At 48.0% G+C, this 123554-nt stretch overlaps 1 protein-coding gene and 2 long non-coding RNA genes across 3 annotated transcripts; 1 reads left to right on the top strand and 2 right to left on the bottom strand.

Moving 5' to 3' along the window:
- Window positions 1-16399: 16399 nt before the first annotated feature.
- LOC146056580 (protein Wnt-7a-like) lies at window positions 16400-50384 on the top strand. The gene is made up of 5 exons (XM_083168412.1): window positions 16400-17338; window positions 17548-17687; window positions 37194-37420; window positions 45842-46113; window positions 49039-50384. Exons 2-5 carry the CDS (start codon window positions 17569-17571, stop codon window positions 49516-49518), a joined length of 1098 nt encoding a protein of 365 aa, XP_083024538.1. The 5' UTR covers window positions 16400-17338; window positions 17548-17568; the 3' UTR covers window positions 49519-50384.
- A 433-nt stretch (window positions 50385-50817) lies between these two features.
- Window positions 50818-81536, bottom strand: LOC146056581 (uncharacterized). Its single transcript, XR_014469356.1, has 4 exons — window positions 81363-81536; window positions 65255-65395; window positions 58392-58546; window positions 50818-51910 (listed from the first exon to the last, which is right to left on the bottom strand). It is a non-coding gene; the product is annotated as an uncharacterized LOC146056581 (long non-coding RNA).
- Window positions 81537-90689: 9153 nt separating this feature from the next.
- On the bottom strand, window positions 90690-93732 carry LOC146056591 (uncharacterized). The gene is made up of 2 exons (XR_014469361.1): window positions 93443-93732; window positions 90690-91251 (listed from the first exon to the last, which is right to left on the bottom strand). It is a non-coding gene; the product is annotated as an uncharacterized LOC146056591 (long non-coding RNA).
- Between the last annotated feature and the right edge of the window lie 29822 nt (window positions 93733-123554).

Raw genomic sequence — 123554 nt, 5'->3', positions numbered from 1 at the left:
GGCGCTAGGAGGACGTCTTCTATTAGCCTGTAATTGGCACTGGAAGACACTGCTGCCAGCATCCTCCTAGCGCGACAGCAACTACTTGTGCTCCCACTGCCATGTCCTGGCGGCTCTGCGATGATTTGAACGCCATGTCCGGCTCCTGCTGCTGCACCACCGATGCCATTCTGAGTGCTGCGCTTCCTGATGATTATTCTTATTCTCACTGGTTGAGAGATAAGTCAGGCCTGCCCCCACCCCAGCATTCAGCCTCTCCGGACCTCAGCGGCGTGAGCCGCGAGGCAGCATTGACAGCAAGTTCAAGGGTCAGCACACAGTTCCTGCTGCATGGTAATACAGGCAGCACAGTCGACTGCAGTCTGATGTCCAGGAGCATCTGCCAATGAGGAGGGCTTTTTCAAAGTATTTCCGGCTGCCATTTTAGGTGATTGCAGCATGGATGTGGAGACATGACTGAACTGTTGCCTAGGGTGCATATAAATAAACCTTGCCCTGCTCACATGTACGAGCTTCCCATTGTTGGTTAACAGCACGCCGAGATATGGCGCACTGGCTCCATCTGTGTGTATACAGAGAGGGAGAGATAGATATATAAAAATGCACCTGTTTTTGAATTTTTATATTTTCCTTTAGGTTTGACCACTACTACTAAAGTTTTTGTTGAACTTTTTGTTAAATAACTAATTGTGGTTTGATGTCGTCGCTACTAAACCTAATGCCACACAAGAGACTCATCTGAAAAGTCCCACTAGTAAAAAAATTACAGGAAAGTTAAAGGTAATAAAATGTATCATATTGGAAAGACTACGTAAATTGTGTATTTTCAACGTGTTTGTCTTAACCCCATCCTAGCTAAAAATATTTTGGACTCAAGGCCATGATCCTACAAATGTCATTCCAAAGTTGTGAACACAAGTTGTTAAACATGGCATTGTGCCAGCTAGGCCACAACCCACTTAAAATTGGGCGTGGCCTTTTGTGAGCTAGGCCACACCTATTTGTGCACGGTATCGGCTCTTTGTCTTTCCAAAACAGATTTTTTTTTTTTGGCTCTTCACCTATGATTGGTTGCCCACCCCTGCAGTAGAACATCTCAATGGCAGGTATTCAATGCGGCCGGCGAGGGGATTAAACAGCGAGGATTGCAGAAAACCAGTGATCCTCGCTGTTTAACCCCCTCGCCAGCCGCTCGCCCTATTCAACGTTCCGGGGAAATCCTCACCGACGGCGAGAATTCCCCAAAACAGCGAGGCCCACGGCTAATGCAGAAAACTCGCTGTTCCCCCCTCGCTCAAAAAATGAAGCGAGGGGGAATTGGCGTATAAGGGGGGGTGCGTTGAATACTGACAGGCTGAGTGGTGACAGCGAGCAGGAAGCCCTGCTCGCTGTCGCCGCTCGCCCACAGCATTGAATACCTGCCAATGTATTTCATCCAGTTGTAGTATTGTGGCCTTCATCAGAAGGATATCACATTTTTCAAATCCCTATATACCACTTACTTTGATCTGCAGATAAAGTGTTATGAGCAGTACCTATAATCTCCCTTAATTTTTTTGGGGACAAGCTTCCAACCTTTCCGCTCCGACTCTCTGCAACGCACCTCCTTACACACTTCGAAGCCTCCATTAAAGGAGCATTATTCAGAAATGTACACAAACTGATGGTTTACATACATGTCTGATGGTTTCTGTACTGCGTAAGTAAAAAAAATACATTGTTTCCCCCAGCTCACTGAATGGTATTACCGGTAGTAACCAATCTTGAACACTACATGATAATAGAATTCATGTAGTGTTCAAGATTGGGGAAACAATCTCTTTTTTTTTTTTACTTACTCAGTATTAACCCCTCCCTTGCATGCACCTGAGTGGTATTACTGAACTAATTGAGCATCTATCACTATCCATATGGTTTCTGTACTGCGCCCGATCAGAACAGTTTCGTCATTGTCAGACCCAGTTCCTCGATTTACAGGCTGCGGCCATTTGGGGATGCTGGCAAGGAACGTTTCCCAAAAGGTTGTGTCACTTTGTGGGAGGCCAGTGTCTGTGTCTTTGGAGGGTGTGGTTACGCCACCCCTGCACTGTAACACCCAAACCTGGGTACTTTCTACCTGCCCCGTTTAGGTGCCCCAAGAGAACGATCTAGTGCACCAGCCCCTAATGCTAGCATGCATCACTGACGGTATACAGATGGAGTGCCCTTCATTCAGCGCCAGGGCTCACCAGACTGCCGCCTCTGGAGAACCGGCGCCCCATCTGACCCGCACGTCCCAGTTTATTGTCGGCGGGAGACGCAAACCCTGCCCGTTTCCGCTTCAGGGAGATGGGCAGGGTTAGGGGGAGCGGGGATGTGGAATTGGGTGGTGGGGTCTGGCAGCGCTGCAGTGGGGAGCTCCATAGTAAGGGGATGCATGTGCATCTCCTTCCAGGGGCTGGCGAATCTACCGCCAGACCCTGCAAGAATGACAGGCGGTACATCTGTAGTGAACATTGTGCATGCAGCACAGAAGGCATGGGGGCTGGTGGGTGTGAGCACAAGATTGATAACGTTCATATCATTAGCGACACATTGGCTAGTGCAGCAATGAGGAACCTTTTGCTCCTAGCTGTTGTTGAACTACACATCTCAGCATGCCCTGCTTAGGGACCAATTTAGACTAAGGATGAACATTGCATTGTGATGTTTCATTACCATCAATGTTTTTGTATCAATTGTAGTGTTTTGTTTTTTTAACATTTGATGGCAGCATTACGATGTTTGCTCCCATCGATTGATAAATATTTGATGGAAGTTCCGATGGTCCCGCCCCACAGCTATCCAAGCTTCAGTGCTTCTGCACATGCATGGCCAGGCTGAGGATGTCTTGCTTGTGTCGAACTTTTGAAAAAGTCCCCCAAAAAAATAAGGAATGATGATACCCCACCCACCTTCCAGGTACAGTAATAGCTTATCGTTTGTTACAGTGCACCATGAATTGGACCGGCTCACACAGGCAGCTCCAGTTTCCAGTGGCAATATCACAGTATGGAGCAATCCTCATTGTAGCAACTTGTCCAATACCTGGATAATCACAATTTCGGAGAACATTCAGCTCATTACTTGGGAAGCTTTATGCATGGAATATTGCCATTATTTTCATTGATAGCACTGCGTGGTACAATTGGGGGAGAAGTGTGTTAGGTAACAAGGCGATTTCACATAAAGTGTTGCAACTTGTTTTCGGTATGAACCAGATATTGTAATGCCACCTGCTGCGCAGATTTGATTTACAATTACACCGGACAACAAATTGTAAAAAAAATTTGGGCTCCTAAAAATTACATATGTTTGTTAATATAATTTAGGGCCTTATTCTAGTTCACTCTTTCTGACAAAATCCTTCTTAGATGAACAAAACCATGTGCACTGCAGGTGGAGCAGATGTAACTTGTGCAGAGAGAATTAGATTTGGGTGGGGTTTTACTTCAAAGTGAGATCTATATTGCAGTGTAAAAATAAAGCAGCCAGTATTTACCCTGCACAGAAACAAAATAACTCACCCAAATCTAATTCTCTCTGCACATTTTACATCTGCCCCCCTGCAGTGCACATGGTTTTGTCCATCTAAGAAGGATTTTGGCAGAAAGAGTGAAATAGAATAAGGCCCTTAGTGTACTGAAAACCAAAATGACAATAAAATGGAAAGATTTGTTGATGTTTTATAGTAATTCACATTTGTCGTTTTCCCAAAATATAACTTAATATACAGCTGTGCTCATAAGTTTACATACCCTAGCAGAATGTGAGATTTTCTGGCCATTTGTCAGCGAATATGAATGAGAACTCACAAACTTTTCTTTCACTTATGGTTAGTGGTTGGGTGAAGCCATTTATTGTCAAACAACTGTGTTTACTCTTTCTAAATCATAATGACAACAGAAATTACCCAAATGACCCTAATCAAAAGTTTACATGCCCCAGTTCTTAATACCGTGTATTGCCCCCTTTAACATCAATGACAGCTTGAAGTGTTTTGTGGTAGTTGTGGATGAGGCTCTTTATTTTCTCAGATGGTAATGCTGACCATTCTTCTTGGCAAAAAGCCTCCAGTTCCTGTAAATTATTGGGTTGTCTTGCATGAACTGCACATTTGAGATCTTCCCAGAATGGCTCAATGATATTGGGGTCAGGAGACGGAGATGGCCACTCCAAAACCTTCACTTTATTCTTCTGTAGCCAATGACAGGTTGACTTGGCCTTGTGTTTTGGATCATTGTCATGTTAGAATGTCCAAGTACGTCCCATGCGCAGCTTCCGGGCTGATTAGTGCAAACTTTCCTCCAGTATTTTCTGAAAACATGCTGCATTCATTTTGCCATTAATTTTGACCAAGTTTCCGATGCCTTTGTAGCTCACACATCCCAAAAACATCAGCGATCCACCTCCGTGTTTCCCAGTAGGAATGGTCAGGGGCGGATTGGGATGAAAAACCAGTCCGGGAAATTTATGGAAGCAGCCCTAATGGGGGTGGAGTCTGCTGAGGGGGTGGGGTCTGTGAAAGGGGGCGGGATCCCTACTTATAGGGTAGAATTCCAGGTTGCATGCAGTTGCGGCCTTTCATGCAACTTTTGCTGCAGTTGCATCTGCAGCTATATGCTAATGCCATTACACTGCCCTGGTGCATGGCCGTGCACCAAATATATAGACTGCCCCGCAGGAAAATCACAAAAACACATTTGCACCAGCAGAAAAAAAACATCAAAATCAATTTGCCCCCCACAGGAATAAACACATTGTCACCCCTCTCCCCCCCAGATAAAACACTGGCTCAAATAGAAAACAATGATATTTACTGATAGCCCAAACAGGTAAAATAAATACAGGACAGGGCAAACATTAACCATTAGCCCCCACAGAAATAAAATAAAAACACATTGAGCTCCACACACTCAAAAAAGTGTGGAAAGTATATGTCCCTGGGGTGGGGGTACTGTGGCTAGGAGGACTTGGGGTAGCATGGACAGTGTATGTTCCTGGGGGGGCAGGGATATCGTCGGTAGTGTACAAGTCAGAGAGGTATATACTGGAAGCCAGGGGTTTGAGCGGATAGTGGCTATGGGTGGGTACTGTACAGTGAGGCCTGGAGGGGAGCAGGGGGCAGACTGGGAGCAGTAGTCGGAAGCAGAGGCAGGCTGGAGTAGTAGTAGTGTGGATAAGGGGACAGGCTAGGAGCAGTAGTGGGAGCAGGGGCAGGCTGGAGTAGTAATAGAGAAGATAAGGGGACAGGCTAGGAGCAGTAGTGGGAAGCAGGGGCAGGCTGGAGTAGTAATAGAGAAGATAAGGGGACAGGCTAGGAGCAGTAGTGGGAAGCAGGGGCAGGCTGGAGTAGTAATAGAGAAGATAACGGGACAGGCTAGGAGCAGTAGTGGGAAGCAGGGGCAGGCTGGAGTAGTAGTAGTGTGGATAAGGGGACAGGCTGGGAGCAGTAGTGGGAAGCAGGGGCAGGCTGGAGTAGTAATAGAGAAGATAAGGGGACAGGCTAGGAGCAGTAGTGGGAAGCAGGGGCAGGCTGGAGTAGTAGTAGTGTGGTTAAGGGGACAGGCTGGGAGCAGTAGTGGGAAGCAGGGGCCAGCTGGAGTAGTGGTAGTGTGGATAAGGGGACAGGCTGGGAGCAGTAGTGGGAAGCAGGGGCAGGCTGGAGTAGTAATAGAGAAGATAAGGGGTCAGGCTAGGAGCAGTAGTGGGAAGCAGGGGCAGGCTGGAGTAGTGGTAGTGTGGATAAGGGGACAGGCTGGGAGCAGTAGTGGGAAGCAGGGGCCGGCTGGAGTAGTGGTAGTGTGGATAAGGGGACAGGCTGGGAGCAGTAGTGGGAAACAGCAGCAGGCTGGAGTAGTAGTAGTAGTGTGGATAAGGGGACAGGCGGGAGCAGTAGTGGGAAGCAGGGGCCGGCTGGAGTAGTGGTAGTGTGGATAAGGGGACAGGCTAGGAGCAGTAGTGGGAAACAGCAGCAGGCTGGAGTAGTAGTAGTAGTGTGGATAAGGGGACAGGCGGGAGCAGTATTTGTATGGTTATAGCTAGGCTGCAGGGAATTATTATTAGGGTTAGGCTGAGTTGTGTGTAGAAGTAGGTTTAGGCTGCAGGGGGGCAGGGGGTGTATGGTTAGGTTGTGTGTGTGTGTTTTTTATAGTTAGGGTAAGGCCTGTGAGGGATATGAGTAGGGTTAAGGTTAGGCCGCAGGGGTGCGAGTATGGTTAGGGTTAGGCTGTGTGTGTGTGTGTGGGGGGGGGGGGGTTCAGTGGCGTAACTAGAAATTTTGATCCCCTCAGCCAAAAACAATTGGACTGTTTCTTGGCAATTCGGCTCCCAGTGCAAACAGTAAAAAAACTGGAACAGTGGCCATGGCCTTACAATGGTGTGGTCTCAAAGGGAATGATGTAGAGAGGCAGTGGGTGACAGTGAAAAGGTAACAGGAAGAGGCAAAGAGTGATGTCTAAAAAAGTCAGAGACCAACAGGAGAGAGAGGGAAATGGGGAGATAGTGACAGTCACACCGGGGAAAGGTAGAGGGTGATGTAGTGGACGATGGGGATGGATAGTGGGAGAAAGAGTGGCAGTGGTTTACAGAGAGAGACAAAGGGTGATAGAGAGAAGCAGTGGGTGACCTCAGGGAGAGAGTAGGGGCGGGATGTTGTAACATCCGCGCCCATTATCGCCGGACATCGCATTTTTAATAACGGCATATGCTATAACATATGCCGTTATTCATGCAAGGGACAGCTCTTGCGGTAAGAGCTGTCCCTTGCGATGCGGTGCCGGCGCTGGACTTCCGGGTCTGTGACCCGGGAGTCCATCTGCGCATGCGCAGACCCCGTCGCCGGCCGCAGGGCACGCTGGGAGGGATCCGTGACGGATCCCTCAAACAGCGCTGCGGTAAGAAGCCCATAGGCTTCTGCAGGGATTCGCCAGCTTTAGCTGGCGATTCCCTCCGCAGCGCTGACACTGCGGAGGCGCCATATAGCATATAGAAATGCGGTAGAAACCCCGAAAACGGGGTTTTTACCGCATTTCTGCTATATAGCATCCCGCCCTAAAAGAGGTAGTAAGTGGATGATGCCAGGGGAACGCAATGTGTGACAGAGGATGGCAGGTAGAGGCATTGGATGACAGAAGAGAGAGGTGACAGAAATAGATAGTGGGGAAGGAGGAGGGGGGGGAGGGGACAGAGGGAAAGAAGGGAAGGGGGGTAAGAGGGGAAGGGTGGAGGGGGATAGAGGGGAATGGATAGGGAGAGAGGCGGAGAGAAGGGTAAGAGGGGGAGAGAAAGGAGGGGGATAGAAAGAGAGGGGTAGAGGGAAATGACGACTGTCGTCTCTCCTCCACCCTGATCACTGCTTCCCATGCTACAGTACAGGACTTTGCCCGTGCTGCACCCCTTCAGTGGAACGCACTCCCTCGCTCCATTAGACTCTCCCCGACCTTGCAAAGCTTCAAGCAGGCACTGAAAACTCATCTATTCATCAAAGCGTACCCTTCCACTGCAAAAACCAGCTGGTTCGCCGACCCCCTGCCTGTTTACATCCTGCTATCTAACCACCACCCACTCGCTTGCACCTCTTGCAATCTGTCTGTCTCCCCTTCCTACTAGATTGTAAGCTCCTCTGAGCAGGGCCCTCTTCCCTCCTGTTGTCAAAGCCCACTTCTCTTCACATGTCACTCACAGCTCTCCTATACTCCAACACTCAGTGACCATCTTCGTCCGCATACCCATCTCCATCATTGGCATCAAGCCTCTAGTTGTATGTTGATTGAGTCCTCACTACTTATATCCAAGCTGTAATGTGTATTGATCTGTGGCGCTCTTTATTTGTACTGTATTCTTGTTATTTATTCAATGTTATGCCAAGCTTTGTCTCCCTGTATTATTCCTTTGTACGGCGCTGCGAAACACTTGTGGCGCCTTATAAATAAAATTATAATAATAATAATGGAGAGGGAGAGACAAAGTAAGAGAGGATGAGAGGGAGGGAGATAGAGAGGCTAAGGATGGAGAGAGAGAGAAGGGGGGGAGGAGGAGAAGGAGAGAGAGGAAGAGAGAGAAGGGAGAGAAGGAGAGGAGAGAGAAATAGAGAGGAGGGAGAAATCAGGTGTAAAGGAAAGGAGAGAAAGGAAAAGAGTGACGGAGGGGTGGATAGAGATAGAAAGGGAGAGTCGGAGAGAGAGAAAGAGGGAGTTATGTAACATTGGTGCAAGTGTGGTGTGAAGCAGCTTGTGAGGTAGAGGGCCATACTGCCACATCCTAAACTGCGCTCGACCCCCCGACTTACCTCCGGCTGTCAGCTCCAGGCTGCTGCACGGCTCCTGCTTCTAGTTGCCAGCTCCCGGCAGCTGCGAGTGTCCGATCCGATCTCCAGGCTCGTGCTTCTAGATAACAGCTTCCGGCTAGTGCAAGGTTCATACCTCAGCTCCTGACTCTTGCTTCTGGTGTCAGCTTCAAGCAGCTTTGTGGGTCAGGTTCCCGTCTCTAGCTGTCTGCTTCTGGTTCCCGCAAGGTTCAGACCGCAGTTCCCGTCTCTGGTGTCAGCTGCAGCTTAAACTAGATTTAAAAAAAATAAGTACCTAAATGACGGGGGGGTGTTAGGGTAAAGTCCCTTACAGCCCTACCACAGAAGGCATTCTATACGGCATAGTCTACCCTCACAACACAGGACCCCAGACTCTCTCCTTACTATGTAGCATCCATCACCCCTCACCCAGCACAGCACCCCTCATTTAAAACCCCTCTTCAAGCACAGCACAGATCACAGCAGAGCACCCATCCCTGTATGCCATCTCGCCACACTCACCACCCCTGTTCCAGCACAACACAGTCCCAACACCTATCCCAGCATGTCAGCACCCCTAACCCTTCTTCCTGCACAGCAACCCTCACCTACCAGCACCGCACAGATCACAGCAGCAGCACCGATCTCCCTACACAGCACTCAGTGGCGGAACTAATGTCTAGTAGGCCCAGGTGCAAACATATGTTTTAGGCCCCCACCAACCTGCCTCCCACCACAGGACGTTAGCCGCCCGCCCAGGTCTAGGACCTGACTCCGCAAGTCTAAGCCAACCAGAATCAGGTCCTACAGTAAATCTCTACACTGAAAGAAATCACTACATTACAGTACATTGCCCCCACTCCTCTACACTACAGTACATTGCTCCCACTCCTCTACACTACAGTACATTCCCTCAATATGCAGCACTATATCACTACACTGTAAATGCTACACTACAGTGACATTACAGCTTGTGCAAGAAATCGATTTTTTCACCGTCTTCACTCCCTCCAGCTCAGTGACCAAAGTCTGCAGTATGCTGTGCCCTGACCCTGCTCTTACACCCCCCCGGGAGCCCAGCTTCTGCCTACTGCACCTATACTGTTAGCTGAAATATAAGTCACTAAGCATGGAGACGCAGTTGGTTAGACACATCATCTCACCGCTGGCCATGCCCAGAGCCCCATTCTGCCTGTATCAAAGCATATGACAGCTCTGGGATGGGGGAAGGGATCCAGCAGATTAAATGGGAAGGTGGGCTGCACTGTGGCAGAGGAAATGCAGATGGCATGCCTGCCCTGCAGAAACTGTCCCTTAAAGCAGTGGTTCCCAACCCTGGTCCTCAAGTACCCCCAACAGTGCACATTTCCAGGTCACCCAGCAGGTGCACTCATTATTCAGACACGTTTTAAAAGATCACAGGTGGAGCTAATTATGTCACCTGTGATTCTGTGTGGAGACCTGGAAAATGTGCACAGTTGGGGGTACTTGAGGACCAGGGTTGGGAACCACTGCCTTAAAGGATGGCCTCCCCTTTTCTCCTCCAGTCTAAACTGCCCCCTCCTTCTTTGGCTACTGTACTCTAATGCATGATCCAGATGAAAAAATGACAGGGGGTGCACTGTAATTGGGGGGAGAATGTTATCGCAAAGGTGGGAGAGCAGTAGAGAGGAGGATTAGTGGGAGAAACAAGAGGAGAGAGAGAAGGAATAGTGGGTGGATGGAGCAGGAGAGAGGAGGAAGAGTGGGTGGATGGAGCAGGGTGGGTGGAAGAGCAGGAGAGAGGATGAATAGTGGGAGAGTAGGAGAGAGGAGGAATAGTGGGTGGGTGGATGAGCAGGAGAGAGAATTATGGTGTACATTGGGGCAGTGGGGCCAGGGATGGTAATCTCAGAGCAGCTAGGTGCCATTTTGCAGTGTCAGGGTCCTGGCTGAAAGCACTCCATTACAGCTGCTGTCATTGAAATGGGCAGGGGAGGGCAAACTAACATGCACACACAGTGACAAATACACTGTACAGTGGTAGTGCATTACCTGTCAGTATACCCCGATGAATCATGCCCTCAGCCACAGCCACCACCTTTATAGAACTGGAGCTTCATTCTTCTGTCACAGGAAGTTCAGCAGCACGCAGCAGCAGCAGCCTGTGCAGGGAGAGTGTAGAGTGGAGCCCCAGGCATACAAATCAAGTGAGGAACAACACATTCGATCCCTGCCTGTTCTGCTTGTCACCCAGCCGGCTCCTCTGGCTGCTGATCCCCCGAGCCCGGCACACGACCGCTGCAGCGCTGCTTCTGATTCCCAGCAGCAACCATCTCCCTGAAGTGCGGATTCTTCAGTAATGCCCACAGCTGTGTCTGCTTTCATTGCCGCTTTGAGTGCCCTACTCAAAGCAGCAATGAAAGCAGACACAGCTGTGGACATTACTGAAGAATCCGCACTTCTCTCTCATAGCAGCCGCTCACATACATTTCATTTTTTGCGCGGCTTCAGATTCAGAGCTCCGCTGGCGGGGAGAAGGGTGGCGCCGCAAAACCCGGAAGTGTGTCAGTCGGGCTGTAAGCACCGCGGGAGGTGCTGTGTGCGGCCGCACATGCGCACCAGCCCTCCCGCGGCCATTTTAACTTCGGCCACAGCCGCGGCCATGTTTATTCAGGGCATTTTGCTGCGGCCGCGGCCGGTAACCGTGGAGATGGCGGTTTGGTGGCCGCGGCCCAGCCAGGGAGGGTGGGCGGCCGCTATGACTCTAAAATGTGCCGGCCCACCGGGAAACGGCCCGGTTTCCCGGTGGGCCAATCCGCCCCTGGGAATGGTGTACCTTTCATCATAGGCCTTGTTGCAGAAGTTTTGAGTCTTGTCGCTGTGCTGTTTGGAGTATTGTACGATGGATACTTTGTGGCATTTGCGTAGTAATGGCTTTCTTCTGGCGACTCGACCATGCAGCTCATTTTTCTTCCAATGCCTCCTTATTGTGCATCTTGAAACAACCACACCACTTTTTTTTTCAGAGAGTCCTGTATTTCAGCTGAAGTTATTTGTGGATTTTTCTTTGCATTCCGAACTATTTTCCTGGCAGTTGTGGTGGGAATTTTTGTTGGTCTACCTGAAGTTGAATGTGATTTGATTTCCACAGAATCCCTAACTTTCCACTTCTTAATTAGAGTTTGAACACTGTTGATTGGCATTCTCAATTGCTTGGATATCTTTTTATACCCCTTTCCTGTTTTATACAGTTCAATTATCTTTTCCCGCAGATCCTTTGACAATTCTTTTGCTTTCCCCATGACTCAGAATCCAGGCACGTCAGTGCAGCACTTGATGAAAGATGCAAGGGTCTTTAAGGAGACCAGAAACTCACTGACCTTTTATACACACACACCAAGAAGTTCCAAGAAGTATTCTCATCACCTGTTAAGATACTATTTATTTATTTATTTACAGTTTCTTATATAGCGCAGCATATTCCATTGCGATTTACAATAGTAGACAGTGATAAGACTAACTGGGCAACAACAGACAGACTTGGAGGTAGGAGGGCCCTGCTGCAAGCTTACAATCTATAGGGATATAGGGGGGAAACACAAGGACAGGCACCAGTAATAGCATAGCAGTTACAAGTCCAGAAGGGAAGCTATATAATACATAAGTGCCTCGGAGGGTTATGCATGTAGAACTTAAATATGATAGGCTTGCCTGAAGAGGTGAGTTTTCAGGGAACGCTTGAAAGTTTGGAGACTGGTGGAGAGTCTTAATGTGCGTGGAAGGGCATTCCATAGGATGGGAGCAGCCCGATGAAAGTTCTGTAATAGTGAATGGGAGCTAGTGATCCGTGCAGAAGAGAGACGCAGATCTTGTGTAGAGCGTAGTGGTCGAGATGGGAGATACTTTGTGATAAGTGCAGAGATATATGCTGGTGCAGTATGGTTAATAGCTTTATGTGCAAGTAGAAGTGTTTTATATTGAATACGGTAATATACAGGCAACCAATGGAGGGACTGGCAGAGTGGATCAGCAGACGATGAGCGTCTTGCAAGGAAGATCAGCCTAGCAGCAGCATTAAGAATGGATTGCAGTGGTGAGAGTCTGTTCTTGGGAAGACCAGTTAGGAGACTATTGCAATAATTAATGCAGGATATAATGTGTGCATGGATAAGAGATTTGGTAGTGTCTTGCGTGAGATAGGGTCATATTTTGGATATGTTTTTTAGATGCATGTAACATGATTTCGAGACAGATTAAAGGTGGGGAAGAAAGGACAGTTCAGAGTCGAGGATGACCCCTAAGCAACAAGCTTGTGGGGTAGGGTGGATTATCGAGTTGTCAACAGCGATGGAGATGTCAGGATGGTAACTGTTCTTAGTTGGCGGGAATATAAGTAATTCCGTTTTGGAAATATTGAGTTTGAGTTGGCGACAAGACATCCAAGATGAGATGGCAGAGAGACAATCAGAGACTCGACCCAAAACCACTGGTGACAACTCTGGGGTTGATAGATAGATTTGAGTATCATCAGCATACAAGTGATACTGAAATCCGAAAGAGCTGATTAGTTTGCCAAGAGAGGAGGTATAGATTGAGAAAAGCAGAGGACCTAAGACTGAACCTTGCGGAACTCCGACTGACAGAGGTAATGAAGAGGAAGTAGAGTTAGAGAAGCGAACACTGAAAGAGCGATCAGATAGGTAAGATGTGAACAAGGAAAGGGCTGTATCATTAAGACCTAGGGAGTGTAGTGTTTGTAAGAGAAGAGAGTGATCGATGGTGTCAAATGCAGCAGAAAGATCAAGAAGAATAAGTAGTGAGCAATGGCCTTTAGACTTAACCGTTACCAGATCATTCACCACTTTAGTCAGTGCTGTCTCAGTGGAGTGTTGAGAGCGAAAGCCTGACTGAAGTGGGTCTAATAGGGTGTTAGAGTTAAGAAAGTTTGTAAGGCGAGAGTAGACAAGTCTCTCCAGTAGCTTGGAGAGGCATGGGAGCTGAGATATAGGACGATAGTTAGAGAGAGAGTTAGGGTCAGAATTCTGTTTTTTTAGAATAGGAGTTATCACTGCATGTTTGAGCAGAGAAGGAAAAGTACCAGTAGTAAGAGAGAGATTGCAAATTTTAGTTAAGGTTGGAATAATCACGGGAGATACATTTTTAATGACTTGCGCAGGTATAGGACCGAGAGGAGAGGTAGTAGAGTAAGAGGATAAGAAGAGTGCGGATACTTCCTTTTCATTTGTGGGCTCAAATGAAGAGAAGTGCCAGAGGGTTCAGGTGGGAAAGAAAGAGGGTTAGATGTTGTGGAAGAGCATACCATTTCATGTCGGATGTTATCAATTTTGTCCTTAAAGTAGGAGGCAAGTTCTTGTGCACTATCAAAATCGACAGTCGACAAGCATTGGGTCGACACCACTAGGTCGACAGTCAAAATGTCAACATGGGTTTTTTCACTGTTTTTTGAGCATTGGGTGAAAAACCCCATATCGACCTTTTGGCTGACAACCTTGCTCATGTCGACCTTATGTGTGTGTTGACCTAATGTCTGGTCGACCTAGACCCATGTCGACCTAGGCACCTGTCCACCTTGACCCATGTCAACCTAGACCCATGTCGACCTTGCTGCCTGTCGACCTAGTGGTGTAGACCCAATGCTTGTCGACCTAGTTGTTGTAGACCTAACAACCCACACCCATTTTAACAATGGGAAAATGTCTGCAATGCGTGACCACAGCATTGATCTATGATTTAGTTCATCGCTAACGATCTTCAAAACTTGAATGAATAAACAGTTTGAAACATCATTTTCGTGTTCAGCGCATTGAAATCAGTAAGAATGGGTTGTTTTTGCGTAGGATCCTTTTTGGTTGTTGCCTAGTGTTATCAGCTGCTCCTGTATGAATCCAAAATTAAATAATTAAAGTTAAAATATTCCAGGCCCTGCTAATATTTCGGGGGTTCGGCAAGGTAGGCAACCCTGAGGAGCAGCCAATCTGGGCCCGGTCCTCTGGATAGACACAGGCCAGGGTACTTAGCAATGGCACCCTGCTCCCTTCTCAGTTCCCATGCATGCAGCATGCTGAATTGTTCTGTCTGCCTGCTCTGTACATAGGTGTATATAGGTGTTTTTAGAGCATGGTATTTTTATGTCAATAAATGCCATTTCCTGTAAGTTATGCTTTGGTTTGGGGCAAAGATATCCAATGGAAGTTGTTAGCTCACTCCCACCAGGCACCTCCTGCTGCGTGGGGTTTTCAGGCTATATGTATAAGGAGGACACATATGTATAAAAACCGGGGCACAGCTAAAAGGACCTTTAGTACATTCATAATGGTGCAAGTTGGAGAAAAATGGGTGTAAGCTCAGAACTATGTTGAATCCATTTTTGAGCAATTGGGACAATCCTAATGTAAGTATAAAGATATGTAGGCCCAGAAACCAACTCAATATACTGAAGCAGACAAGTCTGTGTCACTTGCTACATCCAATAACTGGGTTTGGGAAATATGGACTCCATACTCCACCTTCTCTGGAGAAGTCTCCCCAGTGCCCAGCATCTGCTAAGTGGTCATTTCCATTCTGGAAAGAAAGTTACTTCATTTTGAGGAAACCTAAAGCTCCTGTTTACTGCAGCTATACTGGGGCATCATGAAACCTATTCTCTTCAAAATGATTGTGCATCTTCTGCTAAATACCACCAAAGGCATTCTGGGAACTGTCTGCTCTAGGCCGGTTGCTGCACTGCTGCAAGGCCTCAAGCCTCCATGATTGTGGCATTGGAATGCCTCACTTGTGAACCACTGCTGTCACAAAAGTTGGTTTTCCTGATGGCTTCATTGTTATACTGCCTGGTACTGTACATCTTTAAGTTACCACAAAATTACGGATTTACAGCCTAGTCATACGTTTGCAAGCTAACCAGCGTTTGTGACTAAAACAAATCCTACTTAATGTGGATTTCCACTTTTGGCTTTGGTTAGGACCTGTCTCCCATTACTATAGCCCAGCGTTTCTCAAATTGTGGGTCCTGGACGCAAAGTGGGTCCTGACCGTCTCAGCATGGGGTCGTGACTTCATGTTGCTGACCATCAGGCTGATGACTTTTCTAGTCTGTCAGTGATTCAAGGAGTCTGAAAAATCTGTTGAATTGGCTATAATATTAGACTCCTCCCATCATTTTGTGCCTCCACAATGCTGCCATGTATGTGCGGTCTGCTGACTACACATGTGACGTGATGACCTTCTGAAGTAATTCACTGGGGTCCTGTAATTCATTTTATTGTCTGATGGGGTCCCAGAGCAAAATAGTTTGAGGAACCTGCTATAGCGCTTAGTGCTAGTGGAGCCCACTTCCGTTAAGATCTCCATAATGAGGTGTATTCAGAGTAGACAGTAGCTGCAGCCACCACTGGCGTACGGATCCTTAGAGCCAGTCATAGGCCTTCTGTCTAGACTCTAGACAAACTCTGATTGGATGACCACTGCTTCTGTCTTCAACACATATCTCCATGTTAAGTGGCTTCAATTTCCTGTGAGTTCAGCTGGTGGCCTAATTGGGACAACCATTTACGCGCCAGATAGAAAATAGCTAAACGGTGTTCAAGAGTATGTACCAACTTAGGGCCCGATTTAGACTAGGGATGGACATTGCATTGTGATGTTTCACTACCATCAATGTTTTTGTTTTGATTGTACTGTTTTTTTACAATTCGATGGCTGAATTCCGATGTTTGTCACCATTAATTGATAAACATTTGATGGTAGTTCCGATGGTCCCGCCCACCAGCTAGCCAAGCTTCAGTGCTTCTAAGCATGCATGGTCAGGCTGAGGATGTCAATCATATGAATATTTTTTTTTTCTATCAAACACTTTTGATGTGAAGGTCAGTGACCATCGCATCAAAAGATTCGACGGCAGATGCCCAGCCATTATTTGATGGTGGGCTTCCATCCCTAATTTAGACCAGCCGTGAAACAGGAGCAGGATTTCACTCAGGCTGGGAGGGGGCTAGCTGATCGCTGGGCTGCAAAAGTTTGCAGCCCAGCGATCAGCTAGCCCCCTCCCAGCCTGAGTGACATCCTACTCCTGTTTCACGGCTGCGAATGGCATCGCAGCTGTACAAATAGGGAGAAATCTATTTGCAATCACTCACCATCGAATTTGCAGCCCTGCGTATGGGTATGAATCGTCCCTTAATCCATAACTTTCTTAAATATATATACAGACAGGTGCTGTAGAGCTGTATTTAACATTTACAGTAGGTCTGGATTATGCCTAGGGCTGCAGAAATGTCTTTATGTCGTTTCATTACAGTTTTTCCCATTTAGTTCTGGTAGTTGACTATTAGTGCAGGGTAGTGTTTCATTTGCATATTTATGCTACGGCTGAGGCTGCACATTCAGTCCTGCTGCAGGTGTTCAGCTCTGTGATTGGTCGGTCAGGACATATCCCAATAGGCATGCATACACCGATCACTTCCACATAAGTGCTGTATGGATGCAGAAATATGAATGTGATATTTTGCTGGGGATGTCAGCAAAATTTATGATAACACTTTCCATTCTCACTCCCTATCTGCTGTCAGCCCCGCAGGCTGTGTTGCTATTCACCTTTTTTTTTTTTATGCTCTCTGGGTCTAGGTCTGCAGAGAAACTCCCTGTTAGCGCAATATTTCTAACTTATCATTCCTAGCTCCTTTGACAGCATGTCCCACCCAGTGAATTATTCCCCCAGCTCTCCCTTGCTCTCTCAGGGGGGGGATATGGAGGAATGAATAGAGAATATGTTTTTTTTGGCAGCAGTAACTGGATTGTTGTTTAACCCACCTTCTCTGTCTCTTTCACACACACCCCCACCCTGTATCTATCACACACCTCCAAATATTTAAGGTAACATTTATCCAGAGCCCAAACTTCAGAAACGTTCTTCACATCTGCAAATTATGAAGGCAGACACTACCTGTGCACAGGTAACCTGGAGTTCCATCTTTCTCCAGTCAGTCACTGGCACTAAAGAACAGATGTATACCCACTGACGCAAAAGAGAAGGTACCAACACTTTTTGTGATGTTAAAGACGTATACTGCTGCTGCCAGTTCTGCTGCTGATGGCAATGGAAGGCATCAGGGGAGGAACCTCATATCATACACCAGCTGCATTGTCTGGTGCTTTGTGTCCAGATACGCTCTATGCCTCTCTGTGTTTATCCCAGTCTCCTCGTTCATACCTGGCACATGCAATTTTTTCTCCCCCTGCAGGTAGAATGATTTCGGTGACGGATGCTGAGGGAAAGTCTCACACAGGCTGACCAGTGGGGAAACAGCATGAGGCTGAAGCTGAGTGTTCTGGACCTGTGTCACACTGTGCTATGCATTGGGTTGATGCTTTGCGGAGAAGGGTAAGCAAATATCATTGAAAAGCGGCTGTGTGATACAGGGGTTACCTCAGGGTAGATTTGAATACATTGGGAATTCAGGAAAGATTGTTATAAATTCAATTCAAATAAATTCAATTTCAATTCAAATTCAATTCAAATAATTTAAATCTGAGTTCATTTCCTTCACAGAGGGTATAGATTTGGGCATCTAAAACTCAGCGCCTGAATACAAACCACTCTGCATTACGGTATATCCTTAACCCTTTGAGTGCCAAGTGAATGTGTCAAAATAGGTGTGAAAATTGGCAATGACCTGTAAAGGTGCCCACAGATGCTACAATTGTACTGTGCTATGCGTTTTTGACTGTACAATGGTTCTATACAATTTTTCTTCCAGCTTGCTATGAGATGTGCACTTGGATGCATGTGATGAACCCATGTTTGTAATGTTAAATTTCAGATGTAGTCTAAAAAGTATGTGCAGCACGTACTTTTTTAGACATACAATATCGGGCTTATCGCATCGCACAAGCCTATAAACACCATCCAATAATTGTACATAAGATGCAATTTGTGCTTAAAAAGTACAAAACGCATTCGATAATTGATGTGTCTGTGGGCACCTTAATAATGACCGTAAATAGGAAATCTGATTTTTTTTTTTTTTTTTACACAACATTTTTTTATTTGAATTTATATAACAAATGTGAGCGACGCTGGCATTTTTTTTAGCGGATATTTATGAACAACTCTCACAGAGATGTTGGCACTTAAAGCGTTAAAGTGATGAGCGACTATAGATATCAGTTAGTGCCAAACAGCAAAGTGTTAACTGCCTGATAAGCTGGTTCCTGTGGCTACTCAGAAAACTATTTGGTTGCAAAACGATTTTACTTTTTTTTTTAAATGTAAGAAATACCCAGAATGTTTGGGGCATTTGCCAGAGTATACCGTCAGACAGAGCGGGCACAGATATAGGCATATTGCAGCCTGTGGTGTTTATACCTCCAGGAGGCACTGGTAGGGTGTGTCAATGTCTATGCTTACCCACAATGGGCAGCGTCGCCGTGAGGGGTGTTATTGTGACAAAATAACACCTGGCACCTCCCCCCCGGTGAGCAGCCAAACAAACACACCTGTCTCTACAGCAACAACGAAACAGCCCATTTTTCTGCCAGAAACCTACACACACTTGTATTTTTCATTCCTCCTGGCTATGTGTGTGTGTGTGTGTGTGTGTGTGTGTGTGTGTGTGTGTGTGTGTGCGCGCGCTTGTGTGTGGTACAGAGCAGATTGTTCTCAAAGAATGCAATAGTCTGGCAGCTGTAGTCCTCTCCTCCTGGCACAACTGGTCCCCCCACCCTCCCCGTCTATCACTCCCCTCCTCTGCAGGTTTTGTAGCCTGCTGGGTGGACATCGTCTACAGAGCGCCCTAGGGTGATCTTCCTGCACTGTGGCTGTACAAATGTAATCTCAATCATGTGTCACAGAATCTGCCTCCTCCAGCACTCCGTGTGTTACAATGACATAGGTGACAGGTTTTGTTTTTTTGATTTATTAAAAAAAGCAAACAACAAAACAAAAATCTACATTTGATTCATTTAAATAACTTCCGTCATTTTTTTTTTTTTGCCTGTTCGTATTCTTTACAAAGAGCGTGAGGGAGTCGTACCAGAGAAATTGTGCATTTAAAGCAGAATGTTCTCTTAATTTAAGTTTTTTTTCTGGTTGTATTGACTTGGATGCAAATTCGCACTCTTGTGAGTCAACCAGAACCCGCTGTGCAAATGGTGGTACGCACGCCCTCCCTCGCAGTGTGTGTTTGCACGCAGGGCTTGTGAATGGCTGTTTAACATAAACATGCATTCGCAGCCTGTGGGTGAACACCCACAGCATTCCATGGAATGTGCACGCATATCTAAGTGATTCTCAGGTCACAGATTTGCGTGCACCCTCGGGAGGAAGTGGGCGGTGATGTCAGCTGCCTGCCCCCGGCACTGACGTCACGGCCAGATTATCATGGGAACACCCAGCATTTACCGTATTTATCGGCGTATAACACGCACCGGCGTATAACACGCACCTTCATTTTAAGAGGGGATTTCTAAATAAAAACTTTATTACAGTGTTTATTAACATAATTGATTATCTGTAAAAGAAAAAAAAAAATCCACCTTGAATAACAGAAGCAGGGCAGCACAGTTAGCACAGAAATCCTTCTCCTCCTCCAGGCTACAGCCAGCGCTTGGGAAGGCTGATGACGCTGCTGTAGCCAGGGAGGAAGGAGTCACTGTGCAGGGAGGAGTTTTAAGTGTGCTGCTGCTGCGAGGACCCGACGGTGAGCAGCAGCAGCAGCAGCAGAGAACACGCGATTAGTAGGCGCCCCGTGGATGACAGGGAGGAGTTTTAAGCGTGCTGCTGCTGCGAGGACCCGACGCTGAGCAGCAGCAGCAGCAGCAGAGAACGCGCGATTAGTAGGCGTCCCGTGGATGACAGCAACGCGCATAACAGCAACACCCGGCATTACAGGCATTACAGGTACCCGCCGGGTGAAATTACCGCCGTATAGCACGCATATCGGCGTATAACACGCACCCATCTTTTCCCTCTATTTTCAGGGGGAAAAAAGTGCGTGTTATACGCCGATAAATACGGTACATTGGAGCACTCATGAAACACTGGGCGCAACTATCCACCACCGCCCCCCCCCCCCCCCCCCCGGCCGCGCCTCGGGTGCGTGCACCCGGCATATGCACATGTGCAGAAATGTGGCTGCGTATGCGCATACACAAAACGTCGGTCCCCGTGTGAATGAAAGCTGGATCCGGACAGACCAGAATAAGGTCCATAATTCAGACCTGACTGCACGGCTGCTAATTTTTGGAGCCCCACAATCAGGTATACAACACCCAGAGTGAAATCCCGCCCCGTGCAAGCCTGACAATTGCTTAGCATGGAATGCAAAAATTGGCTGGATCGGCTAATAGTTACAAATCCGTACACAAGCCGCTCACCATTGACTGATTTCCCCAGTGTGCGCAGACTGTGCGTAGCCCAGGACTTACTCAGTGGCTGCGATAGAAGCAGTTGGATTGAGGCCGGAGCTGGCATCATATGACTTCCCTTTAAACGCTTGGACATGTCTGCTTTTTCAATGACACTCCCAGAAAACGCCCACAAATGCTGCTATAGCAACATTTTCTTCTCTGTCCCTCCCTGCTGCAGGATACAGGGAGCAAGTGAGCAGAAGGAGGTCCTCCACCCAGTGGCATGACAAAAGACTTGGCACCCCCCCAGCCAGAAAAGTTCAGGTGCCCCCCTCACTACAGAGAGTTATCAAGGATTCTAGAGGAAGGCCTCCTCTAGCGTCCTCAATAACTGTCTGTTGTGAGGCGGCGGCCATTTTGTGAGGGACATTTTTATTGGGAGAGGGAGCTCAAAGACCACGGACAAGTAGATCTGCAGGTCCCAGCAGCGGTGCAGCAATAGACCCCGCAGGCCCCCAGCATATCCAAGCCACTTCTGGGTCTTTGAGGTCTATTGCTATGCCAATGCCCCCACCAGGCCTTGCCAAAAACCATGGATACAGAGAACCCCCCTCCTCTCGTCAGACCTGGCTGTATTCTCTTCCATCCCATTGTTGATATGACCCTGAATGGCTGTGAGGCTCCTGTAATTCGGGTTGGTGGACTTGTCACGTGCCCAGTTCCTGTATTTTTGTACAACCCTTTTGTTATTTTTATTCCTTAGCACGGTAGGACTCTTTTTAGGATAACCTGTAGTTTTGATACGTTGTGAACGTCTACCCTCCATTTTTTTTCTTACGGTACCCTGTTCTAAAATACACCAAGACATTTTGTAGACTAAAACCAAAACCGGAATGCTGTTAGTCATGACACTAGGAGCCAATTACATTCTTGTTGCACAGTGATGACATTGGTGACATCAATAGTGAATTGATTGGCTGCAATCTTACAGTATGTGTTTTGGTTTGGCTCCCGGAAAGGCTGCCTTCAGTGTATCTATATGACATATAGCACCAGCCTTAAGGGGCAGATTTATTAAGCTTGGAGAAGAGATAAACTGGAGATAAAGCTGAGAAAAGGTAAAAGGAGATAAAGCGGAGCGCTATCCAAAGTCGTCCTGAAAGCCGCTTATCTGCTGGTATAACCAGCAGTTGAACGGCTTTCCTGGCGATGTTGCGGGAGCGCACAGCAGCACTCACCACTCATCGCCGGGCCATACACACTGGGTGGCTTTGAGCTGAAAGCCGCTCAAACCTGCTGTTTTGAACGACTTTCAGCTCAAAGTCGCCCAGTGTGTATGGGCCTTAAGTCTGATGATTTAAAATGCAATGTCAATGTATTATAATGTATGGAGAATATCTATAGCATGTAATAGACTTATATTGTGATCAAGTCCCTAAATAGGGTTACGGACCCCGCACATATTGCACTTTAAATGAACAAAATATAAAAAAAAAAAAAAAAAAAAAAAAAAAATAAACAGCTTAAATCACTACTTCTTCACATGTCTATCCTGGCCGATCACCAAGGTTACACGATTCTGTGTCGGCCCTATGTATATTAGCACCAGGCACTTAAAGCACTTCTGCACTTTCTGACTATATTCACTTTGTTAACGCAAAAAAAAAAAAAAAAAAAAAACAGTATAGAGCCATTTGGACTATCACTAGTATATATCTCTTTCCCTCCAGTCAGGTATAAGTAGGAATTCCTCTTAACAATAGAGCTTCATATTGTAGATACCTAGTTCCTCCACTCTTCCTCCAAGTTAAGCCCAAAGAACTGTTTGAACGGGAAGATATCCAATGCCCCTTTCCCTGTCCCCAGTTAAAGCCCCTAAAACCATGTCATTCTTCACCTGATCTATGGGGTTGTCCCCAAGTAATGTCCTAGTATCCTAGTAATCGGTGTCCTGATTCTACCTCCTCGTAGTCCTAATGATGTTGTATAATTGACTGCCTTGTCTGATATATGTAATGTAACGTATTATTTTATATTGTTTATGTGTTTGTTAAAAAATGAAAAATAAAGACTCAATTAAAAAAAAAAAAAAAAAATGCAATGTCAATGTATTATAATGTATGGAGAATATCTATAGCATGTAATAGACTTATATTGTGATCAAGTCCAGGGGTGAGATTTAATAGGATGAGATTTTCAGAAAGTGAGAGATTGGTGAGAAATCTCCAGGTTTTTTAAAGCGGCAATCATTTACACTGCTAAACCAGTTTGATTTTGAAGTGTAAATGATTGCCGCTTTAAAAAACCTGGAGATTTCTCACCAAATCTCTCACTTTCTGAAAATCTCATCCTAATAAATCTCACCCCAGGGGTCAGGTCATGCAGCGGGTAGTATCTGGATGATAGGTCGATAGTGTCTAGGTGAACAGTTCATAGGGTTGAACATGAATGGTTGACGTGGAAAATATGTCGACATGACACATGAAAAGGTCGACATGAGTTTTTCAATATAATTTTTTTATTTGTTTGGACTTTTTCATGTTTTCCGATTTGGACTACAAATGGCAATGGTGAAGTGTGTCGAGCAAACCAGGAATGAAGCACCATGCCCAAAGCATGGAGAGACAAGCGGTAGCGGAACGATGCACCATGCCAGAAGCATGGAGAGAAAATCAGTAAAGGAACGATGCAACATGCCCGATGCATGGCAAGCAAAGCGGTAGCAGAGCGATGCACCATGCCCGAAGCATGAAGAGAAAATCGGTAGCGGAGCAATGCACCTTGCCCGAAGCATGAAGAGAAAAGCAGTAGCGGAGCAATGCACCATGCCCGAAGCATGGAGAGAAAAGCGGTGGCGGAACGATGCACCATGCCTGAAGCATGGAGAGAAAAGCGGTGGTGGAACGATGCACCATGCCCGAAGCATGGAGAATAAAGCGGTAGTGGAATGATGCACCATGCCCATAGCATGGAGAGCAAAGTGGTGGCGGAATGATGCACCATGCCCAAAATAAGGTGAGCAAAGTGATAGCGGAACGATGCACCATGCACGGAGAATAAAGTGATAGCGGAACGATGCACCATGCACGGAGAATAAAGTGGTAGCGGAACGATGCACCATGCCCGAAGCACGGAGAACAAAGTGGTAGCGGAACGATGCACCATTCCCGAAATTTGGTGAGCAAGCCATGCGAGGGAACACGATAAACTTATTAAGACAGATTTTGGCATTGACACAAAAACCCATGAATACCTTATGTTGACCTTTTCATGTGTCAAACTTTTCCATGTTGTCCTATTGCTTGTGTCTACTGTTGTTTATATCGACCTATTTTGACTTTTTTCCATGTCAACCTTGTTCCCGTCGACTATATGTGTAATAGATGTATTATGGCCAGTGGTCAGGATATGTAGGAGGGCAGTGTCCTATGTCTGTATAGGGTGTAATAGATGTATTATGGCCAGTGGTCAGGTCATGTTGGGGTGTAGTGTCCTATGTCTGTATAGGGTGTAATAGATGTATTATGGCCAGCAGTCAGGATATGTTGGGGTGTAGTGTCCTATGTCTCTATAGGGTGTAATAGATGTATTATGGCCAGTGGTCAGGTCATGTTGGGGTGTAGTGTCCTATGTCTCTATAGGGTGTAATAGATGTATTATGGCCAGTGGTCAAGACATGTTAGGGTGTAGTGTCCTATGTCTGTATAGGGTGTAATAGATGTATTATGGTCATGTATAGTGGTCAAGACATGTTGGGGGTGTAGTGCCCTATGTCTGTATAGGGTGCAATATATGTATTATGGTCATGTATAGTGGTCAGGACATGTTGGTAATGTAGTGTCCTATGTCTGTATAGGGTGTAATAGATGTATTATGGCCAGTGGTCAGGTCATGTTGGGGTGTAGTGTCCTATGTCTGTATAGGGTGTAATAGATGTATTATGGCCAGTGGTCAGGTCATGTTGGGGTGTAGTGTCCTATGTCTGTATAGGGTGTAATAGATGTATTATGGCCAGTGGTCAGGACATGTTGGGGTGTAGTGTCCTATGTCTCTATAGGGTGTAATAGATGTATTATGGCCAGTGGTCAAGACATGTTAGGGTGTAGTGTCCTATGTCTGTATTGGGTGTAATAGATGTATTATGGTCATGTATAGTGGTCAAGACATGTTGGGGGTGTAGTGCCCTATGTCTGTATAGGGTGCAATATATGTATTATGGTCATGTATAGTGGTCAGGACATGTTGGTAGTGTAGTGTCCTATGTCTGTATAGGGTGTAATAGATGTATTATGGCCAGTGGTCAGGTCATGTTGGGGTGTAGTGTCCTATGTCTGTATAGGGTGTAATAGATGTATTATGGCCAGAGGTCAGGACATGTTGGGGTGTAGTGTCCTATGTCTGTATAGGGTGTAATAGATGTATTATGGCCGGTGGTCAGGACATGTTGGGGTGTAGTGTCCTATGTCTCTATAGGGTGTAATAGATGTATTATGGCCAGTGGTCAGGTCATGTTAGGGTGTAGTGTCCTATGTCTGTATAGGGTGTAATAGATGTATTATGGTCATGTATAGTGGTCCGGACATGTTGGGGGTGTAGTGCCCTATGTCTGTATAGGGTGCAATAGATGTATTATGGTCATGTATAGTGGTCAGGTCATGTTGGGGTGTAGTGTCCTATGTCTGTATAGGGTGTAATAGATGTATTATGGTCATGTATAGTGGTCAGGACATGTTGGGGGTGTAGTGCCCTATGTCTGTATAGGGTGCAATAGATGTATTATGGTCATGGCCAACGGTCAGGTCATGTTGGGGTGTAGTGTATCCTATTACTCTATAGTGTTTAATGGAATTGTATTATGGTCATCTCTAATGGTCAGGACACGTTGTGCAGCTGTTTCATCATATATCTGTAGAGTATAATATAATTGTATTATGATTAGGTACAGTGATTATATATAATGGGGGAGGGGATGGTTAGGGTTAACCTGCAGGAGGGGATAGATAGGGTTAGGCTTCAGTAGGAGCGGACCAGGGGGAATAGGGGTAGCATTAAAATACTTACTGGAATCCTTTGAGGGTTTGACCATCAGGATGCCTCTATCAACATCAGGATTGTGTACCCAGCCCCATATGATAGCACTCAAACCAAACATTAGCTTTGTGACTATGGGGGTTATTCTAGTCCATTCTTTCTGACAAAATCCTTCTTAGATGGACAAAACCATGTGCACTGCGGATGGGGCAGATGTAACTTGTGCAGAGAGAATTAGATTTGGGTGGGGTTTTTCTTCAAAGTGAGATCTATATTGAAGTGTAAAATCATGCAGTCAGTATTTTCCCTGCACAGAAACAAAATAACTCACCCAAATCTAATTCTCTCTGCACATGTTACATCTGCCCCCCTGCAGTGCACATGGTTTTGTCCATCTAAGAAGGATTTTGTCAGAAAGAATGAACTAGAATAAACCCCTATATTACATTAACTAGAAGCTGTCTATCCACATTACGTATTGAACATTTCCATTTAAACTGGTGCATGAGAGAAGATTCTCCCATGTGTCTTCAAACTCCAAAGGTAGGGGGGGGGGTTGGATTTGGAGGTATTTCTGTTTTAGTACAACTTATATAAAAAGTGACAGATTTGCACTATGGCATACCCAGGTAATTAGTACCAACCCCCTAGCTGATTGTCGCATGCATATAAATGTAGCCTATAGGCAGTGCCAGATTAAGCCTTCGGGGGGCCTGGGGTACTTTAGACAGGGGGCCCCCTTGCACTTGTCATTACTGGCCGCAAACTGCATGGGAGAATATTACACTGTCAAAACACAGAGTAAAAGCAGAATAAACTTGGTCAATGGGTAACTGCAGGGGATAAATATATATATATATATATATATATATATATATATATATATATATATATAGCCACAGAGATGAGGACACTCACCGGTCTTTCTTCAAAAAAGATTTTTTATTCCATATCACCACATCCAATAAAGTGCAAAGTGCATGACAGTGGGCCTAGGGCCAACGTTTCGGTCTGCCAATCAGACCTTTGTCAAGGCCCCCACTATCTCCTCCTAAAGTGCACTTCTAAACTCTCCACGTTGGCCCTAGGCCCACTGTCATGCACTTTGCACTTTATTGGATGTGGTGATATGGAATAAAAAATCTTTTTTGAAGAAAGACCGGTGAGTGTCCTCATCTCTGTGGCTGTATTGGAGAACTGGACTTGTCTGGGACCCCTGAGCTGACACCCCGGCAGTTGCCATTATATGGAGGAGAGTGTGGTCCTTACCCTTGGATATATATATATATATATATATATATACACACACATACACATACATTTTCACACGAAAAGCCTGTGTTTGTCCCTCTGCACCTTACTCTGTAGGAGACCTCACAGTCCTAGTGCTGCCTCTGATTAAAAACCCTCCCATGACTAAGCTGCTGCTGTTCTCCATGGGCCTGAGAAGCATGTAATGAGCTCCACCAATCAGAGCTCAGCACAAACCTCTCAGCCTCTGCCCTCTGGTGCAAAGTGTCATGGGACTTAGTCAACTCCCAGTAATGCACAGCACTCTTGTGCACTCAGTGTGCCTTGGCTCCCAATGCTCAGCACCATTAATCATTGTCACATGGCAGATAGGTGAAGCTGCAGCACTACCCCACTGCCATGCAAAAACCTTTAGCTAAAAAAATTTTTTTTTTTATTGTTTTGGAAAAATACATGCCAACCACTGGGGGCCCCTAGCTAGAGGGGGGCCCAGGGGCACTGACCCCTTGTGCCTCCATTATAATCCGGCCCTGCCTATAGGTTACCATGGGTCATGGGACAACACCATCTAAAGATGGCATTAGCTAACAGGGTTGAGAGCCAAAAGAACCTGGTAAATGGGGCATTTTAGCAATCCCCATAGAAATATATATGGAATGTTTTCTTTAGCTGAAAAGAGAGGGGCTGCAGAAGGTTTCGGATACATTTGCTGTGATATCCCCTTATTAATTGGCACAATGTTTAACCCTTTACAGCCCATTTTTCAAACAGTCTGGTTTAAAAGTTTCAATTATTCAAAAATGGTCTACATTAAATGTTGAATGATGTTAATGATCTTATTTTAAAGTGGCTCACCATTGGATCTGCTACTAGCGCTAGGGCTGTTGAGCCTGACTAGACATTGGACCTGAAAAGGTTAAGAATTCTGCAGTCCTCTTAAAAACAGCTATTTTTGGAGGATTGAATACATTTTGGTCTCAGTAAATAATAACTAACTCTTTTTGCTGTACCCCCCCCCCCCCCCCCCCCAGTATACTTCCACGGCCTGATTCAGAGGTGGACGCAGTAGCGTGCACTATTGCACTTTTCTCCAGATTTGTGGCTTCGGTAATATGCAAATGCTCATTTTAACCCTTGTGTACTTGCAAGCACTGGAATGTATCCACACCCATTTTTAATGCCCGTAGATGGTATAATTCTGCTAGCGGGCCTGCCATCAGTGCATTATCAATCTTGCCATCGACATTTTCAACAGCGTATGGAAGATACAGTGTCCCCCCCCTCGGAGCTCCGGCTAAACATGGCCTCTGTGGCTGCATCACTGTATCTGAGAACACAGCCACATGCATTGAAATGCCCATGACACCCCCATAACAGGTCCATGGCACTGCCTTTTTGTTTGTTTTAACTTCAGGCCACCACCTAGGCATCACCCGGGAATGTTAAAGGTTTTGCCTTGTCGTTCCTGATGTGCAAGACCCCAGTGCAAACGCCTTTGGAGAGTTTCACACTCGCCGGGGCATTCGTTCAATGGTGGAAAGGAAGGGGGCAGGCAGGGGTTGGCGACTGTGGTCCGCCCAGCATTTTATGGGCGCGCCCACAAAAATGGTGGGCGAGCCAATTGAAATGCTGGGTGGACACCTGAGAACGCAGGCGTCTCCATGCCTGGCTGACGTACTGTAACACCGTTACAGTACATCAGCCGACATCTACAAAGTAAGTATAGATTTACTTTTCAGACCGAAGGCTGGAGAAATCGTTCAATGGTGAGCGAGCATCCAATGGTTTTTCCTCCGTGCGGCCACATGCGAGCGGATGCATGAGCAAACACATAAGCTCGCATGCTAGTGCGGGGATTTGCTCGGCAGAGGGGCTGTACGTTGGGCGGGACAGCGGGTGGCGTTTACCTGTTCGCTATTCAGGGAATATACAATGTCTAGCGAGCAGGTCTGAATTGGCCCATTACTGAGCGGACTCTCCATTCCTTCCTTTTATCAGTTTCTCGCTTTCCTGAGCCCCTTAGAAACATTTATTCCATAATAATAAATAAAATGTGACTTTAGTGATAAGTGACAGAACGCTTGATCCGACGGTGGAACACACAGACGTTTTGTTCTGGAAAGCTGGCAGAGAAAGGTCCCTTGTGTCACTTAGGGCAGCTCAGTTACAGGCTGTGGATAGATCGATAGAGGATTTCATGGCCTGATATCTGCCACCACTCCCCCCCCCCCCCTTCCCCCTTCCCCTAGTATTGCCCAGCTTGGCACAGGACATACTGAGGTTCCTCAACTTAACCCCTCATTGTCCGCTAGATTCACCAGCAGGTGAAATTACCTCTTTTATTTATCTGGAACAAAAGTTGTCAGTTCCTGAACTTATAGCAAATACAAAAATCACATTTCAGAATGAAATGATAACATATTGTCCCTAATATGCACAGCAATAGAAGAGCATAGAAGTGGGTGCAGAGTTAATTATTTTTACCAAAAAAATATATTTAGATACGCCAATGTTACCCCCTTGATTTAAGAGGAAGGAAATCATATAATTGTAATACACACTGTACCCCCAGAAATTGGTGATATATCCTGTTATTTGGCACACACAGCCATACATGGTAATCATCATCATCATCAATGGCTGCCAGGCTGTGCGTGGTATAGCCATTAATAATGTGACATTCAGGCAACTATTAGTGTCGGTATTTCAGGATGATACAGTGAGAGTCTGTACAATGTTTCCCCCTAGACTAGAGATGGGTGTACCCTGACAGGAGCCCATAACCAGGCAATGAAACAGCGCTGCAGCGGCAGTACAGACTGCGCAATGCCGAGATGGCACAGAAACTAGTCAACTCTACTGACGAAGCGGGCGGATTTGGAGGCAGGGCCCAGGGCATTACACAGGGAAGCGTATTATACACAAGGGCCTGACTCACTGCACTGCACTTTGGCCTTGTACACTACAGTACTGTATCACACACAGCTGGGCATGCACATAGAATATATATTTAGATTCTATATGGAATGAAATGAAATTCCTGGGGGGTAATAGATAGACAAGTTGCTGAGACACAGTAGGGCATGCCTAAAGATTCATATGTATGCCCGGCTGTGTCTCTGCAGCGCGACCGTCCATTACCCCCAGGAATTTCATTTTTACCCCGTTTGGCCCTTGACCACTGTTTTAAATTGTACCCATATTGTTAAATACAACAATTTATTTTTAGGAATAGGTCATAATAAGTTTTTAACAGCAACAACAAAAATCGTGTTTGAAATGACGAATTTAAATTAAAACATTGCTGACCTGACTTTGTCATTTACAAAAAAATTGCACAAGGCCCGATTCGGAGTGGATCGCTGTTGCGTGAATTCACATGCCCTTCGATTATTGAATGACTGCACAGGATCGCAATATGCATGGGCAAGGCCAAACAGTGACAAAAATCAGCAATTTTTTTAATCGCAAACCCCTCGCCACTTGACTGTAAGGATGCCGGCGTTTGGGGTTGGTAACCCGCAGCTTATTGGGAGTGTCTGAAAAAAACACAGGCATGCCCAGGCATTTAAGGGAGGGTGTCTGACGTCAGTGCTGGCCGCGATCAGCCCGTATCTGTCGCAGAGTTACGCATTCTGCACAGACTGGGAAAATCGTTTCATGCTGATAGAGTTGCGAATGGATTGCAGCTGGCCGGTGATCGGCGATCCATTAGCAGCTTACATGAGGCAGAATTGCACTCTGTCTGGGCGGCGGCTATCAAGATCGCAGAGTAGCGGTCAGGTCTGAATCAGGCCCATAATTCTGAAGTATGCAAGTCATTGAGATGTGGTTGGATTTGCTATCAATGCTGCTTCCTTGGTATGGTAATGCAGCAGGAGTTGTCTATTATCAGCAGACGCCTCCTGCTCAGTGAATATGAAAATATACTCAAAGGGCCTGATTCAGCAAGGCTTGCAAAGCAGCAGCCATTCGCGGCTTATCGAGTCCTGAAATGCAGCCCGCCACCCGGCCGAATGTCTGCCTTGGTAACATACGAGGGGATGTATGCAAACCCATCCCTTCGCATGCAGCCGAAAGAGGAGAGAAATCAATCAATCAAATCAATCGATGGTTGCAGACCATCAAATTATTTCTCTCCCCTATGGAAATAAAAGTCAGTGTTAACTTCCTTCTGTGTCTGCTGGGGTGCCGGACAGCTCCCCGACAGTCGGGATTCCGACAGTCATTCCTCCGACGTCGGAATCCCGACTTCTCCCTCGTGGGGGTCCACGACCCCCATAGAGGGAGAATAAAATAGTGACGAGCGCAGCGAGCCCGCAAGGGGCTTCATTGCGCTCACCACGCTGTGCAGTTGGGATTCCGACGTCTGACTGTAGGGGAAATATACCACACCCGTTAGCTGAAGAGGGGTCGGGCACTGACATCAGGCGAGGTCAGCCACGTGCCCTTGACAGGCATCGGCCCGCCCGCGTTCCCTGGGGAACACCCAGCTTTTTCCCCTGATTCAGCCCCCTTTTCCGCCCCCTCTGGAGCGAACAGCTCAGTGAGTATGAAACACCTGCCAAAGCCGTTCAGTCCCAGGGTCTGCACATGCGCCAAACTCTGCCCTGTCCGATCAGTGCTGAATTGCCCCCAAAGTGCGAGAGGTAGACTCCAGTGTGCATAAGATATGGCTATTCAGAATACCGCTGCAATTTTCATAAACTTCTGTGTGAGTTTATGGAATATTCATACATAAAAATGGACAGCAAAAAATTGTTTGGAGTGAATGCTGCCATAAACGCCATGATGACCCCATTACTGTCTGAGGCGGTGGCTGACATCACACCACAACTACAGCAGCTCACTGCCAGGGTCTCTGACAATGAAAACAGGATAGGAGCAGTGTGCCACAACATGCATTTAGCTCAATGTGACATCATAAAGGATGATTTACAACTATGGAACAAACTTGATGACACGGAGAATCGCTTGTTTCGTAATAACGTGGGTTATTGGTCTCCCTGAATCTCTTAAAGCGCTATCTGCCTTTGTTACTGAAACACTGCTGATTGACACATGGAGGGCCCTTCATCCAACCCAATGAGAGTATACAAGTTTATCAGAAGCTTACAGCACCTTTTCCAGAATTGATTATATGTGTGTCTCCACGTGTCTCTTTCCCCATGTCACAAACACTGAGATTCATCCCATCCGTCTCTGCTAGTTTCCAAACTCTACTTACAGAACTTGGAGGTTCCCTTGTCTCCCACCCCTTGTCGTCAATACCCGCAATCATGGAAATAATCAAATCCTTTGGACCTATATCTGGGTACAAAATCAGTGTCACTAAATCAGAACTTCTCCCTATCTCATCCTTCTCTAACCTAGTTCTCACCCACCCAATCATGTCCCAATTTCAAATTCAACAATAAAAAATTAAATACCTCGGTATATCCATAACTAGAGACCCCCACCACATTTATAAGGCTAATTTCTCTCTACTGCTCACTAAAATTACTTCCCAATTAGACTGCTGGTCTAAACCTCCATCATCCCTCCTAGGCAGGGCTTCAGTTCTAAAGAGCATCATTTTCCACAAAAATTTTTATTGTCTTCAATTGCTTCCCTGTATCCTCCCCAACTCTGACTTTCTCCTTAATAAAATCATGTTAAGATTCCTGTGGGGAGGTATGCCTATATCTAAATTGATCCAGGCTCCAAGATCTTGAGATTTGGCGTAAATGCATGGTATACATAAACAAATTTCGTTTTTCTGCCTTCCCTCTGGATCCTCTGGTGTGCCTTTGTATTAATGTTAAAAACTGGTTCCTCACCTGCCCTCGCTGTGCTGCTATCCCCCTCCTTACTATTATCCTAACAATGGCTAAAAAACTTCTCCTGATCCACTGGACTGCCAGAACTGCCCCGGCATTGTGTGAATTGTAGGATAGACTTTTCTAGTTACTTCTTTTTGACAAAAGATCCCTAATGTTAACCCCCACTATATCTTTGGATAAATATATCGAATTGGGTCTGTTTACAGATTCATTACCTCTGATCCAAAAGAATCAGATCTTAAAAACCCTCAATCCTTATACAAAATATGAATATTCAGTATCTCCCTAAGTTGGATTTTCTGTATCGCTGTTACGGGACTTTTACGGGACATTATGGACAACATTATCCTTCATAGCTCCTACAAGAATTTTGACTCACCTTTGAGCCATATTCCTGGGGCCTCGATCTCCTTCATGGCCAAGGATCGCTTACATTCCTCTAGGTCAGTGGTAGCCAACTCCAGTCCTCGAGAGCTACCACCAGTTCACGTTTTCTAGATCACCTAGCTGGGGCACAGGTGCACTCATTACTGACTGACCAGTGGCGAAGCTTGGTTTGGGGTGCCCCCCCCGCCGTTAATGGGGGGGGGCACCTCCCCCCCGTGCCCCCCCCCCGGCCGCCTGTGCCCCCCCCCCCCCATCGATACAGGCTTACCTGTCGGCGCGTCCCGGATCCCCTCCTGGCTTCAATTAATTCTATGCAGACGGACCAGTTTCAGAGAACTGTCTGCTTTATGGGGCGGCCATTTTATCGTAGTCCGTCTCCATAGAATTGATTGAAGCCCGGAGGGGAGCCGGGACGCGCAGACAGGTAAGCCTGCGGGGGATGGGGGGCGCCCCCACATGCACAGCGCCCCCCGACCGCGGGGGCTGCAGTGCTATAGTTACGTCCCTGCGACTGACACATTATAAATGATCCACAGGTGGAGCTAATTACTTCACTTATGATTCTGTGAGAGGAGACCTGGAAAACGTTAACTGTTGGTAGCTCTCGACTACTGGAGTTGGCTACTCCTGCTCTAGGTGCTATGTGTTCCTATGTATCCTCAATTCTTGTATAGTACTGATATATCTGAGGTTACCCACCCACCCCCTTCCCTTTCCCCTCGTGCCCATACCCAGTCTTGTCTTCACTGTAGGTTAATTGGCGGTTGACGGCTAATTCACAATCAGACAATTTACAATCATTCATAGTTCTGAATTCGGCTAAGTAACCACCCCATCCGCACCCCGAAACAGCATTAGTATGACAGTCTGATGCCACCAGGGCCGCCGAGAGGCAGGGGGGGCGGGTACATTTTACCTGGGCCCGGGCCTGCCAGGGGGGCCCGGGTCCCGACACAAAAAAAAAAAAAAACACGTTTTTTTTTATAAAAAGGGGGCGTGGCCACGGGTCCGCGATTAGGCCACGCCCCCGATTTTGCCTAAGCCCGGTCAGCGATGGCTGTCCTGCTCCTGCTCCAAGTTCCTGGTTCAAAAGGTAATGCCGCCCACAATGCATGGCTTTGAACAGGGGGAACAGACAAAAAGCGTGTGTGTGTGTGTAACAGGCTGTGTATGTATGTATATATATGTGTGTGTGTGTAACAGGGTATGTGTGTGTGTAACAGGCTTTGTATATGTGTGTGTGTGTGTGTGTGTGTAACAGGCTGTGTATGTATGTATATATATGTGTGTGTGTGTGTGTGACAGGCTATGTGTGTGTGTGTGTGTGTGTGTGTGTGTAACAGGCTATGTATGTGTGTGTGTGTGTGTGTGTGTGTAACAGGCTTTGTATGTATGTATATATGTATGTATGTATGTATGTATGTGTGTGTGTGTGTAAAAGGCTATGTGTGTGTGTGTGTGTAACAGGCTTTGTATGTATGTATATGTGTGTGTGTAACAGGCTGTGTATGTATATATGTGTGTGTGTAACAGGCTATGTGTGTGTGTGTGTGTGTGTGTGTGTGTGTAACAGGCTATGTATGTATGTATGTCTATATGTGTGTGTGTGTAACAGGCTGTGTGTGTGTGTGTGTGTGTGTGTGTGTGAAACAGGCTATGTATGTATGTATGTATGTATGTCTATATGTGTGTGTGTGTGTGTGTGTAACAGGCTATGTGTGTGTGTGTGTGTGTGTGTAACAGGCTTTGTATATATATGTGTGTGTGTGTGTGTGTGTGTAACAGGCTATGTGTGTGTGTGTGTTACAGGCTATGTTCTGTATGTGTGAAGGAACAGGCTGTGTATGTATATGTGTGTGTAACAGGCTGTGTGTGTGTGTGTGTAACAGGCTATGTGTGTGTGTGTAACAGGCTATGTGTGTATATGTGTTGGTGTAACAGGCTGTGTATGTATATGTGTGTGTAACAGGCTTTGTATATGTGTGTGTGTGTGTGTGTGTAACAGGCTATGTGTGTGTGTGTGTGTGTGTAACAGGCTTTGTATGTATGTATATATGTGTGTAACAGGCTATGTATGTATATGTGTGTGTAACAGGATATGTATGTATATGTGTGTGTGTGTGTGTGTGTGTGACAGGCTATGTATGTATATGTGTGTGTAACAGGCTATGTATGTATATGTGTGTGTGTGTGTAACAGGCTATGTATGTATATGTGTGTGTGTGTGTGTGTAACAGGCTATGTACTGTATGTGTGAAGGAACAGGCTATGTGTGTGTGTGTAACAGGCTATGTATGTATATATGTGTGTGTGTGTGTGTGTGTGTGACAGGCTATGTACTGTATGTGTGAAGGAACAGGCTATGTGTGTGTGTAACAGGCTATGGCCCTCATTCAGGTTGGTTCGCTCCCCCGCACGTTCACACAGGGGAGCGATGTTGTGCATGTGCAGCCACTTTGTGTGAGCGGGCGCGGCAAACCGATTATTTGCCGCCCCGATCGCATGCAGCAGTGTGGACGGAAGCGTGGGGTGGTGGATATGGGTTGCGCCGATGGGAACTCCCATGACGTGGGTGCCGGGGGAGGGCAGCTGATGTCACCGGATGTCAGCTGCCCACCCTCTTCTGGTACAGGAGCGCCACAGATCTAAGACAGCAGAGACTGACTTAGATCTGCGAGCGCTTGAGAAATCATTTGATGGTCGGCGACCGCACTGCCCTGCACACAAGCTGCAAATCGATGATGTAAAACATCCGTTCGCATGCGTGAAATCTGAGGTATTTAGATGACCCGCAAAGCTGCAAATTTTGCAGCTTTGTGGTCAATCAGAATGACCTCCAATGTGTGTGAAGGGAACAGGCTACATGGGGCCCATTTATGACGGATCATATATGGAATGCGATCTGGGTGGGACCATGCTGCCCAGGATCACATGAGATTAAAGAGGTTTAATGGACACAATCCCCCCTCTCCCTCCAGGTGCACATACCGCTGGCCATCACAATGCATCTGCTCTTGGCGCCGGATCTGTAGCTTTTGGGGACACAGCAGATACCGGCAGCTCAGCTCGGCGATACTGCAAGTAGTGGCATCTGCTGCTTCTTGCCAGCAGGTTGAAAGAACTGTTGCCGCTTTCCCTGCTGCGTGTGTGAGCTTGGGATCCTTATACTCCAGAGGCGGCGCTTCAAATGGGGATGATCGTGCCAGCCACAGATCTTGGAGAGAGGAGCCGTGGGCTGGCCACCCCTGCTGTATGGCATAGGGGTCTGGGCAGCGCAGGGGGGCAGAGGGTCCCTGTGACGGATGGGCAGACAGCAGTGGGGTCCTTGCGGAGGATGGGAGCTATTACCTAGTTCCCATCCTCCGCAGGGACCCTGCCGCTATCTGCCCATCCGTGGCCACGCCCCCCTATTCCCATGGGCGCAACCCATATCCACCACCCCACGCTTCTGTCCACACTGCTGCATACGAACGGGGCGGCAAGTAATCGATTTGAATTTTGTGTAGCATAATGTGTAAGGGGCAAGTAAAAGGGGTCTACTATTGTGTTGCATAAAGGGTATATGGTGTGGTACACACCCCTATATCCTTTAATGGCCACACCTCTTTTCTGTTGCTCGCCACTCCAGGGGGGCCCCGTGATGCTGTTGTACCGGGGCCCAGGATTTCTCTTGGCAGCCCTGGATGCCACCCCTGCTTTGTGTCAAAGGACCCATTTGCGCACACAAAGCATCGGGACATTTCATCAAACATCATCAGGGTGCATATCCAGCGGAATCTGACTGAGCTCTTTTTCTTTCAATTTGCTTTATTTATGTTAATTGAAAAAGTACAGAGAACATATTGTTCAATGTTCAGTATGAAGTGTGTACATTTTCAGTTCATAGTCAATTATAATTACAATGAAGTGTATATATATATATATATATATATATATCTGTATATATATAGATATAGAAATATAGATATGTATTTCTGTAATACCTAATGTCAGTGGTCAATATCTTTATTTCCCTATGCTCTACTCATTCATCTTCTGTCATTTCTCAGCGGGGTGTCCTCTGTGCTAGCTCTTGGTGCTAGTATAATCTGCCGCAAGATGCCGGGTTTGTCACCGAGACAGAGAAGCATCTGCGAAGCTCGTCCAGATGCCATGATAGCTATTGGTACTGGTGCCCGAATGGGTACTGAAGAATGCCGTTATCAGTTCCAGCACAGTCGGTGGAATTGCAGCTCTCTGGGGGAACCAAGTCTCTTTGGACCGGAGCTAAAAGTAGGTACGTGTGAGGAACCTGCAGTTGGCTTTAATATCCTAAAGATTCCAGTTGGATTAAAGAACTTTATATGTAATTCCACTGCAGCTCTAAGTGAACTCTGTAATTGAATCTCTGGGGGGTGTACATACTGTATAACAATATACATTTATTTTAAAGGGGCAATCATTTACAATCATGGTTTTTGCCTTGTAAAGGATTGCTCCCTTAAATAAAAAAGTCCACGTTTAGCCAGCATCCTGCACTGCAGCCGAACTTGGACTTCATTCCATCTGGCCCAACAGGTATATGTAAAAAAAAAGTGACTTGTTATAGTAATTCCCATCTCCAGTATAAACACTGTACAGTATATATATGTATATATATATATATATATATATATATATATATATATATATATATATTTGTTGTATAAAACAAATGCTATCAGTTAGTTCATGTTGGATGCCAGACCATCTTGTGATGAAAGAACAGTAAGTTTGCACATCTTCCTGATCAGTAAGCAACCATAAGTACAGCGCCTCCAAATTCCTCTTGCGTGTTACTTACAATAGATGTTAAATATAATATCTCCATCACCTAAGATAATTTTAATGAAACATACAAACATAACATTTGATAATGCAAATAAGAGCCACTTGGGCCATCTAGTCTGGAGGAAACACATGTATACGCACACACTTATACACTATTTTTGGAAGCCAGTTAACTATACCAGTATATTTTTGGATTATTGGAGGAAACCGGAGTACCCGGAGGAAACCCGCGCACGCACGGGAAGAATACACAAACTCCGCACAGTTAGAGTCATGGTGGGAATAGAACCCATGACCTCAGTGCTGTGAGTCAGGAATGCTAACCATTACACCATCCTTAATGGTTGCATTACAAATAGATTTGCGGTTGACAGTCTACTTCTATACCTTTAGCTCAGTCCCATGTATGGATATTACAGCTACTACATTGGCAGAAGGTAACTGGAATGGCTGGGCACAGTTATCTAGCAGCATATCAGTTCTTTCCATTGTTGTGTGCAGACCTTTGTATTTAGGCTTTGTTTTTGGTTTGGGATAAACCACCTCAAGTGTTTTGATCTTTAAAATATGATAAAAACAATATGTTTCCAATTGTGCAGTGGATATTTAGAGTAGAATCCGACTGGTAATAAACTCAAATCTCTGTTCTTGAGGAATGTCAGGTCACAGAACTGTATCTACACAGCACTGCTCACCAAAGTAGTCAGCATGTTCCCTTCCTTCATGAGCTTATTATGGAGCTCAACAAAAGCCACTGGAGAACCATGTTATTCTACAACTACAATAGTGGTCTGTGACAGCAGAAAAGTTTTGACCGACTGTGACCTGCTTTTGAGGTGGACGCATCGACCCAAATGACTGTGTTTGAGTGACTTGCATTATTTCAAAGTATGAGACTGTCCCTGGAAGACAAGGAGCATTGTGGTCTGCCTTTGTTCGCCATTACAGGGGACAACCTTCCTGCCATGAGGACCATAGTTTACTTGGATGCCAGGGTGACCATGGCACAGTTAGAGAAGGAGATAGGCATCTCTTTGATATCCATCCACTTGATACTCAATGAAAAGCTTAGCCTGATCAAAGTTTCTGCTGGTGCTCCATCAGCTGACCCAAGAGCAGAAGGAGGCTTGGATGACCAGGTTTGATGGTTCCCGGACATACAGTATCGACCCTGGGACCAAACAACAGTCGGCCCAGTGGAAACTAGTTTCTAGGTGGACCACCTCCACACTGCAGTGGAGACCTCCATCCAGCAAGTAGAAGACATACCTGCTTCAGACTGGTCCAGCTGCTTCACCAAGTGGCAACTTTGCATCGACTCCTCTTTGGTGTTTAATTAATTTGTAAATATAATACTTTTTGTGCATACAGAAACTTATTGCACACTCCTCGTATACTCTTCTCAGTTATATGGCACATGAAATCACTTGGAGGGACCTAAATGCAATCCAAAGCATGTAAAATCAGTTTTTGGGATCCGAGATCCAAACTTTGCAGGAATACCTGAGCGAGAAATGCATACAGCTACTTCTGGAGTGAAATGAAGGATCATGCGATGTACTGTGCTATCCCTACCACTTACTATCGTGCTGGGCAATGTGGAGACGGTCAGTGTGTGCTTGGATCTTCTGCTGCTGCTGGCTTCCTGCGGCTGCTGTAGTTCTTGTGAGTGGCGCGGCCTGCTGCGCAGAGCCGGCCCTAGGCATACTAGGCAATTGCCTAGGGCATTGGCCTAGGGGTGGCAGCCTCTCAGCCACAGCCAAATGTCAGCGCCGCTGGCTCTGAGCTGACCGCCAGGCACTGCGCCTGCCTGCTCACGCACTCACCCGCCCACTGTATTGCACTCCGCTGCAGCGTGCGCTCGTTGCTCAGTGCTGCGGCACTGTACACTAGAAATAAGTGCGGCTGCCCATAAGAAAAATGTCCACTTGTGAAAAGGAACAAAAATCTTGTTTAGGGCATCAAATTGGATAAGGCCGGCTCTGTCTTCTCTATCTCCGGGAGGGCACTCGGCTTTGATTGAGACTGGCTTCTTGTGGTCTCAAAATTGTGGGTTCAACGTGTTTCAGCACAATAGTAAGTGGTGGGGATAGCGCAGAACATTGCATGGTCATCCATTTCACTCCAGAAAGAGTTGCATAACAAGTTAACCCCTTCCTCCCCCTTTTTTTCCACAGGTGTCACAGCTGTTGGGCGAGATGTAATAGAGTGCGATTTTTTAGACTTTAGCGAATACTTCACAAAAAAAGTCAGAGTTTGCACGTTTTCCAAAAATCGCACATTTAATAGCATGCGAATTGCGGTAAAAATCGCACTTTTTGCTGGGAAAATCATACATTTTTAACTGTTGAATATTTCTCTCACATCCAGATCTTTTCCCATTTTTTGATAAACTTTACCAAAAATCAAAAAAAAAAAAAAAAAAAATAGACCAGGTTGTGACTGGCAAATTTGACAGAACAATGCACAGATCATTGCGATCTGTGCATGTTTCTGACTTAAAACATGTGTAAAATTGACAATTATTTTTTTTAAATGGCATGGGGTCCCCCCTCCTGACCTCAACTAGCCCCGAGCTCATTGAGCCAAAAGCGTAGGGGTCCCCCATATTTCTGAAATCAGCCCGGACTCTTGGACCAGTCCTGGTTCCAAAAATATGCAGTATAGGGGTCTGACATTCACTTTTCAGATGGTGGCCAAAGTGCACCTTCATATTGGGTATTTCTCATCTTTTCATTGATTTGGGTGGGAACCTCCAGGGGTATCTTTCTTTATTGTGGACGCTCTATTCTTAATATTCCATCTTGATATTTTTTACCCACACACTCACTGTTTTGCTAAAATGGCTGACTTTCACCTTATGTGACAGGAAACAACAATCTTTTAACCATTTGAGTGCTAACATCTGTAAGAGATGCACAAAATATTCACTAAAAATGCCAGCATCGTTCACATTTGTTATATAAAGTCAAATTAAAAATTTCAGTATACATTTTTCATTTCCTATCCAAGATCATTATGGTCAATACAAATGTTTGCTTGGCAATTTTCACACCTATCTTGACAAATACACTACAAGGGTGGTTTCCTGCTCTACCCAAGGGGGGCATGTAACTACGCCAGTGGGCATATAGGAATGTTGTTATCCAGTCAGCCAAGAGTCCTGAGAAGAGTTGTAGCCCTTCTCTCTTGCACTATCCAGTCAGACATGTTGCAAATAGGGGGTTATTCACTATGGCTCGGAATGGACTGAATTCATCCCCGTTCCGGTGGTGGGGGGTCTGCGTATGCGCTTATTTGCGGCTGGAGGGGAACGTCCAGCATTTTATGGGCATCCCCCTGGGTACCCAGGCAGCTGATGTCACATGATGTTAGCGCCCGCCCCCTCTTTTCGACGTACTGCGATGGAAATAAAGATAATCGGCGACCATCAAATGATATCTCTCCCCTTTGGGCGCATGTGAGGGGATGTGTTCGCATACATACCCTCGTATGTTACCTAGGGGATTTTTCAGAAGGGGGCGGGCAATTGGCTGGGTGGCGTTAAGCTGCTCATTAAGCAGCAAACAACCGCTACTTAGTGGTACTGAATTAGGCCCTTAGTCTATAGTGTCAGCCATTTTGCATGCAGTCCATCGTCAGCCACAATAACACAGCTTAGTAGAGACAATGAATTTAGAAGGACTGTAGAGCAGGAATGGAGAACCTTCAGCCCTCCAGGTGTTTTTGAACTACACATCCCAGCATGCCCTGCTACAGTTTTGCTATTTGACCATACTAAAAACTGTTGCAGAGCATGCTGGGGTGTGTAGTTCAACAACAGCTGGAGAGCCGAAGGTTCCCCATCCCTTTTGTAGAAAGAGCTTCTGGCCCACCCTCATGGGTATAAGAAGTGTTGACTGTACTGTGATTTGCCTCTCACACTCAATAGGAATTAAAGAGCAATTAAATCTTCACAGTCAGGTTCATATGATATCATAAAATCATTTCTATCAGTAATAAAGTACTTTACATCTAATTCCCCTTAAGCCTCTTCAGCTCTCGATGAACCAGATAACAGAATTGCTGGAAGCGTCTCTAACAATACTGATGTATACGGTTCTTCCCTGCTATCATCAGTCACATTTGTAGTGTAAATATTCACAGAATCTTAAACAGATCGGTGAAAGCGTTCAATAAAAAAATGCTGTTTCGCTCTCGGCCCTTACCCAGATGTGCCAACAAGACGTGTTTCCACATTCCTTCTGCTCATGGCAGTAAATCTGCGCTGGCTGCAGCAGTACAATGTTTGCATTATATGTCTGTTTTTCTTCCAGGTGTCACGTTGTCTTTTATATCATAATTTGGGGGTAATTCAGACCACTTTGCTAGGCTGCGTATATTCGCTGCCTAGCGAGCAGGTAAATTCTGCCCCGCCGATTTCAGACCCCCCCCCCCCCCCGCCGGCTGAATTCCCCCCCCCCCTCGCTTCCATGTGCGCGGATGTGTACGCTTACACATCCGCTTGCATGTGTCCGAACAGCGGAAAAATCATTTGATGGTGGCTCACCATCGAATGATTTTTCCTCTGTTGGTTGGGAAACATATGCCAGGACTTACTTTTCAGAATTGGGGGTGGACGCTGACGTCATGTGACATCATCCGCCTACCCAGAGCAGTCAGGGGCAAGCCTGTGTTCTGACGGGCCCACCCAGCGTTTCCATGGGCACGTCCACCATGTTTGTGGGCACGCCCATTAATTTCTGGACGGTCCATCGAAACGCCTCCTGCCTGTCACTCAGACAGTGAGCGCCCCTGGACGCTGCAGGGGATTTCCTGTGCGCATAATCCTGCATGTGCAGACCCCCACCATCGGGGATGGGGCCAAATCCTGACATGTGCAAACAGGTCTGAATGGGCCTCTTTATTCTTACTACTATGTTTTTTTTTCTGTGATTGCTTTCTCATATATAACATTGCTTATGTTGTGTATGCAGACTCTGGGTTATTCAGACCTGATCGCTGCACTGCTAATTATCAGCATCCTGCGATCAGATAATCACCGGGTGAATATCCCGAAGTACAAGCCTGCAAAAAATATTACAGCCATGCAATTAGCTGCAAATTAATTTGCAACTGCAAATACAGGGCAGCACGGACGGTGTAATGGCAGTACGGATGGTGTAATGGTTAGCATTACTGCCTCACAGTGCTGAGGTCATGGGTTCTATTCCCACCATGGCCCAAACTGTGCGGAGTTTGTATATTCTTCCCGTGCTTGCGTGTGTTTACGCCGGGTACTCAGGTTTCCTCCAACAGTCCAAAAATATACTCCCAACAAATTAACGGTACTTGTTTCCTAGAACGGCGCCCACAATATTGATCTTAGGCATCGCAAGGTAAAAAAATCATGTTGGCCGCATCGCATGCGGCCAAAAAATCGCATGCGATGCGACCGACGCGATTACCGCGATTTTACATAGGGAACAATGTTAAATGGCCCAATTTCACATAGGGAACAATGTTAAATGGCCCACAGACCCCAAATAGCCACCCTGAAGTGTGAAATGGCCCCCCCAATTGTTAACGCCACCCCACGATCAACGTCAACCTGAAGCGTGGCGAGCGCAGCGAGCCCGCGAGGGGCGGCGGTACGCGTCTTCTGACCTTTTCATACCCCCACTATCCACGTCGGCGTGGAGTTGAGAATAGAAAGTGTGGCGAGCACAGCGAGCCACCGAGCCCGAAGCGTGGCGAGCCCCGCGAGGGGACGCGGATACCTTCACAGCTATACGCGTCCCCTCGCGGGCTTCACAGGTATCCGCGTGCGCTCGCCACGCTTCGGGCTCGGTGGCTCGCCACACTTTCTATTCTCAACTCCACGCCGACGTGGATAGTGGGGGTATGAAACGGTCGGAGGACGTGTACCGCCGCCGCTCGCCACGCTTCGGGTTGACGTTGATCGTGGGGTGGCGTTAACAATTGGGGGGGGGGCATTTCACACGTCAGGGTGGCTATTTGGGGTCTGTGGGCCATTTAACATTGTTCCCTATGTGAAATCGGGTCAATTGGGCCATTTAACATTGTTCCCTATGTAAAATCGGGTCAATTGGGCCATTTAACATTGTTCCCTATGTAAAATCGGTAATCGCGTCGGTCGCATTGCATGCGATTTACATTTTACCATGCATTTCTATGTAAAATCGCGGACATCGCATTGATCGCATTATAATGGCATGCGATGTACATGCGATGCCCACGATGGGCGCCGTTCTAGGAAACAAGTACCAAATTAACTCTACAATGTCTGCGTGTGCATGTGGTAGGGAATATAGATTGTAAGCTCCACAAGGGCAGGGACTGATGTGATTGTGCCTGCGCACGCCTGCATTTTTTAAAAAAGGTCCGGTTACCCTAAATGGCGGCTTCCTGTCAATCAACTTGTTCACGCCTTAAAAAAGGCGTTGGACTTTATTGCAGGATGGCCTCATGCTTGCACACTGTGAGCCTTAAGCATGCGCAGTCAGTCGATAATCGCACGGCCTGCGACTTTGCAGCCATGAGATCAGGTCTGAATTACCCCCTATGCCATTCATTCTCTAGCTTTGGGGAGTTCAAAGGAAAGGACATAGTTAAAGATATTGGGCCCGATTCAGAGTTGATCGCTGTTGTGCGAATTCACAAGCCAGACAATTATGGTATGACTGCGCATGGGTCGCATGACACCAAAGAGCGACAAAAAAGACTGAAGAATTCATTTGCAACCCGGCCGCTATTTGACAGACAGGAAGCTGCCGTTTCTGGGCAGCAACCAACTATTTTCTGGGAGTGTCAGAAAAAAAACACAGGCGTGCCCAGGCATTTTAGGGGAGGGTGTGTGATGTCGGCTCATGCCCCAATCATCTCTGTTAAGAGTGGTGGAAGGGTCAGAGTTATTCTCACTTGCACAGACTGAAAAAATCATTAGATGGTGAGTGAGTTGCGATTGGATGTACAAATGGCATCAGTGGCGCTTTAAGAGAGGAGGAGGCCCATGTGTAGCCTCCTCCCGGCCAGGCACCTTCCTCTCTCCGGCCATAGCACCCGCCTGCCACCTAGCGCACTGAGCGTAGTACAGTCTGAGCACTAGAGAACTCAGATGCTCCTTAGGACAAGTCAACCCTAATGACCCCTGAGCTCCCCCGGCAGTTCCCCAGGAGATATCACTTATAATATGAGATTGGGAGCTGCAGGCGGGTGGTGGCAGAATTGAAAAATCCTTTTCAAAAGACTGGGCAGCCGCTGTTTTACTGAGAGAGCTCTCTCAGCCAATCAGTGGCTGCCCAGTCTTTTGAATAGGATTTTTCAATTCTCCCGGCCGCACCCGCTTTTGGCACCCTGCCCATCACACTCCGCCCTGTATTGGATGTGATACATTGCATACCCTCCAACATGACCCATTCCATTAGGTACAAAATGCTTTGTTCCTGGGCTTCACTTCCAGTGGCAGTTACAGAGGGTCATGTTGGAGGGTATGACATTGTGGGTGCTTAGCACCTGCGATGTGCCGCTGATGGCTGGATGTATCGTATGTGCAGCTAGTCCGACCTCCGACTCCAATGCGCACAAGACCGCACATTGGATCCGATCAGATGTCATACACTTGCAATTTGGCCCGATTTCTTGGAACGATCTGCCGGTATCGGTGAAATCAGGCCCAAATCTCATATGGGAGTATGGGGGCCTTTAGATGTCAAAGAGAAAAGACATAAAACAAAATCTATCAATATAATAAGAATGACACATGCAATATTGCTGGGGATGTGTAGTTCTGGGGGGCCAAAGGTTCCAGATCCCTGACATATACAAATATTCCATTCTTTAACCCTGTTTGAGATTGTGAATAAAACTCTTGGTCTTTCATTGCCAGGCAGCCGAGAAACAGCCTTTCACTATGCCATCCTGTCTGCGGGCATTGCCCATGCCATCACCAATGCCTGCAGCCATGGCAACATGACCTATTGCGGTTGTGACTGGGAGAAACATGGACAGCAGGACTCTGAGAAAGGATGGAGATGGGGAGGATGTTCTGCTGACGTAAAACATGGCCTACGCTTATCCAAAGAGTTTATGGACGCCAGAGAGGTGAAGCGCCATTCCCGTACTCTGATGAACCTGCACAATAACCTGGTGGGGAGAAAGGTAGCTACAATCATCATATACCATTGTTATGTTCAGAGAACGTTGGTCTGTAGGGAATGCAGTGGTCTCATGCTTGGTGGTATGACTTGCCAGCAGAGAGGCTTGGCTTACCACAAGAGAGCGTGTGCTCACTTCATGAATACACTATGGGCCTGTACACTCGCTGCCTAGTAAGCGGGTAAGCTCCACCCACCACCCCAATGACTGTGGTGCTCGATTTGGTTGCAGACTGCAACTTGCAGTCAGGGATCTTGATGGGCCACTCAGGTTTTTCCACACCGAACGCATCAAACCATGCGCCAAATGTAATAGGGCGTGAGAATCAGAATGTGAGAGATTTTGGAAGAGTTTTTAAGCGGCAATTATTTATGCTGGAAAACTAGGTCGATTTTGCCATGTAATTGATTGGCACTTTGAAACAAATGGGAAAACTCTCCCAAAATCTCTCACTTAGGGCGAGATGTACTAAGGGCGATATGTATTAAGCTGAAAATGCGGTAAAACCCCTGTTTTACTGCATTTTCCTCTATTAAAACCTGGCCGCACTTATACCACATAGTAGGGTATCGCCACCTTTGGGTGGCGATACCCTATAGAAGCCTATGGGCTTCTTTTGGCCTCCCGCCACCTCAACCCCGCCGCCCCCCCTCCCCCTCCCTCCAGTTTACCTTCTTGCAGGTCCTTCTGGACCCCAGAAGGTAAACCCCTCCTCCCCCTAGCAAGGCAGCCGGACGTCCTTCCGGCTGCAGAGGGGAGGAGGAGACACCTGGGACAGCCTGCTTAGCTGTCCCCAGCATGAGGAGAGAAGCAGGCGGCAGGGAGATGACGGAGACCCCACGCACACCACAGTACAGGTATCACGGGTAGTGTACGTCACCACACCGCGATGCCAGCCGCATATGTTAGTACATATGCGCTGGCATCACGGCGGGCGGGGAAAGGGCGGTGATTTATTTTAATACATCCCGCCCTAAGCCCTGAAAAGTGATAAAATGGAGAGTGATAAACACCAGCCAATCAGCTCCTACCTGTCATTTTTCAAACACAGCCTGTTTAGGAGATGATTGGCTGATGGTTTATCACTCTCCATTTTATCACTTTTAAAGCTTAGTACATCTGGCTCTTACTGATTCTAACACTATTACATTTGTCTTTATAGTCCTAGATTAGGATTAGGCTGCAGTGAGTAAGGGAAGCAGAATTACTGGACCCCTTTTGGGGTTGTCTGTATCATGATGCCGCTAATGGCCTTTTGACCACCTTCACCCTGTTGGAAGGTCATCCACATGTATTCCATGATAAGTCTGCTGTAGCCAGCGATGGAACAAATTCAGGATTGGGTTCTATTTTTGCCTGAATCCTATGTGGTTTTACCAAAAGACTGCATGTCATGCCCAAATCGTAAATTCTCCATGTTTTGACCCTTTTAAATGTTGCATCTTTGTATGTATGTCCAGTATAATGTGGTCCTATTACTATAGAAAATAATCTAATTTGGGGAATGTATTAATATGTATGAGCCTATCAGCTCCTTAAAACTAGTGACATCACTATCATTCTAAACACTGTGTATGAGTGATGTCATTCGCTCTTAGCGATCTTATAGGCCAGTGGTTCCCAAACTGTGTGCCGTCGATCCCTGGGGTGCCTTGAGACACTTGCAGGGGTGCCGCGGGTTGATGGTCCAGGACCAATTCAAATTATTTATGATCAGTTATTTATAGACAAAACCAGTGCTGGCGGCTGCTAATCATAAAATATATACAACCAGAAGCAAATCATGTCCTTATAACTGAACCTAAGAAGCACATATAAACACAATCTACTTAATTTTATATATTTTTTATTATGGGCCTAGGGGTGCCATGGAAAAATTTTGATATTCTAGGGTGCCATGATTCAAAAAAGATTGGGAACCCCTGTTATAGGCTGATATGTGGCATTGGGGCAGATGTATTAAGCCTTATACATATAGATAGTGGTAGATGCTCAATTAGTTCAGTAATATTACTCAGGTGCATGCAAGGGAGGGGTTAATACTGAGTAAGTAAACAAGACATAGTTTCCCCCAGCACACTGAGTGGTATTAGTAACCAATCTTGACCACTACATGATAATAGAATTCAGAGATATTGGTTACATATACCTGCGCAGGTGTATGATATGCCCCCAAGCCACGTCAAGGCTTCTCTGTATATTGGAGGTCCCTAGTGCTATATCTAGGTGCAGGGTGCGGCACCCCAAAAACTATCATAAGCTAGGAAGCCCAGTGCAGAACGCCAGTGAGATACTAAGTGTTAATAATTAGTGATAGGAAGCCGAAGCTATATATAGAGAGAGAGAGATAAAATGAAATTACTTACTCTGTATTAAGCCTTATCAAGAGATAATTGTGTGACATCTGCCCCATTGTGTGAAGAGTAATACAGCCCCCCCCCCCACCACCACTAATATGTATGAGCCTATCAGCTCCCTAGAAACTAGTGACATCACTATCATTAAGTTATAAACACAGTGTATGAGTGATGTCATTCACTCTTACCTCAGGTGCATTTAAAAAGTTCTCTCTTCTAATGACATTTCTAGATTGTAAGCTGCTCTTCCCTCCTGTTGTCAAAGCCCACTTCTCTTCACATTTCACTCACAGCTCCCCCATACTCAAACACTCAGTGACCACCTTCCTCTGCATACTCATCTCCATCATTGGCCACAAGCCTCTAGTTGTATGTTAATTGAGTCCTCACTACTTATATTGAAGCTGTAATGTGTATTGAACTGTGGCGCTCTTTCCTTGTACTCTATTTGTGCTATTTATTCAATGTTATGACAAGTTTTGTCTCCCTGTACTGTTCCTTTGTAAGGTGCTTCGAAACACTTGTGGCACCTTATAAATAAAATTATAATAATAATAATTCCTCTTCCTAGATGCTGGAGAAGAATGTCCGCTTGGAATGCAAGTGTCATGGTGTTTCAGGCTCCTGTGCGCTGAAGACATGCTGGAACACGTTGCCCAATTTCAGGGAGGTGGGCTACATGCTGAAGGAGAGGTACAAGGAAGCTGTCCTGGTTGAAGCTGTTAGGGGACGGCGCCAACAACTTCCCACTTTTCTCAAACTGAAGAACCCTCAGAGCTACACCAAGCCAGCGGATACTGAGCTGGTGTATGTGGAACACTCGCCTAACTTCTGCGAGGCAGAGAGAGCCACGGGGAGCATGGGAACTTATGGGCGCCTGTGCAACCGCACGTCCTCTCTGTCCGACAGCTGTGAGTTCTTGTGCTGTGGCCGGGGATATAAAACCTTCCAGTACACTCACACATGGCAGTGCCACTGCAAGTTTCACTGGTGCTGCCACGTAACCTGCAGTACATGCAGTGAACGGACGCAAGCCTACACGTGCAACTGACAAGTTGTGAGCACGCAAGCATTGCTTAGAATGGCAGGTGGGATGTGTAAGTTGGGGCACAAGACCTGAGTTGCTCCTTACACATCTGCCAGAGTGCAGCTCGGACACGGAGAAGACATAGGAAGTCCCTGAACTGTGCGGAGCCACTAGAGGAGCCATACAGCGGCAGTGACACAATGGAGAGGAGTGAGAGGTCAAAATAAACACAGAGCAAGCATTGGACTAGAAGGGTCAACTACACTAGCCTGTAATCTCCTCTAGGTTTACTTACATGATGAACTTGACACTCTGGGGAAGATGTATCAAGCCTTGGGGGGCCAGATGTATTAAGCTTGAATAGTGATAAAATAAAGGGCGGGATGTACTAAAGAAAAAATGTGTTTTGGAATGCACTAGAGCCCCTCCCATTGGGGGTCCTCTGCAGGGGTTATGGGGGACACTGATCCCTCCCAGCATGCCCCACAGCCGCCAGCGTCAAGGTAGTCCAAGCAGCTGCTGGGATCACAAAGGGCAGCTCCTATCGGGAGATAAGTACCTGTTAGTACATATGCGAGGAGCATTGGCGTGATGAGTGGCGGGATGGACCAACGCTGCTTGGCACATCCCACCCAGAAAGTGATAAACCACCAACCAAACAGCTCCTAACTTTCATGTTACAGGCAGTTACAAGCTGATTGGTTGGTGGTTTTTCACTCACTCACTCACTTTTATCACTTAGTACATCTCCCTCAGGGAGAGATAAGTTGGAGATGATGCCCAATCAGTTTCTGTCATTTATCTAGCACACTCTTGGAAATGACAGAGGTTTATTGTCTGCTTACACTTAGGGTGAGATTTAATAGGATGAGAGATTCAGAAAGTGAGAGATTTGGTGAGAAATCTCCATTTTTTTTTAAAGTGGCAATCATTTACACTGCAAAATCCAACTGATTTTGCAGTGTAAATGATTGCCGCTTTAAAAAAACTGGAGATTTCTTCCCAAATCTCTCACTTTCTAAATCTCTCATCCTATTAAATCTCACCCTATATATCTCTCCAAGGGCGAGATCTACTCAGCCTTCAAAAGTGATACAATGAAGAATGATAAAACACCAACCAATCAGCTCCTACTTGTCATTTTTCAAACACAGCCTGTAGCATGGCAGGCTGGTGGTTTCATTTTACACTTGTCAAGTTTTGTACACCTGGCCCCAATGCTTTATGCATCTCCCTGTGACCAAAAGAACAATTCTGTATTGACTTCCATCAGCTTCATTCCCCTGAGCTCTAGCCCCAAGTAACATCCAATAAATCTGGGTTTTTATTGTGAATTTAAATCATGGTGCATAACAGGATAACTCAGGCGTGGGTCATAGGATTGATGACAGTTATTAGGTTGACAATATCTATGTTGACCCAAAAGGTCAACACATATAACATGCACAAGGTTGACATGGGAAAAAGGTTGACACATGGACAAATTTGAACTGGAAATGGTCAACACAGGGAAAGGTATCTTTTTCATGTTATTTTTGGTGTCAAATTTTAGTGTTCAGCACGGGGGCCCCCAATTAGTGAGCACTGTTCCCAATCATAATACATGTGGATGGTAAGGTACTAAAAAGTTACAATTAACAAATCGTGAAAAAACTCACGTCAGACTTTTGACGGGTAGGCCATTGCAGTGGCGTAATTAGAAATGTTGATTCTCCATGACAAAGAAAAATTCTGGTGCCACCCCCATACATTTGTTATATTTTTTTTTACCTAAGTGCTCGTTGCAGAGCTGTCATGCTCATTGACAGGAGTAACATGCTCGTTGCCAGGGGTTTCATGCTCGTTGCTCATTTCCAGGGGTATTCATTGTCAGTGTTTTTTTTTTATTTTTACCAGTGGGTTACATGCTCATTCCAGGGAGTTACATGCCCATTACCGGGGGTTACATGCTTGTTGCCAGGGGCAATATATATATTCCAGGGGCAAAATATATATATATATATATATATATATATATATATATACGCTGGGTAGTGATAAAGACTACCCAGTAGGACCTCTAGCATCTATCTCCTCCAAGGCGACAGACATTTTTGGAGGGACATTTTCAGCAGGCTAATGGCCAGAACTATTGGAATCTGCAGAGACCATGCGCCACCACAGCGCTGGCTCCCCCAATCCCTTGCTTGAGATGCAGTGCCATTTTTTTAATTGTGTCAAGCTTTTCTCTATGTTGACCATATGTTGTTGACCTATTGACTGTCAACTTATTATCTGGACCCTGGAAGACTTAACATGGTTTCATGGAATTGTATCAGAGGTGTGGGGCATCTGATACTGAAATCCTAAGCTTGAGGAGTAGGGTTGCTTTTTCTGTAAGGAAAACATTTCCTTTCTCCAGCTCCTGTTCCATCATCTGAAAACAAGGCCAATACAGTATTCTTATGTTAGCTTCCATTTCCAAACTGTTCCTCTGCCAGAAATAGAACAGAAGGGAGGCCAAATCACATAACCGTTGTGTGCATTCAGCCTCAGACTGTAGGAACATAGAAGATAAAAGAAGGCCCAATAGTGTTGTGCTTGTCTTAATTGTACTGTAACTCCAAAAAGGGGGAGTAGACTCGAGACCGTGGCCGGAATTTGGGGACATAGCCTTTTAAAAAGGGAGCGCGGACTACAAATGATGTAATTCCATGTCGACCTAGTGGTGTCGACCCAATGCTTGTCGACCTAGTTGTTGTAGACCCAACGATCCCAACCCCAGCCACCCCACCAGAGTGAAATCCATTCACAACTCACTCACCATGGAATGATTTTTGTAGTGTGTGCCTAGCCCTGGACCTACTTGGCCAGTGCGATGGAATCAGGCTGATCGGGGCCAGAGCTGACATCACACGTCCCATCTGAGAACGCCTGCGCAGGCCTGCATTCAGTGGCGCCGGAACGGGGGGGGGGGGCGAGGGGGCAGCTTGCCCCCCCCAAAATTACTGAGGCGCTAATATAGGCGGGCGGGCGCAGTGGCGTCACTAGGCGGGTGCGGGGGGTGCGGCCCGCACCGGGTGTCACCAGTCAGTGGGGTGACACCAAAATCAGCCGTGCTGCTGCACCCCCCGCACCCGCCTAGAGACGCCACTGCCAAAGGGAGACCCGGTCCCTGCATCTGCGCTCACACGCCCATAGGTAGCTGACAGCCGGGCAGACTGTATGTGCGCTGCCCGGCTGTACTAGTATCAGGAAGGAGTTTCTGTATTTTCACAGATCTCCTGCTGGACCGCCGGGCAGCCAATCAGGAGCGGCTATCAATGCCGCCGCTCCTGATTGGCTGCCCGCCGGTCCAGCGGGAGATATGAAAATAAAGATTATCCTGCCGGAGACTACAGCCGGGCAGCGCACATACAGTCTGCCCGGCTGTCACCAATTAAAGACGCAGCAGCACACAGGTACTGCGGGCGGGCGGACGGGTGATTCGGGGGGGGGGGGGGGGGGGGGTAGTAAGCTTCCTCCCTCAAGCACAGCAGCCCGTCCACCATCTGCGCGTAATAGTAGTAGTAGCCCCCCTCTGACCTGCACTTACCTGCCCCTTCTGACCTTCACTTACCTGCCCCCCCTCTGACCTGCATTTACCTGCCGACCCTCTCTGACCAGCACTTACCTGCCCCCTTCTGACCTTCACTTTCCTGCTCCCCCTATCTGACCTGCACATGCCTGCCAACAGCCCACCAAAACCTTTCCTAAGTGTGTGCTTGAAACCGTGCCCCTGCAAGTGACAGCCTGCTTTCTCCTGCGTATGCCTGACACCATGTCCCTGATTCCTTCTCTCTCCCCCTTCTCACCCTGAGACCCTGTCTCTCTTTCTCATTCTCTCTTTTTCCAGGAAACCCTCTCACTCCCTTACCCCTGTATTTCCTCTACCCAATGCCCTATTTGTCTCCGACTCTCCTGTCCCCTAAGATCATCATAGTGACAACCGAATGGGGGGGCCCTAATAAAATTTTTACTATGGGGCCCACAGAGATCTAGTCTCTGGCCACATGTATATGCCGCTGCCCGGTGTATAATGCCCACGTGTATATGCCGCTGCCCTGTGTATAATGCCCATGCGTAAATGCCGCTGCCTTGTGTATAATGCCCACGCATTTATGCCGCTGCCCTGTGTATAATGCCCATGCATATATGCCGCTGCCCTGTGTATAATGCCCACGTGTATATGCCGCTGCCAGTGTGTATAGTGCCCGGGGGTAACATATAGAAATTTAGGGGGCGCCAAAATGAGATTATATCTTGCCCCCCCCAACCTAAAAACGTTCCAGCGCCCCTGCCTGCATTATCCATGTCACTCCCAGAAAACGTCCAGTTACCACCCACAAATGGTAGCTTCCTGTCAATCAACTTGCGTTTAGAAAAGGCACTGGATTTCATCGCGGGATCGGTATTTCTGAATAACCCCCATAGTTGCTAAATGTCCATTATAGCATACTTGCCTACCCTCCCAGAATGGCCGGGAGGGTCCCGCAAAATGGGTCTCCCTCCCGGCCCCCCAGGAAGGTAGGCAAGTCTCCCGCATTATAGCCACAGCCCCTGTCCCCGTCCCCCCCCCTTCCCCGTGGTATAAATTTCCGAATTTCATGGGTCCGCGGGGAGGGGGCGGGGCAAAAATGCCGCAAATCGCGTAATTTCGCATTATTTTTGCCCAATCCACGGACCCGTGAATTAATGCGGCTGTCTGTTGTGGGGGCGGGGCTTGGTGACATCAGCCTCGCCCGCCCCCAAAACGAAGCCTCGTCCAGCCCCCCTTTCACTCCTCTCCAGCTTCTCCCGGAAAGCAGTTTTAAAAAGTTGGTAGGTATGCATTATAGTTAGTGTCAGTCACAGCTTGTACAGATTTATATGTGTGTATATATATATATATATATGTGTATATGACATTATATGTATGTATATCTATGTATAATAAAGCCATGTTTACTAGGATAGATGTGGGGAGAGAGGCCCCAACCTGTATCCTGCCTATAAAACCCATTCGGTATCTACAGTATTTTCGCCAGTTTCGGGGACGTGCCCAACAGCAGTGATCTGAAGCTTCCCCCAATATTGCCACCTGCCGAAGGGACAGCGGGACAGTCTCCAAATATCCAGACTGTCCCGCTGTAATCGGGACAGTTTCATACCTCCCAACTTTGAGAGCTCAGCAGGCGGGGGGGTGTGGCCTATTTCGGGGGCGTGGCCTATACTCGCGGCTCTCCCGCGAGGCCACACCCCCATTTTGCCGCTATGGGGGGCATGACCCAGAGGCTCTGTGAGCCTCTAGCCATGCCCCCAGCCCCCCGGCTGCAGGAATAGACGCTGTGCGCATGCGCACAGCGTTTATTCCCCGCTGCTTAGCTGCTGACAGGGGGGGACTCCCAACAGCCCCCCCACACCGCGGGACACTGCCACCCGCGGGTGGGACAGCGGGACAGGCCCTGATAATCGGGACTGTCCCGCTAAAATCGGGACTGTTGGGAGGTATGCAGTTGAGAGGTGCGCACCTTTAATAGAACTCCTATCAAAGTAAGTAAACACCAGAAAATGTGACGTTTCTATAAGCGTCTGAATTGCATCATTGCTTCTTAACCAGTGCTAATATTTTAAGAAATATAATAGATCTGTGCTCAGATTTAACTTCCTTTAACTAGAAGGCAGACATTTTGTAGGTGGAGTTAGTACTAATGAGACTGAATCCAATGAAGTCACTGAATGCCAGTGATACAACTGTTTTTACCTGTGAATTGATAGGAAAGCAGTTTTAAAAAGTTGGTAGGTATGCATTATAGTTAGTGTCAGTCACAGCTTGTACAGATTTATATGTGTGTATATATATATTACATTGACAAAAAACCTTACGGTTTCACATGTCCCATTAAGGCTTCTTACACATGATCTGGCATTTCTGAAACCTGTTGTAACTCTTCCACTCAAACGCCAAAAAGCAATGAAATTACGATCATTAAGGCTGACGCCTTAATGGACGTGTTCCTTGCGCAATACAGATATGGTACGCCATCACAGCCTGTGGGTAAGTGCAGATTCAGCACTCTCACAGAGTGAGATTGCTGTCACTCACACAATGGTGGAGCTGCTAATTCACAGATTTGTGTGCTCATTGGAATACACACATGCAGTCTATGCAACTGAAGGTCTGAGCAGTTATGTGGTGCACTCATCCTAATAAGTACTTGCAATCATCTAAAACTGTCTAGCCCACTGAATTACTATAGTGTTCATTCTAGCACCTGCCATCTTTGAAAACCCATGCAGTTCCTCTTCCCTGCCTGGGTTGTAGCTGTCTACTGTAGTGCTTCTAGCACAGTGTGATCTGTATATCAGCACTGCAAACCAGACCTTTGCTAGAAACACTACAGCAGACAGCAACACCCCACACAGGGTAGAGGAACTGCATAGGTTTTAAAAGATAGCGGGTGCTAGAATAAACACTATTACTAAAACTATCCCACTGAGAGTCCAACATCTTTCACACTCACTACCTATATCCATTTCATTTAGTATTCACATACAGTTACCAGAAACATCTTTCATAATTGCAAAAACTATAATACTCCCAACTAGTATGCATCTACACTTTCTTCTCCTATACGCCTTCATCCTGCTCTGTCTTCCCCGATACCAACTGCTGTGTGTCTTCCCTCATCCAAACCAATGTGTCTTTCCCCATCTGCGCTGCCCTGTCTTTCCACACAGATGCCACTGGTTTCTTCTATCTGTGCCACTGGCTTCCCCTCTATTAGTGATACTCTGTCTCCCCCTCCATCCATGCTGCTCTGCCCGCCTCATCCATGACACAGTTTCCCTCCATCTGTGCTGCTCTGTTTTCCCTTTATCCCCTTTGCTCCGAACCCCCTCCCCCATCAGTGCTGTCTTTCCTCCAACTGCTCCTCTGTTTCCCACCCAAACGCATCACTCTGTCTTACCTTCCCCAATCTGTGCCACGCTTTTCCACCCATCTGCTTTGTTAGTCTCCCATCAATGCTGCTTAGCCTTCCTACCATCTACGCATTTCTATTCCTCCCCATCTGCACTACACTGCCTCCTACCCCAATCAACACCACTTTTACCTCATCCTCTTGGCTCTGTTTACTGCTCAGACCTTCAGTTGCATAGACTGCATGTGTGTATTCCAATGAGCACACAAATCTGTGAATTAGCAGCTCCACCATTGTGTGAGTGACAGCAATCTCACTCTGTGAGAGTGCTGAATCTGCACTTACCCACAGGCTGTGATGGCGTACCATATCTGTATTGCGCAAGGAACACGTCCATTAAGGCGTCAGCCTTAATGATCGTAATTTCATTGCTTTTTGGCGTTTGAGTGGAAGAGTTACAACAGGTTTCAGAAATGCCAGATCATGTGTAAGAAGCCTTAATGGGACATGTGAAACCGTAAGGTTTTTTGTCAATGTAATTTCATAGCTTTTTTCAATTTATTTATTTTTTATTTTAAATTTTAAATTTCAGTGTAAGAATAAAATTTGATTTTTTAAAATGTTTAATGATAACACACCCCTGGCAATGAGACAGCGTACACGCGGGGGACACTGGGAAGGGGACAGCGTACACGCAGGGGGCACTGGGAAGGGGACAGCGTACACGCAGGGGGCACTGGGAAGGGGACAGCGTACACGCAGGGGGCACTGGGAAGGGGACAGCGTACACGCAGGGGGCACTGGGAAGGGGACAGCGTACACGCAGGGGGCACTGGGAAGGGGACAGCGTACACGCAGGGGGCACTGGGAAGGGGACAGCGTACACGCAGGGGGCACTGGGAAGGGGACAGCGTACACGCAGGGGGCACTGGGAAGGGGACAGCGTACACGCAGGGGGCACTGGGAAGGGGACAGCGTACACGCAGGGGGCACTGGGAAGGGGACAGCGTACACGCAGGGGGCACTGGGAAGGGGACAGCGTACACGCAGGGGGCACTGGGAAGGGGACAGCGTACACGCAGGGGGCACTGGGAAGGGGACAGCGTACACGCAGGGGGCACTGGGAAGGGGACAGCGTACACGCAGGGGGCACTGGGAAGGGGACAGCGTACACGCAGGGGGCACTGGGAAGAGGACAGCGTACACGCAGGGGGCACTGGGAAGGGGACAGCGTACACGCAGGGGGCACTGGGAAGGGGACAGCGTACACGCAGTGGGGCACTGGGAAGGGGACAGCGTACACGCAGTGGGGCACTGGGAAGGGGACAGCGTACACGCAGGGGGCACTGGGAAGGGGACAGCGTACACGCAGGGGGCACTGGGAAGGGGACAGCGTACACGCAGGGGGCACTAGAAAGGGGACAGCGTACACGCAGGGGGCACTAGAAAGGGGACAGCGTACACGCAGGGGGCACTGGGGGGGCAGAGTACACGCAGGGGGCACTGGGGGGGGGGGGCAGCGTACAAGTGGGGGCACTGGGAAGGGGACAGCGTACATGTGGGGTGCGGCACTGTAGGGGGACAGCGTACATGCGGGGGGGCAGCGCACACACGGGGGCACTGGGGGGGACAGGGTACACACAGGGATAGTGGGGTGGGGGACAGGGTACACACAGGGATAGTGGGGTGGGGGACAGGGTACACACAGGGACAGAGGGGGACGGATTTACCTGGGTGCAGCTGCAGCACAGGGCGGACAGTACACACGGGGGGCAGCATACAAACGGCGGGCACTGGGGGGGACAGCGTACACATGGCGGGCACTGGGGGGGGCAGGGTACATACAGGGACAGTGACGGGGGAAAGGGTATGCACAGGGATAGTGGTGTGGGGGACAGTTGAGGGGACATGGTGCACACAGGGATAGTGGGGATTGGGGACAGGGTACACACAGGGACAGTGGGGGGATGAATTTACCTGGGTGCAGCTGCTCCTCTGATGGCCCGGGTGGCTGCTTTCTGTCTTCCGGGTGGCAGAGGCAACTCAACGCCGGGGCTTCACCAGACTGTTAGGGCTGCAGGCTGTGGAAGCGGCTGAACCAAGTCCCGGTGGCAGCATGGGGAGGACAGAGTCTGAGCAGGAAATATAATAATAATAATAATTATTACAACAACAATGCGTACACACGGGGGGGGGGCACAGCTCACACACAGGGGGCACAGCGTACACACTGGGGGCAATGAGGGTGGACAGAGTACACACGGTGGGCACCAAGGGGGGACAGCATACACACAGGGGGCAATGAGGGTGGACAGCGTACACACGGGGAGCAATGAGGGTGGACAGCGTACACACGGGGGGCAATGAGGGTGGACAGCGTACACACGGGGGGCAATGAGGGTGGACAGCGTACACACGGGGGGCAATGAGGGTGGACAGCGTACACACGGGGGGCAATGAGGGGAGACAGCGTACACACGGGGGGCACTGAGGGGAGACAGCGTACACACAGGGGGGGCACAACGTACACACGGGAGGCAATGAGGCACTACGTACACACAGTGTGCACTGAGGGGGGTCAGCGTACACACGGGGGGCACAGAGGGGGGTCAGCATACACACAGGGGGCAGAGCGTACACACGGGGGGGACTGGGGGGGGACAGTGTACAACCGGGGGGGGGGCACTGGGGGGGGCAGCGTACACACGGGGGCACTGCAGGGGTACAGCACACACATGGGGGCACTGAGGGGAGACAGCGTACACACGGGAGGGGCACTGAGGGGAGACAGCGTACACACGGGAGGGGCACTGAGGGGAGACAGCGTACACACGGGGGTCACTGAGGGGGGACAGCGTACACACGGGGGTCACTGAGGGGGGACAGCGTACACACGGGGGGGTGCACTAAGGAGGCACAACGTACACATGGGAGGCAACGAGGCACAGCGTACACACGGGGGGCACTGAGGGTGGACAGCATACACACAGGGGGGCACTGAGGGTGGACAGTGTACACATGGTGTGCACTGAGGGGGGTCAGCGTACACACGGGAGGCACTGAGGGGGGTCAGCGTACACAAGGGGGGCACTAAGGGGGTTCAGCATACACACGGGGGGTCAGCGTACACACAGGGGGGCAGAGCGTACACATGGGGGGAAGCGTACACACGGGGGCACTGCAGGGGTACAGCACACACATGGGGGCACTGGGGGGTACAGCGCACACACGGGGGAGCACCGGGAGGGGGACAGCGTACACATGGGGGGCACTGGGAGGGGGACAGCGTACACATGGGGGGCACTGGGAGGGGGACAGCATACACATGGGAGGCACTGGGATGGGGACAGCGTACACATGGGGGGCACTGGGATGGGGACAGCGTACACACAGGGGGCACTGGGGGGACTGCGTACACTCGGAGGCACTGCGTACACACGGGGGGGAACTGGGGGAAGGACAGCGTACACATGGGGGCAATGGAGGAGGGACAGCGTATACACACGGGGGCACTCGGGGGACAGCATACACACACAGGGGCAACAGCATACACACAGGGGGCACGGGGGGGCAGTGTACACATGGGGGCACTGGGAGGGGGATAGCATACACATGGGGGGCACTGGGGGGGGCAGCGTACACACAGGGGGCACTAGGGGGGGGACTGCGTACACACAGGGGGGCACTGAGGGTGGACAGTGTACACACGGTGTGCACTGAGGGGGGTCAGCGTACACACGGGAGGCACTGAGGGGGGTCAGCGTACACAAGGGGGTTCAGCATACACACGGGGGGTCAGCGTACACACAGGGGGGCAGAGCGTACACATGGGGGGGAAGCGTACACACGGGGGCACTGCAGGGGTACAGCACACACATGGGGGCACTGGGGGGGTACAGCGCACACACGGGGGAGCACCGGGAGGGGGACAGCGTACACACGGGGGAGCACCGGGAGGGGGACAGCGTACACACGGGGGGCACTGGGATGGGGACAGCGTACACACGGGGGGGCACTGGGATGGGGACAGCGTACACATGGGGGGCACTGGGGGGGCGCAGCGTACACACAGGGGGCACTGGGGGTCTGCGTACACATGGGGGCACTGCGTACACACGGGGGGAACTGAGGGAGGGACAGCGTACACATGGGGGCAATGGAGGAGGGACAGCGTATACACACGGGGGCACTCGGGGACAGCATACACACACAGGGGCAACAGCATACACACAAGGGGCACGGGGGGGCAGTGTACACATGGGGGCACTGGGAGGGGGATAGCATACACATGGGGGGCAATGGGGGGGGCAGCGTACACACAGGGGGCACTGCGTACACACGGGGGGGCACTGGGGGAGGGACAGCATACACACGGGGGGCACTGGGAGAGGGACAGCGTACACATGGGGGCACTGGGGGAGGGACAGCGTACACATGAGGGCACTGGGGGAGGGACAGCGTATACACACGGGGGCACTGGGGGAGGGACAGCGTATACACACACAGGGGCAACAGCATACACACAGGGGGCACTGGGGGGGACAGCGTACACATGGGGGCACTGGGGGGACAGCGTACACATGGGGGCACTGGGGGCCGAACAGCATACACACAGGGGGCACTGGGAGGGAGATAGCATACACACGGGGGGCACTGGGATGGGGACAGCGTACACATGGGGGGCACTGGGGGGGGCGCAGCGTACACACAGGGGGCACTGGGGGGACTGCATACACACAGGGGCACTGCGTACACACGGGGGAACTGGGGGAGGGACAGCGTACACATGGGGGCAATGGAGGAGGGACAGCGTATACACACGGGGCACTGGAGGTGACAGCATACACACACAGGGGCAACAGCATACACACAGGGGGCACAGGGGGGCAGTGTACACATGGGGGGCACTGGGAGGGGGATAGCATACACATGGTGAGCACGGGGGGGCAGCGTACACACAGGGGGCACTGGGGGGGACTGCGTACACACCGGGGGCACTGGGGGAGGGACAGCGTACACATGGGGGCACTGGGGGAGGGACAGCGTATACACACGGGGGCACTGGGGGAGGGCAGCATACACACGGGGGCACTGGGGAGGGCAGCATACACACGGGGGGACTGTGGGGGATGACAGCGTACACACGGGGGCACTGTGAGGGATGACAGCGTACACATGGGGGCACTGGGGGGGGGGACCACAACGTACACACGGGGCACTGGAGGGGAACAGTGTACACACGGGGGGCACTGGGAGGGGGACAGCGTACACACGGGGGGCACTGGGGGGAGACAGCGTACAAATGAGTGGCTCTGGGGGGACAGCGTACACACGGGGCACTGTGGGGACAGCGTACACACGGGGGCTCTGGGGGGACAGCGTACACACGGGGGCTCTGGGGGGACAGCGTACACACGGGGGCTCTGGGGGGACAGCGTACACACGGGGGCTCTGGGGGGACAGCGTACACACGGGGGCTCTGGGGGGACAGCGTACACACGGGGGCACTGGGGGGGAGACAGCGTACACACGGGGGCACTGGGGGGGAGACAGCGTACACACGGGGGCACTGGGGGGGGAGACAGCGTACACACGGGGGCACTGGGGGGGAGACAGCGTACACACGGGGGCACTGGGGGGACAGCGTACACACGGGGGCTCTGGGGGGACAGCGTACACACGGGGACTCTGGGGGGACAGCGTACACACGGGGGCTCTGGGGGGACAGCGTACACACGGGGGCTCTGGGGGGACAGCGTACACACGGGGGCTCTGGGGGGACAGCGTACACACGGGGGCCTCTGGGGGGACAGCGTACACACGGGGGCTCTGGGGGGACAGCGTACACACGGGGGCTCTGGGGGGACAGCGTACACACGGGGGCACTGGGGGGGAGACAGCGTACACACGGGGGCACTGGGGGGGAGACAGCGTAACACACGGGGGCACTGGGGGGAGACAGCGTACACACGGGGGCACTGGGGGGGAGACAGCGTACACACGGGGGCACTGGGGGGGAGACAGCGTACACACGGGGGCACTGGGGGGGAGACAGCGTACACACGGGGGCACTGGGGGGGGAGACAGCGTACACACGGGGGCACTGGGGGGGAGACAGCGTACACACGGGGCACTGGGGGGGAGACAGCGTACACACGGGGGCACTGGGGGGGAGACAGCGTACACACGGGGGCACTGGGGGGGGAGGACAGCGTGCACACGGGGGCACTGGGGGGGAGACAGCGTGCACACGGGGGCACTGGGGGGAGACAGCGTGCACACGGGGGCACTGGGAGGAGACAGCGTGCACACGGGGGCACTGGGGGGGAGACAGCGTGCACACGGGGGCACTGGGGGAGACAGCGTGCACACGGGGGCACTGGGGGACGAACAGCGTACACACGGGGGCACTGGGGGACGAACAGCGTACACACGGGGCACTGGGGGACGAACAGCGTACACACGGGGCACTGGGGGACGAACAGCGTACACACGGGGCACTGGGGGGCGAACAGCGTACACACGGGGGCACTGGGGGGCGAACAGCGTACACACGGGGGCACTGGGGGGCGAACAGCGTCCACACGGGGGCACTGGGGGCGAACAGCGTCCACACGGGGGCACTGGGGGGCGAACAGCGTACACACGGGGCACTGGGGGGCGAACAGCGTACACACGGGGGCACTGGGGGGGTGAACAGCGTACACTGTTCACTGGGGGCGAACAGCGTACACACGGGGGGCGGGACATCGTACACACAGGGGCACTGGAGGGGGGACAGCGTACACACGGGGCACTGGAGGGGACTGCATACACACGGGGGCACTGGGGGCGACAGCGTACACGCGGGGGCACTGGGGGGGACAGCGTACACACGGGGGCCCTGGGGAGGGGGACAGCATACACACGGGGGCGCTGGGGGGGGGGGGGGACAGCGTACATACGGGGGCACTGGGGGGGGGACAGCGTACACACGGGGGGCACTGGGGGGAGACAGCGTACAAACGAGTGGCTCTGGGGGACAGCGTACACACGGGGCACTGTGGGGACAGCGTACACACGGGGGCTCTGGGGGGACAGCGTACACACGGGGGCTCTGGGGGGACAGCGTACACACGGGGGCACTGGGGGGACAGCGTACACACGAGGGCACTGGGGGGACAGCGTACACACGAGGGCACTGGGGGGGAGACAGCGTACACACGGGGGCACTGGGGGGGAGACAGCGTACACACGGGGGCACTGGGGGGAGACAGCGTACACACGGGGGCACTGGGGGGGGAGAAAGCGTACACACGGGGCACTGGGGGGAGACAGCGTACACACGGGGGCACTGGGGGGGAGACAGCGTACACACGGGGGCACTGGGGGGAGACAGCGTACACACGGGGGCACTGGGGGGGAGACAGCGTACACACGGGGGCACTGAGGGGGAGACAGCGTACACACGGGGGCACTGGGGGGAGACAGCGTACACACGGGGGCACTGGGGGATGAACAGCGTACACACGGGGGCACTGGGGGACGAACAGCGTACACACGGGGCACTGGGGGGCGAACAGCGTACACACGGGGGCACTGGGGGGCGAACAGCGTACACGCGGGGGCGAACAGCGTACACACGGGGGCACTGGGGGGCGAACAGCGTACACACGGGGGCAACTGGGGGATGAACAGCGTACCCACGGGGGCACTGGGGGGCGAACAGCGTACCCACGGGGGCACTGGGGGGGGGGACAGCGTACACACGGGGGCACTGGGGGATGAACAGCGTACACACGGGGGCACTGGGGGACGAACAGCGTACACACGGGGCACTGGGGGGCGAACAGCGTACACGCGGGGACGAACAGCGTACACACGGGGCACTGGGGGGCGAACAGCGTACACACGGGGGCACTGGGGGGCGAACAGCGTACACGCGGGGGCGAACAGCGTACACACGGGGGCACTGGGGGGCGAACAGCGTACACACGGGGGCACTGGGGGATGAACAGCGTACCCACGGGGGCACTGGGGGGCGAACAGCGTACCCACGGGGGCACTGGGGGGGGGACAGCGTACCCACGGGGGCACTGGGGGGGGGGACAGCGTACACACGGGGGCACTGGGGGACGAACAGCGTACACACGGGGGCACGAACAGCGTACACGCGGGGGCGATCAGCGTACACACAGGGCACTGGGGGTCGAACAGCGTACACATGGGAGCACTGGGGGGCGAACAGCGTACACACGGGGGCACTGGGGGGCGAACAGCGTACACACGGGGGCACTGGGGGGCGAACAGCGTACACACGGGGGCACTGGGGGGCGAACAGCGTACACACGGGGGCACGAACAGTGTACACTGTTCACTGAGGGCGAACAGCGTACACACGGGGGGCGGGACATCGTAGACACAGGGGCACTGGAGGGGGACAGTGTACACACGGGGGCACTGGAGGGGGACTGCATACACACGGGGGCACTGGGGGCGACAGCGTACACACGGGGGGCACTGGGGGGGACAGCGTACACACGGGGGGCACTGGGGGGGACAGCGTACACACGGGGGCCCTGGGGGGGGGGACAGCATACACACGGGGGCACTGGGGGGGGACAGCGTACACACGGGGGCACTGGGGGGGGACAGCGTACACACGGGGGCACTGGGGGGGGACAGCGTACACACGGGGGCACTGGGGGGGGGGGACAGCGTACACACGGGGGCACTGGGGGGGACAGCGTACACACAGGGGCACTGGGGGGGGCAGCGTACACACGGGGGCGCTGGCTACATACAGGGACAGTGGGGTGGGGGACAGGGTACACACAGGGACAGTGGGGGGACGGATTTACCTGGGTGCAGCTGCTCCTCTGATGACCAGGGTGGCTTCTTTTCCCTTCCCGGTGGCGGAGGCAACTCAAGGAGGCGCCTGAATCTGGTCCGCAGGCTGTGGAAGCGTCTCAGTCCCGGCGGTACCATGGGGTGGTCATCGTCTGGGCAGGAAACATAATAATAATAATATTAAAGGGCACAGCGTTCACACGGAGGAGGGCACAGCGTACACACACGGGGGGAGCACAGCGTACACACACGGGGGGAGCACAGCGTACACACACAGGGGGAGCACAGCGTACACACACAGGGGGAGCACAGCGTACACACACGGGGGAGCACAGCGTACACACACGGGGGGAGCACAGCGTACACACACGGGGGGAGCACAGCGTACACACACGGGGGGAGCACAGCGTACACACACGGGGGGAGCACAGCGTACACACACGGGGGGAGCACAGCGTACACACACGGGGGAGCACAGCGTACACACACGGGGGGAGCACAGCGTACACACACGGGGGGAGCACAGCGTACACACACGGGGGAGCACAGCGTACACACACGGGGGGAGCACAGCGTACACACACGGGGGGAGCACGCGTACACACACGGGGGGAGCACAGCGTACACACACGGGGGAGCACAGCGTACACACACGGGGGAGCACAGCGTACACACACGGGGGAGCACAGCGTACACACACGGGGGGAGCACAGCGTACACACACGGGGGGAGCACAGCGTACACACACGGGGGGAGCACAGCGTACACACACGGGGGGAGCACAGCGTACACACACGGGGGAGCACAGCGTACACACACGGGGGGAGCACAGCGTACACACACGGGGGAGCACAGCGTACACACACGGGGGGAGCACAGCGTACACACACGGGGGAGCACAGCGTACACACAAGGGGGGAGCACAGCGTACACACAAGGGGGGAGCACAGCGTACACACACGGGGGAGCACAGCGTACACACACGGGGGGAGCACAGCGTACACACACGGGGGGAGCACAGCGTACACAGGGGGGGCACAGCGTACACACAGGGGGGGCACAGCGTACACACAGGGGGGGCACAGCGTACACACAGGGGGGGCACAGCGTACACACAGGGGGGGCACAGCGTACACACGGGGGGGCAGTGAGGGAGACAGTGAGAGGACACACACACACGGGGACAGTGAGGGGCACGCACACACACGGGGACAGTGAGGGGCACGCACACACACGGGGACAGTGAGGGGCGCACACACACATGGACAGTGAGGGATGCACACACACACGGGGACAGTGAGGGATGCACACACACACGGGGACAGTGAGGGGCACACACACACGGGGACAGTGAGGGGCACACACACACGGGGACAGTGAGGGGCACACACACACGGGGACAGTGAGGGGCACACACACACGGGGACAGTGAGGGGCCACACACACACGGGGACAGTGAGGGGCACACACACACGGGGACAGTGAGGGGCACACACACACGGGGACAGTGAGGGGCACACACACACGGGGACAGTGAGGGGCACACACACACGGGGACAGTGAGGGGCACACACACACGGGGACAGTGAGGGGCACACACACACACACGGGGACAGTGAGGGGCACACACACACACGGGGACAGTGAGGGGCACACACACACACGGGGACAGTGAGGGACGCACACACACACACACACACACACATGGAGACAGTGAGAGGGGACACACACACACACACATGGGGACAGTGAGGGACGCACACACACAGGACAGTGAGGGACGCATACACACACGGGGACAGTGAGGGGCACACACACGGGGACAGTGAGGGGCACACACACGGGGACAGTGAGGGGCACACACACGGGGACAGTGAGGGGCACACACACGGGACAGTGAGGGGCGCACACACACACGGGGACAGTGAGGGACGCACACACACACGGGGACAGTGAGGGACGCACACACACACGGGGACAGTGAGGGACGCACACACACACGGGGACAGTGAGGGACGCACACACACACGGGGACAGTGAGGGACGCACACACACACGGGGACAGTGAGGGACGCACACACACACACATGGAGACAGTGAGAGGGGACACACACACACACACATGGGGACAGTGAGGGGACACACACACACATGGGGACAGTGAGGGGACACACACACACATGGGGACAGTGAGGGGACACACACACACATGGGGACAGTGAGGGGACACACACACACTGGGACAGTGAGGACACACACACATACACATGGGGACAGTGAGGACACACACACGGGGACATGAGGGGTGCACACACACACACGGGGACAGTGAGGGGCGCACACACACACACGGGGGGAGCACAGCGTACACACACGGGGGGAGCACAGCGTACACACACGGGGGGAGCACAGCGTACACACACGGGGGGAGCACAGCGTACACACACGGGGGGAGCACAGCGTACACACACGGGGGGAGCACAGCGTACACACACGGGGGGAGCACAGCGTACACACACGGGGGGAGCACAGCGTACACACACGGGGGGAGCACAGCGTACACACACGGGGGGAGCACAGCGTACACACACGGGGGGAGCACAGCGTACACACACGGGGGGAGCACAGCGTACACACACGGGGGGAGCACAGCGTACACACACGGGGGGAGCACAGCGTACACACACGGGGGGAGCACAGCGTACACACACGGGGGAGCACAGCGTACACACGGGGGGAGCACAGCGTACACACGGGGGGGCACAGCGTACACACAGGGGGGGCACAGCGTACACACGGGGGGCAGTGAGGGAGACAGTGAGAGGACACACACACACGGGGACAGTGAGGGGCACGCACACACACGGGGACAGTGAGGGGCGCACACACACACACATGGACAGTGAGGGATGCACACACACACACACGGGGACAGTGAGGGGCCACACACACACGGGGACAGTGAGGGGCACACACACACGGGACAGTGAGGGGCACACACACACGGGGACAGTGAGGGGCACACACACACGGGGACAGTGAGGGGCACACACACACGGGGACAGTGAGGGGCACACACACACGGGGACAGTGAGGGGCACACACACACGGGGACAGTGAGGGGCACACACACACGGGGACAGTGAGGGGCACACACACACGGGGACAGTGAGGGGCACACACACACGGGGACAGTGAGGGCACACACACACGGGACAGTGAGGGGCACACACACACACGGGGACAGTGAGGGGCACACACACGGGGACAGTGAGGGGCACACACACACACGGGGACAGTGAGGGACGCACACACACACACATGGAGACAGTGAGAGGGGACACACACACACGGGGACAGTGAGGGACGCACACACACAGGGACAGTGAGGGACGCATACACACACACGGGGACAGTGAGGGCACACACACGGGGACAGTGAGGGGCACACACACGGGGACAGTGAGGGGCACACACACGGGGACAGTGAGGGGCGCACACACACACGGGGACAGTGAGGGACGCACACACACACGGGGACAGTGAGGGACGCACACACACACACGGGGACAGTGAGGGACGCATACACACACACACATGGAGACAATGAGAGGGGACACACACACACACACATGGGACAGTGAGGGACCACACACACACACACACACTGGGACAGTGAGGACACACACACATACACATGGGGACAGTGAGGACACACACACGGGGACATGAGGGGTGCACACACACACACGGGGACAGTGAGGGGCGCACACACACACACGGGGGGCAGCTTACACACGTTCATAACCACTGGCAGAAACTCTACACATGCAAGGAGGCGCTTACAGGTCGGGGGGAGGTGTTTGATGTGTGGAATGTGCATACATCAATACACACACTGCCCACATAGCCTGCTAGCTCCATACTGACTTGCAACAGGCAGCCGCTGCCTGTGCTCTCATCTCCCTGGCGCCTGTAGCTCCGTCTTCCCTGGCTCAGCACAGGCGCCGCTCTCTGCACACTCACTCCTCCCCTGGTGCCGGCTAGATCACACTGCCCCGGCCGCTCACATAAAAAAAAAAAGACATGCGGCCGCGGCACCCCTGGGACATCGCTGCGGCACCCCAGGGAGCCGCGCGGTGCACAGTTTGGGAACCACTGCAAGTTTTCTTTCCCCCCCCCCCCCCCCCTTCAAGTGCCAACACGATGCTTCATTAGTTTATTATAGTACATAGTACATTATACATATGCCCCACACCGTCATGCCCATTATACATATGCCCCACACTGTACCGCTTATTATACATATGCCGCACACAGAGATGCCCATTATACATGGATGATGCGCGCTGACACTGACGTCTGGCGCGCACATCCATTGGAGTAGGGCGGGCGGCTGCGGGAGGACCTGGGTGTGTCGCCGTGATCAGCTGTCGCGCGGCACACCGGTTGAAAAACCCTGAGCTACAGGGACTCAATTTATGGGAGTCCAGAAGGAAGGACAAAAGAGAACCATACAGGTTTTTTGGGGCACTCTTAACAATATTAATTAGTAATTAATGACTGTATAAAACATAACTTTTAATAAGAGAATAATAAAAACTCACACAAAATGAAATGATATCTCAGGAAGGAAAAGACAACACACACAAATATAGATTAATCAATGAATTAAACGCATACAAATATTACGATAATAAATAATTAATCATAAAATCACGCATCAAACAAGTAACAATTAATCAATAATGAATTAAGAGTTATTATGAAAAGTAATTTTTCAACAAGCAAAGATCTCTAAATAAGGGCGAGATGTTTAAATAACCCCACAGAGCTTTACATATCCCTCATTCTCAGTTTAAAATACATAATCTTAGGGGTTTTAAGGAGGCCACTATCTAGTATTTCTTCCACACCCTGATGGTGTGTGGTAATGTCTAACCATTTAATAGGATAATAGTGACGTAACTTCCAATGCTGATTCGACACAAAAGGTGAGGGAAATAATCAAAGCATAAGAAGGCAATTGGGATATGTTGAAGGGAGATTTAGTTGAGATAAGAGTATTAGGGTAATGTATCCTTGGTGCATACAATAGAGTGGACACATATGGTCAACATTTATATGAAAATGCCGATCATTAGTGTAACCAAGGACAACCACAAAGTGATTTTTAATAGATACCAGGTACAGAGTACGATGACTGACGTAAGTCCCGTCACAGTTCTGGACTTGGAAATTATAATTATCACTTAATAGAAAAGATGAAATGAAGACAATTGTTAAACAAAATCAAATAACTTAGCAGATCAAAATTTACTTAATGGAAACAGAAGGTCAACATGCACATGTCGACCATATACATCACCAGGGACAAAGGAATGATAATATAAGAAGAACCGGGTTAGGAGTAATTATAAAGCACAAATTATAATTAGTAACAAGGAATCAGTGAGAGTAATAATAAATAGTGATCAGCAGATGAATAAGTATACAAATATAGAATCGGATAAATTAGCAGATCAAAATTAATATTAAATCAAACTGAACACATAAGGGTAATGTGTCCTTTATGTAGATTTGGAATGTAAAACCAAATAATGGAAAACAAATTTATAAGTAAATATAGAGCACAAGTTATAAGTAGTAACAAAGGGGTCAGTGAAAGCAATACTAATTTATGATCAGCAAATTAATAAATAAATATAGCTAGATCAAGTACCCACATACGCATGTACGTATAAGCTACATCAAATTTGGACCTGAATAGGTAGCAAAATCAGAGGGGGCAGTGTCATACGCTCGGCACCCAGATTGGGCCGAGAAAAATATATTACCCCTGCTTCAGGTCCCGGCACGATCGGCGCCGCCGTCAGCCGCCGCTAACTACAGAGAAACGCTGCTCATGGCTGTAGCGGCAGGAGAATCATGCCCGTGGGCTCAGTGTTTTGTTTCTATGGGCTGCCGAGGGCAGTGAGGGAAACGTAGCCGCTATATAAGACACGGCGTGCACAATTGGATGGCGTGTAACAACCGGTGCCGGCGGTGGTCCCAAATTACCTTCCCGTGGTATGCACCGAAGTGCAATAGCACAGGTTACGTCAGGGAAGGAGTGGCCAAATTAACAGGGACTCGAAAGAACTTCAACTCCCAGAATCCCCCATCCAGGCGCAAGGATTCTGGGAGTTGTAGTGCGAGCCTCCTGTGACGGCAACTGGGTTGCCTCGGCGTCCCGGGCTGCTTGGTAGGGGATGGAGGATGGAGGATGCCAGGGAGAGGAGAGCTGCCTAACGGGGACACAGGTACCGTTCTGCTTTTCTTCATCAGCACTCAGGACACTCATCCCTGTTAATTCAGCCGAGCCCTCGCTTCTCCGTCGGCCATCTTGGTACAGCCAAGTGAAGCCTCTCAGAGTACTCCCCCTGGTGGTGGCTTTTGCGCATGCGCAACAAGTTGGAGCTCCTATCTCTATAATGGGGCATGTTTCACTAAATTATAAAAAAACTGTACCTATCTGAAAATCCTCAACCCCAAAAGGCACTCCACTGGGACAATATCTACCTAATAAAACAAACCCCAAGTCTCAATTGTTCCCCTACCCCGAGTTATGCCTTCCCAAAAAAACCCTCATAGACTAACATGGGTGACAAAGTGTCATTTCTGAAGTGTCCGAAAAAAACTGGCAGTTGGAAGTTTAGATCGCTCCCAATTGGTCATTTTTTATTATTTCGCCCTGAAATTCGGCATGCAGCACCGGTTGACGATTCTACGCGTACATGCCAAATTTCAGCTCAGTACGCTCAGTCACTTTTGAGGTACAGTCCCTCAAACACCATGCCCCCATCCGAAAAGTTCCCTATGGGAAAAATCCGTTCGTTGGATTCAGCCTTAATATAAGGGCACTACCGTGCCCTTATAATATATATATATATGTGTATATGACATTATATGTATGTATATCTATGTATAATAAAGCCATGTTTACTAGGATAGTTGTGGGGAGAGAGGCCCCAACCTGTATCCTGCCTATAAAACCCATTCGGTATCTACAGTATTTTCGCCAGTTTCGGGGACGTGCCCAACAGCAATGATCTGAAGTTTCCCCCAATATTGCCACCTGCCGAAGGGACAGCGGGACAGTCTCCAAATATCCAGACTGTCCCGCTGTAATCGGAACAGTTGGGAGGTGCGCACCTTTAATAGAACTCCTATCAAAGTAAGTAAACACCAGAGAATGTGACGTTTCTATAAGCGTCTGAATTGCATCATTGCTTCTTAACCAGTGCTAATATTTTACGAAATATAATAGATCTGTGCTCAGATTTAACTTCCTTTAACTAGAAGGCAGGAGTTAGTACTAATGAGACTGAATCCAATGAAGTCACTGAATGCCAGTGATACAACTGTTTTTACCTGTGAATTGATAGGCTGCAATTACATGAATGTGGTTTCATCCAACAAATTTGTAGCCTCCTCTGAGGGGAAATTTATAAAACCATCTCAAGGGGACAAGTGGAGGTATTGCTTATAGCATCCATTCAGACCGTCATTAGGTCGACACCATTAGGTCCACATGCATTTAGGTCGACATGAGTTAGGTAGACAGGGCCATTAGGTCGACAGGGTCAAAAGGTTGACATGGGATTTTTTAGTGTTTTTTTTTAGCCGATATGTGCCGACAGGTGGTATTTCATGCCCTACCATCCACCAGGACGTGATGGGAGAATAAAATAGTGTGTCGAGCTTAGCGAGGCACCAAGCCCGAAGCATGGCGAGTGCTGCGAGCCATGCGAGGGGACGTGGTGCACTTTAACCTGTTTCCTTGTCGACGATGTCGACATTCGGGTAAAAACAGTGAAAAACCCCATGTCGACCTTTTGGCTGTCAACCTAACGACCCTGTCGACCTAATGACCCTGTAGACCCAACCCATGTCAACCTACACTCATGTCGACCTAGACACATGTCAACCTAATGGTGTCGACCTAATGACTGTCTAACAACTTCTGGTGACCAACTGATCCACACCTGTAGATATCATCTTAAATGTGCTACATAGATTATAGCTACAATCTGGTTGCTATGGGAAATGCCGCCACTTGATAAATCTGCCCCTTGCACTTTAGACCTATACTGTACCTCCCAACTTTCTTGAAGTGTAGATTTAGACCTATACTGTACCTCCCAACTTTCTTGAAGTGTAGATCAGAAATTGTGGTGTGGCTTCACATAAAGGGGCGTGGTCTATTTGCAACTCCACCAGCCAATGTGGGAGAGTTGGTAAAGTTGTGATTAGTGGGCCCGATTCATCTATCTGTTCGCTGGCTGCGGCACATTCGCTTAGCAGCGTTCAGATCTGAATTATCCCCAATGATCACATGATAACGAAAAGTACTTAAATATGTATTTAAAAAAAAATATCTACAGTATTTTATCATTTCTTAAAATAATTACCGATTCTTGCCTCGTCACGGAATTAAATTCTGATACCCCTTTCAGACAGAAAAAACCCAGGTAGAACTAGGCAGCAAGGGGCTGACCCCCTTTCACACAGGAGCAAAAACCTGGGTATTTCCCGTGTCGACCCCTTTCACACAGAAGCCGGATTTTTCCTGCAAAACTCTGTGTGTCATAAGAAAAGGACAGTTTTAAAGGCACACAGATCATGAAAAGTGGGAGGTGTCTGCTCACTGCATTGCATTAAACATGGCTGACAAGTTGCAGAACCTGGAGGTCAGGAGTTCTCTGTGTGTTTTGCTGCTTACAGCAAATCAGAGCATTATGCAGATGCTTAAGGTGCGTACACACGGGGGCGATTTAGGGCAAAATCGCGGGAAATATGGTCGCTGAGCGACCATATTGCCCGCAATGGGAGTGTGCACCGGCGATATATCGCCGGGTGCGCGCTCCCGTTTTTGCCCCTGTGGTGATCGCTGGTCGCAGGAACATGCTCCTGCGACCAGCTGATTTCCACTGCGGGGCTCCCTCCGGCAGTTTCTTTTACATCAGCGACCATCTCTGGTCGCTGATGTAAAGGAGAAACTGAGCAATATATTGCTCAGCCATATATTGCTCAGCCATATATGGCTGAGCAATATATCTCCCCCGTGTTACACAGCATTACACTATGCTACCTGGCACAGTGTTATGCCAGGAGGAGGAAGGCACAATTTTTGGTGGAGAGGGCTTCCACTCGACGCAGGTATTTGCACTGGAGGAGAGCCCTGATTTTGTCCAGTGTTGCGCTGCACGCCACTGCCACGCCTTCAGGGAAGCTGAAAAGATCAGCCAATCGCGCAGCGCCATGCTGCACAGCCAATCAGCATGTTTTTTTTAATTGTCGGGAGAAAAACACGGGTCGGACCCTTTCACACAGCCGCAAACACGTGTCTGACACGGGAAAAACCCAGGTAAATACCTGGGTCGAAGTCCCGGAACTTTAGACCTGTGTTGACCCTTTCAGACAGAAGAAAAACCCGGGTCGACACGGCAAGAGCAGGGAAATTCCCGGGTCTTTTTTTCTGTCTGAAAGGGGTATTAATGGTATATTTTATCGGTACTCTTTACCTAGAACGGCGCCCGCGATTGGAATCGCGGGCGTCGGGGGTAAAAAATCGCGGTCATCGCGGGCAAATTGTGGGTACATAAAAATCGGGTGCCCGCGATGACCGCGATTTTCCCATAGGGAACAATGTTAAAAATGCTGATTGACCGCGATTTTAATGTAAAATGCCTCAATGCCCGCGATTTGGACATAGGAATCAATGTTAAATGCGCAAATAGGCACAATTAACCCTTAAATGTCCCCCCAAATTTTTAACGCCACCCCACGATCCACGCCAACCCGAAGCGTGGCGAGCGCAGCGAGCCCGCGAGGGGCGGCGGTACGCGTCCTCCGACCTTTTCATGCCCTACTATCCACGTCGGCGTGGAGTTGAGAATAGGCCCGAGGCCCGAAGCGTGGCGAGCGCAGATACCTTCACAGGTAAACGCGTCCCTTGGCGGACTTCACAGGTGTCCGCGTCGCCACGGACACCTGTGAAGCCCGCGAGGGGACGCGTATAACTGTGAAGGTATCCGCGTCCGCTCGCCACGCTTCGGGCCTCGGTGGCTCGCTGCGCTCGCCACACTATTCTATTCTCAACTCCACGCCGACGTGGATAGTAGGGCATGAAAAGGTCGGAGGACGCGTACCGCCGCCCCTCGCGGGCTCGCTGCGCTCGCCACGCTTCGGGTTGGCGTGGATCGTGGGGTGGCGTTAAAAATTTGGGGGGACATTTAAGGGTTAATTGTGCCTATTTGGGCTCTGTAGCCCATTTAACATTGATTCCTATGTCAAAATCGCGGGCATTGAAGCATTGAATGTAAAATCGCGGTCACCACTAAATTTAACATTGAACCCTATGGGAAATCGCGGTGATCGCGGGTGCCGTTAATGTACTACCCGCGATGCCCGCGATCACCGCGATGGGCGCCCTTCTAGGTAAAGAGTACCATTTTATCTTATGCTTATCCTCATGTGATGTTACCACATTATTTATCTGCTAGTCTACACTCAACTTGTTTCCAGATCTTTCACTGATCTGAAGGCTAATGCACCTTCACATGGTCGCTTGATTTCATTCATCATAAAAGATATCTGGTGATTTTTTTTCCTGCCAAGGTTACTTGATTACATTGTGATAAAACTATTCTACTTTTTCCATGTAACTTCGATTTGGAATACTCTGCGAACATGTTGTTAATTAAAGCCGAAGCAATGGTTTAAAGGTAATCTCTGGGCTAAATAAATACATTGTCATAATATTTTTGAATGGTGTGTTGTTAGTGACATTAGTTTTAGCCGGTACAGACCACAAAAAAACGGTACTGTACTGGCTAAAACGGTACAGTTGTAGGGTCTGATATGCTGCCATGCTGCAGTTGCAGTGTTGGGGAAGCTGTAGCTTAATTAACATGCTGCAGCTCTTTGGGGGCGGGGAGAATGTCCGTTTCAAAATGGGGAGGGGCACGTCAGCCCAGTTTACTGGGCGTGTCAAAGTTAGTGTCTGCATCTTTCCCAATGCACAATTACTGGCCCCAGCTACAGTTTTAGCAGCCAATCTGAGTAGACCTATGCTTCTTCAGATGGCTGGTTGCCAGTGGCGTCAAGAAAGAAGGGGGGGCTACTTTTAAGCTGGGCCCAGGCTTGCTGAAGGGTCCTGCTGCCTTCTTCCACCTAACTCACCCATCTGCCCATTCATTCATAGAAAAGACTGACTGCTGCTGCAGCAGCAGCAGCAGAAGCCTCTCTCTCCCCCCAGCAGAGCACAAGCTGCTGGGTGCTGACTGGGGAGAGAGGCAGCTGCAGAGGCAGTCAGTCCTCTCTCCCTGGATGATGTGCGGGAGAAGGAAGAGAGATCGCACCCGCATGCGCACAGCATCTATTCCTGCAGCCAGAGGGGCTGGGGCATAGCCAGCAGCTGATGGAGCTGCTGGGCATGCCCCCACAGTGATGGAAAAGGGGGTGTGGCCTCGCAGGAGAGCCTCTGGTATAGGCCACGCCCCTTCCGTTAGGTCACACATGCGAGTGTCCTGGGTCCTTCGGAGCAAAAGTTGGGAGGTATGCTATATTGCAGTATAATAAAGCAGCCATTATTTATTCTGCACAGAAACAAAATAACTCACCCAAATGTAACTCTCTCTGTACATGTTACATCTGTGCTATGTGTAATGATAGCAGAATGATGCCCAGCAATAGCTTTGCCTCCTCAGATTAATTGAACTCAGTGGATTCTTGGCCCTGACAGCCCAAGTTATTGGGGGAAGAGGAACGTGGGTGACGCCCGCTGAGTGGGAACCCTGCAGGGAATGCACAGTGCACCTGGGTGATGATGTCAGTATATGCTTTTCTTTCCCTTAGTTGGATGACATGAGGAATAGCAAGGAACGGCAGAAAGCTGGCTGTCATTCACAACAAGCCTAGACAGACCAAGCTTTCTGCAGCCAAGGACTTGGAACAAGACATGGGGGCGTCTGCTTCCCTGTGCACCCTGAGGGGCGAGAGTGCAGACATCAAGCACTCCTCCTCTGTACACCATTAGCAATAGCACTGGTAATACAGCTCATTTATTGGTCCAGGCCCAGACCGTACACAACTTTGACAACTTCTACTTTGTCTGGGCCTGTGAAAAATAGAAATGTCTACATACTGTACCTCCCAACATGACCCATTCCAGGAGGGAGAGAGGCTCCGTATCTGGACTTCCCGCATAATTCATGGTTGCTGTCAGCTGAGCTGAACACTTTTCTTATCAATGAAGTAATTCCACACAGGTGACAGGAATCTTACATTCAGAAGGAGGTTCGGCAGCAGAGAATGTTGTACCTCGTGGAATGGGCCATATTGGTAACGTAAACCACTGGGTTTACATTTATCAGGCCCAAACTTAATATATCACTTAAAAGCCTGAGAAAATAATTGACACCAGGGCAGGACTATAGGAGGTGGAGGGGGCGTCAATACTCCCTGGGGCGGACTCTACCCGGGTTGCTGGGACTGAGGGACTTGTATGGCTGTCCGTGATTTAGCTGCTTATATAGCAGAAGTGGTGGGTAAGAGGAGCATTTCTGGACAATTTGGATCCCAGTGCACTAAAAAATGTGTTGCCACCTCATAGACGTTTCAAAAGTGGAAATATTTGCTCCCCCGAAAGGGGGTGTGGCCTTGTTTCAATAGGCGTGGACTTGCAGGAAGAGGCTACCTTACACCAACACAATAGAACATATTGTTACATCATATTATGCTCTGTGAGCTGCTGGCCGCGCAGTCAGCTCCTCTGCCTGCAGGAATAGATGCGCCCAGGGTCGGGTAATACGGGCAGGGGTGGGCTGGGCCGGGGGGCACGGTGCCATGTGCCCCCCGGGCCGCTTAGCCAGTCACTGGCTGCGGGCCGCGCTGGATCACCATCCACCTCCTCCAGGCAGCCCTCCTGCGCTGGTCGCGGCTTCCAGAACACGGCCGCAGCTACAGGAAAATGGCCGCCGGCCCCCTGCATTTACCATTAGTAAAGTTCAGGTGAGCGAACTGAGCCACCAAGCCCGAAGCGTGGCGAGTGAAGCGAGCCCGCCAGGGGACAAATTTACTAAACATCTTTTACCTCAAAAAATGCCTCTAAAGTAGATTTGCCGAAAATCCTTACGTAGCAGTTAAGTAGCGGCTAACATAACTGGCGTAGCGCTGGCCGCAAAGATGAGGAAGTACCGTAATTTCTTCAAACCCAGTGACCTGGCGTGCAGTCATACCATACAGTACAACCTGCAAGCCTGGCGTGTGCGTTCCATGGGTCGACACTAATTAGGTGGACACTCGATAGATCGCCTACTATTGGCCAACAGACCATAGGTCGATACTTTAAAAAGGTTGACATGGCTACGTCGACAGTGACAAAAGTTCAACACAAGCAATAGGTCAACATAGGAAATAGAAAATGTGGACATGAAAAAGGTTGACTAGGGTAGCGAGACATCGTGCCGGAAGCCTGGCGAGCGAAGTGGTACACTGAAATACAGTTCATGTTGACCTAAGTCGACACAGACACTGTGAAAAACTCATGTCGACCTTCATGTCGAACTTTTGTAAGTAGACCTATTGCTTTTGCCGACCTTTTGTCCTTCTCGAGCTAAGCCATGTTGACCTTTATAAGGTGTCGACCTATGGCCTGTTGACCAACAGTGGTCAACCTATTGAGTGGCAACCTTTATTGGGTCGATTCTATGACCCATACCCCATGCCTAACAGCCAAACAGGAGGCAAAGTTTTACAGTACATGCAGTTGTGGCAACCTCCGCTGGAGGAGTACATGCTGCTTTAATACATCATGGGCGGGATAGGGGCGTGACGCGGACAGTCTCAGCGAATCAAAATCTCACAGCCCAGCCTCCCTCTGAGTATTGCATCATTGCTCCATGGGAACATGGCGGAAATAGCGCAAAATATTCTGCTCCACCCCATAATGTGCCCATCAAAAGGGGAGGAAAAAAAGTAGGGGAGTATGGGCAAAGGATGGAGATTGAGTTTATTAGCACCAGAATTATTAGATCGGAGGTATCATGAAACCACAACCCAACTACGTGCGGCCTTTCCAATGACAAGGTCAGTATGGAGGAGTGGGGGATGGAGGATGCATGGAAAGCGTACCCCACTAGGCGCATAAGAAGAAAACCAAGAAGTGATCACTGGCGGAGGTTAGAGAACCCACGGCATTCTAACCCATTACACTTACAGAACTTACATAGGCCACAAAGACATTTAAACCCTTTTCACATCGTGAATGCGGGATCACACCTGGGATTTTTGACACGGGTCTACCCCTAGAGTGACCCGGCATTTGTGATGATTTCCCCCACAGGACGCTGACATCACAAAGGAGGTGTGTCATCTGGGGGTGTGGCAGTAGGCAGCGCTTGGAGCTGACGCAATAGTGTTACCTGTTTACACTGTTCAGCAACCTGGGTCAGACCCGGGTAAAACACTTATTTTAACCTGTGTCGGAATGCCGGGTTGCTGGACCCGAGAGTTTTCAAATGGACCTTTCACATCGGTTACGGGTTATTTGTGCCATGTGAAAGGGGAAATAGAGACAAAAGGAAACGTACTTAAAATGATCTGTTACACTTTTACAAACTGAGCGGTCTATGTACTAAGCCTTGGGGGGTATTCAATCCGGTCGAATTTCCTGGGCAGGTTAAAAATCGTCAATAATTCTCTGATTAGTATTCAATCGCCCGTTTTAAAATTTTTACTATGGCGTTTCACCTTTTTTTCGGGATGGGCAAAAACAGTGGCAAAAACATGCGAAAACATAAACCAATTTGGAAAACCACGTGAATTTTTGGAAATTTCTCCTATCCACACAGTCTTCACCGATGCTGGATTTTCAGCCCATGTGAAAAATAAGCACTGGGATTGAATAGGGCGAGTTGAATTTGCCTCAAAAATGGCAGAAATTTGCTGATTTTTCGCCTGGTGAACAATTCACCCAGGATTAAATACCCTCCTTGGAGAGAGATAAAGGGGAGAGAGGTAAAGTAACAGCCAATCAGCTCTTAAATGCCATGTTACAGGCTGTGAGGGATGCACTACACCACCCCCATCCCTCGCAACCATAGAAGAACAGCACTCCCAGTGTCCCCCCCTAGTAGAACTGCACTTCCAGTACCCCCCCAGCACCACAGCAGCACTTCCAGTGCACCCTCCCCCCACTATAACAGCATCACTACCAGTACTCCCCCTAGTAGAACAGCAGCACTACCAGTACCCCCCTCCAGAAGAACTGCAGCACTTCCCATACACCCACCCCAGTAGAACAGAAGCACTTCCAGTAACCACCACCCCTAGTAGAACAGCAGCACTTCCCATACACCCACCCCAGTAAAACAGAAGCACTTCCAGTAACCACCCCCCCCCCAGTAGAACAGCAGCACTTCCAGTACTCCCCTCCAGTAGAACAGCAGCACATCCAGTCCCCCCCCCCTCCAGCAGAACAGCAGCACTTCCCATACACCCACCCCAGTAGAACAGAAGCACTTCCAGTAACCACCACCCCTAGTAGAACAGCAGCACTTCCCATACACCCACCCCAGTAAAACAGAAGCACTTCCAGTAACCACCCCCCCCCCCCCCCAGTAGAACAGCAGCACTTCCAGTACTCCCCTCCAGTAGAACAGCAGCACATCCAGTCCCCCCCCCCCTCCAGTAGAACAGCTGCACTTCCAGTATCCCCCCCAGCAGAACAGTAGTACTTCCAGTACCCCCCCCCCCCCAGTAGAACAGTAGTACTTCCAGTACCCCCCAGTAGAACAGCAGCACCTCCAGTACCCCCCATCCAGCAGAACAGCAGCACTTCCAGTACACCCCACCCCCCAATAGAACAGCAGCACTTCCAGTAAACCCTCCCCAAGTAGAAAAGCAGCACTTCCAGTCCCCCCTCCAGAAGAAAAGCAGTACTTCAGTAACCAAACCCCCCAGGCCTGTTATTACATCTTATTTGTAGCACGATTATACAAGTGTACACAAAAGACCCCCACCCCCTTCCGCATAGTAACCTGCTAGGAGTTAAATGTCCTCCCCCCTGCTTACCTCCCCATGAGCCTGATATTCTAAAAGACTCTTTCATCCAAGGTACTGGGTGGGACCCACATCACTGCAGCAGCGGCAGGAGCAGACACTCTGACCCTACTTCCGCAGGAGCAGCGAGATGACCGGGAGCGGAGCTCAGTGTATGCCCGGATTACACAGTCGTTCCGGATGTAGTTCCAGCAGCTGCCAAAAGGTGGCGATGGTGCAGCACAGAGCGGATGACGTCACTGCAGTAGAGCTACAAGTTACACAGAGAGGCTCTTCTGCTTGGTTGGCACAGTGGCGCGTGTCTATTAGTCCAAGCTACGGGGAGCCACAGGTTGCAGGTTCGAGTCCCGAGACCCAGCATGTGGCAAGGGAGGGGCACATCGAAACAACCTGATTTTTATTTTTATATATTGATAATATTATCTATATATTTATTTTCAGCAGGAAATATTCTGTATAGATAATATTATCTATATACCCGAGGAGAATAAGTGGGGGAAGGACAGAGGCTGGTGGTGGCATTTGTGTAATACAATTGTTTAACATATAAATAGTATTAATTATCATAAAACTGATTGTCACATAACTTATACACCAGATAAATAGTGTAATACAGATGGAGCGCCTCTCATTTTTGCTGCCGCTGCGCCAGCGCCAAAATCTGGCGAGAGGCACCCCATCTGACTGAGACGCACGCGTCTCGCACGCGCGTCTCAGTTTCCCGTCGGCGGGGGGACGGGAACCCTGTCCGTCTCCACTTCAGAGAGACAGACAGAGTTGGGGGGGGGGGGGTGGCGGGGACCCGGGGCGTCCGTCGGCGAGGCGGCGGGGACACGGCAGCTGGCGGGGGATGGCGGATGGCGAATCTTCCGACGTCACCTACAAGAGCAAGGCCCACTCTATCTGTATAAAGAAGTGCGTAAAGAGAAAAGTGACCTGAAAATTGTCATTGTGTTATTATTATATTTTATTTGGTGTTATCCGGATTCCGTATACAGCCGCCATCTTTTACCTCCCTCAGTATACAGTATACGACTTCCTGTGTGTCTGCGCCGTCTGTCTGTGTTACTGTGGTCTCCGTATACAGTCGCGATCTTGTACCTCACTCAGTATACAGTATCCGGTTTCCTGTGTGTCTGTGCCGTGTCTCTGCGTTATTGTGTTATCCGTATACAGTCGCCAATTGTCAGATTAAGGTCTAAATGGGCCTGGAGCTGAAAATGATCAAGGACCTATTATGCACAATAATAGGGGTGGTGGCCAGCACCTAATAATGTGGGTAGTGTGACCAATGTTCTGTTTGGGTGGTCTGCTCATGGGTGTGTTTCTATTTCTGTAAATACTTTCAACTTATTATATATGCCTGAAAAAGGCAGGGTGCTGGCATAGGAAAAATGCAGGGAGATATATTGGCGGGTGCCCCCCAAAGGTGCTAAGATACTTGCGGGGTGAGGCGGCACTCCAGTGATAAAAAAAAAATACTGAAAGATGAAACTTGGTAGACAACATTTCAGCACCTTTTATGTGGTCACCTAAGTTTACCACACCATATACCCCTTATACAAATCATGCAACACAATAGTTACCCCCTTATACTGTATTTGCCTCTTACACATTATGCCACATGGAATGAGCCAAAATTCACACCGACTGAGCCAAAATTCACACTATGGAACACGGATTGAGTCAAAATTCACACTATGCCACACAGATTAAGGCAGAATTCACATTTTGCCACATGGATTGAGCCAAAATACACACTATACCAAAAAGATTGAGCAATAAAGCACAATATGCTTCTTAAACAGGGGCATTGCGCATTAAAAATGTACACCATAATGCCTATTACATGTTTCGCCACACTACGTATTATGCCTAACACCATAATGCCTATTAAAATTATGCTACATAAGTGCTGTTTACCTACATGCTCATTGCCAGGGGTTCCATGCGTGTTGCCCTGTGGGATTACATGCTCATTGCCAAGGGGGGAATACATGCTCGCGGTAACTGGGGGACAGCCGCCGCTGGCAGAAAGGACAGCCATTGACAGCCGGGGGCTGCCCGGCTGTATTCAGAGCACTGCAGGTCCCGGCTATTTGAAATAATACCCCTTTCACACCAGAAAATGCAGGGATTTACCTGGGAATATGGTCCCAGGATCATGCAGGGACATTCCCGGGCTGGCCCCTTTTACATCAGCCTAGTACCTGCATTTTCTGGTGTGAGGGGGAGAGAACACCCCCCCCCCCCTTAAACAACCAGCTATATCTTCAGAACCAACTGACCCATTTACATGTAGGCTTTGAATGATTTTGGTCCTGTGAAACTGGGCTGTTTGGTTACAGAGAAATCTGTCCTCAAACAACATGAACAGCCATGAAATTACATTTCAGAAATGATAAAAATCACTTTACCCGCAATATCTCTAGAATGAACTCATATGGACCAGCCTGGTATCAGATTGAAGGCCCAGCGATTTGGGTTTGACTGAGTTCTACCAGTGATGCCAGGCAGGAAATGGCAGCCATTGGAACCTGGTCCTATGGGGAAAACGTTCCAGCTTTGCTTGGCGGTATCTCCGGTTCCCGAGGGGCTAGTTAATCTGGCCCTGCACTGCCTCATTCCCGGCATTCAGGGGAAACAAAGGATGGTGCCCTCCTCTTCCTAGTGACCCCGACCTCTGGTGTCTTTCCTTCTCTTTTTGATTGGACATTCGGTAATCACCTATACCCCTTTCACACTGCAACTAAATACCAGGTTGTTGCCGGGTTGACGGGTCAAGGTGCAGTGTGATAACATCAAACTGAATAACCCGGGTCGACCAATTTGACAATTTGACCCTGGTCATCAGAAGGCAGAGGCGTAAATATATATATATATATATATATATATATATATATATATATATATATATATATGCGTAGGCCCCATAGCAAAAGTTTGTAAGGGCCCCCTATTTAGCAACTGATGGTAATAAATGTATGTAAAACATTACTTAGACAGTAAAGATGGGCCCCTCTCAGCTCTGGGCCTCATAGCAGCTGCACCCCCTGCACCTATGGCAGTTATGCCCTTGTCAGAAGGGTTAAACCCGGGTTACCTTGTATATAATGGGCGACCTGGGTTTAGTGTGAAAGGGTTCAATGTCTATATGTGATGGTCTGCTATACATACAGTTTTTACTTTATTTTTATGAGCTTAAATCTCCACGTGGCATGGTTAATTAAACCCATGTGTCTCTCTCATAGTGGCTTAATGCCATTTTCCCACCTGAGCAAGTTGTGGGAAATTCCACTATCCGCACCAGCTTATTGCACAACAATGAGGATTCTTACACCATCTACCAACTATCTGCAATCTTTGCGAGGACATCTTGCTAAGCAGCACAAAATGGATTACGGTGGTGATTCTGGTTTGTTTGCAAAAGCAAACTCCTTCTTTAATGCACAAACCCATGCTGCACTGCAGGTGGGGCAGATGTAACATGTGTAGAGAGAGTTATATTTGGGTGGGGTGTGTTCAAACAGAAATCTAAATAGCATTGTAATGGTGTGTACACAGGGGCGATTATTGCAAATATCGCTGGCAATATGGTCGCCGAGCGACCATATTGCCAGCGATGGGAGTGTGCACCAGCGATAAATCGCCAAGTGCGCGCTCCTGTTTTCAGCCCCTGAATGGTCGCTGCTCGTGGGAGCATGCTCCTCCGACCAGCGACTTCGCCTGCCTTTTCTCCCGACGTGTGACATTTTCGTCTGCGACCATGTCTGGTCGCAGATGAAAACGGGACACTGAGCAATATGATTGCTGAGCAATATATTGCCAGCGATCATATTGCCCCGTGTGTACGCACCATAAGAATAAAGCAGCCAGTATTTACTCTGCACTGAAACAAAATAACTCCCCCAAATGTAACTCTCTCTGCATATGTTACATCTGCCCCACCTGCAGAAGGAGTTTGCTTTTGCAAACCAACCAGAATCACCCCCTATATACACTAATTGGGTAACGTTGTCCTCCTGCTGGGGATTTTACCAGAAATTATTTGTGATAGCACGGATGCACTTTCTTCCACACCAAAGCACTGTTTGTGGTTGATCCCCTAGCGATGGAAGTTGCTTGGTGTTTGAGCAGCACTGCTATACAATCACATCTGTGTTATTGATGTCCCTTTGGGGGTTATTTTGGTTCACTCTTTCTGACAAATTCCTTCTTAGATGGACAAAACCATGTGCACTGCAGGTGGGGCAGATGTAACTTGTGCAGAGAGAATTAGATTTGGGTGGGGTTTTACTTCAAAGTGAGATCTATATTGCAGCGTAAAAATAAAGCAGTCAGTATTTTCCCTGCACAGAAACAAAATAACTCACCCAAATCTAATTCTCTCTGCACATGTTACATCTGCCCCCCTGCAGTGCACATGGTTTTGTCCATCTAAGAAGGAATTTTGTCAGAAAGAGTGAACCAAAATAACCCCCTTTGTTTGAATACCAAAGGAGTCGAGATCCATTTAAGATTAACCTATGTGAATTTCTGTATGGTTTTCCAAATACGAGATGAATGTCATTTTATGAATACTTATTAGCTTTCTGTTTTATCTAGCTGCATGGTTATATTTTATATTTGTCAGTGGACCTGAAGCGATGTTCACTTTGGTTTATTGTTTACATCCATGCGATGTAATCAATAATCATATTGCAAATTCAGCCGATATTATCACAGTACATGGGTACATGGGCCCCATAAACCCCATATACACTAAACAACCTTTTAAAAGATATTACTCAGAAGAATAAAATATCTAGTGTGTACACTCAGTATCATTAACCATGCGCACTTCCCACGCATCGTTAACGTTAATCACCCAGCTCGTCGGCAGAACGTGCAGGTAAATTTTGGCCATGAAGCTAACAACCTGCATGTTCAACGTCCGCGTGTGATGTCACGAAATGATATCGGTAACTAGTTAACTATGGGGCAGATGTAATAAGCCCGGAGAACAGATATACTGGAGATAAACTGGAGATAACGCAACGGCCAATCATCTCCCAACTGTCATTTTCAAACACAGTTAATTGGCTGGTGCTTTATCTGCTTTCACTCTATCTCCAGTTTATCTCTTCTCCAGACTTAATACATCGGGTGTGGTATAGGGGTCCGACAGTCGGGATCCCGACAGTCATTAGCCCAATGTCGGGATCCCGACTGGCCGTACCCAGACAGCATGGCAAGCGCAACAAAGCCCCTTGCGGGCTCGCTGCGGGCACAGTGGCTCGCGTGGACCCCCACGAGGGAAAATAGCCGACGGCCGTCGGGAACCCGGCTGTCGGTGTTTTGACAGTTGGGATCCCGACGTCGGATAAAAAATGCCTGTCGGGGACCCTGTCCGGCACCCGATCCATCTGCCCCTATATCGGCTGTGACCCTAGTGGTCTAGATGCTGTAGTCCTTGTTATTGAGGGCTCAGGAACAAATGCGGGGCACTCTCCAAGGTCCTGAATCAGGCCTGTATTGTTTATACCAGCAAATGAGCCAGTACCGTGGTACGTCCCATTAGCATATGGGAGCGTCCAGCGTTTCATGGGCATTCTCATGCTAATGGGCCGATCACGTGGGGGCGGGCAGCTAATATCACCAGATGTCAGCAGCCCGCCCACTGCCTTCTGAACATGCACGCATATGTAAGGTTGTTCAGAGCAACCTTAGATATGCGTGCATGTTCCACCTCATTCGATGGTCACTGACCATCGAATGATTTGGGTATTACCTCACAGGCTGCAAATGGATGTTTATGTAAAACATCCATTCAAAGCCAGTGCGAACTAATGTGCCTTGCAAATGGTGGGCCAGCATACCACCATTCTCAAGGCAGGGTTTAGTTGACTAACAAGGGTGCGAATTTGCATCTGATGGAATCAACCAGAATACCCCCTATGTGTGGTGACATGATCGTTGGTGTGTGCTCAACCAGGGCTGTATCAGGGAAGAGCCCAGCACTGGCTGGGCCAAGGTAGCTGCACTGTGGGTAATGGTCCTGGCAGCAGCCTGCAGCGCAGCCTCTGAAGTTTTTGGCAACTGGAGCTCATGCTCCACCAGTATCGCCCCTTGCCACTCCCCTGCATGCTGTGCTGGATATAAGGCTACATGGGCCTGTAGTGATTACTATATGCCACAATGTCTCCTTGAATAATAATAGAAAAATGTTGGGAAGAAAGTAGAAATACAATTTTGACTTATTAACAACCATGTGACCAGCTGGATGTGTGTCATCATCATACCGTCATGATGGGCCTATTGTCTTGTGGGGGACTGGAGGTGTAGCTCTATCCAGTCACATTACCAAGTATCGGTACTCTTCCTCTGGACTGAATGAGGGAAGGGTTGTAGCCTGCGATCTTGTACAATTGTGGAGAAAACACATAAATGCCATGCAGCAGGGCATTGGCTGTGACCGCTTCAGAGGAGCCTGCCACCAGAAATTGGGGAACCTGGGATAGACAATTTAGGCAGGGTCCCCGCCACCATCTTATTGCAGTTGGAGCAACAAATGTCAGCCAGGCAGAGACAGCATTGGTGGCATTTTACATATGGAACCAGTCGTGAGCCAAGAGGAGGCCGCAGACCAATAGCCATTCAAGAGCGGCCATTGTGGCTGCTGGTCTGGAAGTTCTGGCAGTACAGTAGCCCCTGAGGGCCTGCCATTACCTGTTGGAAACTAACCTTCCAGCAGCTGCCAGGCTCTGCCCACCTCTTATCTAATGTCTAGGGCACATTTGTAGATATATTTTTAATGACCAAATTATGTACACTATAGATATTTAACCGTATTCATTTTATTGACAAATATGAAAAATGTACATAAAATTATACTAAATAAAGATTAAATAGCTTTAATATAATTCATTCCCCCCCAACTGTCTCGCTTATCGCAGGACCGTCCAGCATCTATTTAGAGAGGCAGAGGGGCTGGGGGCATGACCAGCATGACAGTGCTGGCCATGCACTCGTAGTGATGTAAAATGTGGATCCCCCTATGGCATAGGCCCACACCCATTTTCCTGAGCCGTGTGATTTCTACATTGAAGATGTTTGGAGGTATGCTTGGTTTAATTAAACAAATATCAGCATATTTGGAAAAATATTAGCCCATTAAGTTTTTGTTTTTAAAGTGATTTTTTGGAGATTATAGTATTGCCTTGTAATAATCGGGGGGGGGGGGGGAGAGAGTAATGGTTGGCGTAATGGGCGGTGGGGGGGGGAATACAATCATGGAACCATGACAGCTGAAGCCTCAAAAAGTATGGTGGTCACTACCATAAAAGTATAATACATTCAGCCTTTATGCGCATGCACGCCATCGGTCCAGTACGCTATTTGTGTACTGAACTGGTGTTCCATCTGATGTCTGTTGCAGACCAGACCATCATGCTCTCATCTTTCAATGGGATGCCAACAGTCAGAAGACCGATGCCAGAATTCCAACATCAATTAGGATGCCGGCATTTCAATCCCGTCTGCCCACATTCTGAGAGTATGTGGGCAGTTTAGTGTGCAGCCAGGAGGACGGGGTGTGTTTGGGCACTTACAGCTATGATTTGTCAACCAGCTAGCACCCTGTAGTCCAGCGCATCAGATGTATGGCAATGTGAATGCATTGTGATAAATTGCATGTGACAATAGCACATCAACTACAAAATTGCATTAAAGAACTTCCAAGAAGCTGCCGGGGGAGTTCAAGGGAAATCACATGCGACTTGAGCCGTAGATATGTTACACAAGTATATGGGGCCTTTATAGAAGGGAGGGGTCAGGTCCCCATACTATAGGATTATTGACATGCAATTTGGGCTCTTTGCATGCGATTGCAGCGATCAAACGCATGAAAAGCATCCAAATTGAATGTGATTGACAGCAGTCGTCCCTGCTGCAGAAGCAATCTGTGGGATCGCATGCGATAAATCCCATGCAAAAGGACCGCACCGGCAGGCAAAAGGACCGCACTGCATGAGACAGAGACAGCTTACACAGAGCTGGCCATGCTCCTGTAGTGACGGTATCCCTGTAAGGCCGTGCCCCCTGTGACATAGGGCACACCCCTTTTTCAGCCATGCGAGCATCCAGACTTCTAAAATCAAAATGTTGGGAGGTATGCTTTCACTAGAAATTTTTCATAATAAAAAAAAAAAAGGGCTTTCTTGAAAATGGTTTTCTACTTTATAAACTATACAGCCTATAATAAAAACAGTATATTCTTGAATTACTGTAGATATGTTTATATTTTCTTGTTCTAATGCTACCTTAGTGAATTTGGCCCAATTTTGATTACAAAGCATTGCTAGGAATTAGCGGCACCTAGTGGTCACCTGCAGACTTGTTTCTACACTAAAGGGAAAGCCTTGTTCTTATTCCTTACTAGTGAGCCGCCCTTCTGCTTTGCACAGGTACATTATTTCTAGTAACAGTGATGTTTTTACATAAAAAAAAAAAAATTAGTGCCTTATAATATATTTCTTTAAATCGACCACATTTGTAATTTTTCCTCTGGACATGAATACAAAAAGATATATATATATATTTTTATGTAACACGCGAAAGGGCCACAAGAAGTTGTCCTGGGAAGAACATTTCCCACTTAGATCAACTCCAGCTACATTAGGTGTTTGATCTTGTGCTTTATTTATGGTCATGGCAAAGCAAACGTATCAGGAACTGGACTTGTTTAAAATTAAACGGTAAATTTGAGGAAATCATTGGTATTCTGGGTATTAGAACATTTCTCCAGTTCCATAGTCAGTTAGATTACCCTCGATGAGATTTTTCATATGCAATTGTGTCTCATTGCATGCCCCCCTCTCCCAATCACACAGACCCTGCCCCAGCCAACACTCTCTGCCCCCCATCACACACTCCCTGCTACCCATTAAACACCCCCTACCTCAGCCACCCCACCCCACGCCCATGGTAACATGATTCCACAGCCATGTTAATATTGCAAAGTGGGCAGTATGGATGGGTGTAATGGTTAGCATTACTGCCTCACAGCACTGAGGTCATGGGTTCAATTCCAACCATGGCTCTAACTGTGCGGTGTTTGTATATTCTCCCGCACCTGTGTGGGTTTCTTCTGGGTACTCCTGCCACAATCCCTTAACCCTAGAATGTCTGTATGTGTGTGTACATGTGGTAGGGAATATAGATTGTAAGCTCCACTGGGGCAGGGGCTGATGTGATTGTTCAAATATTCTCTGTAAAAGCGCTGCCGAATATGTGTGCGCTATATAAGAAACTGTAAATAAAATTGTTAAAAAAAAAAAAAAATGCACCTTTGTTATCTGATGTATTTCCATAGTTTATTTGTTTCCATTGGTGTTATGTATCACATGACGTTCCTTATGCATTTCCACCCACACCAAATGAACACTTGTTATGTTCAATGAGAAGAACAAAATGAATCAAAGAGCAGAAGCATCCGATAATCAGAAAACTAATTTTATCCTACAAACCGCATAAACAGAATTAGGTCAAAATCACAGTTCCAGAAAATCTGGCTGGCCTTCCACGTCTTCTAGAATAATCTAGTGATAGATTTCTGGGTACATTCCTGGCATCAATGCCACAATAGCCTTACAACTCCTAGTGTAACCCGGTAGCAATGCTTTAAGACGTGGACGGAAGGTTTGGTGGTTCCCCGTAAGATTCTAACTTTCTTAAGGCTGCATACGAAGGGCACCGTCCAGACGAATGACTTCTGCATTCAACATGGGGTTTTCTACAATGGTTTGTACCAGGTGGGCATACTCTTCAGGGTGGCCCAGTCGGCTGGGGAAAGGTACTTGCTTGGCCAGGAATTCTCTTGCCTTCTCAGGGAGACCAAGGAGGAGAGGGGTTGCGAACAAGCCTGGAAAGACAGAATATTCGGTGACATTTTGCAGTGTTCCGGAGCACAGAAAAATCGGTACTTATGTAGTAACTGGGCTGCCGATTTCTAAATCGGGTCGGATCGGGAGATCGCATCGCATCGCATCGCATGCGACCATGCGATTCGATGCGATGCGATGCGATGCGATGACCCGATTTTTCCATAGGAATCAATGTTAAAATGGACTGAGTCCATTTTAACATGGAATTCAATGGGAAAAATGGGTCCTTTTCATACCCCTACTATCCAAGTGGGCATGGAGTTGGATATAAACCTGTGGCGAGCGTAGCGAGCCACCGAGCCCGAAGCGTGGCGAGCGAAGCGAGCCCCGCGAGGGGACGAATACCGTCCCCTCGCGGGGCTCGCTTCGCTCGCCACGCTTCGGGCTCGGTGGCTCGCTACGCTCGCCACAGGTTTATATCCAACTCCATGCCCACTTGGATAGTAGGGGTATGAAAAGGACCCATTTTTCCATAGGAATCATTTTAACATTGATTCCTATGGAAAAATCGGGTCATCGCATCCGATATCGCATCCGATATCGGATGCGATGCGATGCGATATCGCATCGCATCGCATCTGATTGTATGCCTTAACTTAAGGCATACAATCAAAAAATCGGCAGCCCAGATACTACATAAGTACCGAAAAATCTTACACAAAAAAAAAAAAAAAAAGTGTTTTCCAATATTGGTCCCCAAGGCTCACTAGCTGTCTAGGTTTTTGCAATATTCATACTTGAGAACAGATGTTTAAATATAAAAATTGAAGGTACTAAATAAGCCAACGGTGTTCAAGCAAAGTGCATACACACCAAGCGATTTCCCCCTGCCCAGTGATTTCTCCAGGGCGTGGACAGCTTTCCATAGTCGGACGCTATTGAAAGATGTCCACCCTGTCTCATCTGCTGGTAATACCAGCAGATGAGTGGCGCGGCTGGCGATGATGCCAGAGCGCGCATCACCATTCTCCCGTACACACTAGGCCGCTTTGGAGCGGAAAGCAGCTGGTACAACAAACTGAGCTGCTTTAAACTCAAAATCACCCAGTGTGTATGGGGCTTTAGCGGGGGGGACCAGACTCCATAACGCCTCACAAGAAAAAAGGGTCATTATTAATAATTTAAACCTTTCCTAGAGTAAGAACAGCACAACGAAAAAAGTCACTCATATCTAGTATTGACTAAGGAGGAAGTGTACAACAGGGAGACAGCACACGGCACCAAGGTAAACTTGCAATGCTGCTCGCAGTGAAAACTCAGTCACGGAGACAGCGGGGAGTGTCTGCAAAAAGAAGGCAATCTTATATGCATACAAAAAATGGCGACATCACAACTCCCATGTATATTCTTGAACAGCCATGAAGGCACAATGGGACCACTCGCACTCAGTTGCCGAGCATGTTGTGATGGCTTTGGTGGACGTTTGTTCGCTTGTAGGCGGCTGCCTCACAGTTTGCTGCTGCTTTGTTAGCACTGCAAACGCATCTGTATTAGGCTTCCTCAGCTGTAACAGTCTCACAGAGAGCATCAGTCACAGACACAACATAGGCAGCCATTTTGTGTGGTAATGCATTCTATTTCACAAAAACTCTAATCAGAATTTATAGTTAGTAGTGAATTTCCTGGCTGCAATTGCATAAAGAGTTGCTTAAGAAATAAAATGGCTGCTGACACTTTATGTAAACTACTTATATCTGTATAATTGGGACCCTCTTTCTTTACTACAGGTGTCCCATATGACTAAGTTGAGGTGGGGGGGGGGGATCACAAGGATGCCTGGCAAACGTAACTTTATTGCCAGCAATAAATGACCTCAATGAAGAATCCCCCAACTACTATCCATGTAGGGCTGGTCATAGATGTATGACTAGGCATCATTCCCAAGAACATTAGTGCTGGACACAAAATGGCTGCCTTCACTATGTGTAGGCATCAGGTAGTATAAACAAATGGTTCCCTAGTGCAAGGATGGGGAACCTTTGGCTCCCAGTTGTTGCTGAAGTAAACATCCCAGCATGCTCTGCTACAGTTTTGCTTTTTGACAATGCTCAATAGTTGCACGGCATTCTTGTATGTGTAGTTTAACAACAGTTGAAGGCCAATGGTTCCCCTTCCCTGCCCTAGCAGGTCACATTTATGCAAGTAAAACAGATATAAAAAGGAAAGTACCAGGAGCGATTGTCACGACTCTGATGCCAAGTGGAGCCAGATCTCGAGCGATAGGGAGGGTCATTCCTACAATTCCCCCTTTGGAGGCAGAGTAGGCCGCCTGTCCAACCTGCAACAGTACACAATGTGACCAATACAGCAAAGCTCATGTGACACATTACACATAACCAGAAGTAGGCAATTTCATATACATATAAAATAAACCATGCTGGGAAATCACACTACACCAGAGAGGAGCACGGTGCCGTTGGACCTCAGGATCTCCACCTGCTTCCTTGTGCAATCACCAGTTACACATTTATCTTACATCACATGTCTTCAACCTGTGGCCCTCTAGATGTTGTAGAACTACATGTCCCAGCATGCAATGACAGTTTTGGTATGCTCTCATAGGAAAAAAATGTGGCAATGCATGTTGGAACATGTAGTTTCACAACATCTGGGGGGCCACAGGTTGAAGACCCATGTCTTACATGTTCTTAGCTGAACACAAGAATTAGAGGGGGAGAGGGACAGATTACTGTGCTACCCAGAACTTAACAATTGTGTAGGAACAAAAACAGCAGCATGGACGATGTAATGGTTAGTATTACTGCCTCACAGCACTGGGGGTTGGTTCCCACGTTACATCTGCCCCACCTACAGTGCAGCATGGTTTTGTCCATTTGAGAAAAAAAAAAAAAAAAGTGCTTTGTTTGCTAAAGAGTCCAAAGGAGAAAACACAATACACACAGGGCCCAATTCCATCTTGAATACATGGTCAATGTCCACAAGACTGAGCAATTAATGGTAGACTGTACATGCACCGCGGTAGAGTTGCGATGCCGCTCTCGCTGAGAATTTCAGTGCAGTTATTGACAGGAAGGTATTGTTTAAGGTAGGAAACAGGGAATGTCTGCAAGCAGAAATGCGTATCAATCCAGTTTCCATAATCAGATGAGATCATGTACATAGAGAAACAAGCCTCCAGTGTCTCTATTGGCGCGTCCACTCTTCATGATCAGACACTCATTTCGGAAGTCTATGGGGCTGATTCAAAGTTGATCGCTGTTGTGCGAATTTGCAATCCGTTTGATCATGGAATGACATTCATGTGCACAAATCGTAGTGTGCATGCGCGAGCCCAAATAGCAAACTGGATTGACAGGAAGCTGGCGTTTGGGGGGTGGTAACCAAACTTTTTTTTTTGGTACTTATGTAGTAACTGGGCTGCCGATTTCTAAATCGGGTCGGATCGGGAGATCGCATCGCATCGCATGCGACCATGCGATTCGATGCGATGCGATGCGATGACCCGATTTTTCCATAGGAATCAATGTTAAAATGGACTGAGTCCATTTTAACATGGAATTCAATGGGAAAAATGGGTCCTTTTCATACCCCTACTATCCAAGTGGGCATGGAGTTGGATATAAACCTGTGGCGAGCGTAGCGAGCCACCGAGCCCGAAGCGTGGCGAGCGAAGCGAGCCCCGCGAGGGGACGAATACCGTCCCCTCGCGGGGCTCGCTTCGCTCGCCACGCTTCGGGCTCGGTGGCTCGCTACGCTCGCCACAGGTTTATATCCAACTCCATGCCCACTTGGATAGTAGGGGTATGAAAAGGACCCATTTTTCCATAGGAATCATTTTAACATTGATTCCTATGGAAAAATCGGGTCATCGCATCCGATATCGCATCCGATATCGGATGCGATGCGATGCGATATCGCATCGCATCGCATCTGATTGTATGCCTTAACTTAAGGCATACAATCAAAAAATCGGCAGCCCAGATACTACATAAGTACCTTTTTTTTTTTTAACTGAGTGTCCAAAAAGAAAAATGCAGGCCTGCCCAGGCGTTTTAAGGGAGGATGTGTGACGCCAGTGCGTGCTTCGGTCTGCCTGTCGCAGAACTGTAGAAGGGTCAGACTTACTCACATGTACACAGACTGGAACTCACAGATTTGCGCAGGTTTTCTGTCTGTCTCGGCGGCGGCTATCTAGTTGCAGTCATCTGCAACTTTGCAGATGAGCAACCAGGTCTGAATTAGGCCCTATGCTTTTGCGCCAAGGCTGAGTATATGTATGCAGTTGCCATGGCGCTGGTGGATGTGATGTGAGCGTTTGCCTCACTTCACTTGACATGATTAGCAAGTCCAAAGTCCACAAAAAATAAATACATTTGCAGCTGTGTAATGTGCACACAAATCACTATCACAATCTGCACAAGGAATAGTGTGCAGATGTAAAGGTTAAAGAGTCCGCATCTGTGTACGGGATACAGCCGCTAGGTTGACACTATGAAGGTCAACATACATTAGGTCGTCCACTAACGGTTGACAGGTCTTAGGTCTACACAAGCATTAGGTCGACAATGGGAGAGTCGACATGCGTTTTTCACATGGTTTTTATTTTTAGCCGACCTGACCATCCACTAGGGCGTGGAAGGCGAATACGATAGGATCCGAAGCACAGCGAGCCATGCGAAGGGACGCGGTACACTGATATGGGGTTCATGTCGACATTCAGAACAAAACAAAAAAACGTGAAAAACTCATGTCGACTTAATGTATCAGTTGTATTGACTTTCCGACCCACGTCTACCTATTTCATGTGTTGCTCTTAAGTGGTCAAAACCTAAATATATGTCGACCCTATGACCCATACCCCTATGTACACAACCGAAAGCGATTACAAGCAACTGGAATCATAAGCATCGGTATCTCTCCTGATATAAGGATGAATGGGCATCACTGGTTGGTAGTGAGGTGTCTGCACATAGTATAAGTGTCCCGTGACCATGTATACAAAGCTGCAGCCTGTTTAGAGGTTTCAGAAGGATCTCCCACATGAAGGAATGGGTTGGGGCAGATGCGAATTTGCAATCAGGTCTGAATAACCCCCATAGTTGCTAAATGTCCATTATAGCATACTTGCCTACCCTCCTGGAATGGCCGGGAGGGTCCCGCAAAATGGGTCTCCCTCCCGGCCCCCCGGGAAGGTAGGCAAGTCTCCCGCATTATAGCCACAGCTCCTGTCCCTGTCCCCCCCCCCTTCCCCGTGGTATAAATTTCTGAATTTCATGGGTCCGCGGGGAGGGGGGCGGGGCAAAAATGCATCAAATCGCGTAATTTCGCATTATTTTAGCCCAATCCACGGACCCATGAATTAATGCGGCTGTCGGTTGTGGGGGCGGGGCTTGGTGACATCAGCCTCGCCCGCCCCCAAAACGTAGCCTCGTCCAGCCCCCCTTTCACTCCTCTCCAGCTTCTCCCAGAGAGGAGTTTTAAAAAGTTGGCAGGTATGCATTATAGTTAGTGTCAGTCCCAGCTTGTACAGATTTATATGTGTGTATATATATATATATATATATATATATATGTGTATATGACATTACATGTATGTATATCTATGTATAATAAAGCCATGTTTACTAGGATAGATGTGGGGAGAGAGGCCCCAACCTGTATCCTGTCTATAAAACCCATTCGGTATCTACAGTATTTTCGCCAGTTTCGGGGACGTGCCCAACAGCAGTGACCTGAAGCTTCCCCCAATATTGCCACCTGCCGAAGGGACAGCGGGACAGTCTCCAAATATCCAGACTGTCCCGCTGTAATCGGGACAGTTGGGAGGTGCGCACCTTTAATAAAACTCCTATCAAAGTAAATAAACACCAGAGTATGTGACGTTTCTATAAGCGTCTGAATTGCATCATTGCTTCTTAGCCAGTGCTAATATTTTAAGAAATATAATAGATCTGTGCTCAGATTTAACTTCCTTTAACTAGAAGGCAGACATTTTGTAGGCGGAGTTAGTACTAATGAGACTGAATCCAATGAAGTCACTGAATGCCAGTGATACAACTGTTTTTACCTGTGAATTGATAGGCTGCAATTACATGAATGTGGTTTCATCCAACAAATTTGTAGCCTCCTCTGAGGGGAAATTTATAAAACCATCTCAAGGTGACAAGTGGAGGTATTGCTTATAGCATCCATTCAGACCTTCATTAGGTCGACACCATTAGGTCGACATGCATTTAGGTTGACATGTGTCTAGGTCGACATGAGTTAGGTAGACAGGGCCATTAGGTCGACAGGGTCAAAAGGTTGACATGGGATTTATCACTGTTTTTTTGAGCCGATATGTGCCGACAGGTGGTATTTCATGCCCTACCATCCACCAGGACGTGATGGGAGAATAAAATAGTGTGTCGAGCTTAGCGAGGCACCAAGCCCGAAGCATGGCGAGTGCTGCGAGCCATGCGAGGGGACGTGGTGCACTTTAACCTGTTTCCTTGTCGACGATGTCGACATTCGGGTAAAAACAGTGAAAAACCCCATGTCGACCTTTTGGCTGTCAACCTAACGACCCTGTCGACCTAATGACCCTGTAGACCCAACCCATGTCAACCTACACTCATGTCGACCTAGACACATGTCAACCTAAATGCATGTCAACCTAATGACTGTCTAACAACTTCTGGTGACCAACTGATCCACACCTGTAGATATCATCTTAAATGTGCTACATAGATTATAGCTACAATCTGGTTGCTATGGGAAATGCCGCCACTTGATAAATCTGCCCCTTGCACTTTAGACCTATACTGTACCTCCCAACTTTCTTGAAGTGTAGATCAGAAATTGTGGTGTGGCTTCACATAAAGGGGCTTGGTCTATTTGCAACTCCACCAGCCAATGTGGGAGAGTTGGTAAAGTTGTGATTAGTGGGCCCGATTCATCTACCTGTTCGCTGGCTGCGGCACATTCGCTTAGCAGCGTTCAGATCTGAATTATCCCCAATGATCACATGATAACGAAAAGTACTTAAATATGTATTTAAAAAAAAATATCTACAGTATTTTATCATTTCTTAAAATAATTACCGATTCTTGCCTCGTCATGGAATTAAATTCTGATACCCCTTTCAGACAGAAAAAACCCAGGTAGAACTAGGCAGCAAGGGGCTGACCCCCTTTCACACAGGAGCAAAAACCTGGGTATTTCCCGTGTCGACCCCTTTCACACAGAAGCCGGATTTTTCCTGCAAAACTCTGTGTGTCATAAGAAAAGGACAGTTTTAAAGGCACACAGAGATGAGATCATGAAAAGTGGGAGGTGTCTGCTCACTGCATTGCATTAAACATGGCTGACAAGTTGCAGAACCTGGAGGTCATGAGTTCTCTGTGTGTTTTGCTGCTTACAGCAAATCAGAGCATTATGCAGATGCTTAAGGTGCGTACACACGGGGGCGATTTAGGGCAAAATCGCGGGAAATATGGTCGCTGAGCGACCATATTGCCCGCAATGGGAGTGTGCACCGGCGATATATCGTCGGGTGCGCGCTCCCGTTTTTGCCCCTGTGGTGATCGCTGGTCGCAGGAACATGCTCCTGCGACCAGCTGATTTCCACTGCCGGGCTCCCCCCGGCAGTTTCTTTTACATCAGCGACCATCTCTGGTCGCTGATGTAAAGGAGAAACTGAGCAATATATTGCTCAGCCATATATTGCTCAGCCATATATGGCTGAGCAATATATCTCCCCCGTGTTACACAGCATTACACTATGCTACCTGGCACAGTGTTATGCCAGGAGGAGGAAGGCACAATTTTTGGTGGAGAGGGCTTCCACTCGACGCAGGTATTTGCACTGGAGGAGAGCCCTGATTTTGTCCAGTGTTGCGCTGCACGCCACTGCCACGCCTTCAGGGAAGCTGAAAAGATCAGCCAATCGCGCAGCGCCATGCTGCACAGCCAATCAGCATGTTTTTTTTAATTGTCGGGAGAAAAACACGGGTCGGACCCTTTCACACAGCCGCAAACACGTGTCTGATACGGGAAAAACCCAGGTAAATACCTGGGTCGAAGTCCCGGAACTTTAGACCTGTGTTGACCCTTTCAGACAGAAGAAAAACCCGGGTCGACACGGCAAGAGCAGGGAAATTCCCGGGTCTTTTTTTCTGTCTGAAAGGGGTATTAATGGTATATTTTATCGGTACTCTTTACCTAGAACGGCGCCCGCGATTGGAATCGCGGGCGTCGGGGGTAAAAAATCGCGGTCATCGCGGGTACATAAAAATCGGGTGCCCGCGATGACCGCGATTTTCCCATAGGGAACAATGTTAAAAATGCTGATTGACCGAGACTTCCGGTTTCCGGGTGCATGGAGTGAGTCACATCTCTCTCAACTCCGCTCCGTGCTCCGATACCTCACCCTTTTTACACGGCGTTTTCGCCTCCAGACGACTAAGCAAGCCCCTTGCTATCCTCCCTTGATCCCCTGGAACGGAAGATGGACAGAAAACTGACAGCCCCGCAGCCGCAGCGCTCTCACCAACAAAGCGGACGCCAGTTCATGAGAGGGCCTGGAACAGACATGGCGCCGGACGGCGATACCACTTCACTGCTTCCAGCCTCCAAAAAATCCTCCTCTGAGATACAAGGAGATGATGACGACACCTCCCGTCTACCACAGACCGCTCCGCTGACATATGACGACATGGTCGACGCCATCTCCTCCACCATGGCCCCTCTGCTAGCAAAGGCGGTGAGTGACATTACTACCCAGCTACAGCAGCTGACACATAGGGTAGACACCGCAGAACACAACATTTGCTCACTGTCACATAGCATGGCAAACGCACAATTAGAAATTAAACGCCTTGAAAAGGAAAATTACGCTATTACTAACAGGCTGGAAGAAATTGAAAACCGATCGAGGAGAAACAATTTACGACTGGTTGGGCTTCCTGAAGCTGTTAAAGGTCAGGCCCTGGAGCTCTTTGTCAGCCAAACTTTACCCTCACTGTTGGGCGTAAGTGAAGAATGCGCCACAATGGTGATAGAGCGCGTCCACCGCTTAGGAGCAACCCCACGCCCAAACGACACCCGCCCTAGGGTTACCATTTTTAAATGTCTAAGCTTCATTCATAAAATGACCCTGTGGAGAGCATCCAGGAAAACACCTATTATCAAGTGGGAAAGCCACTCACTAAGACTATTCCAAGATTTCTCTGCTGAAGTCACAAAGGCAAGAAAAGTATTTTCGCCAATATGCAGCCAATTGATTACTGAAAAGCTGAGATTTGCGCTGATATATCCTGCCAAACTCAGAATCTTCCTGAAAGACTCACAACATGATTTTTCTACCCCGGCTGATGTCACAGAATTTCTGAAAGAAAGTCGACTTCACAAAGAGGACGACATATCTGACGTACCCCTTCCTTCACACTCCAGGAAACCTCCCTGCCCTTGACTGTTGACTGATAACCGGTTAGAAGAAATATGATGACTAAAAGTTAGCAGAGCTATTGCTACTATGCTAGTCTGTTAAATATACGAAAGTTGCACAATTCGGTGTTTAAATTTAGTTCTTAGAGTTATAAGATTTTAATCCAGTCGAGAGGATATATCTTACCTCTCCCTTTGCTCTCCCTTTATGTTCCCCCCCCCTCCCCACCCCTTTCCCACCCCTCCCCCCCTCCTCCCCCCCACCCCCCCCCCTCCCCACCTCCCAACCCCTTTTTCTTCCTCTATACCCCCTTTTTTTTTCTAGTATAGGCTCAGTCATACCCTGTATGCGCATAGATGAGGTGGAGCCGGAGAGAGTTTTGCTCCGGAAAGTTGATGCCATTTCTGGTAAAGTTAATGGAATTAATGTTCTTATCTGTAAACCGTAAGTGTTGGATTTTAGAAACACTTATTATTGCTGTGCTGGGCACAGCAATAGATTTCGTATTTAGTAATATTAGCAATTGTTGTCCTGTCTCCCCCCCCCTCTTGTGTCTTACCCCGGGTCTCATTCAAATGTTCTTATGCGCAGTGTGTCCCCGTGCTCCTTACTCAGTTAAAATGTATTCATGACGGAGTTGAAGGTGGGCTCCATAAACGTGGGAGGTATCAACTCGCCAGCAAAGCGTAGAAAGATCTTAGTTTACTGCAACAAAATGAAGTTAGATATAGTACTACTTCAGGAATCACATTTAACAGATCCTGAAGTACAAAAACTCCAAATGCTGGGGTGGAAACATCTAGCTAGTGCCACATTTAACTCAAAAGCAAGAGGTGTGGTTATATTGATCAAACGCAACATTCCCCATGAATTAGTGAAAAATATAACTGATCCTGAAGGAAGATTTACAATCTCTCAGGTAACAATATACTCTACTCCATATACCCTGTGTAATATATATGCACCAACAATATACAAAAAACAATTTTTTACCAAACTTCTTGGTGAGTTGACCCCTCTCATGCACACTAACTTGATACTTTGTGGCGACTTCAATTTGGTCTCCGATACTTATTTAGATAAGTCCTCAAAGACAAAAAAAACCCCATCTCTCCCTGCTCTAGGTGTCACGCAAGTGGCTTCAAGCCTACAATTGGCAGATATTTGGAGAACAATGAATCCCACTGCCAGGGAATACTCTTGCCTATCTGCGGCTCACCATACGTATTCGCGTATCGACTACATGCTTCTTTCAGAAAAACTATTATCTAGAGTCACAGCCTCAGAAATGGAGCCAATCTTCATATCTGACCACTCTCTACTTTGGTTTAAACTACTTGTAAATGAGGAGCCTACCGAGAAATCCATCTGGAGATTCCCAAATCACCTATTAGTTTCAACAGAATTTAAAAATAAATTAAGAGAGGAATGGGATAATTTCAACACCAGCAACCAGTCACACGCAATTACAAACCCTCCTCTGTTCTGGCAGACAGCAAAAGCTGTATTACGAGGATTCATCCTCTCCTACGTTGCCAAACTCAACAAACAATACTCTGCTACCTTCCTCCTGCTACAGCAAACATTATCCACATCATACTCCCAATATAGACAAGACCCCTCCCCAACAAACAAACAAAAATATGTACTAGCACAAACACATTCCAACGAATACCTGCACAACAGAGGTAACAAACAATTATATAACATCAATTACCGTTATCATTGCTTCGGCAACAAGACCGGTAAACTCCTGACAAATATGTTAAATGGTTCTAGATCCAATGTTACAGTACATCCCTTGAAACTCCCAGACAACACATTCACAACATCCAATAAACATATCGCCCAAGTAATGAAAGACTTCTACTCAGACCTATACTCCAATCCACATCCCTCTACCTCCACACCAAGTAATACTGAAGTCCCTACACCCCGACTATTATCAAACATTAACTTTCCAAAAATTCCAAATGAATATCTTCCAGCTCTAATTCAACCGATAACAGAGAAGGAAGTTACAGAGGTCATTAGATCTCTCAAGAAAGGCAAAGCTCCAGGTCCGGACGGCTTTGGCAGCAGCTTTTACAAACTAATGCTCCCCCAGGTTGTCCTTCCCTTGGTCAGGGCCTTTAACTACATGCTCACTAACAAAACCCTGCCCTACCATTTCAACTCAGCATATATTAAAACACTGCCAAAACCGGGTAGAGATCTAGCGGTCCCAGGATCTTATAGGCCGATTTCTTTGTTGAACTCGGACTATAAGATCCTGGCTAAGATCCTGACTGACAGACTCAAAATTCTTATGCCTATGATCATACACCATGATCAGACAGGCTTCATCGCAGGCAGACATTCAGTGATCAATATTAGAAAACTGATAACTGCCATTCATCATACCCAAAACAAGTCTGGCCTTCTCCCCCCGGGGATAATTATGTCCATCGACGCGGAGAAGGCTTTTGACCTTGTGAGCTGGACACATTTGTATAAAACAATGGAACATTTTGGCTTTCCCATTGAATTCATATCATATATACAACTTCTATACTCAAACCCCACATCTCAGATTATTAGCAATGGCCAAATTTCTGAACACTTCCAGTTATATAAGGGAACCAGACAAGGCTGTCCACTTTCCCCCCTCCTTTTCGCCATGGCCATCGAGCCACTAGCCCTACTGCTCAGACAATCTACAAGCTACCAAGGAATAAAGATTCAAAACTATGAAATGAAAGTCACGTTATTTGCAGATGACATGATTCTCTATGTTACTAACCCTCTGACTTCTATTCCCACTATAGTTGATTTAATACACGAATTTGGACTAATTTCGGGATATAAGGTAAATTTTGAAAAATCTGAGCTGTTAATGATAGGTAATCACACTACGGATCTAAAATCTTTCCCACTATTTGATAAATTTAAAATTGCCAAATCACAAATCAAATACTTAGGTATAATCATTACTGACAAAACAGAAAACTTATATAAAGCAAATTTTACACCCTCTATCACTAAAATAGCCTCTCTCATGACATCCTGGAATACTCTCCCCCTTTCACTCTTAGGCAGAACGGCAGCAGTGAAATCTATTATATTCCCTAAATTATTCTACAATGTCCAACTTCTCCCTATTTCCCTGAAATATACAGATCTAATAAAGATAAATAAACATATATCTAAGTTTCTGTGGAGAGGAGGAAGATCTAGAATTGCCCTAAACAAGCTGATGCTGCCGAGACGCAGTGGGGGGTTGAAAATCCCAGATTTCAGGGCTTATACTACTGCAGTATTCTTCAGATATGCGAGTGACTGGTTGCTGGAAAGATCGGTTTACACTGACTTCCCTCTTGACTGTGCAAACTTATATCCCTATTCTCCAGCTGCGCTTCTCCATATGGATTTGATAGATATTCCAAAAGAGATCAAGACAAATATTATGTTCAGAGATACCTTTGTGAATTGGAAAGGACTACACAAGACACTGAGGTGTGACTCTAGATTTTCCCCATATATACCCTTATGGGGTAACCCTAAATTTCCTCCCTCGGTGGGCAACAGTGTTCTCAGGCTCTGGAAACAAAAAGGTCTTTCTATGATCTCCAAAATCTTCGACCCGGGAGGTGAAATACTCCCTTTTAGCGACCTTTCTCAAACTTATTCTCTGCCTCACACGCATTTCTATATATATTTACAAGTCAGACACTATGCTTATTCTATTAAATCATCCCTAAGGTTAACCGCAGCTCCCCACCCCATACTCAAATTGCTTATCCATAGATCTGAGAGGCAATTTAGAATAAATATGCTCTATCCTTTATTGATAGAAGCTTCTCCCTCCTTTGCTTCCCACATACCCAACATAATTGCAAAATGGGCTGTAGATATCCCTGATATACAGCATAACTCAGAATGTGTTGTTTCTAACTATTGTCATTACTCCAAGATACTAGAATCAGCATATTTACAAGAAACGCATCTAAAATTTCTGCTCAGGTTTTACATTTCTCCCGCCCAAAGGAAATACATGGTCTCGGATGATCTGGGTCAATGCTACAAATGTGCTATGGCTAACGCAAAATATATGCATTGTTTTTGGGACTGCTCAAAGATCCGCCGTTTTTGGAACAAAATTGCTCAATACATTGAAAAAACAATCCAGATCTGTGTCCCTATATCTCCTGAAGTGTACCTGCTTTTCAAATTCCAAAATCTGAACCCTCTCCCTTCTTTTTCGCAACACATCCCTTTTCTGGTTGTCATTTTTACAATGGGGAAAAAATTAATCCTACGACATTGGATAAAAAAATCTGCACCCAATATTCAAGATCTTAAGTCGAGACTTCTCCAACTGCTATATTTCGATCTGAAATCTTTACTACTTCGTGAAAATGCCTCAGCTATCCCATTCTTTAAGAAGTGGAGCTACTTTATACACTCTTTGGATGACACTTCGAGATATACAATTCAACAATATTTTGATACTTCATTATGGACAAGGGCCAGTCCCTATTTATCAGCTCCAACTGAGAGCCAGAACTGACGTTGCCCCAGCCCATAGCTGATAATTATAGATACACGACATCACCTCTGGACGAAAGAGGGAAAAGATTGAGAGAAATTTTAAGATCTGAGAAGTAATCCCGGGAATACCTGGGATGATTTATCCCTCCTGATAGGAAAATAACTCTGGACACTTTTGTCACTGCCTTCCTGGGCCAAACCCCTAGCCTATTGAAATACTCACTTTTGTTGTTGTGATGATACTCATGAATGCTAAGATTATAAGTATACCTATTATATGTGTAGATAGGAGTGGTAACTCACTGTACAAAAGTCTCTTTCTCTTAAATTCATGGACCCCCCCCCTACATGTTTCTATGTCTTTGTCTATTATGTAAACAATGGGGAACTATTTTCCTTTACTCATAAACCTAAATCCAAGTGTAATTGGGAACTCTGCACAAAAAATAAACCTAATACATATAAATGGTCTTATGTGCTTAATAGTAAGGACCTCATATTACCAAAATCCCAGAGGAAAAATTGAAAAATTTAGATATTTAACTTGATTTGCAACATAGACCTAAACCAACTTCCTTCTTTGGGCAGAGTTCCGAATGATACAACCTAATTGTTCACTATTTGTAACAACCTAAATGTTCACCAAATGTAATTACTCTGTAAATTCATGCATAATCGGTTTCCTTGACTATGCACATACATTCTAATGCATGTATTGTTATAACAGACTCAACTGAAAATCAATAAAAATGTTTAAAAAAAAAAAAAAAAATGCTGATTGACCGCGATTTTAATGTAAAATGCCTCAATGCCCGCGATTTGGACACAGGAATCAATGTTAAATGCGCAAATAGGCACAATTAACCCTTAAATGTCCCCCCAAATTTTTAACGCCACCCCACGATCCACGCCAACCCGAAGCGTGGCGAGCGCAGCGAGCCCGCGAGGGGCGGCGGTACGCGTCCTCCGACCTTTTCATGCCCTACTATCCACGTCGGCGTGGAGTTGAGAATAGAATAGTGTGGCGAGCGCAGCGAGCCACCGAGGCCCGAAGCGTGGCGAGCGCAGATACCTTCACAGGTAAACGCGTCCCTTGGCGGACTTCACAGGTGTCCGCGTCGCCACGGACACCTGTGAAGCCCGCGAGGGGACGCGTATAACTGTGAAGGTATCCGCGTCCGCTCGCCACGCTTCGGGCCTCGGTGGCTCGCCACACTATTCTATTCTCAACTCCACGCCGACATGGATAGTAGGGCATGAAAAGGTCGGAGGACGCGTACCGCCGCCCCTCGCGGGCTCGCTGCGCTCGCCACGCTTCGGGTTGGCGTGGATCGTGGGGTGGCGTTAAAAATTTGGGGGGACATTTAAGGGTTAATTGTGCCTATTTGGGCTCTGTAGCCCATTTAACATTGATTCCTATGTCAAAATCGCGGGCATTGAAGCATTGAATGTAAAATCGCGGTCACCACTAAATTTAACATTGAACCCTATGGGAAATCGCGGTGATCGCGGGTGCCGTTAATGTACTACCCGCGATCACCGCGATGGGCGCCCTTCTAGGTAAAGAGTACCACTTTATCTTATGCTTATCCTCATGTGATGTTACCACATTATTTATCTGCTAGTCTACACTCAACTTGTTTCCAGATCTTTCACTGATCTGAAGGCTAATGCACCTTCACATGGTCGCTTGATTTCATTCATCATAAAAGATATCTGGTGATTTTTTTTCCTGCCAAGGTTACTTGATTACATTGTGATAAAACTATTTTACTCTTTCCATGTATCTTCGATTTGGAATACTCTGCGAACATGTTGTTAATTAAAGCCGAAGCAATGGTTTAAAGGTAATCTCTGGGCTAAATAAATACATTGTCATAATATTTGTGAATGGTGTGTTGTTATTGACATTAGTTTTAGCCGGTACAGACCACAAAAAAACGGTACTGTACTGGCTAAAACGGTACAGTTGTAGGGTCTGATATGCTGCCATGCTGCAGTTGCAGTGTTAGGGAAGCTGTAGCTTAATTAACATGCTGCGGCTCTTTGGGGGTGGGGAGAATGGTTGTTTCAAAATGGGGAGGGGCATGTCAGTCCAGTTTACTGGGCGTGTCAAGGTTAGTGTCTGCATCTTTCCCAATGCACAATTACTGGCCCCAGCTACAGTTTTAGCAGCCAATCTAGTAGACTTATGCTTCTTCAGATGGCTGGTTGCCAGTGGCGTCAATAAAGAAGGGGGGGGGGGGGGGGGGCTACTTTTAAGCTGGGCCCAGGCTTGCTGAAGGGTCCTGCTGCCTTCTTCCACCTAACTCACCCATCTGCCCATTCATTCATAGAAAAGACTGACTGCTGCTGCTGCTGCAGCAGCAGCAGAAGCCTCTCTCTCCCCAGCAGAGCACAAGCTGCTGGGTGCTGACTGGGGAGAGAGGCAGCTGCAGAGGCAGTCAGTCCTCTCTCCCTGGATGATGTGCGGGAGAAGGAAGAGAGATCGCACCCGCATGCGCACAGCATCTATTCCTGCAGCCAGAGGGGCTGGGGCATAGCCAGCAGCTGATGGAGCTGCTGGGCATGCCCCCACAGCGATGGAAAAGGGGGGGTGGCCTCGCAGGAGAGCCTCTGGTATAGGCCACGCCCCTTCCGTTAGGCCACGCATGCCAGTGTCCTGGGTCCTTCGGAGTAGAAGTTGGGAGGTATGCTATATTGCAGTCTAATAAAACAGCCATTATTTATTCTGCACAGAAACAAAATAACTCACCCAAATGTAACTCTCTCTGTACATGTTACATCTGTGCTATGCGTAATGATAGCAGAATGGTGCCCAGCAATAGCTTTGCCTCCTCAGATTAATTGAACTCAGTGGATTCTTGGCCCTGACAGCCCAAGTTATTGGGGGAAGAGGAACGTGGGTGACGCCCGCTGAGTGGGAACCCTGCAGGGAATGCACAGTGCACCTGGGTGATGATGTCAGTACATGCTTTTCTTTCCCTTAGTTGGATGACATGAGGAATAGCAAGGAACGGCAGAAAGCTGGCTGTCATTCACAACAAGCCTAGACAGACCAAGCTTTCTGCAGCCAAGGACTTGGAACAAGACATAGGGGCGTCTGCTTCCCTGTGCACCCTGAGGGGCGAGAGCGCAGACATCAAGCACTCCTCCTCTGTACACCATTAGCAATAGCACTGGTAATGCAGCTCATTCATTGGTCCAGGCCCAGACCGTAGACAACTTTGACAACTTCTACTTTGTCTGGGTCCGTGAGTAATAGAAATGCCTACATACTGTACCTCCCAACACGACCCATTCCAGGAGGGAGAGAGGCTCCGTATCTGGACTTCCTGCATAATTCATGGTTGCTGTCAGCTGAGCTGAACACTTTTCTTATCAATGAAGTAATTCCACACAGGTGACAGGAATCTTACATTCAGAAGGAGGTTCGGCAGCAGAGAATGTTGTACCTCGTGGAATGGGCCATATTGGTAACGTAAACCACTGGGTTTACATTTATCAGGCCCAAACTTAATATATCACTTAAAAGCCTGAGAAAATAATTGACACCAGGGCAGGACTATAGGAGGTGGAGGGGGCGTCAATACTCCCTGGGGCGGACTCTACCCGGGTTGCTGGGACTGAGGGACTTGTATGGCTGTCCGTGATTTAGCTGCTTATATAGCAGAAGTGGTGGGTAAGAGGAGCATTTCTGGACAATTTGGATCCCAGTGCACTAAAAAATGTGTTGCCACCTCATAGACGTTTCAAAAGTGGAAATATTTGCTCCCCCGAAAGGGGGTGTGGCCTTGTTTCAATAGGCGTGGACTTGCAGGAAGAGGCTACCTTACACCAACACAATAGAACATATTGTTACATCATATTATGCTCTGTGAGCTGCTGGCCGCGCAGTCAGCTCCTCTGCCTGCAGGAATAGATGCGCCCAGGGTCGGGTAATACGGGCAGGGGTGGGCTGGGCCGGGGGGCACGGTGCCATGTGCCCCCCGGGCCGCTTAGCCAGTCACTGGCTGCGGGCCGCGCTGGATCACCATCCACCTCCTCCAGGCAGCCCTCCTGCGCTGGTCGCGGCTTCCAGAACACGGCCGCAGCTACAGGAAAATGGCCGCCGGCCCCCTGCATTTACCATTAGTAAAGTTCAGGTGAGCGAACTGAGCCACCAAGCCCGAAGCGTGGCGAGTGAAGCGAGCCCGCCAGGGGACAAATTTACTAAACATCTTTTACCTCAAAAAATGCCTCTAAAGTAGATTTGCAGAAAATCCTTACGTAGCAGTTAAGTAGCGGCTAACATAACTGGCGTAGCGCTGGCCGCAAAGATGAGGAAGTACCGTAATTTCTTCAAACCCAGTGACCTGGCGTGCAGTCATACCATACAGTACAACCTGCAAGCCTGGCGTGTGCGTTCCATGGGTCGACACTAATTAGGTGGACACTCGATAGATCGCCTACTATTGGCCAACAGACCATAGGTCGATACTTTAAAAAGGTTGACATGGCTACGTCGACAGTGACAAAAGTTCAACACAAGCAATAGGTCAACATAGGAAATAGAAAATGTGGACATGAAAAAGGTTGACTAGGGTAGCGAGACATCGTGCCGGAAGCCTGGCGAGTGAAGTGGTACACTGAAATACAGTTCATGTTGACCTAAGTCGACACAGACACTGTGAAAAACTCATGTCGACCTTCATGTCGAACTTTTGTAAGTAGACCTATTGCTTTTGCCGACCTTTTGTCCTTCTCGAGCTAAGCCATGTTGACCTTTATAAGGTGTCGACCTATGGCCTGTTGACCAACAGTGGTCAACCTATTGAGTGGCAACCTTTATTGGGTCGATTCTATGACCCATACCCCATGCCTAACAGCCAAACAGGAGGCAATGTTTTACAGTACATGCAGTTGTGGCAACCTCCGCTGGAGGAGTACATGCTGCTTTAATACATCATGGGCGGGATAGGGGCGTGACGCAGACAGTCTCAGCGAATCAAAATCTCACAGCCCAGCCTCCCTCTGAGTATTGCATCATTGCTCCATGGGAACATGGCGGAAATAGCGCAAAATATTCTGCTCCACCCCATAATGTGCCCATCAAAAGGGGAGGAAAAAAAGTAGGGGAGTATGGGCAAAGGATGGAGATTGAGTTTATTAGCACCAGAATTATTAGATCGGAGGTATCATGAAACCACAACCCAACTACGTGCGGCCTTTCCAATGACAAGGTCAGTATGGAGGAGTGGGGGATGGAGGATGCATGGAAAGCGTACCCCACTAGGCGCATAAGAAGAAAACCAAGAAGTGATCACTGGCGGAGGTTAGAGAACCCACGGCATTCTAAAGGTGCCCATACACGTACCAATTACCCGGTACTTTTTGTGCTAAAATAGCATCGTTGTGCATGCATTGTGCATGGGATGCAATGCTATTATAGCACAAAAAGTACAGATTAATTGGTACGTGTATGGGCACCTTAACCCATTACACTTACAGAACTTACATAGGCCACAAAGACATTTAAACCCTTTTCACATCGTGAATGCGGGATCACACCTGGGATTTTTGACACGGGTCCACCCCTAGAGTGACCCGGCATTTGTGATGATTTGCCCCACAGGACGCTGACATCACAAAGGAGGTGTGTCATCTGGGGGTGTGGCAGTAGGCAGCGCTTGGAGCTGACGCAATAGTGTTACCTGTTTACACTGTTCAGCAACCTGGGTCAGACCCGGGTAAAACACTTATTTTAACCTGTGTCGGAATGCCGGGTTGCTGGACCCGAGAGTTTTCAAATGGACCTTTCATATCGGTTACGGGTTATTTGTGCCATGTGAAAGGGGAAATAGAGACAAAAGGAAACGTACTTAAAATGATCTGTTACACTTTTACAAACTGAGCGGTCTATGTACTAAGCCTTGGGGGGTATTCAATCCGGTCGAATTTCCTGGGCAGGTGAAAAATCGTCAATAATTCTCTGATTAGTATTCAATCGCCCGTTTTAAAATTTTTACTATGGCGTTTCACCTTTTTTTCGGGATGGGCAAAAACAGTGGCAAAAACATGCGAAAACATAAACCAATTTGGCAAAACCACGATAATTTTTGGAAATTTCTCCTATCCACACAGTCTTCACCGATGCTGGATTTTCAGCCCATGTGAAAAATAAGCACTGGGATTGAATAGGGCGAGTTGAATTTGCCTCAAAAATGGCCGAAATTTGCTGATTTTTCGCCTGGTGAACAATTCACCCAGGATTAAATACCCTCCTTGGAGAGAGATAAAGGGGAGAGAGGTAAAGTAACAGCCAATCAGCTCTTAAATGCCATGTTACAGGCTGTGAGGGATGCACTACACCACCCCCATCCCTCGCAACCATAGAAGAACAGCACTCCCAGTGTCCCCCCCTAGTAGAACTGCACTTCCAGTACCCCCCCAGCACCACAGCAGCACTTCCAGTGCACCCTCCCCCCACTATAACAGCATCACTACCAGTACCCCCCCTAGTAGAACAGCAGCACTACTAGTACCCCCCTCCAGCAGAACAGCAGCACTTCCCATACACCCACCCCAGTAGAACAGAAGCACTTCCAGTAACCACCACCCCTAGTAGAACAGCAGCACTTCCCATACACCCACCCCAGTAAAACAGAAGCACTTCCAGTAACCACCCCCCCCCCCAGTAGAACAGCAGCACTTCCAGTACTCCCCTCCAGTAGAACAGCAGCACATCCAGTCCCCCCCCCCTCCAGTAGAACAGCTGCACTTCCAGTATCCCCCCCAGCAGAACAGTAGTACTTCCAGTACCCCCCCCCCAGTAGAACAGTAGTACTTCCAGTACCCCCCAGTAGAACAGCAGCACCTCCAGTACCCCCCATCCAGCAGAACAGCAGCACTTCCAGTACACCCCACCCCCCAATAGAACAGCAGCACTTCCAGTAAACCCTCCCCAAGTAGAAAAGCAGCACTTCCAGTCCCCCCTCCAGAAGAAAAGCAGTACTTCAGTAACCAAACCCCCCAGGCCTGTTATTACATCTTATTTGTAGCACGATTATACAAGTGTACACAAAAGACCCCCACCCCCTTCCGCATAGTAACCTGCTAGGAGTTAAATGTCCTCCCCCCTGCTTACCTCCCCATGAGCCTGATATTCTAAAAGACTCTTTCATCCAAGGTACTGGGTGGGACCCACATCACTGCAGCAGCGGCAGGAGCAGACACTCTGACCCTACTTCCGCAGGAGCAGCGAGATGACCGGGAGCGGAGCTCAGTGTATGCCCGGATTACACAGTCGTTCCGGATGTAGTTCCAGCAGCTGCCAATAGGTGGCGATGGTGCAGCACAGAGCGGATGACGTCACTGCAGTAGAGCTACAAGTTACACAGAGAGGCTCTTCTGCTTGGTTGGCACAGTGGCGCGTGTCTATTAGTCCAAGCTACGGGGAGCCACAGGTTGCAGGTTCGAGTCCCGAGACCCAGCATGTGGCAAGGGAAGGACACATCGAAACAACCTGATTTTTATTTTTATATATTGATAATATTATCTATATATTTATTTTCAGCAGGAAATATTCTGTATAGATAATATTATCTATATACGCGAGGAGAATAAGTGGGGGAAGGACAGAGGCTGGTGGTGGCATTTGTGTAATACAATTGTTTAACATATAAATAGTATTAATTATCATAAAACTGATTGTCACATAACTTATACACCAGATAAATAGTGTAATACAGATGGAGCGCCTCTCATTTTTGCTGCCGCTGCGCCAGCGCCAAAATCTGGCGAGAGGCACCCCATCTGACTGAGACGCACGCGCGTCTCAGTTTCCCGTCGGCGGGGGGATGGGAACCCTGTCCGTCTCCACTTCAGAGAGACGGACAGGGTTAGGGGGGGGGGTGGCGGGGACCCGGGGCGTCCGTCGGCGAGGCGGCGGGGACACGGCAGCTGGCGGGGGATGGCGGATGGCGAATCTTCCGACGTCACCTACAAGAGCAAGGCCCACTCTATCTGTATAAAGAAGTGCGTAAAGAGAAAAGTGACCTGAAAATTGTCATTGTGTTATTATTATATTTTATTTGGTGTTATCCGGATTCCGTATACAGCCGCCATCTTTTACCTCCCTCAGTATACAGTATACGACTTCCTGTGTGTCTGCGCCGTCTGTCTGTGTTACTGTGGTCTCCGTATACAGTCGCGATCTTGTACCTCACTCAGTATACAGTATCCGGTTTCCTGTGTGTCTGTGCCGTGTCTCTGCGTTATTGTGTTATCCGTATACAGTCGCCAATTGTCAGATTAAGGTCTAAATGGGCCTGGAGCTGAAAATGATCAAGGACCTATTATGCACAATAATAGGGGTGGTGGCCAGCACCTAATAATGTGGGTAGTGTGACCAATGTTCTGTTTGGGTGGTCTGCTCATGGGTGTGTTTCTATTTCTGTAAATACTTTCAACTTATTATATATGCCTGAAAAAGGCAGGGTGCTGGCATAGGAAAAATGCAGGGAGATATATTGGCGGGTGCCCCCCAAAGGTGCTAAGATACTTGCGGGGTGAGGCGGCACTCCAGTGATAAAAAAAAAATACTGAAAGATGAAACTTGGTAGACAACATTTCAGCACCTTTTATGTGGTCACCTAAGTTTACCACACCATATACCCCTTATACAAATCATGCAACACAATAGTTACCCCCTTATACTGTATTTGCCTCTTACACATTATGCCACATGGAATGAGCCAAAATTCACACCGACTGAGCCAAAATTCACACTATGGAACACGGATTGAGTCAAAATTCACACTATGCCACACAGATTAAGGCAGAATTCACATTTTGCCACATGGATTGAGCCAAAATACACACTATACCAAAAAGATTGAGCAATAAAGCACAATATGCTTCATAAACAGGGGCATTGCGCATTAAAAATGTACACCATAATGCCTATTACATGTTTCGCCACACTACGTATTATGCCTAACACCATAATGCCTATTAAAATTATGCTACATAAGTGCTGTTTACCTACATGCTCATTGCCAGGGGTTCCATGCGTGTTGCCCTGTGGGATTACATGCTCATTGCCAAGGGGGGAATACATGCTCGCGGTAACTGGGGGACAGCCGCCGCTGGCAGAAAGGACAGCCATTGACAGCCGGGGGCTGCCCGGCTGTATTCAGAGCACTGCAGGTCCCGGCTATTTGAAATAATACCCCTTTCACACCAGAAAATGCAGGGATTTACCTGGGAATATGGTCCCAGGATCATGCAGGGACATTCCCGGGCTGGCCCCTTTTACATCAGCCTAGTACCTGCATTTTCTGGTGTGAGGGGGAGAGAACACCCCCCCCCCCCTTAAACAACCAGCTATATCTTCAGAACCAACTGACCCATTTACATGTAGGCTTTGAATGATTTTGGTCCTGTGAAACTGGGCTGTTTGGTTACAGAGAAATCTGTCCTCAAACAACATGAACAGCCATGAAATTACATTTCAGAAATGATAAAAATCACTTTACCCGCAATATCTCTAGAATGAACTCATATGGACCAGCCTGGTATCAGATTGAAGGCCCAGCGATTTGGGTTTGACTGAGTTCTACCAGTGATGCCAGGCAGGAAATGGCAGCCATTGGAACCTGGTCCTATGGGGAAAACGTTCCAGCTTTGCTTGGCGGTATCTCCGGTTCCCGAGGGGCTAGTTAATCTGGCCCTGCACTGCCTCATTCCCGGCATTCAGGGGAAACAAAGGATGGTGCCCTCCTCTTCCTAGTGACCCCGACCTCTGGTGTCTTTCCTTCTCTTTTTGATTGGACATTCGGTAATCACCTATACCCCTTTCACACTGCAACTAAATCCCAGGTTGTTGCCGGGTTGACGGGTCAAGGTGCAGTGTGATAACATCAAACTGAATAACCCGGGTCGACCAATTTGACAATTTGATCCTGGTCATCAGAAGGCAGAGGCGTAACTATATATATATATATATATATATATATATATATATATGCGTAGGCCCCATAGCAAAAGTTTGTAAGGGCCCCCTATTTAGCAACTGATGGTAATAAATGTATGTAAAACATTACTTAGACAGTAAAGATGGGCCCCTCTCAGCTCTGGGCCCCATAGCAGCTGCACCCCCTGCACCTATGGCAGTTATGCCCTTGTCAGAAGGGTTAAACCCGGGTTACCTTGTATATAATGGGCGACCTGGGTTTAGTGTGAAAGGGTTCAATGTCTATATGTGATGGTCTGCTATACATACAGTTTTTACTTTATTTTTATGAGCTTAAATCTCCACGTGGCATGGTTAATTAAACCCATGTGTCTCTCTCATAGTGGCTTAATGCCATTTTCCCACCTGAGCAAGTTGTGGGAAATTCCACTATCCGCACCAGCTTATTGCACAACAATGAGGATTCTTACACCATCTACCAACTATCTGCAATCTTTGCGAGGACATCTTGCTAAGCAGCACAAAATGGATTACGGTGGTGATTCTGGTTTGTTTGCAAAAGCAAACTCCTTCTTTAATGCACAAACCCATGCTGCACTGCAGGTGGGGCAGATGTAACATGTGTAGAGAGAGTTATATTTGGGTGAGGTGTGTTCAAACAGAAATCTAAATAGCATTGTAATGGTGTGTACACAGGGGCGATTATTGCAAATATCGCTGGCAATATGGTCGCCGAGCGACCATATTGCCAGCGATGGGAGTGTGCACCGGCGATAAATCGCCAAGTGCGCGCTCCTGTTTTCAGCCCCTGAATCGTCGCTGCTCGTGGGAGCATGCTCCTCCGACCAGCGACTTCGCCTGCCTTTTCGTCTGCGACCATGTCTGGTCGCAGATGAAAACGGGACACTGAGCAATATGATTGCTGAGCAATATATTGCCAGCGATCATATTGTGTACGCACCATAAGAATAAAGCAGCCAGTATTTACTCTGCACTGAAACAAAATAACTCCCCCAAATGTAACTCTCTCTGCATATGTTACATCTGCCCCACCTGCAGAAGGAGTTTGCTTTTGCAAACCAACCAGAATCACCCCCTATATACACTAATTGGGTAACGTTGTCCTCCTGCTGGGGATTTTACCAGAAATTATTTGTGATAGCACGGATGCACTTTCTTCCACACCAAAGCACTGTTTGTGGTTGATCCCCTAGCGATGGAAGTTGCTTGGTGTTTGAGCAGCACTGCTATACAATCACATCTGTGTTATTGATGTCCCTTTGGGGGTTATTTTGGTTCACTCTTTCTGACAAATTCCTTCTTAGATGGACAAAACCATGTGCACTGCAGGTGGGGCAGATGTAACTTGTGCAGAGAGAATTAGATTTGGGTGGGGTTTTACTTCAAAGTGAGATCTATATTGCAGCGTAAAAATAAAGCAGTCAGTATTTTCCCTGCACAGAAACAAAATAACTCACCCAAATCTAATTCTCTCTGCACATGTTACATCTGCCCCCCTGCAGTGCACATGGTTTTGTCCATCTAAGAAGGAATTTTGTCAGAAAGAGTGAACCAAAATAACCCCCTTTGTTTGAATACCAAAGGAGTTGAGAACCATTTAAGATTAACCTATGTGAATTTCTGTATGGTTTTTCAAATACGAGATGAATGTCATTTTATGAATACTTATTAGCTTTCTGTTTTATCTAGCTGCATGGTTATATTTTATATTTGTCAGTGGACCTGAAGCGATGTTCACTTTGGTTTATTGTTTACATCCATGCGATGAAATCAATAATCATATTGCAAATTCAGCCGATATTATCACAGTACATGGGTACATGGGCCCCATAAACCCCATATACACTAAACAACCTTTTAAAAGATATTACTCAGAAGAATAAAATATCTAGTGTGTACACTCAGTATCATTAACCATGCGCACTTCCCACGTATAGTTAACGTTAATCACCCAGCTCGTCGGCAGAACGTGCAGGTAAATTTTGGCCATGAAGCTAACAACCTGCATGTTCAACGTCCGCGTGTGATGTCACGAAATGATATCGGTAACTAGTTAACTATGGGGCAGATGTATTAAGCCCGGAGAACAGATATACTGGAGATAAACTGGAGATAATGCAACGGCCAATCATCTCCCAACTGTCATTTTCAAACACAGTTAATTGGCTGGTGCTTTATCTGCTTTCACTCTATCTCCAGTTTATCTCTTCTCCAGACTTAATACATCGGGTGTGGTATAGGTGTCCGACAGTCGGGATCCCGACAGTCATTAGCCCAATGTCGGGATCCCGACTGGCCGTACCCAGACAGCATGGCAAGCGCAACAAAGCCCCTTGCGGGCTCGCTGCGGGCACAGTGGCTCGCGTGGACCCCCACGAGGGAAAATAGCCGACGGCCGTCGGGAACCCGGCTGTCGGTGTTTTGACAGTTGGGATCCCGACGTCGGATAAAAAATGCCTGTCGGGGACCCTGTCCGGCACCCGATCCATCTGCCCCTATATCGGCTGTGTCCCTAGTGGTCTAGATGCTGTAGTCCTTGTTATTGAGGGCTCAGGAACAAATGCGGGGCACTCTCCAAGGTCCTGAATCAGGCCTGTATTGTTTATACCAGCAAATGAGCCAGTACCGTGGTGCGTCCCATTAGCATATGGGAGCGTCCAGCGTTTCATGGGCATTCTCATGCTAATGGGCCGATCACGTGGGGGCGGGCAGCTAATATCACCAGATGTCAGCAGCCCGCCCACTGCCTTCTGAACATGCACGCATATGTAAGGTTGTTCAGAGCAACCTTAGATATGCGTGCATGTTCCACCTCATTCGATGGTCACTGACCATCGAATGATTTGGGTATTACCTCACAGGCTGCAAATGGATGTTTATGTAAAACATCCATTCAAAGCCAGTGCGAACTAATGTGCCTTGCAAATGGTGGGCCAGCATACCACCATTCTCAAGGCAGGGTTTAGTTGACTAACAAGGGTGCGAATTTGCATCTGATGGAATCAACCAGAATACCCCCTATGTGTGGTGACATGATCGTTGGTGTGTGCTCAACCAGGGCTGTATCAGGGAAGAGCCCAGCACTGGCTGGGCCAAGGTAGCTGCACTGTGGGTAATGGTCCTGGCAGCAGCCTGCAGCGCAGCCTTTGAAGTTTTTGGCAACTGGAGCTCATGCTCCACCAGTATCGCCCCTTGCCACTCCCCTGCATGCTGTGCTGGATATAAGGCTACATGGGCCTGTAGTGATTACTATATGCCACAATGTCTCCTTGAATAATAATAGAAAAATGTTGGGAAGAAAGTAGAAATACAATTTTGTACACTTTTGACTTATTAACAACCATGTGACCAGCTGGATGTGTGTCATCATCATACCGTCATGATGGGCCTATTGTCTTGTGGGGGACTGGAGGTGTAGCTCTATCCAGTCACATTACCAAGTATCGGTACTCTTCCTCTGGACTGAATGAGGGAAGGGTTGTAGCCTGCGATCTTGTACAATTGTGGAGAAAACACATAAATGCCATGCAGCAGGGCATCGGCTGTGACCGCTTCAGAGGAGCCTGCCACCAGAAATTGGGGAACCTGGGATAGACAATTTAGGCAGGGTCCCCGCCACCATCTTATTGCAGTTGGAGCAACAAATGTCAGCCAGGCAGAGACAGCATTGGTGGCATTTTACATATGGAACCAGTCGTGAGCCAAGAGGAGGCCGCAGACCAATAGCCATTCAAGAGCGGCCATTGTGGCTGCTGGTCTGGAAGTTCTGGCAGTACAGTAGCCCCTGAGGGCCTGCCATTACCTGTTGGAAACTAACCTTCCAGCAGCTGCCAGGCTCTGCCCACCTCTTATCTAATGTCTAGGGCACATTTGTAGATATATTTTTAATGACCAAATTATGTACACTATAGATATTTAACCGTATTCATTTTATTGACAAATATGAAAAATGTACATAAAATTATACTAAATAAAGATTAAATAGCTTTAATATAATTCATTCCCCCCCAACTGTCTCGCTTATCGCAGGACCGTCCAGCATCTATTTAGAGAGGCAGAGGGGCTGGGGGCATGACCAGCATGACAGTGCTGGCCATGCACTCGTAGTGATGTAAAATGTGGATCCCCCTATGGCATAGGCCCACACCCATTTTCCTGAGCCGTGTGATTTCTACATTGAAGATGTTTGGAGGTATGCTTGGTTTAATTAAACAAATATCAGCATATTTGGAAAAATATTAGCCCATTAAGTTTTTGTTTTTAAAGTGATTTTTTGGAGATTATAGTATTGCCTTGTAATAATCAGGGGGGGGGGGAGAGTAATGGTTGGCGTAATGGGCGGTGGGGGGGGGAATACAATCATGGAACCATGACAGCTGAAGCCTCAAAAAGTATGGTGGTCACTACCATAAAAGTATAATACATTCAGCCTTTATGCGCATGCACGCCATCGGTCCAGTACGCTATTTGTGTACTGAACTGGTGTTCCATCTGATGTCTGTTGCAGACCAGACCATCATGCTCTCATCTTTCAATGGGATGCCAACAGTCAGAAGACCGATGCCAGAATTCCAACATCAATTAGGATGCCGGCATTTCAATCCCGTCTGCCCACATTCTGAGAGTATGTGGGCAGTTTAGTGTGCAGCCAGGAGGACGGGGTGTGTTTGGGCACTTACAGCTATGATTTGTCAACCAGCTAGCACCCTGTAGTCCAGCGCATCAGATGTATGGCAATGTGAATGCATTGTGATAAATTGCATGTGACAATAGCACATGATAAGTTGGGAATAAATCCACTGTTAAGTTCGAGGATAAATAAATGACACGTAATTACATCTTTATCCAAAATAATATATTATACAATATTGCTTAATTCCTAGACAGACAGAACAGGACAGCACAGCCTCCAAAAGCATGTGTAGTGTGAGGATAGTGTGAGGGGCGGGCCCCCAGCACTTCCCCCTTTGCTGTCGTCATATCATACAATTTATACTTTTTACTATCTATTTTTGGCCACAATAGTATGGGGGTGCTTTCATATATGGTGATCATGCTAACTACCTTTATTTAAATCATTACATATATGGAAGAACATATTTAGTATTGGTCAGCAGTTCTAATCGGCTCTCTGACGTAAACTTGTTGTAATTATACATTTAAGCTATACATTCACTTCACGATCTCTTCGATGGACAGGAACAACTGGTGATCCTCATAATAGCTTGTTGATTGGTCTTTGATTGACAGGAACAGGTGATAGTAGCTTGTAATTACGATATGTCACATGGATAAGTCCTTGGATACATATACTGAATATATATATATTGTTTATTAACTTGAAATCTTCAACTTGTGTGGAAATATAACTTTGTCCCATTCTAACAGTTCCTCCTGTTTTTCCCACAAATGAAGATTTATAGTTGAGAGGACTTCTTTAGATACAGGTGACATCTCTGGATCCAGATGATCAGTTTGAAGTACTCAGAGAAACTTCTGTAATCTTGGAGCACAATGCATTAATAATCGTGTAACCTATTGTCTTGATTCATAAACCATTTTATTAGAATCTTACTAAGAATCTTACTTAGAATAAACCCATGCATTTTCTTTCTGTAGAATCAGCTTCATCCCTTAATATGTATAATTATCGGTCTCAAAAATATAGAATTATCTCTATAAATGAGCATCTTTCTTATGGATACCATATGTTCAGCTAAGTGTAAGTGGAAAGAAAATTGTTAATTATCACCCTATCTTTTCATCATTGTATCAATTATATAGTCAATCAATGGACATTAGTAATATTGTCAGTATGTAGGAACAATACGAATATGATAAATAGACTGTCGACTAATATCTTAGACTATTATACACATTAAACCAGTGTCATTAGCTTTAAATTACTTTTCTCTTCATTGAACCTTAAATCGTGAATTTACTTATAATATCGAATAGTTATTGTGCTTTTCTTAATCAAAGATGTTTTTCATTTAATTTAATGTCAGTAGTATGTTGCACTCCAGAGACAATAAGACCATTGTACTTATAATCACTTAGTGTGATTGAGACAATGTAAATTCTCAAACTATAGCAATTTAATCTATATCTATAGTAAATCTAATTTTGTGTAACATTATCTACGTCAGTAACCCTAGCTATGTGCAATAAACACAGACTAGAGAAGCTATTGGTAATACCAGGAAACTTGAACCGAATATCCAACGCTCACACCCACGCTCCAGGATTGGACAGCCTTTTTTGCCTTTTCTACATGTATTTTTTATTTTTATTTAGAGCATGGAGTTCCAAGTGCTTTAGTACTGGCTTTCCTACCTCAGATCTCCTTCAAGACCCTAGATAGGTATTCCACGTACTGTGTGTTGCGGTTCTCCATTCTACCTTCCATCTGTTATGACGGATAACCCAAATTTGGGTTCTGGCCTGCCTTATCAATGTGAGCACACGTGATCTTCATGGCACACACTATTGTCCTGAGGTGTAGTCTGTGAACAGGTCACAATTCCCCACACTTACCAATAGTTGCTCTGAAATAAGACAATATTTCTTTAGTACATATACAACTACCTTTTGACCATAGGATAATGTTTCACACAATAGATTTTATGTACAATACTTCTGCAATCCTTATATCAGCAGATAATCCATTTTCCATTTCATAATGGATACTATTGTTACTGAATAACTTTTAATAATTGTCTCTGTACAGTGCAAATACAGTACTTACTATTTTATACCCAATAGCAGTCTAGATGTTTCTATGAGGTAGCATAAGGCAAATCTTTTCTGTCTGACTATTTTGTAGATTTAACTTCATAATTTACATATTTTGGATTTTATCTATAAAACATTTAATAACATATAATCAATAATGTCTCACACATGATAAGCCCTAAAATGTGGATGTCAGTGGTGCAGATGTTATGCTAATCTGGGATGAGCACAGAATTAAACCTTGCTCTGGCTCGCAGGTCTGTAAGAAGTTGACTTCAACCTGAATTGTGCTTCTGCAACTGAGGTAGTAAAACCACAGTATCCTTTAATTCTGACTCTGTTACCATATCCTGTGTCAGCAGGCACTTGCGCAGGTCTTTGACTTCGCCATTAATAGCCACCTTTCTGGGGCAGACTAGCTCCACCCTGGTTTTTTGTAGTGACACAGTTCCAACTGAATCAGGATTCTGGTAAGAGTTAGATCACCTAACTAGAAACACAAAAAATAAATTAACTTTGCACATTATCCGAAACTAAAATACTGTATGTTGCGGTCGCAGACCATACAAGGAATCTTATCAAGGCATATATACTTATTAAATAACACTTAGACATTAATTTTCCCATTTGTGTTCTGTAAATAACCATTATTTGAATGTGCATGGTTATTGTATAACAAAATAAAACATTGAAAACTGCACAGCAGCAGTTATGTCATTATAAAACTAAAAATATATTTATTACATATATCCCCTGTTTGTTTGCACAATGGTTCGCCCATGGAGCAAACAAAACACTTAAGAAACATATATTTTTTTTTAAAAAACAATTAGCCATTATTAATTATAATTAATTAACCATATAATTATAAAGGAGAAAATAATTATGAAACTTGGGCATTATTCATACTATGGAAAAAGATTAATCCACTAGCATAGTTATAAACCAATTAATCAAGAGATTGCATACCACAGTTGTCAATATAGGTTATGACATAATTTCAAGTATCAATGTTTGCTAGGAAGCGGTATTACAAGTAACTGTCAAGCTGTGATTGGTAGCGATTTTTCAACAGCTCTACTTAGTCTGAAGCCCTAGACTGGGCCCTTTGAGGTGCTGTAAAACACTTGTGGCACCTTATAAATAAAATAATAATATTATATTATATCCCCATAGTGGTCCACCGGTGCCTGCAAGGTACTAGTCTTCACCTGTGGCCGCCGCGGTTGGAAGGGCAAATTAGGTTCGCCCAAACTCCGTTGCAGCATGGATTTATCGTTATATACAAGGCACCCGTAGAGGCTATGAGGTCATAATTGGAAAATTGACTTAACCCACAAATGATACAAAACAGACTATAAAGTTCACAAGCTACACCTGAGCAGCTGTGCTCACAGATACAAGAACAATGACAAATGACTAAGGCAAAACCCAGAAAACTTATCTGGAGAGAACATACAAACTAAACACAGAACATAAAAATTCAACAAAATCCCAAAACAGGAATGAGCCACTCTGTGGCTAGTAAAAAATGTTCCAGTAAGGTATCAGTGTTCATATTAGGCTATGAAGGATAACGTAGTCACATATGAACAACAATAGTAATCCGTGTTTTGTTTTTACATTCTAAGCAATCTGTATACTAAGTCATT

This window comes from Crinia signifera, unplaced genomic scaffold, assembly GCF_055691185.1.
Source record: "Crinia signifera unplaced genomic scaffold, ASM5569118v1 HAP2_SCAFFOLD_83, whole genome shotgun sequence".
In the NCBI taxonomy this organism is placed as follows: domain Eukaryota; kingdom Metazoa; phylum Chordata; class Amphibia; order Anura; family Myobatrachidae; genus Crinia; species Crinia signifera.
The sequence above is the reverse complement of the archived record's forward strand: the minus strand, read 5'-3'. Positions and strand labels throughout refer to the sequence as shown.

Bases quoted from the DNA above. Each gene is read 5' to 3' on its own strand.
- LOC146056580 (XM_083168412.1), top strand. From the start codon at position 17,569: ATGCTGAGGGAAAGTCTCACACAGGCTGACCAGTGGGGAAACAGCATG. The intron at 17,688-37,193 runs GTAAGCAAATAT...GTCATTTCTCAG, and splicing joins TTGATGCTTTGCGGAGAAGG to CGGGGTGTCCTCTGTGCTAG. The intron at 46,114-49,038 runs GTAGCTACAATC...TCCTCTTCCTAG, and splicing joins ATAACCTGGTGGGGAGAAAG to ATGCTGGAGAAGAATGTCCG.